The following is a 137,500-nucleotide window of genomic DNA, read 5'->3' on the forward strand; positions in this document are numbered from 1 at the left end:
GATGGGAAACACACGACGACACTGACACTGTGTGTGTGTGTGTGTGTGTGTGTGTGTGTGTGTGTGCATGTGTGTGTGTGTGTGTGCATGTGTGTGTAACACCAAGAAGGCAGATGAGTCACGGCTGCATCTGATACCCCACAGATTTGGCACAGAGTCGGTGCGTTTGGACAGAAATGCAACTGTTTCCCACACTGGAGTTCTCTGTAGTACTCCATAATACTCTGCAGTACTTTGCAGTACTCTGTAGTACTCCATAATACTCTGCAGTACTTTGCAGTACTCTGTAGTACTCCATAATACTCTGCAGTACTCTGTAGTACTCTGGTCTAGGCTGCAAAAAGGAGTGTGTGTTTCAGAGCAGCAGGAAACAGAAGACATGTGATGTTGCCTCTGCTGAGTCCACAGCTGGATTATAATCTGAGTATCCGCACATGTAAATAAATATCTAAATATATCCACATGTCGAAATGCATCAGAAAATCTAAATATCCCGACGCTGGCACTCTGCTTCCTGCCGACAGCAGAAACAGAACCGTAACTCTTAGATTTTTTTTTTTTTCTTTGCAAGGAAAGTACAAACCTTTTGCAGCAAAACAAGCGCCTGAAGGGAATATTATAGAAATATCACAGCGACAGTAAAGGAGATTAAAAAATAGCAGGAAGGATCATAAGCCACCGTGTGTCTGCCCCGGTAGAAATATTATACAAACACTGTGAAGCTCAGTAACAGCAGAGTAAAGTCAGGACACACACACACACACACACACACACACACACACACACACACACACACACACACACACACACTGAATGTCCCTTTAGGAAAATTATTGGAATATTATAGGAATACCATAAAACAACCCGTCAGTGTAAACTCACTGTTTGCAGGAATATTACAGGAGCCAGGCTGTGAGGCTGCACCCTGCAACAAATCAAACACCCCCTTTCTTCCTGCAAACCAAGTGTACCCCCCTTGCACACACACACACACACACACACACACACACACACACTAGCATCTAATCTCCCATGATTCATGTGTGTCCTGCATCATCTGTCCCTCCACAGCACATTTATTTTATTGCACACCATCAAACGGCTGCCCTGCTGCAACAAATCCAACACCCCCTTCCTCCTCCACCTCCTCCTGCACACACACACACACACATGCTCCTCTCCCAGGCTGCAGTGCACGACAAACCAAGCGCACCCTGCCCAGCCAGGCTCTCAGGTGGAGCTGAGCAGGAAACCAAACACAGCAGGAAAAAACGTGTGAGGGGAAAGTGGCTGCCAGCTGACACAACACCGGAAAACAAACCAACCCCCGTTCTGCTCCACCCGCCTCCCCGCTGCCCAGGTGTGTGAGGTTTACAAAACCGAGCACTGCAAAACCTCTGGAGCTGCTGACGGGGCCCCTCCAGCTCTGATCTGTTTCTCATGCGGAGCACAGAGTGGCTGCAAGCTCCACCCCTCCGCCACGGTGTGTGATTGTGAAGCATCCCGAAACCAAGCGCTCCTCCTCTCCCTCTGCAACCTGGCTCACAGTGAAGCTCCACACGGCCTCAGATCCTCAGCCACACAAAACAAAACCCCAAACACCTCCCCTCTGCCTGACCCCGCTCCCCTGCTAGGTGATGCACCACAAACCAAGCGCTCCTTTAACCCTTGAGCTGCTGCAGCTGCACGCAGAGCTCCACACATCATCTCCACCTTTACCACAGACTGAACAAACACCACAGCAGATAAAACCCCACAAGCCTTTCCTGCTCCACCCGGCTACCTCCATCTCAGCATGTACAGCATCACAAACCAAGCGCTCCCTTCACTTCTGTGGCTGCAGCAGCTGCATGCAAACCTCCACACGCCATCTCTCCGTCTAACTCAGACTCATGCAACAAAAAAAAAACACAACAAATAGTCTTCTTCTTCATGTCACCTCCCTCCCAGCCAGTGAGGCATCATAAATCAAGCGCTCCTTCACCTCTGCAGCTGCATGCAAGCATCTCCACATCATCTTCACCTCCTCTCACAGACTCATCCAACTAAAAACCACAACAAACAGAAACCCCACAAACCTCTCCTCCTCCTCCTCCTCCTCCTCCTCCATCCTCTCCTGCCACCTCCCCATCGACCTGTGCAGCATCACAAACCAAGCGCTCCTTCCCTGCTTTCACCTCTGGAGCTGCTGAAGCCTCCAGCATGAAAAAAAAAAAAAAAAAAAAATCATCATCCACACACCATCTGCTGATGGAGCTGCGAATTACGCAAACCAGGAAACAACTGCACGCTGCAACACCCCCCATCCCGACCCCACTCCTAGCACCACCACCACCCCTCCACCCCCCACCCCCCCTGCTAGTGTAATGCATCACAAACCAAGCGCTCCCTCCCTTATCTTCCTCACCTCCACCTCCGGACCCTTCCACCTCCCTTCACCCAGCAGCCGGCCGCCCCTCTCTGCAGCGGCAAGCCGAACCAAACCTCTGCCTTCCTCCATGCAGCCGGCCCGCCGCCCCTCTCCACCGCGGCGTGCAGCGCGTTAAAAACCGAGCGCCCCCCCCCCCCCCCCCCCCCCCCCTCTCCTTTCCGTGCTTACCTCTGGAGCTGCTGAAGGCGGTGTACCAGGACAGAGAGACCAGCCCGCACAGCCCGAACAATAAGACCGTCAGGAAGGAGACATTTCTGAGCCTCATGTCCGGAGCCCCGGGACCATGTCCGGGCCGAGAGAGGCAGAGAGACACCGACACCCAGAGAGAGAGAGACACAGAGAGAGAGAGAGACAGACAGAGAGAGAGAGAGAGACGGCGGGCAGGTCCGTGGCCGTCCGAGCAGCAGGACTGAACAGCTCCGTGTGTACCACTGCGATCTGACAGAGAGAGAGAGAGAGAGAGGGAGAGAGAGGGAGGGAGGAGACAGAGGGAGAGAGATACTGACAGAAACGTGAAAGAGAGAGAGAGAGAGAGAGAGAGAGAGAGAGAGAGAGGCAGGAGGGGGTGGATTCTACGGCTTTTACTTTGTTATGTATTTGATTTTTTTTTCCATTATTAGTATTTTTAATGTTTTTTTGTTTTTTTTTTATAGATCCATATTTATTTATTGATCCATATTTATTTATAAAGGGTGGCAGCGCCGCTCACGAGGATCCACATGTCAATAACGCGGATTGAACAGAAATAAAAACCAGACAGAGAGAGAGAGAGAGAGAGAGAGAGAGAGAGAGAGAGAGAGAGAGAGCGTATATGTATCAATATGTATGAATCATCATTAGTAATATTAGTAATATTGATGATTTTTTAAAAATATCATCTGTAGCCTATGTGCCATTTCTTTTTCAATATGTTTTATACGCTGTAAAGAATTTGTGAATTTTGACCCCCTGAAATGTATTTGTTTTGCTTTTGTTTATTTTATTGACTGATGCTTTGGCAACTGTGTTTTTTCAAACATGCATGCCAATAAAGCAAATTTGAATTTGAGTGAGAGAGAGAGAGAGAGAGAGAGAGAGAGAGAGAGAGAGAGAGAGAGAGAGAGAGAGAAATAAAGAATGAGATAGGATTGAATTGAAGGGGGCGGAGACACAGCAAGTGTTTTCAAGAGAGAGAGAGAGAGGGAAAAATTAAAGAGTGGTATTTTCAAAAGACATTGATTCGTTGATAGATAGATAGATAGATAGATAGATAGATTGATTGATTGATTGATTGATTGAAATGTATGGAGGAGGATTGGGGCCACATGAAGAAAACCAAACAGCGTTGTGTGAATTTTTCTCCCAGAATTCATTTACTTTAATTACAGAATTCTAAGATTAGATTTTTTTCTGTCTTTCTCTAAAGTCTGACTTTAATCTCAGAATTCTGTAGTTAATCTCAGAGTTGATTTTTTTCTATGTGGCTGTAATCCTCCTCCATTGACTTGCATTGAACTGAATTGAGACATAACGAGCTCTCATCCACCAATAGATGCAGTCATCACATCTAATTGGCTGTTTAATTAGCAGCAGATTCCGGGTCAGACACACACACACACACACACACACACACACACACACACACTCCTGTCACATATTTCACTTGTTGTCATATAATCATAAACTGTCACATGGCTGCTGAATTACATTAATGAAGTCATAAAGTCAGAAATAGATTTTCTGCTGGAAAGTGGAACAAAGTGAGAGTTTTTTTCTGTCTTTCTCTTATTCAGTCTTTTTATTATCTCATGTTTTTGTGTTTTGTTTTTGTCTTTAAAGGCAGACAGTGCAGTTTCACACCACTTTGTGCTCTAATGGAAAAGCTGCATTTAAGGATAAAAGGATAAAACCCCTCAGGTTCATAATCTGAGCTCTGAGAACCGACGGCATTGATGCACCACTTTAAACAACAACTTCAATTCCAGTGTTTTAAATCGCATGTCCAGAAAAAAACTTTTAAACAAAATGAGCCGAGGCGTGTGTGAGGTAAACTCTCTGAGCTTTAATTAGCACTCGACCCTTTGAGACGCTGCAGCTCCGACCGGCTGGACGGGCTGCGTCTTTTCCCTCTGACTCACTCTGCCGCCGTTTCACTTCTCAAAACATTTTGCTGGAGTTTCCCTCGTAGTTCAGTGCTGTGTGAATGCTCTGACTGACAGTGTGGATCCTGCCAACACACACCTGTGTCTCCTGCTAAAAGCTCCAGGTTGTACTCTCAGTGTGTCAGTCTGCTCTGAGCTGAGAAACTCACTCAGCCTGTTTTTATCGTTTTTGTTGGTTTTCTGCTTTTTGTTCGGCGCTGACGGAGTGTGTGTTCCTCAGAGAGCGCTCTGACTCTGTTTGAATAACTGCTGCACAAACACAGGTTGTGATTTTATTAGTTTTGCAGGGCGCAGCAGTGCTGAGCGCAGCCTGCAGCGACACCTGCTGGTCAAGAGGAGAGCTGCAGGTTAAAGGTTCAGTTTCAGGGTTTTGTTTTAAAACTTTAAAGTTTTTTTTGCTCCTCCGTCTCAGGAGCAGGCTGATGTTCTTCTTCATGTCCAGGAGATGAATGGATTTTAATTAATAGCTGAACTGAATGAATTAATTAGCTGTCACAGTTCTGGACTCTGATTGGCTGACAGCAGCAGCTCCTCTGATAGGCTGTGCTTGATTTTTTTAATTCATATTCTAAATATAGATGCGGTTTATTGAGTAATTTTTCACACTCAAATGCAAAATCAGTGAGGAGTGAGAACTGAACTGGGCATTGCTACCCACTGGCAGCCATCTTTATGGATAATAACTTTATTGACAGTTGAATGATGACAAAAAAGCACCTGTCCAGGTTAACAGGATCTCTCTCTTACAGCAAAACCAAATGGGGAAGTTAAACGCATGAAATTAATTTAATTGATTTAAAAAAATTTCCTTCATGTTTAATGAATTTTCCCAATTTAATGGCGAAGAGCGGGTAAACATAAAAGAATCAATGGTCTTGATTTGCTGTATTTCCTGTTGAGAGAGGAAGTGTGAGCAGGACACGGTGCAGGGAAGGATCATTCAAAAACCAACAGGATCTCACTTTGGGAGAGAAACACACTTTTATTTTGAAGGGACAGGTGGATGAGAGAGGATGTTTACAGATTAGTGAAGGTTTTATTGGCTGAAATTTTAATTTCCAGCCACTGGAGCAGGATGATGATGTCACTGTTTAAGACGCTCTGTTTTACAGGAAGTGGAGGTCATGTGAGGTCACGTCATGGCAACTTTAAAATGAGAAGTTTAGATTCAGCTGACACAAAAAAAAAAAAAAAAATCAGCAACCTCAGCTGGCTGTGAGAACCCTGTAGACTCAATCTTTAAAATTTCTCTCCTGATTCAAATCATCGCTCTGTAATTTTTATGACGGCATCTTTAAAATTGGATTAGATTCGATTAAATCAGACTAGATGAGATGAAACAGCGCATTATGAGCACCAGAGGGGAGAGAGCTGGTTTCAGCACCAGAGCGAGACGTGATGCATTCACTGACCCCTGTGGCCAACAGCAACAATAACAACAACAACTCATCACACATCACAACAAAGTTACAAAGAAGAAAGAGAGAAAAAAAAAAGAATGATTACAATATAAAAAGCTAAATTCAAAGTAAAAAATCATAAACATGAAATTAAAAACAAAAAGCCTGGCTTTTAATTGAACAAAATTTATTTATTTATTTAGTTTGTTAGTTATCTATTTATTTATGTTTTTATTTTTCATGCCCCGTCCTTTTTATTAGTGTTTTGTTTTGCTATTTGAAGTTTTTCTCCACGCCTTATCGCTCCTCATCCTGCTTCTCAGGTTTCCTCGGTTCAAACTGAGATTTACAGTTTTACATTTATTTTTATTTATTTATTTACATTTTTATTGTGTGAGGCTCTTTGTGTCACATTTGTTTGACTGAAAAGTGTTGTGCCAATAAATCTGATTGATTAGGTGATTGATTAGTTGTGGTAGTATAACTGTAGTTTATGGTAGATCTGTTTGTCTGGTTGACAGTGCCATCTAGTGGTCACTTACAGCAGTTACAGTTAACTGGCAGCTGGACTGAAGAGAAAATCAATTTCACATTTATGAAAATAAACCACAAATTAGTGTCAAGTCAGGAAATGTCTTCAGTAATCTGACTTTCAAAGACGGACTATTATGTGAAAAACATCAGTCTGTAATCTGTAATGCAATAACACTGAATAAATACATGCAGTGATCATTCAAAATTAAATTAAATTCCTCTAAAATTTAATCAAAGTCTAAATTAAATTTTTTGTTCTTTGATGCTGCTCATTTGTTTAAAAAAACAAAAACAAAGAAAGTGTCTGCACTGCGACACACAACAGCTGGGAAACAATATCACAGTTTTCAAAATGGGTGAACTGTGCCTTTAAAGGTGTAGCTTCATCTTCCAGCTCAGCACCAAAATATTTTAATAAACTCTGGCCACTAGGGGTCAGCTTGTCACTTGTCGTGCTGATGTACAGGAAATAACCAAACCCACGTCTGCTCGTATAATTAAAAAAAAAAAATACAGATTCAGAAAGTTTTTATTCCATAATCTGTCAACAGATTTAATTTCTGAAAATGTGCAGCTTGACTCAGTCTGAGGGTTTGTTTTCTTTAGTCTGGAGTTAAAGCGTCAGCCAACGCAACATGAAGCTGAGGTGCAGAACCAGACCAGACTCCTTCTCATTGGTTCTCAATGTGCGGTCCGGGACCCCCAGCGGTCCCTGAGGGCCTCCAGGAACAGGAAGGAGAAAAGGTTTAATTTCCCTGTAATTTAATTCACTTGAAACTTTCTCAAAGATCATCTGAATGATTTCTTCAAGTCTGTCATCCAAACTGTTTAACCCTTCAGCACCTGAGCAGGTTCACTGGATCTGTGGAGGAGCAGGTTGGAAAAATAATAATAATAATAATAATCATAATAATAATCATAATCATAATAACAATAATAATAAAGACATTAGTAGAATCTAAAAAATGTGAGGACAAAAAAGAGAGAAAAACAAAAGAAAATAACCAGAAATTTAAATGTAAAAAAAAATGACTCCACCCAAAAAAATAAAATAAAATAAAATAAAAGAATTTTATAATCTTTAATATATTTTAAAGGCGAGATCAACAATCCTGGGCAAAAAAAAAAAAAAGGTTCTAACCCCTGATTCTGTCAGTAAAATTAATTTACTGGAATTTTTTTTTTTTTTTTTTGGTCTTCCTTGTAATAACTGTTCTCAACACTGTACACTGAATTGTTTGTGTATTATCATATTTATTGATGTATTCATTTCTCCGTTTGTTTCCTGTTTGTTTGGACTTGATGAAGGCAGTTTTTTTTAAAGGTTAACAATAATCAGGCCATTAAAGAAAAGGCATTTTATCTACATTTCAAACAGTGCCCTGCTGTGTTTTTCTGTTCTCCTGGAGATACAAACTTGTGTCAGAACATTTGAACTTTGTGGCGTCATGAGCTCGTCTGCCGTCTCCTCACCTGTCAGCGGCTTCACATTAAAACAAACGATTTTCCTCAACGGGAGGACGTCATGTAACCGCCCATTGTCCCTGTGAAATAATATAATTATGAAATAATAGCTCACCAGCAGCCACCAATCTGATGCTGCGTTCAGGACAGCTGGGAACTGGGAAGCTTCCTCCTTCTGAACAGCAAAAACAGTGCTCGAACGTCCCTGCAACTTGTAATTCCTAGTCGGAAACACGGGACGTGAAGCTCTGTGACGTAAAAGTAAATGAGCCGGGCGGCGGCAATAAGAGCAAGAAGAAACTACGTGCTTGAAGGTTTTCGACAGACGTTGGAGTTTCTATTTATGCACGGCTTAATCAGGCCCTAATTCAGTTTGCTGGGAAAGCTGCAGGGCGGCTCTTCATGCCTCTGAGATTCAGATCTTTTCCTGAGCTTCTGCTGTGCTCACATTTTAATTTTCCACGTCTCCTCTCAGGTTCCCCACAGGTTCCACGCTGAGCTGGGAGGTCAGGAAACCCATGTTTCCCAGTTCCCAGTGATCTTGAACGCAGCACAATACTGGTAATCCTGGTAAATGTCAGTCAGTGACCAGTTCATGCATAATTCCTAAAAAATAATCAGCCTATGCTATAATAAGTGGAATAAAAAATGTAAATGTAAGTTTGATAAAGCATATTTTATATCTGGGTTTCCTGAAGGTGTCAGATGTGTGTGTGTGTGTGTGTGTGTGTGTGTGTGTTTGTGGTTTAAATCGTCGAGCGAGGACGTTTGTTCACTCTGAGCAGGAAGACGAGACAAAACAAATCCAGAAAGTGGATCAGTGGTTGAAGCGTAGCAGCGATACAGCTGGAAACAAGGAGGAAGAAGAGAAGAAGAAGCAGAAACACAAACAAGAGAATCTGCTCAGCATCAGGTTGTTGGTTCACACTGATGGAGCTGGACTGACCCTCTGACCACAGGAGGCTCAACTGGTCAGGACCAACTGGACTGACCCTCTGACCACAGGAGGCTCACAGGAGGAACGGGGCTGAGAAATATATGAAAGGGGAGAAGATTATTGAAAAAGGTTTGAGAGCTGCTGGCCTAGAGGATGAAACCTGACATTTGGTGACCCCGTGACCCTCCGCCTAACAGGCCAAACAGCAGGGATGGACTTTCAAAGGCCTTTCACACCAGAATGTTGCTGAAAACAGAAAATAAAAGGTGCAAAAGGGAAAATAAAATGTAAATACAGAAAATAAAACTGCTCTGGCTCTTGACAGATGCCAGTGAAGGTTGGTTTGAAAGCTCTGAGCATCGTTCTCAGTTTGCACGCCGTAAAAAACGAGAGTCCACGCTCTCCTCTCTCTCTCAGTTCAGTTCAGTTCAACAGGCTTTGCTGTCATGACGATTTGGATCAAACACGTTGCCAAAGCAAAAATTACATATAGACAATAAGCTATAAATGAAAATCAATAAAATGTGTATACACATGAAGGTAATTTAAAAATTGTATATATATACATGAAGAATTAATAATAATCGTAGTAGTAATGACAGTAATAACAGTTACAGTAGTTCATTCAATGTGTAGCTGTATACAGTAAAAAATTAAAAATAAAGTACCTGAACTGAAACATGCAGGAACGTTTTCTGCTCCCAGTTGCCAGCGGGCCCAAAGTGTCCTCAGCCCGTCACTGCAGGCTCGGCTTCAACGCAGAATGAGCCGGATTCTCCTGCAAAACGATGTATGGACTCAAAACTGATCCTCTCCATCATGACTGTGAGCCACTAGCAGTGTGTGCTGGTGTGTGTGTGTGTGTCCAGGGACCCTACCCTCTGCCTGGATCTGGATCTTTGGCTGAGCTCAGGACTCTTCCGGATGTCGGCCTTTGGGCAGCAGGTGTGTCGCTCCCGGCCAATCACAGCGCAGCGCCGTGCCAGATCGATAGCACCATGTCCAATAGGAAGCCACGAAAATAGCAGATGCGGAAAAAAAAGAAGTGTAGCGAGGAGAAACGGCGAGCAGACGAAGCTCCTCCCACAGCGAGAGGGAATGTTTGGTTGAGCTTTCAGCTGCTGGAGCGCTGAGGGAGAGGAGGAGGAGGAGGAAGAGCGATGCAGGCAGGGGCCAGTGACACATTTTTTTCCTAGGATGGCGATGGCATTCATTCTGTCACCATCCTAGGAATGGTGGCGGTTAGCTCAGCCAGGGGGGAGGAGTCAGCGTTGAATGTTGTGTTTACAAACCACAACAACAAATCAGACGGACTGTGCCTTTAACCTCTGTCAGAAAACACGCTGCTCTCTCAGAGATGCCTTCAGTGCACAAAGTCACTCTGAGTGATTTTAGTTTAAATTTAAAACAACATGAGTGGCAGCATCTATCACTTCGTCATCCATGTCCTGGAGTTAGCCAGCGCTAACACGCTACACTCTCTCTGATTGGTCCGCTCAGCTTTTTAAACAACAAGATATTATATTTAAATGTAGACAGAGTCTGGACAAACATGAGCTGTTGCGTTACTCAGCACAATGACATTTATGAGATAAATTTCCTGCAAACATAATAAAAGGTACCTGCCATTACTGTAATACGTTTTTTTTTTTTTTTTTTTTCCTGTTAATGTAATAACTATTACATTGATGGGAGTTATTACATCAACAGGAAGCGTGGATATTTCAGTTTTCCAGAATATAATAACTGAACTGATATGTGATAACAATCAAATTCAATCCACAACTGTCACCCAACTGCAGATTTGCTGTTAATGATAATTAATCTGATAATTATGACTGTGCCATATATACTGTATCTTCATTCCTCCATTCAGTTTTATTTATTTATTTTTTACAGACTTCTTAGCACAAAATTAGAACATTACTGAGATGAATGACATGAACATGAAGGTGGGGATTTCCAGTTTTCTCACAAATATATGAGGAAAAAAACCCTCAAAAATTCTGAGATTATAGGAAGTAACAGGAAATCTATTTTTCCAAGTTTTTTCCTTGTAAATTTGTAACTTTCTAATCTCAGAATTTTCAAGTTTTTTCTCTTAAATTTGTGATTTTTGTCTCATAAATTTGTCACTTTAATCTCAGAGAATATCTGACTTTTTTCTGATAAATTTGTGACTTTAATCTCAGAATATTGCCCCTCCCAGTGGCCCTAATACACTGTCATAGGATTCAGATTCTGATTCAGGGTGCAGATGAAGGTAAAAGGAGGAATGAATAACAATAAGTATTAAAATTACATTAGCAGAACTTTTTAGGTGCATTTTACATCATTATCAGTCCATAATTTCTTAATCCACACACAAAACCTCTCATTTTTTTCAGGGTCCAGTTGAGAATATTTTAAGGTGTTAAAATGAAAGGATCCTGTTTCCAAGTGGATGGGCAATATTTACAGCTAGATGCACTGAAATGTATTGAATTAGTTTTTATATTTTGTAGCTTGTGTTTGTGGAGTAACTTCAGTATATTAATTAATATGTCTGCTAATCTGTGTCGAGATACTGTCCACATTTAAATATAATGTAAATATGAATATAAATGTAGACCTTTACGACTTTAATCTCAGAAATGTTGAGTTTTTTTTCTTTTTTCTTGCTGCATATTCTTCCCCCTACAGGGGCCCTAATCCGCCGCCGCAGGTCCCTAATGTTTGCTGAGATTAGGTATTCCCTCTCTAGGGAAGGAAGGAGGAAAAGGAAGGAAAGGAAACAGGGCAGAGGGAAGGAGAGGAGGGAGGAAGGAAGGAGGAGAAAATCAGTGTCAGTGACTCTGAGGGCGGAAGTAGGAGGACTCAGAAAACCAGCCTGGAGAAGGAAGAGGGAGACCGAAATGAAACGAGGTCCCTCCAGCCTCCGTTCACACTTGTTGATCAGGATTTATCTCCAACTCTGCGGCGGGTTTGGACGCTTCTCCACCCCGCCGTCCACCGCCCGATCCCGGCCGAGGAGCCGGATTTTAGGATGCATGACTGACCGGCTGGCTGGCTCCGTTCACTGAACGCACTGCAATGGACTGAAACAACATTACCCATCTGTCATAGTAGCTCACCGCCGCGGATAAGCACTGGATCGATTTTTCACCATTTAACCACCCAGCTTCCCAGGCGGGGGAGCTCCGGAATCCATCGCGGACACGGCGCCCTCTCCGCCGGGCTGCACAGCTGGGTGGCACCGCTGTGTCCGGGCGGAGGGACTCTGATTTCGGCGTGGTGGTGTGACCCTCCGCCGCGGGCTGGCGACGTGATATCTGCTAGAAACACCGAGCTTTCGCCTCGCATTTCCACCGAGTGAAATTTCTAATCTGGTTGCACGTTTTACCATTTCAGAATCTGGACAGTTCGCCTTCGAGGCGGGGAGCTCCGCGACCCCCACGGACCACGGCGCCCTCTCCGCCGGGCTGCACCGCTGGGTGGCACCGCTGCGTCCGGCCGGAGGGACTCGCAGCGCGGCGTGGTAGGATGATTCTCCACCGGGGGGCTGACGACTGATATCTGCCAATTTACTGGGCTTGTTTACCTTTCGAGATAGTTTACATGCTCTGCGTGTCTGGAATCTGGATAATTAGTTTTCTAAGCGGGGAGCTCGGGGATCCACCGCGGCCACAGCGCCCTCTCCGCCGGGCTGCGCCGCTGGGTGGCACCGCTGGGATGACTCTCCGCTGGGGGTGAAACACGTAACATTCTCTAGAAAAACAGGTTTTCTGCCTCCCAGGGGCACAAGCTTTTACCCCGTAGCTACGCAGAGGAGCAAGGGGAGGAGGACATGGCAGACAGCGGCCGGGCCAGACCAGGCGACCCTGACGCCGCAGACAGCCGGACTGCGAGCCCCGTGACCGGGAAGAAGAGGGCGCAGCAGTCCCCAGGGCTCCGGGCCAAGTACCAGACCTCCGCAACGGGCCACTGCTTCAAGAAAGTCACCCTGACCAAGCCCACCTTCTGCCACAGCTGCAGTGACTTCATCTGGGGGCTCATCGGCTTCCTGTGCGAAGGTAAAGGCATTTTACCCATGTAAAGTGTGTGTGTGTGTGTGTGTGTGTGTGTGTGTGTGTGTGTGTGTGTGTGTGTGTGTGTGTGTGTGTGTGTGTGTGTGGGCGTGCAGAGATGAAACAGACTGGGACCAGGCAGGTGAGCCTAATCTGCTCCAACAGCCACTGAACCCATTTAATTTATAATCCTCATCCCTCATGAATAATACAGCGTCATCTGATGGAGGCTTTTACCCAAAGTTCCTAACCGGCTCCCTGCAGAGCTCTAAGTGCATCCAGGCCTGGAGTGTGGGAATTGAACCCCCAACCATGCCAGTCACAGTGCCTTGCTCTGCTGGGTGTGTTTGTGTGTCTCCCCCAGCCCCGTCCAGCCAGGCGGTGCGGGCAGGGTCTGTCCTCTGCTCACTGACAGCAGGGACACACTCTTCCTTCTGAGGTGTGTGTGTGTGTGTGTGTGTGTGTGTGTGTGTGTGTGTGTGTGTTTGGGGTGGGAGTTCTGTACATCACACAGGCAAACACTCTCATCCAACACACACTGTGGTGCTGGCTACCAATGTGTGATCTGTAGCCAGCCTTTCCTTTCCTTTCCTTTCCTTTTCATCCTTTCCTTTCTTTTCCTTTTCCTCTTTTCCTTTCCTTTCCTTTTCCTTTCCTTTCTTTTCCTTTCCTCCTTTCCTTTCCTTTTCCTCTATTCCTTTCCTTTCCTTTCCTTTTCAACCTTTCCTTTCTTTTCCTTTTCCTCTTTTCCTTTCCTTTCCTTTCCTTTTCCTTTTCCTTTCCTTTCCTTTCCTTTTCATCCTTTCCTTTCTTTTCCTTTTACTCCTTTCCTTTCCTTTCCTTTCCTTTCCTTTCCTTTCCTTTCGTATTAAAGTGTCCTCGTGACTTCATCATGAATTCAACAGGCGAACTCGACAGCAGATCCAGGATCAGCTTGTTCAGTTCTCAAGTGATTGTCAAGCCTGCCCTCTCCCACACACGCACGCACACACACACACACACACACACACATACACACACGCACGCACGCACACGCACAAGGTTTTGGACAGTCAGTGTGTTACTGGGCAGAGTGTGTGTGTGTGTCTGTGTGTGTGTTTAAAGCTTGTGTTGCACGATCTGAGCTGCAGTCAAGTCGTGATTTACTCTCTCCGGTTGGCATGGCAACAGGAGGAAGGCAGGGATGCTTCGTGGTGGAGGAATGTGTGTGTGTGTGTGTAAACACATGCATGTCATCCTCACCAACAACAAATGCATTAAAAGCTGCAGTTGGAGTGTAAAAGGAAAAGGCTGAGCGGGATTACGTAACGTCTCTTTAAGCCGTCAGTTGGATTAACGTGAACCTGTGATGTCATCAAAGTGCTGCGTGCGCTTGTCACGACAATCAGCCTTTTTAATGCGGTGACCTTTACACGTTTCAGAGGCGCCGGCCGCAGGTTTTTATCCAAAGCAGCTGACAGAACACAGGGCTTCTGGAGGGAATTGAACCTGCAACCCTGACTTGTAGTTTCCCCTTTAATCAGCAGCCAAAGCAGAGTCACTGCTGCTGTTACCAAAAACATCATTTTACCCATCAGACATCAGGCCTGCGCCCCCGGGGTGGAGCAGCGATACACCTGCGGTTTGGTTTGAATCGCCACGTTTGAGTCGCAGTTTCGGTTTCAGTTCGATTTGTTTTGTACATCAAAAGAAAAAAAAAAAAAAAATATATATATATATATATATATATATATATATATATATATATATATATATTAGTATAAAAATTAAAAATTAAATAAATTAAATAAATTTTTTTCATTCAGAGATTTGGGGTTGAAATATGAAATCAACAAATATTCCCTCAAAGAAAAAAGTTGATTCAGTCGATTTAAAACAAACATGAAAATACTGTCAGTGTGTTCATTAATGCATCAGCGCAGTGTGTGTTAGCTGCTCTCATACGGTGTGTGTGTGTGTGTGTGCGTGTGTGTGTGTGTGTGTGTGTAACTCTGCACTTTGTTTTTTTATGGTTTTACACTTCTGCTGTCTCAAAAAATCACCTTCTCATACAGCTCTGCTGCATTTGTAATAACATTCAGGGCGACGCAGCACCAGCATGTTTCTACTCATCAGATTCTGTGCGTCACATCGTCAGTCAGTTTCGTGACTTTAGCAGAAGGAGCTCGATTTGTCACGGTTTGTAAACACAACAGTCAAAGTTGGCCCCTCCTCCCGGGCGAAGCGAACCACCTGCAGCCACTTTTTCTGTCCTAGGATGGTGACGGAATGAAATGACCGTCCAAAATGTAAAACATTCCATCACCATCCTTGGAAAATATTTGTCCCGCCGGCCCCTCCCTGTCCAGCAGCTCCCAGGTCAGCGGCGAGGCGTCGCTCTTCCTCCTTTTGCTGGGGTCATGCAAAAAAAAAAAAAAAAAAATTGTTTAAATTTTTCATTTTCACAGAGCAACTGGTTAACATCATCATCATGAAAAAACACCGCCCAGTGCAAACCTGTCGTTATGACTCATATTTCATTATTTTGCTTTATAATAAAAGTGAAATGAAATGAAGTGAAGGCAGTTTCAGGACACACGCCTGGACACCGACTGGCTGAAAGTTTTGAATTTTCATGCAGATTTTTCAGCAGTGGGTCCAGTGAAGACGCTGATCTGCAGCCGTCGGACATTTTGTGCGTCTGGGCAGTAAAAGCCTGAGCGGCCCTGAAGCGCAGAGACGCAGAAAAGCAGAATGTCGTGTGAAACTGGCCTGAGGTTTACCGCAGCGCGACGCCGGCACCAACTTCATGTCACTTTACTGAGAAAAGGAACAGCGACTGAACAAAGAGGCGGAAACACACTGCAGAGCAAACCAGCTAAACTCTGGTCACTCACTTCTCCCAACTCCTTTATTTTTACTTCTGTTGAATTATTAACACTTTATTTTATTTTATTTTATTTAGTTTACTTAGTTTATGAATTTTGTTATTTTGTTTTATTTCATTTTAGTTTATTTTTCAGGGCTTTTTAAAATTCCATATGTATTCTGTGTATTTTTAGTTTGTGCTGTCACAGTGGAAACCTCTGAGCCTTGTGCCATTAGGCTGAGTTAAAGGTGCATTCTGTGCAATTACACTGAAGTGAGGAATGTGGCCAAGAAAATACTAATACAATTACATAAATAAAACAAATAAATTAAAATACTAAAGGAATGACCCTGGCCCTGGTGCTGTGGGATTTGAACCTGCAGCCCGGTGCTGTGGGATTTGAACCTGCAACCCGGTGCTGTGGGATTTGAACCTGCGACCCCGGTGCTCAGCGGCTGTCCTCTCTCTCTCCTCAGTGTGTAACTTCATGTGTCATGAGAAATGCCTGAAGACGCTGCGCTCCGTGTGTTCCTGCATGACGCCGTCGCTCGTCCAGGTGAGTCACAAACCTCCGACACGGCAGGTCCCCCGTGAGCCCCTGCGGCACGGCGCCCCCTACTGACACCCCACCACCCCACCACAGTCGGTTGTTTGATTCCCTGTGAAACGTCTGAGCTTCAGATGCAGCAGAAACTGATCAGAGACACACACACACGTGAAAACCACTGAATGTGTTTTCTCCCCTGTTGCTCAGCTGCACCGCAGTGCTTTTTGTCGACTGTTTAGCTCATTTATTATTAAAGTTTCTCTAAAATATGCAGAGGCACATACATCCTGCAGGCCATATGCAACATGTTGCACAGCTGGTTCAACTCAGTTTGCTTAATTCTAATGTTACTGTGTTTCTATAACCAGGCACTTTGTTTCTCTGTTGTGTAAAATGCACAAATCATCCGACTGACGAGATGTAAAAACACGACCACCAAGTAGAAATAGAAAAATAAGCCTCTTAACGCACAAATGGCTATCTATAGTCTTATGAATTGATGTAAAATAAATGTGAGTTTGTGGCTAAAGCAGCCGCCTTATAATGTTCTGCTTGTGCGGCGAACAAAGTCCTCAACATTCAGAAACCACAGAGCTGATAATTGGCTGTGGAAAGCAAAACGTTTCCCCGGGGACTATTTTCCCCGGCGGAGGAGGAGGAGGAGGAGGAGGAGGGAGCGTTTCAGTGTGAAAAAGTCCTGAAAAGCCAACAGTGCTGCTGCTTTTAGGAAAACTCATGTGGAGGACTTTATTGGGCTGATGGAAAACTGGAGTGAAGAAAGTGTGAAGGCTCTGAAAGTTCATGTTCATATCGTAGTGGAATGAATGGAGGAAAGGGAGGAGGAGTGATGTGGCAGCTCTGAAACTCTGAACGTGGTGTTTTAACGTGTCGTGCTGTGGTGTTGACGTGTTCCCACCGCTGCCCCCTGCAGGTCCCGGTGGCTCACTGCTTCGGCCCAGCCGGTCAGAAGAAACGTTTCTGCTGCGTCTGCAGGAAGCAAACGGAGGGCAACACGGCGCTGCGCTGTGAAGGTCAGACCAGCCTCACCAGTACGACCAGTGTGACCAGTCAGTCTCACCACTGAGCCTGGCACCCAATGAGAAAATACACACCTCAAACAGAGCTTTATGTGTACAGCTCTGTTGTAAAGCAGAGGCTCCAAAGCCATTTTTAAATTTAACAAAACATCAAACCAATAAAACAAACTCACACAACAATGACATACTGTAATATGTGTGTGTAATATGTGTGTGTGTGTGTGTGTGTGTGTGTGTGTTTCAGTGTGTGAGCTGCATGTCCATGCCGACTGCGCCGTGTTCAGCTGTGCAGACTGTCGCAGCTGCCATCAGGACGGCATGATGGAGCCGGTGAGTTTTTTCACGTTTTTAATAATTATTTAACCATGAATATTAATTATGTAGTATACATTTTTATGCCGTATTGGCCTGAATATAAGTCAAACCCCCCTTTTTCGATACCAGTTTTTAGAAGAAAAAAAAGTTTTGAAGTGCTAATCTTGTTTTTGCTTTTGTTTTTTTTCCATAAAGAAAATAGTTTTATCTGACAATAATAAAGAAGTAATTAAAGGATAAATAAAGAAAGGTCGGCTGATTTACAGCATCTTTTAGATCAGTCGAGAAACAAACAATCAAAACGTTGCAGCGCATTAAAACCAGCAAACATGTTGTCTCAATGTAGACGACAACAGAACCTGAAACAATCTGAAAACAGAGGAAAAAGAAAAAAGAAAAGAAAAATCGAAATAAGCTGTTTTTTTGTTGTTGTTGTTTTTTTAAAATATTATTCTTAAAAACAGAGAATTTTAAATCTTATTTGACTTGTACAGTTGCTGTTTTCTCAGTGATGATTTAAACATCAACATATCCAGAATTTAACATCATATCTAGTACTGATCCATCAAAATACTGCAGTTTTCTATTTTAATTCTCCTCACCAACAAAAACCTCAGTCCTAAAAAAAAAATTCATTACTTTTGTTTATGATTAATCATTTACACTTTAAACATTCCTCCACTTTTACATCACAGTGTCAGGACAGAGCTGCCAAATGTTTAAATTGAATTTCCCTTGTATAGCAACATTATGCATGCTTTCAAAGTTGGTAAAGAAATATTGATATCGATTTTGAGTCAAAACAGCAGGAACTGGCTTGATTTTTTTTTTTTTTTTGATAACACTTTTAAATAACCATCATTAATAAATAGCTGATAATTGATAGTTAATTAAAATTGAGTTAACAGTTGTTTTTACAAACAAAGAAATAATTAATAATGTTTACTTATGACATAGTGAGCTAATTAACAGCAGTTTATTGTTTCATAATTAAAAACTTTTTTTTATAATACATTAAGTAATTGTGAAAGATTACCAAAGGATTTGTAAACCTTTAAGAAAACTACAAACAGACCAGATATTATATAACACTTTGTTAATGAGTAATAATTGGTTTATTTTACAATATATTGACATTGTTTAGATGCCTGTTATAAAGTTCCAACTGATGATTATAGTGCGTTGTTAAATGGTTAATAGAAACTTTATAAACCATCTATAAACACTATTATTATCAAATGTTTATATTTATTTGGTGTGGCGGCTCGTCCTCGTGTCTCCATGAAGCCAATGGGAGTGTTTACTCTTTGACTTGACCTTTGACCTCCGGGCTGAGGCTCACTGCAGCAGTAACCTGCTGAGCGACCCGGCGGGCTCACACACACACACACACACACACACCTGCCGCTGTCACACACACTTCCTGTCAGGTGTCAGCCTCACCCGGCCAATCAGAGCGGGCCTGGCAGCGGCCGGTGACTTACAGTATGAGAAAGGTCAACATGTCACTCCATCTCCCCGTCGTGCAGAGTGTGTGTGTGTGTGTGTGTGTGTGTGTGTGTGTGTGTGTGTGTGTGTGTGTGTGTGTGTGTGTGTGTGTGTGTCCGGCAGTGTGTGCACATCGATCTGCAAAGTATCGATCGCTCACAGGCATTGATTAAAATCAATGCAACATGAGGCTGATGGGAGTCGGAGCAGCCAGACTGACAGGAGAGCAGAAATAACACAAAGTAGGTCAGTGTGCTGCTTCATAGAGGAAAGTAAGAACTGGACTGAGACTGGAACCAGTGACAGCAGGCCAGCAGAGCTCAGCCAGAGATGCTCTATACAGGAAGATGCTCCACTCACAAGAATAACCTACTTGCTGCCTGCAGTAGAACTCATGTAGGAAGCTAATGTTAGCGCTTCATACTGTGTCACTTTATATAAATTTGATAAACCCAAATATTGATTACCTTCATCTGGCAAAATGAAGGCTAATGAAGGTCGAATACTGAAATGTTGCATTAAATGTGTCACCGTAAAATGTAAATGCTGAGTCGACCGCCTCGCTGTCCTCCGGTCTTCACCTGAACTCAACTGGGATCTATTTTCTGTCGCTCCAGGATACGTTCCACCACCACTGGCGGGAGGGGAACCTTGCATCAGCGGCGCGGTGTGAAGTTTGCCGGCGTTCCTGCGGCTCCTCTGACGTTCTGTCGGGGATCCGGTGTGAGTGGTGCGGCATCACGGTAAGAACCGATCGCAGTGTCCGTCATTCTGTTGTTGAAGCTTTCACCTGAAGCGCCTGAACGCCTCATCGTCCTTCACTTTGGCGAAGTTGGCAGCTGGAGCCGTCTTCCTCTAAAACCAGGATGTGTTTTGGTGAAGTGTCACTGTGTTCTGGATCAGTGGTGGTGTGTTTGGTGCAGTTTTGGTGTGTTTTGGTGCAGTGGCAGTGTGTTTTGGGCTAGTTGTTGGTGTTAGATATAAGGTAGCTTAGGTGTTGATGGTGGTGGAGATGAAGGTGGGGGTGGAGTCTCTGGTCTCAGGCAGAAACACGAGTCAGAAGTCAGAACAAGACCTGGTAGCTGTTAGTGTCGCGGCGAGCAGTTTCTCCACTGTGGCCTCGTTCAGACTGCAGCCCAGATCTGTGTTTTGGCAAATCCAGATTGTATCCAGACTGATCTTAGAAAGCCTGGACAGCAAAAACACATGAAATGTGATTTGCTTGGTTATTTATTTCTTTAAATCAGATCCAAACCACATTTGGAGGAGGTCTGAAATGCGATTACGATCAGATTTCTGCAGGCGTGTCTCTTTCCGGACGCTCTAGATGCAAAAATCAGATTTCAAACTGGCTTTTGCGTCTCTCACATTGCGACACACAACGACAGCATCAAATCCAGAGTGAGGCAGGTGCATCAGAGCGGCGGAGCAGAGCTGGCAGGGCGGCGTGGAGGACGGCACAGAGGAGGACAGACGTCCGGACAGAGCTGCTGTCTGGAGGCCGAGGCGGTGGATCTGTCTCTCATGCTGGAGGCCTCAGCGGTGTGCGTGGTTACTGACGCTGATGCAGATAGGCTGGTACAAACACATCAGATCTGATCACCTGCTGATAACAGGCAGTCTGTGCTAAAGATCTGATCTGAGAGACAGATCTGGTTTTCCTGCAGTCTGAGCGAGCCTGACAGGTCAGACGGGGCAGAGAGGGAGGGGGGGCGGGCTGGCCCGGGACAGCTGCTGTGTTTGCTGGTGTGTTTTGGTGCAGTGTTGGTGTGAGTCGGTGTCTTGTCCGTGCACGTGTGTTAATGACGGCGTTGCGTGTCGCCTCGTCCCTCAGAGCCACGCGGCGTGTTACCTCAGCGTGGCGCCAGAGTGCACCGTGGGCCGTCTGCGCTGCATGCTGCTGCATCCGGCCTGCGTCCGCCTCGACTCGAGAAACTTCAGCAAGATGCACTGCTACCGCATCACCGAGATCTGCAACCACGACATGGGTACGCACACACACACACACACACACACACACTTCCAAACCACATCCTCCCTCTGTTGACAGATATGTCTAAATGAGTAGCATGAGGCTCGTTTCCTGGATTCTTCACACCGACAGCGAGTTTTGAAGAACACAGATCTCCAGGATATCAGCTTTAAATGAGAACAACACATCTGTACACACATCTGCAGGCTAAGGTCACACACACTGCTGAACAGCGGTCTGATGAGCAGCTAAAGCACTCTGCTGGTTTCACTTCATGCTGATCCTGACCTTCAAAAACTCAAAATCTTACCAAGATTATTTGTCTTATTTCAAGTCAAAAATGTCTTATTTCTAGACAAAATATCTCATTACACTTAAAATAAGACATGATCACCTCAGAAGTAACTTGTTTTTAGGCAATTTTCTTGAAACAAGTGAAAATTTGCTTGTTTCATTGGCAAAATTTCCAGTGGAAAAAGTGAAAATTCACTTGAAATAAGTGAAAATTAGCTAGAAACAAGAAACAAATTTTGCCAATGAAACGAGCAAATTTTCACTTGAAACAAGTGAAAATTGTCTAAAAACAAGTTACTTCTGAGGTGATCATGTCTTATTTTAAGTGTAATGAGATATTTTGACTAGAAATAAGACATTTGTGACTTGAAATAAGACAAATAATCTTGGTAAGATTTTGAGTTTTTGCAGTGTGACCTGCTCTTACATTCTCACATTCATGCACTGTTGTATTTCTCTGCTGAGCTTTTGCACCAAAAGGTCAATAAACCAGAAAGTAGTGCAGTTATTTCAGTCATCCCACATGTTTTCTGGTCACATGATGTTTCTCTGCTTGTTTTTTTTTTTTTTATCAGATAACTCAGATGACGTGGATCAGCCGGCTCCAGTTCCTAAAGACGGGCCGCCGGCCGCTCCGGAGTCAGGTCGCTCTGCTGCTCTGCTTCCTCAGCTCAAATCTTAATCTTAATCTCAACAGGTTCTGCAGGATCCCCGATGGAAAAACACAGGATAAAATAATAATTAGTGCTAGTAAATACATTTCCACTACAGGGGACCAATACAGATACATCTTATCTTATCTTATCTTAATATTAATAATATCTAAATATTAGTTGTGATGTCCAAATCTGATGATGATGAAGAAGATGATGGTGATGCAGTCTTACGTTAAACCTATTCTGAAGGAGTGTGTGTGTGTGTGTGTGTGTGTGTGTGTGTGTGTGTGTTCTGACCCACAGGGAAACAGTTTCTGAAGGTGTTCGACGGCGACGATGCAGTCAAGCGCGGCCACTTCCGCCTGGTCTCCCTCCTCCGAGCCACCAAGAATGAGGAAGTGGTGGTGAGCCTTGTCATAATTCATATCATAACCGAAGAAAGAGAAAGGCAGCATCCAAAATCATCAGCGGAGCCATGAAACAGGCGTCTCTGTGGTCATGTTGGAAACGTGACTCGCAGTTCATGCTAACCCTAACCCCGAAATCTCATCATCATCATCGTCATGCAAAGCTTCTGTTGTTCTCTGACTTCAATGATAATAAAACCAACCACTAACTCAACCTCATGGTTATAAACCCAAACACACATTTAAGCTGAGCATTAATCTGGAAGGTAACGAGTGCACGCTGACATCTGAGACTCTCCTGTTTGTCAGATGCTAGTCCTCCTCCATTATCGTCAGGGTCTGAAATCTTAGCTCTGAAGTGTAAACCGGCTCTGCCAGTGATTAGAAACCAAACTGTGACTGTGCTGAATGAGTCCTCGCAGTACCTCCTCTGTCCTGCAGGAGGCGGCGCTGCGGGCCTTCTACCTCCCCGACGAGCCGCACGACTTCGAGCTGCAGGAGGTCGGCGGGCAGCAGCGTCTCCATAGCGACGACATCCTCAACCGCAACGGCGGCCCGGACAACAAGGGCACCCTGCGGGACGGCGGCGGCGGCGGCGGCGAGGCCTGGATCCTGAGGGCCAAACCGCGGGACGGCGAGGTCGTCAAGGTCTACGCCGGCTGGCCCAAGTGAGGGATGCTGGGAAATGGCAGTTATTCAGTTTTATTTATTTTTCAGGGAGAGATTCGAGGGGGTTAATGCAGATAATGATGAAGGAATTTAAATTAACTGAACAGCCTGCCTTGCAGCCCGCCATCACACACACACACACACACACACACACACACACACACACAGGGTCGGGCTTCCTCCTGGTCCTGGAATAACGTGGAATTTGAGAAGTGCGATCCAGGCAGCAAAGGTCAGAGGATTGTATAAATGTCTCAGCCTCTAAGAATACAGCAAAACATTTTTTCCACGTTGTTTCATATGTTCATCTCATTGGATTACATGGTGTTCAGACTGAAAAAATACATATTAGTTATGTTATTTGCACACACAAATAGATAACAGATAATGAAATAAGAGACGCAACAGGAGAGGAACAAGTTAAACAAATCGGTAGACAACAGTCCGATCAAAACTAAAGAAATACACAAACAACACAAAGGAAAAAGGGAAAAGAAGAAGAAGAGACAATAATAATATATATACATATACAAATCAAGAAATAATCAGACGTCATGATTTGAATGCAACGCCAGTTTCCTTTTTAAAATTTTCTAAAGGTAACGAGCTCTTGATGACTTTTATTTTGGCGTTCCATGTCTATGAACAGTGATGTGAGGCCTTGGTTCATTTTGTCAAAAGGAGCGTAAAAATGATTGGCCTGTCTCATTTATAGGAATGAATGCAGGAAATAAATTTGATTAAGTTGCTTAACAATGATTACATAGAAAAAGGCCAGAAGACACATTTCCATATATACACATATCTGATGAGTATTTATGTCAGGAAGAGGACAGAAGCCTCGTTAGAGTTTGAGAAAATCGTCTCTGCAACAAATAAATCTGATGAGAGCGGAGCGAGATGTGCTGTGTTTGCCCAAACAATATTACCACAAATCAAATGGGGATAAATCATGGAAAAATATAAAGTTAATAAAGAGACCGCTGATGATCCCCAGTGACTTCACAGTTTTATTAGGAATAAAATGAATATGATTTTTCCAGTTTATCATCACCAGCGAGTGTGAGAGACGGGAGTGAGAGTCTCTTCCATCTGCCGACTCTCTGCCTGCCGCTGCCATTATGAAATCCAACTTTTTAATGTTTAATGAGAGCTTGTTGAGTAGAAACCATCATGCAACTCTCACCGGTTCCTCGTCTGTATTATTCATCAGAGCGTGTGAGTCCGTATGATCATGTTGCTATCAGCAGCTCAGCGTTAAAAACCAGGAAGGACGAATAGTTTTATTTATGGAAAGGTCAAGGAATTTAACATCACAGCCTGTTATGGGAAACCTTTTTTTTGTCCTCATTCGATTGTTCAAAACCAAAATAACTGCAAGTGTTCTGCAAAAATATATATAATTTACCCAGCAACAGCAATAAAATCTGTTGGACTGGACGTGAATCGTGTCTTAATTTGTTAAAAAGTTGATCTTCCCGTGTCCCGTGTGTTTCAGGGCGGGCGCGGCCTTCGTCTCCGTCTCCGTCTCCAGGAGCAGCACGGCAGCCACCGTCCTCTCTGAGGTCCTCAGTCAGCTGGGCAGACAGGTGAGCACATCGTCCTGCGCTCACACACTCCTGTGTGTGTGTGTGTGTTTTCTGAGCCTGGGAGCGTTTTAGGACGGTGTGAAATATCATTAACTGTCATTAATATATCCTTAATGTCCTTTACTGATGAAAATCAACTTTTTAAGCTCGTTAACAGGACAGGCGAGGGTTAATGATGTCATAAATCTGAAGAACCAGTCCCAATTTTTCATACGTCGATTATCAACCGCGATACAATTTACGAGTCTGTGTGTGTGAGCAGGCAGGGGTGGGCGGGGTCTATTTGCATATTCATAGAGCTGTGCATACGTAATGAAGGCAAAGTGTCCAGTTACTGCATATCAGAGCCATTTAGGGCATGAAGGGGTGCTTTTTCATAGTAAAAAAAACTTCTAAATATGTAATATTGATGAACAGTGAATATTTTTAGGAGTTTATTCAATGGCTGGCCGAGGTTTTTTTTTTTTTTTTTTTGTAAATAATCAAAAGTGCACAAATAGTTCAGAAAAACTAGACAAAATGAGTCTGGGCTCAAGAGTTTTTACATGTAACAGAGATGGAAACATGGTTATTTCATTATTTTTTTCATGCTGTGCAGGTCAAAGGTCAGCAGACACATAAACCTACAATATATGTTCTCCATCTGCCTGTAAAACATGGTGTACAGAGAGAAATCATTAAAAGAACCCTTGTAAACTGGATTATTTCAGAAATTGTGCTACTTGGAGCCAGCGCTGTGATCAGAATGTTACCTGATGATGTTGCTTTGCATGCACAAATACTGACTCACAAACTTCTGTGTAATATTGTATAACATCAGAGTCTCTCAGCGCAGAGCTCCAGGTGGTGGCTGTGTATGGTAAATGTGTTCAGTTCACACACAGTTCACACAGTTTGGCAGTTTGTGGGAGCGGTTTAACAGGAAGCTGACGGTGTTGCAGGAGGAAGACGCCGGCGGCTTCAGCCTGGTTGAAGTGAACATGAGCAGCAAACAGGGTGAGCAGCTGATCCTCCCTCACACCCGCCCACAGACAGCATGCCGCCACCAGGGCTGCAGCAGAAAACACTGTGTTACTTCATGTTGCTGGACTGATGCACAGGCAGCTGTAGCGCCCCCTTCAGAGCAGCCTGTGCAGACCTCAGAGGCCTGATGTGACACTGACCACCACCCTTTTCCACACATTTTCTCTGTGTGGGAAAGCCACAGGGTTTTCATGAAGCTGACATGTAAAACTTGGATTTTAATCTGCTTGTTTCTCAGTTAAATGGAACTGGATCCACCGAATTCTGGTGCCACTTTCCAACCCAAATCATAATTTTGCTGACAAAAAGCTAAAACTGCCGTGCACATCACACTCCCCTAGCCGGCTGTCCTGTGAACGGCTTTGCTCGATAAATTTACCACTAGAACCAAAAAAATTACACAAGAATTATACAAATCACTTTCATTTGTTCCATAAACTATTGAGGTTTTGATCCAAAAGTCTGGAAACTGTGAACACGTCCAGGACAAGTGATGATATGACCTCTGAGGCCCAGTGAGCGTTTCCTCTCCTCTCTGCCCGTGTGTTTTCTCAGAGTCTGATCTGAGGCGTCTGACACGATGTACAGAGGAGGCTTTCTACAAAGCTGTAGAAAACAAGAACTCAGTTTCCCATAATGCCATTGTGCTCCCCTGGACTGTTTCACACGGCACTACACCACACAGCTGCACTCACTCAACAATAGATTCATTCATTCATTTAACTCTCAGCACTGAACTCATGGCAGCTCTTACAAAGAGAAGTGGCACCAGTTCATTCAACCAGTTTGTCTGTTTGTGACAGTAAAGCACAAATAATCTCATCATCAGTCAAGCTAATGAACATGGATGCATTCGTTTTGCTCTATGAGACATTCAGCTTATTCATTAATGCAGGATTCCCCAACGTTTTATGTAAATCAAGTTATTAGTGTCTGAGACATTTTGCATGAGCTACAATTTGCAAACACTGCAGTGCTCCCCTCAGAGCGATTAGTGCAGTTTAAAAACATAGAAATGAAACTCATCGTTCAGTAATGTTTTGTCCAAATTCAATCAGTGGTGTTCAAGATGTTGTGCATGAGGGCCAACCTGTAGCCCCTCCCCCCAGTGACATCACGGGACAGTAAAACAAGCAGACTCCAAACAAAGCTGGGAAATGTCAGTTCCCTTATGAGTTAGTTTATTCTGCAGGTAACCAGTCACACAGCCACTGAACTGCTGTTACTGCACCAAGACGTTGATTTCCTCTCCTTTTTCTTTTTGTTTTTGACATGTTTTTTTCTTTTGTGTGTGTGTGTGTGTGTGGGGTCATGACCTTTTCCTCCTCTCTCCTCCAGTCCAGAGACAGACGCTGACCAATCAGGAGAACCTTCTGGAAAAACTGCAGGAAATCAGGAAGGTAAGAGGAGCCAGTCTGGTTCCTGCTAATAACAACATACACTATACCTAGGTCTATCCACAGAGGCACTTACACTCACACACACCCACACACACTTACCGTCTGTGTGAACATAGCCTAATACACTCTTCAGTCTTGAAAGTGGGTGCATGTCTCTGTCTTTGCAGCCCTGCCATCTTGCCTATTAAAGTTAAATGTGATTGTAGGAACAAAAGTCACCAATTTTTACACTTAAGTTACACCTGAGAGTATCTTTTTTTATGTTGAGTGAGTTTTTATGTCAAATATTCTCTGATTCCTCTCAGTATTTCAGTTTTGGGGAATAATAACTTTAGCTGCTGATTCCTGCTGTTGCTGATTATTTTGCTTCCTGTTGAGCTGCTGTCTGTTTTCCTCCCAGGTTTCTCTGAGGCAGATGAACCAGACTCGGTTTTACATCATGGAGGACAGGAACCGTGCGGTCCAGGTCAGCCTGCTGATTGGAGGACTGCCCACCCTGCTGACCACAGAGGAATATAGCCAGCTGATCCAGGAACACCTGACCATCAAGAGTGAGTCTGCAGCCTCGTTGCTGTGCTCCGATTTAACCTGAGCAAAGTTCAGATGAGTTTGTTAAACGTGGAGTTCCACAGGGAGCGTACCTGGGCCCGGTTAGTTTCCTATTGTGGCAGAGCACAGTCCTAAAGTTAATTTCCAATATGAATAGAAAAACTCTTTGACCTGAAGTTCATTATTCAATGTCTCTAATATAAAATGCATTGAATCTGTGAAAGTGTTAATTAATCAAGAACTTTTGTCCAGTAGTTTCCTTTAAAAAGTTCCATCATTTGTTTAGTTTTTGGCCACTGATGCACTAATGTACAGGCAGACTGTTGGTACTAGCCAAAACCAATTTTAGTAATATCTGTAATAGTCTAATAGATTGTAGAATGATCATTTTGCAACATTTTTCTAGGAGTTTGTCACTTAGTGCATCTGTCAAAATGGCTGAAAATTAAAATACAAATGTATCTTTTTTTCTTTGTTAAAAAAAAAAACTTAAATATGTTAAGATGGGCTTGTTCAAAAAGTTACACCTGTTTTGTGCCTGCATTTGTACGACAGTTCTTACAGAAAAGACAACGACAAAGAATAACATATCTGTACTGAATAAGATATTATGGATGGGAAGATACAGGATGGATATCAGCCTCAAAAAAAAAAAAAAAAAAAAAAAGATTTGTGCATCTCTGTTTTGTCAAGAGGTTTCTCTCTTTTGAAACTGTGAGGAGGAGGAGGAGACCTTTCCAGTGTTTCTGCCATGCGCTGTTTGGTTGTTTGTTGTTCATCTGAAAAAGTAGTGAAGGTGAAGCTGTGACTCGGCATGACTCAGCATGACTCAGCATGACTCAGCATGCAGCTCTTCATTTTCTCTCTCACTCTTGTTTTTAAGGTCATTTCGCAGCAAGACGGATTGTTCAGCTCACCCCCGCGTCTCTCTCTCACTCTCTCTCCCTCTCCATCTCTCTCTCTCTCTCTCTCCCTCTCTGCAGGTCACTTGGTCACCATCAGCCACATCTATGGGAGTCAAGGTGAGTCGGTTGTCATGGAAACGACCCTGCTGGTTTATTTTGAGGTCACGATCTTCACTGCTGAGATCATCATGTAAACCCCACAGACGGCGTGTTGTGTCGTCCTGCTGCTCAGACGACGTGACGTTTCCTCTCCGAGACATTTTCGTTTTATTTTTCATGCTCTTCATCCGGAGATGAGCTCAGCGGTGGAAAGCCGTTTGAGCTGCAGCTCTGAGATCAGCAACATCACAGATAACCAGCAGCAAGCAGGTCAAAGGTCAGAGGTCACAGGGACAAACATTTCTGTGGCCCTGAGATGTAAGAACAGCAGCTGAGAATGGCACAGTGACATGACTGTGCCTGTAATGCTCATGGCTCATCAGAAACAGAATCAGAAATACTTTATTGATCCTCAAGGGGAAACTGGGTTGCATGTTATGTTTCTTATGCTGTAATTTGATAGAGCTTTATTCTGTCCTTGAGGTGGCGCTCTTGGTTTATTGTTCATGGTTGTAGCATGCTGGGAAAAAAACAGAGTGGTAGCAGAGAGAGAAGGCTGTGGTCGCTCTAAGTGAAACTGTAAGTGTATCTGTGGAGTCAAAGGCAGAATGAGCAGGATTTGTCGTTGTGGTTTGTAAACACAACATTCACAGTTGGCTCCTCCTCCCTGGCTAAGCTAATCGCTGCTATCCTAGGATAGTGATGGAATGAAATGTAGAACATTCCATTGACGTCCTAGAGAAAAAAATGTCAGAGGGCCCGTCGTCGCTCTTCCTCCTCCTCCTCTCCCTCAGCGCTCCAGCAGCTGAAAGCTCAACCCCAGATTCCCTCTCGCTGTGGGAGGAGCTTCGTCCACTCGCCGTTTCTCCTGAAGACACATTTTAGAAACACAAGAAAACTGTGATTATTAAAATGTACATTTAAAAGTCAGTCAGTCATTTCTTGTGTTTAAATGCTTGGGGAAATCTGACCGCAGACCCCACCTTGAAAACCACAGCTTGATGTTTGTGTGTGTGTGTGTGTGTGTGTGTGTGTGTATGTGTGTGTGTGTGCGTGTGTGCATGCTCCAGGTGCGGTGGTGTTGCAGATCTCATGTTTCTCTGAGGCAGAGAGGATCTACATGTTGGCTAAAGACACGACTGTCAACAACAAGCCGCTCACCTCCCTGGTCGTCCCGGAGATCACGGTAACACCGCTTTACTGCCAAACCAAGCCAAACCAAACCAAGCCATGCCAAACCATGCCAAAGCAGACAAAACCATGCCAAACTACAGCAAAACATGCCAAACTATACCAAAAGAAACCATGCCAAAGCAGACAAAACCATGCCAAACTACAGCAAAACATGCCAAAACATGCCAAACTATACCAAAAGAAACCATGCCAAAGCACGCCATGTCATGCCATGCCAAATTATAACGAACCAGACCATACCAAGCCAAACCATGCCAGTGCTCTGTGAAAACCACCTAACACAGTGACTGGATGAAACAACCGGGAGAATAATTTCTGTTATGTTCCTGTAAAGTGTGAGCCATGTGGAAAATTCCCTGATATTCCCAGACTTGCCCAGAGAATTTCTCATATTTCCTGGCTTTCCATGCCTGGAGTTCACCTCTTTAAATTTCCCTCACATTCAAGAAATTCCAGCTCCACTGGAAACTCAGACACAACAAAACAGCCGTGCTCATCCCGCACAGCACCGTCACGTCCACGGTGTGTTTAGCAGAAGGCAGCTTGGAAAGCAACACTCGCAGGTTTTTCCTCTCCGACAAAACCTTCCTCGTCGTCTGTGACTTCAAGAATCCTGATTCTGACGTCTGAGTTTCTGTGACTGGACGGTAACAGGAGGTGATTTGTCCTCCCGCAGCACAACAAGCTGGGCAGAGACGTCTCCCCCCTGCTGGTGTTCGTCAACCCCAAGAGCGGCGGGCTGAAGGGCCGAGAGCTGCTCTACAGCTTCCGGAAGCTTCTGAACCCTCACCAGGTCTTTGACATCTCCAACGGAGGGCCGCTGGCTGGGTGAGAGGACGCCAACACACACACACACACACACACACACACACACACACACACAATGAACCGAGGGATCTACATCCAGGTGTGTCAGGCTGAGATAAAAATAACTCACCTTTTTGGTAGACTGTAAGTGCACTGCATGTCACATGACCAGAAATAACCAATCAGCATCGCAGATCTCATATCATCCTGACCGTCCAATCATCAGTCCCCGAGGTTTCTGAGTCAGTCTGTGATATTCTCTGTAGTTTTTAATCATTTGTATGCATTTATACTGTTTGTATTTTAAAATGTTATTTTTTTTATTATGAATAAAGTATTTACCAATCATTAATTATTAAGAATAGTGAATAAAAGTCTTTTCTCATTTTTATTGTAGAAATTTACTAAATATATCACTACCATCACTTTTAAAAGTGATAATAACGGGTAAATAACAATTATGAGCATTTTTTTAATGAATGCATGAGGTGATGTTGTGTTGTTTTGCACAAATGACTGAAATGAAGCGTCTGTTGTAATATTAATCTGTTCTGGTGTCCCCGTCCAGCCTCCACACCTTCAGGGACGTTCCCAGTTTCCGGGTGCTGGTCTGTGGGGGTGACGGGACGGTGGGCTGGGTGCTGGGCGTCCTGGAGGCCGTCCGACACAAACTGGCCTGTGCCGAGCCGCCCATCGGCATCGTGCCGCTGGGAACAGGTCAGAACAAAACCACCTGACACCACCTGACAGATGAAATGATCAGTATTATGGACTGACAGCGGCAGGAATCCTGAGCTGCAGTGCAGGGTGACACGTGACCTCTGTGCTGTGTTTAGGGAACGACCTGGCCCGCGTCCTGCGCTGGGGGCCGGGCTACAGCGGCGAAGACCCCCACCACATCCTGGTGTGTGTGGACGAGGCCGAGGAGGTCCAGATGGACCGCTGGACCATCCTGCTGGATGCTCAGGACGTCTCCGAGGACGGCAAGGACAACGGCTTCCTGGAGCCACCCAAGGTCTGTCCGGTTTGACTCACAGCTGAACAGCTAAACACACTTTGAGTTGTAAAGTGGTTTTTAATTTAATTTGGTTTAATGTAGTTAACTAACATGCTGGTATCAGTATCACTGAATCTCACTGTTGTGTTCTCAGAGAGCAAATAAGAGGAATCTGGGGAATATTCTCATGGCTGATTATCCAAGCTAGTGAACACACATTAAAATAATAATAAAAAACAGCAGAAAACCCAAGTCACCAATAAAATGCAGCTAGCGGAGGATTATGGGAATTATGAACATATTTAGAATTTCCCTGGTTGGGATCAATAAAGTATATCTATCTATCTAACTATCTATCTATCTATTTAGAATGAGCTTTTGACCAATCAGATGGCTTGGATGAATCTGTAATCACTAAACAGCCGTTAACAGGATCTCTCTCTCTCTCTCTCTCTCTCTCTCTCTCTCTCTCTCTCTCTCTCTCTCTCTCTCAGATCGTCCAGATGAATAATTATTTTGGTTTAGGAATCGATGCCGAGCTCAGTCTTGACTTCCACCAGGCAAGAGAGGACGAGCCCGATAAATTCACCAGCAGGTATTCTATTCTATTCTATTCTATTCTATTCTATTCTGATCAGGTGGCTCAAATAGTGAACAGATCAAACAGATGTATTTTGTTTACTGTAATTACAAACTAATGCCTCCAAGTTAATATTCTAATAATTTATTGATGGTAAACTGTTACACTGTAATTAATCTGCCCTGAATTAGCACCATTAATTAATAAATTGATTAATTATCACCAGCTGGGAATAAGACAGCAGGAGCTTATAAAAACATTCTGCATGTTTAAGATCCAATTACCAAGCTGCAGAGTTTACATTATGAATGTAATGTGTGTGTGTGTATGTGTGTGTGTGTGTGTGTGTGTGTGTGTGTGTGTGTGTGTGTGTGTGTGTGTGTGTTCAGATTCCATAATAAAGGTGTGTATGTGAAGGTGGGTCTGCAGAAGATCAGCCACACCAGGAGCCTCCATAAAGAGCTGCAGCTGCAGGTGGACACACACACCGTCCCGCTGCCGAACATCGAGGGACTGATCTTCCTCAATATACCCAGGTAACACACACACACACACACACACACACACACACACACACACTCTTCTCCTTGTGATTTAACACACCTATACTCATTCCTCATTCTTCTCTTCATATATGTTTGTGTGTGTGTGTGTCTGTGTGTGTGTGTGTGTGTAGCTGGGGTTCAGGTGCTGATCTTTGGGGGTCGGAGGTTGACGGTCGCCATGAGAAGCCGCGCATCGACGACGGCCTGCTGGAGGTGGTGGGAGTCACTGGTGTCGTCCACATGGTGAGAGAGAGAACGAGAGAGAGAGAGAGAGAGAATGAGTACTGAATGAGTACTCAGCACTTATGAGAACACTACAAACTGAACTCAGAAACAAACTGGGACGTCCTGTAGTGCCTTGTCTAAACAGCATGAATGACATTCTCTGGACGAACGACGGAGAATGTGCGCGTGAGATGAGTTGAAAAGAATTAAATTAATCTGCTCAGGTTTCAAAGGGTTAATGCAGAGAAACCTGACCAGATTCATTTAAATTCCTCATCAGATTTCTTGTACTTCAAACAAGAGTCCGATCCAGGCACTCCAAATATCAGGAAATGTGACTGTGTGTGTGTGTGTGTGTGTGTGTGTGTGTGTAGGGCCAGGTGCAGAGCGGACTGCGCTCAGGGATTCGCATTGCTCAAGGGAACTACATCAGGCTGACAGTGAGCAAACCGATTCCGGTTCAGGTGGACGGAGAGCCATGGATCCAACCGCCAGGACACATCATCATATCTGCTGCTGGACCCAAGGTCTGTCCAGGGGTCTGTGGGACTGTGTCCAGGGGTCTGTGGGGGGTGTGTCTGTGGGTCTGTCCAGGATCTGTCTGTGTCTGTGGGCGTCTCTCAGGGGGCTGTAGGGGTATGCCTGGAGGTCTGTCCGGGGTCTGTCTGGGTCTGTCTATCCAGGGTCTGTCTTGGGTCTGTCTTGGGTCTGTCCGGGGTCTGTCCGGGGTCTGTCTTGGGTCTGTCCGGGGTCTGTCCGGGGTCTGTCTTGGGTCTGTCCGGGGTATGTCTGTCTGTCCGGGGTCTGTGTGTCTGTCCGGCGTCTGTCTGTGTCTGTTGGTGTCTGTCCCGGGTCTGTCCAAGGTCTGTCTGGGGTCTTTGGGGGTCTGTCCTTGTCTGTGGGGGTATGTCCAGGGTCTGTCTGTGTCTGTGGGGGTCTGTCCGGCGTCTGTCTGGGGTCTGTCTGTGTCTGTGGGGGTATGTCCGGGGTCTCTCTGGGGTCTGTCTGTGTCTGTGGGGGTATGTCCGGGGTCTGTCTGTGTCCGTGGGGGTATGTCCGGGGTCTGTCCGGCGTCTGTCTGGGGTCTGTCTGTGTCTGTGGGGGTATGTCCGGGGTCTGTCCGGCGTCTGTGGGGGTATGTCCGGGGTCTGTCTGGGGTCCATTCAGTCTGAATTTGCTTCCATGTTCTGTGATTTCTGTAGGTGGAGGTATTTGAACCTCACAAGCTAATCACTTGCAGCTTCAGCCAGTTTACTGAGCTGCTGAAATTCAGTCTAACTTAGCAACTTCAGTCACCTACAAAAATGTCAGTCAGTGTTGACACTTTGTGCCATTTATATTGAGTCATTTTGTTGATGAAAGGGCTCATAATGCGGCAAGAAGAGCTCTGTATTAACAAAAAGTAGATTAAGGACATTCGGATGAACGAGTCAGTGAAGTCGGGCTGATTCTAACAAACAGACCAGATCTACTTTCCAAATTAAATTAAACTTGTGTCAAAAAACATCTTTCCCTCAGAAATACCTTCAGGACACATTTTTCTGCTTCCAGTGTTTTTAGTTTGAATTTATTTGAAACAACGGCAATAGCTGTGTCTAGGCAGTACCTTTATCCACTGAATCGACTCTTTTTAATGTGAAAGTGCGATTCATGGGTCCAGAGCCAGGCGAGTAGTTTGGAACTTTCTGTTTGTTGTGTCTGCAGGTTCGGATGCTGAGGAAGTCCAAGCAGAAGCAGAAGAAGCCATCCGTCGCTGTGAAGGACGGTCGCTCTGAGAGTCCTTCCTCCAGAGACGGTGGACACTGACCAACACCGACACACCTGGATGTCAGTTTCCCGCCTTCATCTGCTTCCTGCTGCAGCTGGAAGCCATTTTGGCACTGGCAGCAAGCTGAGATTTCACCCATGTAGCTTTTTAGTGGGCACTAACGACCTGTGGACTAAGGGCGACTAATGAAGAGACTAACGAGCTTTGATCGACTGATTTACAAACCTTTCTGGGAGAGAGTCCTGGATCGACTTAGCCCAGCGCAGCCCAGTTAGTTAGTTAAGATGGTTTCTTATCGCCTCAACTCTTACCAACTACAAAATTCTGACTTAATATGGTTAATAATTACCACTTCAAATTTACATTAAAAGAACTGATAATTACCTTAATACAAAGAATAACATAGTTTGTTTACTGATGACAAGGTTTCTGCACTGGTCAGGAAAAATGGTGAAACTGAAGATTAGTTTTTCAAGTCTTGATAAGCTTTGGAGTCGCACTAAAGGTCAGGAAGTGCGAAAAGAAACAGTTGAATCTCTGTACAGATTTCAGTAGTTGTTAGACTCAGTGTCATTTGATATACTGTAATATCTGTTGTAGTGAAAAAATAACATGTAGCTACAGAGGGACATTGCCGAATTACAGTCAGTATATTGTCAGAAGCGGAAAGTGTAAAGGAACCAAAGGATGAATCAGCTCTGAAGGATTGTTTTTATGAAGCTGTAACTGCATAATCTTATCAAAACAGAAACTTCCTAGGATGTTGAACAGAGTCCTGGCCTCTGCTTCCTCTGGCGTTAAATCCTTTAGTAACGTTGGTCCTGCAGACAGCAGGAGACAGCGCTCTCATTGTGGTGAAGCTCTCCGATGCTAACGTGCGTGATAAATCAGACACAAACTCCCTGCTTGTCTGAAGCCACTGTGACCGCAGCGCAGCATCAGTATTTAACTGGAAGTGTAATCCTGAACATCAGTCATCTGTGAATCTGTGAGGAGGGAGAGTCGGATCGGTCACAGTCGAAGCATTCAATAAAGACTGAACTGTAGCTGGTGGGAATGTGTTGTACCCTGGTAATGACACTGGCTTTAATTTGTTATTTTAAATAATCAGCGCAAGTCTTAAATTCACTGCAACTGAAATAACTTGATGCTATGTGTCTGTTTTTAGTGTTTTGAGGATTTTAGTTTCCTTATGTAATGTCTGGACCCCAGGAAGAGCAGCTGTTACACAAATGCTCAGGTAAAATAATAGACAAAACTTATTTTTGGGATGTGACTCGTCTTCAAATACTGCAGCCAAAGTAAGAAGATAAAATTAACTTCACTAAAGCTAATTGTGTCAGCTAACAGTAAACAAATTAAGGAAAGAAAAGTTATTTTGCTAAGCACATAGCTAGCCTGCTGTTTGCTCTGACATTTTCCCAACTTCCCCAGATTGAGACCAGACGTTGGACACATTCTCACCTCTGGACGTCGAGTGGTTCAGTTCCTACGGGTAGCATTTCCTGTTAGCTTAGCATAAAGACTTGAAGACTATGGGAGTCGTTAGCCTGGCTCTGTGAAAGTGAAAAAGTAAACCTTGCCTCTGCAGTATTCGTTTTAAACTCTGGAATTGCTTCACCAACGCCTTAGCGGTTAGCAGTAACATTGACAGCAGAACAGTGGTATTTATGTAATATTAGCGAACAACATAAGCTCCAGTGAAGTTAATGTTTTTTACTGTGACAGCAGTGGTTGCAGATGGGTGTTTAAGTTTACACATTTAGCAAAACACATCAGACATTAGCTCGTAAACTAAATAACATATTACCTTCGGTGTCATTGCCAAAGTACAACACATTTGAAACTGAAAAACTAAGTTCAACTTCCCACCTCCTACAGCACAAACTGCTAAAGGCATTACGGTTAAAGCTCCATCTGATTTTTCCATCCTTACAGGTTCCTTGAAACCAGTTAACTGTGTCAGAGATGAAGCAAAAGTGCATTTAATAAAACTGAATTAATGAAGATATAAGCTAAAACTGTCTGTTAAAGGACCGGAGCGGAGCTTTCCAGGAATGAGCAGGATCGTGCATTTCGCCAAAAACCATGGCAGAAAAGTGACCGTTCAAGCCATCAACCACACTGTCTGGTGATTTAAAAAATTACCAGTAAATTGGACTTTTTTTAGACGATGGCTGGTTACTTGCCAAAGTGGCTGGTAGAGTAGCTTATAGGCAGAATTTACCGACCAATGGCTGGTGGTGAAGTTCTTGATCCCCTGGGTTGGTTAGTTAACTGTAGAGCAGACTGACTTCCCAGACTGACCCAAAACTCACATACTTGGCTAGTGGAGATCCTGAAACTCAGACGATTTCTGCTGCCCATTTTATGTTGGAAGTGCTTCGTCCACATTCCCGGCGATACAGAACTTAAAGAAACGCAGGGATCCGAGGGCGGATCTGGAAGAGGAACAGGGACCTCGCGATGAAGAAGGTCCCCGCTGGTGATGTAGCCACCGCAATATTTTATTAATGTGTTTAGGTTTTTGTTTTTTGTTTTTTTAATTTTAAATCCACGTTGTGCGTTAACTGGCCGACTGTGGCATCGGTTGGTGCTAGTAGGTCACAGTATACTGTATTACTTGAGGTTTCTGTTGCATTCAAAGCCTCCAACCCAAGTCTGCTTTTCTTACCGTTGCATTTTAACTGGAGGACTAGGTGCTAGTTGGGTTCGTTCCAAGTGCTGCTTGTTATGAGGTCAATATTTCAGATTATACTGAGGGTTGCCGGCTTCGAACGAACAGGGATCTTTAATCAAATACTGACACACCAGTGACTTCAGCTGTTGGTTTACATCGGCTGCGTCCCGTCCCCCCCCAGTCCCTGTTTCCACATCTTCCTCCCCCCCATGACCCCTGCCAGGAGGCAGACTTGAAGCTAACCTCAGATAAATTGTCATGAAGGGGGTTATGGTGTTATAGAAGTTCAGATCTGTTCTGCATCAGTACTGCAGAAAACACTTTCTTGGGCGTTTTGCATTAGCAAAATAAGTATTCTATTAGTATTCTAACACCAAACTCTACCCACTGAGCAAATGAATGGCAACTGACCATTGGAAAGTCTGAATGAAGGTCTAAAGATGTGGGTGCAAGTCAGGTTGTGTTGGGTTTGGAAAGTCAAAGTTCAGTCGTGTACATTTTGATGCATATATTTGATATTTACAGCTGTTTATGCATTGCTTAGGTAGATTCATTTGATTTCTTTCAGAAACATGACAAAAGGGCAATGAGCAACTTAGAAAGAAATGACCCAAAAATTAGGCAAAAAAAGTTTTTTTTCCCTATAAGATCATTTTAAATATATAACTATAATAATTATAAACATAATTTTGTGTATTGGTTTATTTAATCTGAAAATAAATCTGAGATAGGCAAAAAGATCTCAAGTGCAGTAGAGCTAAACCAGAGAATCCACATTGAAATCATAGCTCATGTTGCACCACATCATCAAAACTGTAACTACAAGTTTTCTACTTCAAGAACCCGTTCATGTCCTCTCTTTAGTCTCTTTAGTCATATTTACTATCTAGAAACTCAGGATTTGCCTGTTGGGCACGTTTTCTCCCAGTTCATGAAAAGCATCGCCAGTATTAAAACTTGTTACAGGCTTCCTGTTACCTTCCGGTAACCTTTTATTCATCATTTATTCAGTTCATTCATACAACTGTTAGCTGCTGTAGCTTCCTAAGAGAATGTGATGTGAGCGAGCGAAGGGACGGGTGCTACAGAAATTAACAATCAGCAAGAATCAGCAAGTGAAACAAGCGCCGAGGCTTTGGGTTAAATAAAATGAGTATTTTTCCTTTTTGTGTATTTCTGCAGCATTAGCGAGCCTCTAAAGCTCTGCTGCTATTGGCTGGAGGCTACAGCAAACGTGTGTGGTGTTCCTGCTGGGAGAGCAGAGATGGACGGAGACGAGCTGAAGCTTCGCCTCAGCCCAAGACCCGAACAAAAATGAGGCAACAATTTTGAATCGTAGGAAGTAATGTCACCACAGATGGGTGCTTGCTCATCTCTATCAGGAAAAAAGACGTGAAAGGGTGCAAAATAAGTAAGCTTGTACTCTGCAAGGTGACTGTTTCCTGTTTTTGTGACTCTGACACTGTTGGATCCTGTCGGGATAGTTTCCAAGGCGATGTGGTCGGGGTTTTTGCTCGATTTGAACAAATGTGATGAGGTATCGTGAGTTGACAAGTTGGACATTAGATCTCTCCTGCAGGGTGTGAAAGCAGTCTGTTTGCTCAGTGGATAGGGTCTATCAACAAATTACTCACCAGGTAATTCACTGAGGTTCAAAACATGTTTTTTTTTTCAAATAGTTCCACGAAAGTGGCAGCAGTACTTTAGCAAACATGCAGGGACTTCTACAGTGTCTGAGGGACTGGAGTGTGTTGGGACGCAGCGTTTGTTCTCGGCAGCTGACGGCGTGTGTGCTGACAGAGTACGATGTAGCTAGCGAGTAGTATAAGCTGTGTACATACAAGATACCGTCACAATGTTAATTCCATGCATGACGTACTGTGGTTCTGCTTCCATGTAGAGGTGAGTGTTGTGTATTTCCAGCGATGTGTATCTGTCCCTGTCCATCTCCACTAACGTTACCTGATCGTTGCTGTGAAGAGCCAGTCTACCTGCCATTACTGTCAGGCCTCAGCCCTTTGACTCCTCAGACTTAAGAAGCACAGAAGATCCTGCCAGCAGATATTCAGCCACCGTTAAGCTATCGAGTCCAAAGACGATACGATATGAAGTGTTTGCTCCTCTCAAGAATGTCCACGCTGTGGAAAGCAGAGATGGGAGAGAGAGCTTCATGTCGCTGCATGAAGGTGCAGCATGGGGTGGAGGCTCTGGCTGTTGGTTTTTTTTTTAACCTGGACTGTAATTTCCATCATTTTCCATGACAACGATCAATCCTCACCAAAATCTGGACAAGTAATTCCCTGTAGAGCAACCGTGTCTCCAGTCCAGTCCTAAGTGGCCAATGGACGCTCCAAACATCACCCAAAGCAAGTTCCTCTTTCAACATATTCAAACAAATACAACAGTAGTACATCCTAAAATTCCTAAAGTCATTAAGGACAAAATTCTTACAATTCACATACAATGTTTATTCTGGCAGAAACACTGATCTTCTTCAAACCTCCGACTTTTACTCTTGATTAATGAAAACATGCTTAAGCTTTCGTCCATCTCGAGCCGTCCAAGAATCCCTCCTTGTTGCCCCCAGCACAGCTAGAGCTGAAACCCTTGGACAGTCAAATATGAACGTGACAAAAAGCTAAAGCTAGTCCACTGGCCCGTTAAGACTGAGGCTACGTCCACAACTTCTTCTTCCAGCCTTCTGTCCGCACAAAAACCAACCGTCTGTTTGTTGTTTTTTTTTTTTTTGAAAGCGCCGTTTTCCCTTTGTCATATGGACCGTCCCTATAAATAACTCAGTTTTGTTTTTAGCACTCCACTTCGTTTTCTCTTCAGTTTTGGACAATGTTAAGAAGTTTTAACCATATTTGCTGTTGCATTTAAAACTTGAATTCTGGGATGTCAACAAAGTGCTCCTCAGCTCTGTTGTACATGAGAATGCAGAAATGCATACATCTTCACAATCTCATATGCAGAGATATCTTCAAAAAGGTTCCCATGTGGATGAAGTGTTAAAAATTGAGTTTTCAAAACAGTCTGTATCCATGTGGACACGGCCTGAACTGGACTGGAGAGCCACATCAGGGCAAGCAAGACATCAGCAGATCAATAGTGAAACAACTGACAAAATGTCGGTCAGAATTGATCGGTATGATGACAAACAATGGGGAAAATATATGGGCTCCATGTGGAAAATGGCCAAAGCTCAGCTTTAGCCACAAAATAATCAATAATCAGTATATTTTCTAGACTTAAGTGCCATCTTTGCTTTGTTTCCATTTTGGTTCGTTGAAAACTGTGTAATATCAAAGCCACAAAGAATTTTTTTTTTCTTAGGAATGTCACAAATGTGCATTCCAGTTAGCAAATTTACTGCTTTTCTATGTCAGGCGTGCCTGTAGCCGTCCGACAGCACACACACACACCCCTCACCCACCATCACCACACACACACTCCTCTCAAACCAGGCCAGTTTGCGGTTTGGCATCTGTCGGCCTGAAGTCCACGTAGTGCCTCATTGAAACGCTTCTACAGCCTCGGTGGTATGATGCTTAACTTGTGTGTGTGTGTGTGTGTTTGTGTGTGTGTGTGTGTGTGTGTGTGTGTGTTTCCTCTCCTGCTGGTGCAGTGGTATCTTAACCTAGACCATGGTGAGCTAATGTGCCTCTAGTTGAGTATAGCTGTCAATTAGATTTTTTAAATCTCTTCTTGTTTGCCGTAACTATGTTGTTTTTACTTGAATAGATATGTATATTTTTGCAGACGAAAGCTGTTTTTTTAGTTCGAACTGTAAAGTTTTAACTGTAAATTGCACTAATTGTTTTACAGATGCTTTTAGATGTGATGCTTGGGTTACTATGAATGTTGTAATAACTAAATCTAAATATACAGTATATATATAAATATGCAGTATATATACATAGATGTTTAAATAACTAAATATAAAGATATATAAAAGATAAAGTGTAACAAATAAAATGTGTGTAATCTAATAAACTAAGAACATCTAAGAACTAAAGGCGTTGTAGTTTTCATTATTGTGTGATATGTATATTTATATTCTGTGTTTGAGTAAATGTATATGTTATTTATTTATTTTTTTTGTATCTTATATATTCATGTGTTATATTTTGTATTGATTAATGTGTTTTTAATGTAAGAGAGTAGCCCCTTCGGCATAAAAGAGAGCCTACCCTGGTCTTAATCTTGACCTGGTGCTTTTTCTTGGATTTTCTTTGCAAATGTAGCCTTGCTGTTGACAGCATATAAAAAAAAAAAAAAAAAAAAAAACAGGAGGCACAGAAAATCACAACCTGATAATATTGTGATCCTCTCAGGTGGCATGTCACTGTTTGCAGATGATATCTTCCTTTTTGTTCATTCTTTGATCAGCAACCCCAAATCTCAACCCCGAGTTTTCCCCTCAGAAAAGGAGGCTTGTCCTGTCAGTTCAGATTTTGGACAGAAGATTCAAGCAGTGAAAATGAGATTTCTCTGTATAGGATGTTCACACTGCGAACAGCTTTGGTTGATGATAGTTAATTTCTGTGGATTTTGTCTTTCCCCATTTTGGAGTTCTACTTTTATCTGTAACTGCAATATTACTCAACACAGAGTCACAGGAGTTTACTGGGTAAATACATAAAAATGTGGGCTTATACAACAGTTATCACTTCTAAATGTTTACACATGTGAGAAAAACAAGCACAGCAGTCAAGATGTTTATTATGTCAGCTTTCAAATGACGATTGTCAAGAACTGGGAAGCATTGAATAGCTAGAATCAGCTTCTCCGTTTTAAATTATGGGTCTGTTCCCACCTGGTACTAAAATGCATCTTTGGTGCTCTGAACACAAGCCGGCAGTCTGTCTGTTCACACCTGGCATTAACATGCGTCTCCACATGCGTCTCGCCTGCCCACTTGTGATTGGATCTCACTTTCCCGCTCTATGTGCAAATAAACAAGTGATTTCAGGGAGAGAGAGAGAGAGAGAGAGAGAGAGAGAGAGAGAGACCATAAAATTAAATTCTTACTTTGCCAGGCCTGCTTTCATGCAAATAATAAAAAAATGGCATTTAAGAGGCAGCGGGTATTAAACAAAAGGAGACATCCTTGTGCACTGTCAGTTTCTAAAGAAGCATTTCACCACTGTTACAGCTTGACCCGATCGCATTCAGCCTCAGATTATTGAATTATTTCAGCGGGTCTGAGAGGGTCAGGTTCTCCACTCAGGTAGATAAATCAACCTATAATAATTTCTGTAATATTCCTGTAGTAAGTGCAATGTGCAGATTGACACTGCTGCCTGTAAAAGTTCTGTGATATTCCTATTGTAACTCTATCACACCAAGGGTTAGAAGATATGATAGAGTTACAGTGGCTGGTCCCAACAAGGGAAACAGCTGATTCTGCCTTATTGGTCAGTTTTAGGGTTTAGGTTAGAACTTGGGTTAGGGTTAAGGTAAGGGTAAGGGTAAGGGTTAAGGTAAGGGTAAAGGCTGGGGTTAAGGTTAGGATTATGGCTAGGCATACGATGGTTATGCCTAAGATTAGGGAGAGGCTGTAGACAGTGAATGCAAATCAATACAATTTAGCCACAAAAATAGTAAAGTGTGTGTGTGTGTGTGTGTGTGTGTGTGTGTGTGTGTGTGTGTGTGTGTGTGTGTGTGTGTGTGTGTGTCCCAGTGCTCCCAGTATCTCCAGTAGACACTGAGCCAGGTGTTGTTGTGTCCAACCAGCAGGGGGCAGAAGGTGAACAGGTCAGCAACTTGCCCTTCACCAAAGATGGTGTATGTCTGAGAAGAGGAGGCACATTCAAGGGAAAAAAAAAAACAAAAAAAAAACAACTGCCCACCTGCTGGTCTGTAACGCTGTGTTCAAGACAACTGGGAAACTGGGAAAAATGCATCGAGACACAGCAGAAGAAGTTCCAACTTGGAAACTTGAGCAAAACTGAACCAGGCCGATTGAGGGTCCTGTATGTGATGACACACACACAACAACACACACTATTTAGAAAAAGAGTACTCTGATAATAGTAGGTTAAGTATAAAGAGGAAGATCTGATTGAAACGTTGCCAAAACATGTAAGAGAATAAATTTATTGGTTTGGGAGATTAATACAGTGTGTAAACTTCTTTGTGCTAATCTTCTGCAGTTTTTTTGTTACAGTTTTTATTATTTTTTTATGTGTTTATCATTAATTTATTCTTTTTAAAAAACAAATGAACTTGACCATATTAATGCATCAGAAATTGGACAGGATTTTTTTTTTTTTTTTTTTTTGATTACTTTCTGTTTTGTTGGGTTGTTTTGGAACTTGAGAAATATGACACAACTTCATTCTCAGATTCTCTGAAATTCATTCAGTTAAAAACCGGGATCAAACACCGGACACTAAATGCAGGTCAAGCACGTGCAGAAACACACACATGCAGTTACACACACACACACGCAGTTACACACACAAGGAAATCACATTAGAGGCAGGAACAGGATTGTGCACAGCTTCATTGCTGTTTGCTGCTGTTTTACCTACTAAAACTCCAAAACACTTCCTCAATTCCAATTTGCTAAGCAGGTGATGACAAATTTGATGGCATTAAATTTCCTTACCGTCAAGGTGGAAGTCATATTTCTTTCATCACTGCAGCGGTGTAATTTCCTTGTGAATATTTTCATTCCGTCTTAACTCTTTCATCTGGATCTGTTCATGATGCCTGTAATTGGCTGTTTGTGTGTCGTAAGCCCCGCCCCTCTCATGTGAACGATGAGCAGCTTCATGGAACCGGTCAGTCAGGATGGTTGAACTTGTTTGATGCGTCAGTGAAACCTGACAAAAAATAAAAAGAATCATTTATGTTTTCTTGTGATATATATTCATATTTAATGTTATAATGAGTTGTTTTTTTCTCATTATAACAAAATATTTCTCGCAGAGCTACATTCTCAGCACACAGGGGGGCAGAGAGTTTATTTTAAAATTCTTTGGCTGATTTCTTCACAAGCAAAATTTAAGTAACTAAAGATATTTATGGATCACGTGTTGCTGTTCCTGCTCACACTCTAAAAAATTAAGCCAAAAATGTTGACTTTATGCAATTTAATTCCATGCTAGTTTTTCAGGCAATTTAGTTACATAATTGCAATGTTTTTCTGTCATGTATAGTTAATGTAAATGAATCAAATGACACCATTTTTGATTGAATTAAGTTAATGCAAAGTTAGTGCAAAAAAGACTAAAAAAAGACTCGGAGAACAAGGTGATTAAAAAATTAGCCAGAAAAGTACTGGAATATTAGTAAATAAAATAAAATTACCAGAATAATTAGCACTTCACTGAAAAAAAGGCTGTAATGAAAAAGTAGCCCAGTAGGGGCCGCTACCAAGCACAGGCACTGTTGATAATGACACATACTGTATTCTCATTATAACAACATACTGACTTATCTTGTTATAATGTAAAATGTTTCTCATTATAAGCAGACAAGTTCCTCCTGGTTGTTGTTTATGGTTTATTTGTTCTCATGCTGTTCTCTCTCCTGACTGAGACAAATCCTTCGCTCTCTCTCCAACACATCAGACAGAGCGAAGGATCAGCAGATCAGCACAGTGTCGCTATCAGGGCTGCATCCACCGGGGTGGCCTGGGCCGGCAGCTGCCACCCTGAAAACAGGCCTCGCCCCCCCAGCTGCCACCCCAGTTTGGACAGTCTGAGAGGAAATATTTTTTAAATGTTGTCGCTCGTCAGAAAATTATAAGACTGAAACTGGTCTGTCTGAGTGCCAGTGAACGTGTCATGACAGGTCTCATTCCTCTCATGTTCCTGTCAGAGAGAGACAGAGAACCACTGATCCACCCAGAACAGGATCAGTTTTATTTTTCAACTCTGAAGAAATTTAAAGAACCAGAACTGAGTCCAGCTGGAGGCTCTAGATTCAAACACTTTGTCTATCTATCTATCCATCTATCTGTCACCCCATAAAATTTGTACACCATTTTTACCCCTCCTTCCCCCCATGAACTTTCCCCTAGATCCATCCCTGACTGTTAAATCAGACACTTTCAGGACTTGTTTTCCCCTAGGAATGCATCATTAATACAGTTGTACAATTAGCAACAGAACAAAATGTTTTTTTTTTTTTTTTTTTTTGATTTATGAAACTCTTACGGTTTTCTGGCTTGCCTGCCTGGTGGCAGAATGTGTTTTTTGCTGCTTCTTATTGCTGCTGCGGTGGAGCGGCGTGCTTCCCCTCAGCGACTCTGCCTTCTGTTATCTGCTGTGTGGACGTATTGTGTGAGTCATAGCCATGTCTTTGTTGTCGTATTGTGCTATTCTTTTGTTTTTGGTCTATTTATTAATAAATTAAATCATATCCAATCGTATGTCGTGTGGTGACGCCAAGTGAATTTTCGTTTAAATGTGAATTTTTCACTTGAGTTGAAAAATGCGACTACATGGATTTTGCGTTTTCATGTAATTTGTGACATAGATATTTGCGGCGTTCGTGTCGCCCAGCGCAAATTCATGTCTTTGCAGTGACTTTGTATGTAATTTGTGTGAAAAACTCACCCGCTGTCTGTTCTGAAGACATAGTTATCCTGTTCTAATTATCTTACAGCAGGCCTGTCTGAAAAGCTGACCGTGTTTTGCTCTTGAATTTGTTGTCTGACTCCGATATGAAAAATTCATATTGGAGTCAGTATGGGCTGTTATGTGCAGAAAGATGTTGGATATTGATGTTGGCCTCAGAAAACATATCACTCATAGTTCACAAGCTTGTGATGAGTTATGATGTGATAAATTATCTCCTTATAATAAGAAGAAAATTCATGTTGTGACCATAGAAATTTAATGAAATTCAATTTCCTTGGTTGTAATGACATAAGTTGGTGTGTTGTTTGTGTTGACAACAAAAATCTAGTTATAATGACATATGTCATGATAACAAAAGACATTTCATTATAACGTGAAAATATATTTCCCCTCGTGGTTAGGAGATAATGGACCAATTTATTCATCTTGAAAACCAATACCTCTCTGTAGTGGCTCCTAACTTTTACAGAACTCGAAAGTAGGGTCAGAGTGATACCTCTTCCGCTTTACCTGCTCTCTGACTGAACGTGCTACGTCACAGGGAATTTCCAGTGGGGAAGGAAGTCAACTTTATGAACAACTGACCCAACTTTGGTGTCACCTGCTGCCTTCTGCTGCTTCTGCTGGGACAAATATCAGGCTGGTCACTCGGAGCAGATTATTTCCGCGTTATAAACAGTAATAACGGTGTTATCGCGTCATGGCGCACCTTAATTCGGCCTAGAGGTTGTTTATGGATCCGCTAATTCAGCACGGGCATGGCGAAATGATGTGCAAAAGTCAACTGAACTGAAGTGGACTAGAGGACTGTCACTTACATTTCATGTTGAGGGAATCCGACTGTTAACCTGACCGAGCCAACCAGGTGAGAAACTAAGTCTACAGTTTGTAAAATATACATGTACAGTTAGCAGCCTCGTTTCCCATCACCGCTGACAGCAGTGTGCTCTATTAGAGAGAGTCTTGCCAACTTCTTTTGTTGTGCTACTCACTTCCTTATTATCAGCTAACTGTTAGCTCCTCCGCTGAGGCTCGTTGACTCGAGTGCGCAGTGAACGCCTCACACCAGACTCCGTTCAATAAACCCGACAGCGCCTTTCTGCGTCGGTTACCGGACGCGGCACCCGGTGGAACATGACTTCAGGCGTTTGTAAGTGGATGTTAGCTGGTTTATTCGGCGGACATCACACCCACAAAGCGGCTCTTGTTTTCAGACCAGCACCGTGTGTTGTTGGTGGAAACCGCCAGCTGGAATAGCGTGCGAGTCATTCATAAAAGTTGAGATTTAATTTAAACTAAAGCTGTTGAGTAGATTTTATCTACGCCGACTCGGAGACTAGATTCCAACGAGTCAAAATATGTATTCATTTGTCGTTAGATGTGTTCCACTTTGTGTTTTAACTTAGCGGATTAGAAAAGACGGATTAATTTGGCCGGACTCTGGCGGCTCGTGCTGTGTCCTCGGGGCTAGCTACCTGTTAGCCACCGCAGGTAACGTTAGCAAACTGGCAATGACAAGACGTTCTGTGACGGATAACAGTCAGCAGAATGCTCGCTGCTGGTGTTTCTGTCAAGGTAAAAGTTAAGAAGAGACACATATTCGTTTCATAACGGCTGTTACGGCGAGAAGAACCAAATACGCCAGTTGCGCTAACCGTTACCCAGCGAGCTAACGCACTCCAGCCAGGCGCGTGCACCTGCCACCGGCGCTGGTGCGGGAGCGCGCTTGGCAAGTAGCAACAAGTGTCAGAGTAATTATAACGTTATTATTATAGTTTATATTATCCTCAGAGGGATAAATCGAGGCTAAAGCAGCTTTAACTCATTCTTTCCATCCTTTTTAAAATTGCAGAATAGTGTTTATTCATGTATTTAGACTAATTCATCGGCGTAAGTAAACAGTAAACAACATAATGACCAATAACAGACTGATCTAAGTCATACGAAGATAGGGCCTTGGGAAAACACATAAATGAAAACCTAAGTATTTCAACTGGAAGTCATATTTAACTTTGTTTTGATCTATCTATCTATCTTTGATCTATTTATCTAGACATGCACAGATGTGGAATTTCAGGGCCAATAATGGTAACCAGTAATTATCAAATTCGTATTTGTTGTGGCCAAAACCAATTAGATAACCCACAACATTACTCATGCATTTAGAAGTAAAGAGGACAATAAAGGGTAACTTTTTAGATTGGCCAGTTTCTAGTCAATTTTTTTTTTTTTTTTTTTTTTTTTTTATAAGAAAGGCTGTTTTACTGACATTCTTTCTTTCTCTGAAAGTGCTAACATGCAGCAATATTATCGGATGTAATTACCAAATTCAATTCGTAACAATAATTATCATTCCCACCTCCTCATTTATCAGAGGATAATGCATCAGCCACCACTGTATCATACATCCCTTTAGATCCATCAGCTCATCACTGCTTGAATATCGAGTTGTAGAAGTGTGTGTGTGTGATGGAAATGTTGAGTGTGTTTCTGTGTTTGCAGACATCATGGCTGGAGAGGAGCACTACATGCACAGTCACCATCACCAGGTAAACTCCTCACACACAGCTCAGTCTGAAGAACAGAATAGGAAAATGAAAAATGATCAAAGTGCAAAGAATATGATAACACATTTGTAAAGAAAGTGTTTTGGTTGGTAAAGTTTGTGTGTGAACTGTTTTATATCCTGACTCACGTTGGGCTTCTGATCAATTCAGTTCAATTCGTTTTGTGTGTCTGTGTGTTTTTCCTCACAGCTTCTTGACAACATAATAATGGAGCCGTTATGGGAATTTCAAAATTTTACCCCGATGTCACAAACCACAGCGCTGCCGACAGGTAAGAGTCCACCACCATCATCATCAAATATAGTATGATAATATAGGAAGAAAAAATATGCCAAATGAAAGTGAATGAAAAAATGTTTCTCCAGTGACATGAAGGCAAGGCAGCATTGTTTACTTCAGCTTCAGAACTCCAACTTAATCAATTTTAATTACAGATGACTAACAACCGATTTTATCCCCCTTGATTAACACTCTCAGTAAGACTATAAGTCATATGAAATGTTTTGTTATGTGTCTTTACTGTTTGCACTTCTATTTTTTTAATTCTTTACTTATGCATGGGATAGCTGTGTGTGTGTGTGTGCGCACGCGCGCATGTGTTAATGTGTATTTTGCGATGGAAATCCCAGTATACCCACATATTCAGACACCAGTACACCACTGATTTCATTTATTAAAAAAGGTAAAAATAATGAGAATTGCCCCTCACAAGTGATCAGAGTCCAGAGTGACATCCTCAGATGTCTTCCTCATTCTGACTAGCAGCCAGAAAAGAAAATAATAATAATAATAATTTTATAAAGATATGTAAGGAGAAAAGGAAGACAATCTAAGCATCTCAGTGATCTTAGTGAAGCTGGAATCAGACAGTTTTGTTGTTTTTACTGGAGTAATGATTGAATCCATACCATTAATGAAACTGTTATCAATTAATTCTCTGTTGATGGATTAATAGATGTGTTGTGTCAGTGCTAATACACACACAGCTGTTACAACTGTCAGTGTGATAATTTCCCACCGACACAATAAACCATTAATGTAAATACCATTTGCACTGTGTAACATAATAATCCAGTTAAGGTAATAAATTTCCTGCAAATGTAATTAAAGGTTCCTGCCATTAATGTAATACTTTTTTCCTGTTAACACAATCATCATTATATTAATGGGAATTAGATAGGGAGTTCCAAACTTGCATACGCAAATGTGAATGGATGAAAGTCATTCAATGCGTTTTGACTTTTAATCAGTTATCAGTTTTGTTATTACATTTTTGAAAACTGGAAATTCCAGCTTTCATGTTCATGTCATTCATCCCAGTAATGTTGTAATTATGTGATAAGAGGTCTGTAAAAACATACTTCAAATGAATGGAAGACAGTGCTCAAACAATAAAGTTTTTTCAATGCCCCCCAAAAAAGAAGATAGATATATAGTCATTATTTTCAGTTTAATTATCAGTAATAGCAAATCTGTGATATCTGAATTTTGATTATCAGTTCAGTTATATTTTTGAAAACTGCAGTATTCACACTTTCTGTTAATTTAATAACTCCCATTAATGTAATAATTACTACATTAACAGGAAAAACACATTATGTTAATGGCAGGTACCTTTTGTTATGTATGTAGGAAATTTATTACGTTAACTGGATTATTACATGACACAGTGCAAGCCGTTATTACCTTAATGGTTTATTATGTTGGTGGGTGATTAGATTGGCAGTTGCTACACACAGCACCAACACTATGTGGTGACTCATATGTGAAGTTATGGATATTGAAATCAGTTTCTGTTGGCATTGGTTTGGGACGTCACAAGAACCGATACTACCGATCCCACATAGATACCAAATTTCAAGAAACCAGGAGGAGCAGTTCTACTCCTGCTCCTTGTGACCCGCAAATTATAAAAATAAAGAAATAGAAAATTAGAAGGAGCAAAAATTCATGGATGGAAGTGTTTTGCCATCGAGGAAGACAGAGAAGACAACATTTTGAGCAAATGAGCAAATTTATAGTGAAGCATGTGGGATATTGTTTTCTCCATGGTACCAATGTTTTGGTAGAGAATCGTGGATTTTTACCGGCGCTGGCGTCGGCTCCCAGCATCCTGTGACCGTGACATCCCTAGTCGGCATTAAATCTCTGTTATTCATGAACTCCACTAACTGAGAATATCCAGGGTTTGAATAGCAGCTCATGGCAGCGCAGCGCAGGAATTGAATATAAAAGTAAAATGGACCCTGGTGTGACAGCTTGATCACTAATATTGTAATCAATAAATTTTCTGTCGATCGACTCGCAGTTCAGTTGTAGTGTGAGGTGAAGGTTGATCTTCCTGCAGCCTCAGCAGAGCTCAGTCTCCTCTGAAGTGAACAAGGTGTAGTTTCTGTTTGGGCAAGCGAAGCCGCACCTCAGCAGGTCGTTTCTTCATCTGCTGAAGTTAAAGTGAAACAGGAGTTTCATGACGTTTGGAGCCCACAGTCTTTCCACTCTCACTTCTCTGTTGGCCTGCGGGACTTTGGCTGAAAGAGAGACTAGTGTACTCGTTTGACATGACACCTATGGTCAGGGTGTGAGCTGACAGGGAAGCTGCTGTGTGTGTGTGTGTGTGTGTGTGTGTGTGTGTGTGTGTGTGTGTGAGTGTGTGTGTGTCTGTGTGTGTGAGTGTGTGAGTGTGTGTGTGTGTGTGTGAGTGTGAGTGTGAGTGTGTGCGCGTGTGTGTGGGAAAGGGGAAAGTATCTCGTTTTATATTTACATGTTGGTAATTCCTGTGACTCTCTTAGCGAGAGAAAATGAGGTTAACAGGCTTTTACCAGAGGCTTTAATTCTCTCCACATTAACGTTATCAACCAACGGCAAGGACGACAAAGGTCAGAGGTCACTGCGCCCTGAACACCAATAGGGACAAATATTTCTATGGCCCAGAAGTTTAGGAAGGAAAAGATTGTTTCTGATTTGCTTCAGTTATCACTATAAAGGTGTTAATAATAAAAACCATAAATGTTTTTTTTGTACAGCACTTAAAAAAATATAATTATCAAGAGCTTTATATCAACTGAGTAAACTGGGAAGAGCGAGAGGCAGCGGCACTAAACTATAACAAAGAATAATAAATGTGACTCTGTACCGTGATGTGGATTTCAGGCCCTACTGTCCAGTGGTTTTCAAAGTGGGGTCGGGTGGCCTGCAGGGGTCCCTGATGTTTTAATGTCACACTGTGAATCTGCTGTTTGTGAGTCTGTCATCTGAACACAAACTAAAATATATTTTTTCATATTGCAGTAATTATTGACCCCAGCCAATTATAGGGGCCGATACAGAAATTTTCAATAATCGCTGTTGTAATTGATTGACGTGATGACCCCACCTCTCCATGTGAAAGACAGGGGAAGAAAGGAGAGTGGGCGGGGCACCATTTCCTAATATTATGGTTGCAATTTACATTTCCCTTTTCACTGGATTTCACCGGATCAGCCTCACTGATCTGACCCATAAATAGGAAGAATTAGAAATACAGCTTTTTGTCTTTTTTTCCAATTTCCTTTTTTTTTTGCTGACTTTATGGTAATTTTCTTGTATTTTTTTGCATTTTGTTTTACTGATACTAATATAGTAATGTACTGTAAATTTCTTATGTACTGTAAATTTTGACACTACAATTTTAAAGTTTATAACAACTGAATATTGGCACTAGATATCGGTCATCGGTGGCCTTGATCATTCATACTCAGTATCGTGATTGGCTCTCAGTATTGGTCGATCTGTAGTCTGGAGCTTAAATCTGTGTGAGTTTGGTTTTGCGAGTCCTGAAAAAGTCAGAAAACTTCTCCTCCAAATGATGTCTGCTTCCCTGGAGAGGAGACTCAGTTAATAATTCACTGAAATGTGCAGATTTTACTGCATTTAATTTATTTATTAGAGGTTATTAGTGTGTGTTGTGTGGCCGTGTGACGGGCGGGCAGCAGATCGGACTGAACCAAAGACAGTTTGATAAATGATGACTTGTTATCAGAGGCTGTGCAGTGAGTTAGTGGGATCTCTGTGGGAGGAAGTGGCGGCGAGCAGACAGGAAGCTCAGGTAGACGGCAGGATGCTGCAGCTGGCAGAGACGCAGCTCCATCACACACACACACACTTGCACACACTCACACAGACATCATGCTGACTGGCTGGTTGGACACACACTGTTTACCATGGTTTGGTACGGTCCTGTTCACTTTTCACTGTGTATCTTAGAAGGCTATACTGTGTTTTTGGCTGCATTTTTGTCGATAATTCACTTTGTGAGCTGGTTTGTCGTCTTGTTGTTAACTTCGAGCTTGAATTTTTTACCTGCTCATGTCACCTCACCTGCCTTCAGAGCTGGTTTGTGTTGAGTCAGAGTCTAAGTATAAGTGTAAGTTATTTAGCAGAAATGTGCAGATTTGGGATTTTAATTTTAAACTTGCATGCTCATTTCTCGAGCTGATCCAGTCTGTAAATGGTTTTGGTGAGGTGCGAGAGGTACAGCGGTTCTGAAACTGAAACCATGACACAAACGTCCACGGTCTCCAGTCGCGGTTCCGTCTTCCACCTCGCCGTCGCCCGAGATTGAGCAATCATAAGTCCGCTGTGTTGAACTCTATACAGCGAGTGTACTACTGAGCGCATGGACGATAATAACTGACACACACACGTGATTCAGCTGTGAGCTGCAAACTGTGGCAGCGAGATGGAGGAAGAGAGGAAACAAGTGAAGAGAGAGAAGAGGCAGGCTGGTTTAGCACAGGACAGAAAGTGTGTAAGCTGCAAACACAACCTGTGTTTTCACTGCCAGCGACTGGGGTGTCAACCTCATCAAGTTTCATCATCATACGATATTATATTGATTGTGTGGGCAATGATACGATATTTGCCAGTATCATAAAGTCAGCCATGATGCAAATTTGATTCGATTCAGTTCAGGGGCCGACAATCGATGTGAGACATCGTCGTCATGTTTATTTAACACAGTCGGTGACATCACAGCTTTGGCTGCTCGGCCAGGCTCCTCCTTCCTGAGCATTTTATCTGCTTCTGGCAGATAAAAAAAATATTTCCACTCTGCTGGTTTATTCCCAAGAGCGGAGTAGATCCATATTGCCTTTCTTGGCTGCTGTTATCTGCCTGGTGGTGGCGCTGTTTCAAGGCGATGTGTACAGATCTCCTGACTTGTTTGCGGGCTGGTTGGGGCCGCTGATTTTTAAGATTTAAAATCTGGAAGTGTGCAGTGTGTGCATGTTTGAGATCAGAGGGAGGAACATCTGTGAAGAGTCTCCTGATGTGTGTGATGCAGCTGATTTCAAAACAGGGTTGGATTTTAAAGCTCCTGTAGTCTGATCATAGTCTGAAATAACACTCAGACCAATACAATTATAATTATAATAATATAATTATAATAATTGTTAGAAGTAATAGTATTATTATTGTCAGCTTTACTTTGACCTTTGACCCTCAGACCTCCTTACTGTTTCTTCCTCCTGATGTTGGTGATGTCAGGATTTCATTTTCTGCTGCAGTGAAGAACTCTGCTGGAAGAACAGAAAAGACAAGAATGTAAAAAGTGAAAATGTATAAATAATGACCAGACCTGGTTTTAAGACAGATTGTCCTTTGAGCGGCTTGGACGTCTCTCTTGTTTAATGCACTTTTTATTTTTATTTTTTTCATCCAAACCATTGATTGTGGCTTTAATTCAAATCCCGAGAAAACACAGAATTTCTCTTTTTAAACATTTTTTATTGCACTTGTAGCAGTTGAAACACAGCTGTCTGTATGAGAGGCCATAACATTCAAAATTTTACTTTTCTGATAAATAACACATCTTCAAACCCCAACTGACATTGCACAAGAGAGTTTACCATTTTACTAAAAATCTTACAGACACAATAAAATAAATATGATAAAGTAGAAATAAAAAATTAAATAAATGGATGAATAAAAAAGGTGTGGATGTCTATCACCTGCTGAGGCTCTGTCTGTATTCTGTCTCCAGAAACAAGTGTGACTAAGGAGCACAGAGTTTCTGTTTTGTCAGTTTTATTTCTGAAGATTTTGTTTTCCAAAATGATTTACAGAAAATACAAAACAAAACATAACAAACAGAAATCACATGAGTACAGCTTTGTTTATCCCACATGGAGTTGGATGCAGTTAAAGAACAAACGAACATCAGTGAAACACACGTGTCCTCACAAAAAGAGCAGCAGATTGACAGTTAGCTATTTGCATATTTGTGCTATTAAAATGCAAATTGCCGGCAGAGGTCAGCAGAAATGATAGATTACAGTCGTGTTCTGGTGATTTGACCTCCTCAGCTCCTCAGCATCAATACAAACACACGTTACACAGCCAAGCTTCATTCAAACCCACAGAACTTTAGTATAAATCCCAGTTTCCAAAGATCCCAAACATGTTCTGCTGAATTCCAGGGAAATGTGTCTAAAATGAAGCACGAGACATGTAGATCTTCTCTGTTTGATGTGATTCTGCAGCTGTAAAACAAAGGCATCGTGGGTTTTGTATTTTGCTACTCAGTATAAGTTCGATATTGCTTTTATCTCACTTTAAAGCCTCAGGGGAAATCTAAGGGGGAAGTCACAGAGGGTTAAAAGTGCTGAATCTAAACATTGTGAAAGTTCACGTTGAGTTTCTGTCTCTTATTTTTCAGCGGACGGACCGTACCTGCAGATCATCGAACAGCCCAAACAGGTAAATCTTTACCTGCTCGCTCAGCTGGCAGGAAATACAAAAGTCCCGTTTCCTGTTGCCACCGGCTGCCTTGAACGCAGCCGCTGCAGAATTCATTTCCTACAGCATCAGACTGCCGATTCAGCACAACGCTGAGCTTAACAGGCTGAATACTCACTACCAGTCCTACAACTAAGAAGACACTTAGTGCATTTGTCTTGGTGACGTACAGCTGTTTTGTGTGTTATAGTGCATTAGTGCATTTAAATAATGTATTTGAAAACTGACCTGCAGTGTTCTGATGCAGCGCTGTAGTGTTGTGCTCTCTTTATCCTATAGCTGCCAGCAGCCCTCGGCTCACCGGGCTAACGGCTGTTTCACTCTCATAACTTTGGCTGCGTCTGTACGGAGATGGATGTGAGGGAATAATCCGACATCCCCAGACTTATCAAACTGTCTCCTTTTCACCATTCACAACGTAAAAATAAAATAAAATAAAATAGAAGCTTAAAAAAAAATTCCATTCTGAGGGGAATTTTCCAAAAGTTGTGTTTTTGGTTATCAGAAATGCTATTTTCGTTTGGACAGAAGATCAAAATGGAAAGAAGGAGTTTCATTTTCCAAAAAATTAGTTTCTGTACCTTACAATGTGGAATATCCCCTGACTTAATAACCCCGAATAGATAGATAGATTGATAGATAGATAGATAGATAGAAATCATGATTTTTGCTGATGGCCAAACACCACAAAGCGTTTGAATAACGGGGTGGCCGCCGGCAGCCCACGCCACCGCAGCAGAGCCGCCCCTGTGCAGTGCTACTGTGTGTGTGTTTGGTCACTTTATATTTGGACTATTAATATTCAACTTTTTATCATTTGAGTTTCACTGAATATCAGCCTGTCCAATGGAAATGCTCCAGTTATTATTAGTAGAGCTGGCACGGCAGGTGTGATAATTACCTGTAAAATATTAACCGCTTAAGATTCACTCACCATTAGCCACGAGGTTGTTATTCGACAGCTGCTCGCTCTGATTTCAGTTTTACTTTTGAGAGCTCGGCTTTATTCCCATCACCAATGCAGAGGTACTACATTACCCACAATTCTTTAAACAAGCTCTACCATTCGCAGCGCTGTTGCCATGGTGATAAGAAGGTGTTGAGTGCGTCAGACAGTCTGTTCGGAGATGTTTTTAGTGTGTAGTTGTTAACATGATTTTGAGTCAGATATTTAGTGTTTTTTTAGGTGTGGGAGGGGGACCAGCAGGGTTTGGGTTAAAATACAACATGTTTACAGTCCTCTGCCCTTTTTTAAACATTTTTCATATATCAATTTTTTGTGTTCAGAATCAGTTTGAATAATATCATGATCCATCTTGTAAGGTATTGGTGCCGTTCAATATGTAACATTGATGAAATATTAATTTTTTTTAGAAACGTCTGTAGGAGGAATGAAACGGCATCAACCTTGCAGCTCCACAGACGCTCGGTTAACGTTTAACTCTGTCAGTTTCGTATCAGCTTGGGTTTGATGCTCAGTTGAATGTTAACATCAGACAGTCCAAATAAAGTGTCACTGAGCATTTGTACACAGTATTTGGATACAGTGTGATAGTGTCTCAGTGTAACGTGCTGTTTCAGAATGGCGAGCTCACTTTAAAAGGTGTCTTTAAAAGGAAAATAAAGAGCTATCTTTTTAATCTAGCTTTTACTTTGTAGTATTGTTACAGCCTTAGTTTTTCAGTTTCATCACTGGTTTTCAGAATTATTTTTATGTTTTTAAATTTTTTTTTATTGGCTTTTGATTTTATCATTTTATAGTTTTTATTGTATTTTTTAGTCTAGCATTATTTTTATTGTTGTATGTTGTTTTTATTATTTGTCTGTGTTCTTTTAATCTTGCGATGTGAAGCACTTTGGGCTGTGTGTTTGCATGAAAGATGCTTTATAAATAAAGTTGAGTTGAGTTGGGTTGTATATGGGAGGTATATGTAAAGTTGTGGTTTATGTTTTATATGTATTGATCTGGTTGTGTATTTGTGTTGCAGCGTGGCTTCAGGTTCAGGTACGGCTGTGAAGGTCCGTCCCACGGCGGCCTGCCCGGGGCCTCCAGCGAGAAGAACAGGAAGTCCTACCCCACCGTCAAGGTAACCCTTCCTGTCTGGAAGACGGCTCATGTCTCATTATTTTCTTTTTTTTTTCTTTGCAGAGACATTTTCATTGTGCAGGAAAGCAAACTGCAGGGTTGAATGCCAGCCTCTGTGATGTCTGTCAAACAGGAAAAAACCCCTGTCCTCTGCTGTCGCAGCTGAGCCATGTGTGGCCACCAGCTGCTTTTCAGTTTCCTCACTGTGTTTCGGTTTGTAATAACAAGCTGAAACACACCTGTCTGCTTTTTCACTGCTACTGCTCCCAGGTGTGAAGCTCCCGTTCATTTTCTACATAGATGTTTCAGAAAATCCTTGTATAAAGTGTTTAAAGGTTTTAATCAAACCGCTCAGCAGTAGATTCGGAAGTGTGTGTTTACACGATGCTGTGGACGAGAGCTGGGAGACATTCACAGTTTCTGTTTTCTCTGTCAGTGCAGATTCACTGATCTGCTTTTCTCAGTTCCGATTCAATTCAGTTACCAGAATTTAGATATTTAGATGCCGACACCGATACTGGTGCTCTGTATTCTTGAATATCATTATTATTGTTATCTTTATTAGCATTGTGATTGTTGTTGGTGGTATAATGTGTAAGGTTACAGGAGGCTGCGGTGAACCTCACCACTTCTTTGAAACTGTGCAGTCGTTTGATTTTGAGAGACAAAAGCTTGTGGGGACTCTCAGTAAATGGGCTGCATTTCTACAGCTGAACACTCCACGTGCTTTACAGTGTCTGCCTCACATTCACCCATTCACACACACACGTTCATACACTGATGGCAGAGGCTGCCATGCAAGGTGCCTAGCTAGGGGTTCAGTGTCTTGCTCAAGGACACTTCGACATACCCTCTAGAGGAGCCGGGGATCAAACCAGCAACCCTCTGATTCCCAGATGAGCTGCGCCTACAATTGTATATACGATTGATCTACTGGATTATCTTTTTAGAAATGTGTAATTACTAATTATGTTCTACAACACCTTGGCTGAGGGCTTAAAATCGCATTATTACTGCAGTTTAATCCTCTTAAGAACCAAATGAACAAAAAAATGAACAAGCGAGCAAACAAACAAAGAGACAACTGAAGGAGGAATGAAAAGGCAAAAACAAAAGAATGAACAAATGAAGGAACACATGAACATGCAAACAACTGAAGAAATGAACAAACAAGCACTGGATCCAGCGAGCAAGCCAGCAGTTAAGCAAAGGACTGAATGCACACACGAACGAAGAAGGAGGAATAAACGAACAAACAAAATCAACAAATGAACAAGTGAAGGAACAAACAAACATGTAAACAAATTAAGGAAAGTTTGATGAGGCTATGATTATCCTAGAGGTCACAAGAGGTCATTTTCTCCAGCGACGTCCAGTTTGACAAAAGTCTGTGCCTGCAGTGAAATGGCTGCTATGGGGGCCAACATCATCACACAGGAATCAAATGTGGCTCATTGAATCCACAAGAGTCTCAGCTTTCCAGTCAAAGCCAACTGATGCAGCTCCAAGACTGTTTAGGCCCCAGTCTGCACACACACACCATTTTACAACAGGCCACGAGAACACGTGGACTGCAGGGACTGCAGAGAACCCATTTTCATTCACACAGCTGGAGGTCAGAGGTCAAGGGACCCCGCTGGAAATGACCACACTGGTTTTGTTCCTCGACCAGATTTAGCTGAATTTTAAAGCGATATTTAGTCGCCTTGTTGACAACCTACCATGACGTCGATTCCTTAGGTCGTCTAGTTTGTATGATATCAGTATCTTTACTTTAAATCAATTCATTAATCAAAAAATGATGAATAATTTGGACAATAAAGGTTCGCAATACTTCCTAAGTGAACGAGTTTTCTTTCTTTCGTGAGGCAGCGGCACAGTCGCACAGCGAGCGAGGAGGACTGTTCACACTGTGGTGTTTGAAGCCACAGCGTGTTTTCCTGCTAACTCAGCCCTCTGCCTGCATAAAGCTTCCGCAAGTCCTTTCTCCAACAGGTACACCACGACCGTACGGTGACCTTTTATAGCAAGTAAACTGGAATTATCCAACTAAACCTCAAATCAACCTGAGGACATTTGAGACAGGAGCGAGCTGAGTCGTCGCAGCTTTGATTTACTGTCTGTCTGCATATTCTGTCCACTCATTCATCTGTGTGACTCCCAGGCCTGTCTGCCTCTCTGTGCGTGTGTGAGCAGACAGACAGGAGGTTATGTTTCTTGGCTGTGTGTTGGTGTTTAGTTTGGAGGCTGAATCTCCCACATGTTCCAACCGAGCCTGAGGAAGCAGGAATTCCCCAGATTCCTGCAGCTGTCTGTCTGTCTGTCTGTCTGTCAGGCTGAACCGACTGACACTCGCTGCGCCGCAGATCTGGATGATGGGAACTCCGACAGACACTGAACTGTCCATCCCAACATGCCCTTCTGTCTATTTTTGAGCCTTAAAAATCTTGTTTTCCTTAAAGCAAATGAAAAATTCCACTCATCATTTACTTCATGATGTTTTTAAAAACAAGCATGAAGTCCTTTTTTTTTTTTTTAAACAAAAAGATGATGAAGAAAGATGAATAAGAGAAAGTGGAAACAAGCCATCTCAACCAACCTCTGGATTAAGAAAAATAATCAATTAATGATAATAATAAAAAAAAAACATAATAACCAGAAAGATCACTGGATATGGTGGAGAAGTGGGCAGAGCTGTAGAGGGTTCTGGCTGCCATGAGAAAAAAGCAATTTATCTAGTTTTTTCACTTGCTTTAAGAACAAAAAGATTTGAATGCCTGATACTAGAATAAAGATGTGTTCAGATGTGTATTTTTGCCGTGTACAACAGGAAGCCAGCAAAAGCAAGCAAGAAAACCTTTGTGTGTGTTCCCCCTCCACCGTGACAGATGTATGTATGGTGTATTGTTTACAGTGCGTTGTGTGCTGAGGCAGCAGGGTGGGAAAACCCCTCCTGTTGTTCTGGTAGGACCAGTGGGATGATGAGACTGACTCAATCCATGCACCATCAACACCACAACATCTTTGCTTCAGTCACGCTCAGGGTTTTATAATCGCAAATCAAAGAGTTTCCTGACAAATGAGACCTCCAGCACCTGAAACACTAAACACTTCATCCCCTGTGAACCAAATGGAAATGTGTCGCTTTGATCTGCAGACCCTCCTTTTTACCAATCAGCATTACTCAGAAGAGAGGTGCTTCATTTCCCCAGACTCTGTCAAAAAAAAACAAGGGAACAAGCAAAGGAAAAACCAAATGTGCGAAGACATGAACAAGCAAAGGAATGAATGTACAAGAAAACAAAGAAACAAACAAAGAAACAAACAAAGATACGAGCAAGCAAGAAATGAACAAGCAAGCAGTGGATCAAGCAAGTAAAGCAAAGGAATGAATGAACAAGTGAACAAAGAAAGAAACAAATGAAAGAATGAATAAGCAACAAAAAAACAACAAACGAGCACGTGAGGGAACGAACAAACATGCAAACAAATGAAAGAAAGAAACAAGTGAACAGACAAAGGAACAAGCAAACAAAAATAAGCAAAGGAATGAATGGACAAGAAAAAATCAAACAAAGGAACAAAGGAATGTACAAGTGAAAGACTGAACGAGTAAACATATTTAAGCCAGCAAACAAACAAATAAACAAACAAGCAGGTAAAGCAACAAATAATAAGCAAAGAAGTGAATGAATCAATCAACAAACAAGCAAAGGAAAACGCAAACAACCAAAAAAGAACAAGCAGACAAAACAAGTGAAGGAACAAACAAGCAAACAGAGGAAGGGAGAAAATGAAGGAGGAATGAACAAACAAAAACAACAAACTGAAGGAACACATGGACATGCAAACAAATGAAGGAAAGAAACAAGCAAATGAACATGCAAGCGAAGGAGCAAATGAACAAGTAAACAAACAAATGAAGAAGTAAACAAACGGACAAAGGAACAAGCAAGGAAAGAAACGAGCAAAAGCATTAACAAGCAAACAAATGAAGGAATGAACAAGCAATCAAATATATAACCAAACAAGCAAACTAACAAACAGGCAAACAAACAATCATCCAAACAACCAAACAAGCAAACTAATCAACTGAAGGAATGAACAAAAATAAATGGACAAAAGCATGAAGAAGCAAACAGAAACTCAACCCAACAATCAGTAAAACTAACCACAGTTTGTGGGCAGGAGTGACGCTCAAACCAAAACGATGGTTCATTTATGGAATATTATGGATTTAACAAGACTCCTGACAGACTGAATCATTAATAATAATAATGGTAGTTTGGGGTTGTACAGATTATGAATCATGACCTTAAAAGTCCCAGGTTATGCACTCTTCATGATTTTGTTTTCGGTTTGTAAAATGGCTTTTCAGAATTGTAGCTTTTGCTTTTTTTTTCTTTTCTGAGGAATTTGCACTCAGTTTGGTCTTTCCTGCCTCAGAAAGTCCATATCTTGTTGCGTCTGTTATCGGATACTCTGACCTTTAACCTTCTTAGGGCTGGTTGTTTGTGATAAATGCTTGAGGCTCGTTTGAAGCTCGTTCTCCTGTCGGCTGTAGCGGAGGCTCTCTGGATGAGAGTGAAATGTCTAGCGTGTAAATGATGGAGGTGTTCTGGGTTTAAGAAGAGTCTGGTCTTGGCCTGGACCTGTCCAGGTTCGTAGGAACTCCTACACACACACATACACACATACACATCGGTTTACACACCACACACACACACACACACACACACCTCGCTGTGTTTCATGTGTGTTGGGAATTTCCTCCCTGTGACACCCACATATAATTACAAGGAAATGGAGTCACGTCACACAGGAAACATGTTGAGTTTCAGCTCAGACAGGACAGGCTGATATCCAGAGGTGAATTAATGAGATTAACAGCCACCATCGCTAAGAAATGTTAGAATTTTTTAGAATATTAGATCTTTATTTATCTAGAAAACATTGACAGAGCACATGCATACAGTTCCACACTGACCAGTACAACCACAGCCTTCTGCTGGAGCTATAGTGGGTAACTCTGTTTATTCTGATCAAGTAACATGATACAGGAAATTATAGACCAGAGCAGAAAGGAGAAGTCCTCCATCAGATGCCAAAAATTTGTGATGCTTTCCAGGAATTATGTTGTAATGATGTGTAGTAGTTTAATTTTTGGGGGGGAACCTACTTTGAGGCTACATCATCCAGTTCTGCTTTAGTTTTTTGACTTCCCACGTTTCCCAGAATCCCTTTCTACACGCTGAGAGGAAGTAGCCAGGACTTGATGCTTTCTATCAAACGTGGGTGAAGGAGCACATGGAAAGTGAGCTCATTCAGCTGTGGGTTTGAGTGTGTAGGTGCAGTCTGATAGTTTTTCCCCTCAGCGCGGGAGTTTGTCTCTGACCTCTGTGATGGATTTCTGCCTGCGTGACTGTCGGTGCAAAATGCCAGTGAGGCCTTCTAGAAAGAAGGCCTGACTCCTGGATGTTTTAAATCGCTGAAACAAATCAGGTGACACCACCTCGTGTGAGATTGTCCAATTTCCTGCAGCAAGAAGAAACACATCAAAGTGCTACCAGAAGCTGTGATGCTACTATCAGAGTACCAGTTACACTGCTGATAGTGTTGAACTGTTTTCAGGGGGACTTTTCTTTCAAATCTATAATACACAGCTGTTTTTTAATCACTGAAATCTGTGTTTAGTTCCTCATACGCATAAATGTCTCTGCAGAGCTACATAGAGAAGGCTTTTATGGGTAACCACAGGTCACAGAGGGTCGCAGAGCAGCCAGCTTGCACACTTCTTAAAGGAATAATTCAGTGTTTTGGACAAAATCCCCTTTTTCCCGACTTCTCCAGACTGAGACCAGATGTTGGACACCATTTCCACCTCTGGACCTCCACTGGTTCAGTTCCTATGGGTAACATTTCCTGTTAGCTTAGCATAAAGACTTGAAGTCTGTGGGAGTCGTTAGCCTGGCTCCTTCAAAGTGAAAAACCTTCCAGCGGCTCTGAGGCTGTCTGATTCACACAGTGGATCATGTGGATCTGAAATACATGTCTTGGATTTAAAAAAAAAAAACAAAAAAAAAACTGCAGTGGTTTGAGGAGACGTCAGATGGTGGCGCTGTAACCCCTGAACACATATTCTGTCTGTGGCAGTGATCCTCACACCGCTGAAGGCAGAGGAAGATCCACCACTAACTAACTTCTCCTCAAACCATTCCAGTTTGTTTTTAAATTCCAAGACGTGTGTTTCAGATCCACATGATCCACAGTGTGAATCAGACATGATGATGCAGAACAGATCCTGTTTGCTTTCTCTTGTTTTGTTATTGTAAGCTGCAGCTTCAGGTTCCTTGCTGCAGGCTGGTGTGTGTGTTTGTGAGGCTGTGTGGCCTCTGCAGGCTGGTGTGTTTGTGATGTGAGGCTGTGTGGCCTCTGCAGGCTGGTGTGTTTGTGATGTGAGGCTGCGTGGCCTCTGCAGGCTGGTGTGTGTGTGTGTGAGGCTGCGTGGCCTCTGCAGGCTGGTGTGTGTGTTTGTGAGGCTGTGTGGCCTCTGCAGGCTGGTGTGTTTGTTTGTGAGGCTGTGTGGCCTCTGCAGGCTGGTGTGTGTGTTTGTGAGGCTGTGTGGCCTCTGCAGGCTGGTGTGTGTGTGAGGCTGTGTGGCCTCTGCAGGCTGGTGTGTGTGTTTGTGAGGCTGTGTGGTCTCTGCAGGCTGGTGTGTTTGTGAGGCTGTGTGGCCTCTGCAGGCTTGTGTGTGTGTGAGGCTGTGTGGCCTCTGCAGGCTGGTGTGTTTGTGAGGCTGTGTGGCCTCTGCAGGCTGGTGTGTTTGTGATGTGAGGCTGTGTGGCCTCTGCAGGCTGGTGTGTGTGTTTGTGATGTGAGGCTGCGTGGCCTCTGCAGGCTGGTGTGTGTGTTTGTGAGGCTGTGTGGCCTCTGCAGGCTGGTGTGTGTGTGAGGCTGTGTGGCCTCTGCAGGCTGGTGTGTTTGTGAGGCTGCGTGGCCTCTGCAGGCTGGTGTGTGTGTGTGTGAGGCTGCGTGGCCTCTGCAGGCTGGTGTGTTTGTGAGGCTGCGTGGCCTCTGCAGGCTGGTGTGTGTGTGTGTGAGGCTGCGTGGCCTCTGCAGGCTGGTGTGTTTGTGAGGCTGCGTGGCCTCTGCAGGCTGGTGTGTGTGTGTGTGAGGCTGCGTGGCCTCTGCAGGCTGGTGTGTTTGTGAGGCTGCGTGGCCTCTGCAGGCTGGTGTGTGTGTGTGTGAGGCTGCGTGGCCTCTGCAGGCTGGTGTGTGTGTTTGTGAGGCTGCGTGGCCTCTGCAGGCTGGTGTGTGTGTGTGTGAGGCTGCGTGGCCTCTGCTGTAAAAGGCTCTGTGCTGATGTCTGACTTTACTGCTGCCATGCTTTTAGCTGACAGGAGAGCCGGCGTGTGGATTATTGATTAGTTTAAATGTCGAGGTGCTGTTATGAAGCAGCTGCAGGCTGGTCTGGTGCACAGAGAGTTGGTGTCAAACTCTCAACCCTGCTCAAGTGCCTCTGAGCAACAATATCCAGAGCCACGTTGCCAGTTCAGTAACATGGATTGAGTAATAAAAAAAAAAGAATTGTGGCACTTTAGTGACTTGATTTTTTTTTCTCTCACCTGGATTTTCTATATTGAATGTAGCCCTAATATGAATTAGGCTATGTAACGCATATCGTAATATTTTCAGTATTATTTGGATCAGGGTTTTTTTTCCTCGCCGCTGCCTGTGTGATTGTTTTGTCACAGGTGGTGGTTGGTCACACCCCCTTCACTCATTGGTGAATTTGTCTCACCTGTGTACACCTGAGCTCTGCAGTCAGCGTCTGCTCTGTGTCACATGTTAGTCTCTATAAATACCTGTGTGGGGAATTTTATTTTGAAGAGCTGAAGGTCTGCTGACTGAAACGTCAATTAAACAACTTCTCAAGTGCAGCAGTGCCATGGTGACATTATTATCATTCCATTAGACACCACCCGCCAGGCGCTGCCAGGAGGGTAAAACCAGATAATTAGAATAATTACAAGAAACCGTTTGAGCCAGGAAGCCGACAGACACCAACACGCTCGGTTTTCTAGGAACCGGGTTTGAGTTCTGAGCTGCTATTGGTCGAGCTAACCAGGCAGAGGAAGTGGGCTCTTGTTTATTTACAACCTCAGTTTAATACCTTCTTGGTAATCTGGGCATATGGATGTTCAGGGGTGTGTGTGTGTGTATGTGTGTGTGTGTGTGTGTGTGTGTTTGTCTATATTGGCAGTGTGACGGAGATTACTGCAGTGAATCATTTGTACCAAGAGAAAGTGTCTTTATAAACCGCAACAAAAAGTAGAAAACCGATCGACAGAAAAACTCCCACCAGCATCGAGTCAGCTCTCTCTCTCTCTCTCTCTCTCTCTCTCTCTCTCTCTCTCTCTCTCTCTTTTCTGATTCATCTCGTCTTGAGTTTGGAAACCATAACCTTTTAAATCTTAAACAAGATGAAACATTGCGTTGGGAAAACCGGTTTCATCTTGACAGCAACTTGAAACACTCTTTACACACTTTCCATGAGATCCACTATCACACACACACACACACACACACACACACACACATGCAGTCCAGAGTCCTTGGATTTCGTGATGTTTGTCCTGTCCCTCTTGTTTTTTTTTCCTTCTGCTTGTTTTGGATCTGTGTTTGTCTTTTATTCTCTGTGAAATAATTTGTGACAAACCTGCTTATTAAAAAAATATTAATTAGGCTAGTTCATTGTTTTTGGCCGTCTGCTGGCTTTGCAGTATTTTCATTCTTTACTGACACTGATAGAAAGTACAGATTTGTGAAAATCCCCAAATATGAAATATGTGAAGAATAAAAGTAGTTTATGAAGTTAAAATATGACATATTCAATATAATGAGAAAAAGAACTCAAATCAAATTGGAGAAGGGAAATATGTATGAAATGTATATGAAGAAAGCAATTATATAATGTGTGAAAATAAAATGTTTGAAGAGAAAAGATAGCCACTCCAAAATATGATAAATTCCATAATTTACTCCATTTTATGCTTGTAAATCATTTTTGTCATTAAATCGATGTAAAGAATAACATTACGGAATGAAATCACTCAGATATTCAAGATACTCAGTTATTGAAATTACTGTAATGAATGAAAATCTGGGTGAGTAAACATGAGAGGTTATGTTTGGGGCATTTTGCCTTTGTTAAAGACATGAAGGTGCTGCTGTGGATTCAGGACGTCACAGGAGAGCAAGTTGATGTGTGTGAGCTGACTGACCTGCGGGGGGCGCTGTGTGTGTGTGTCTCAGATCTGTAACTACCAGGGTCCGGCCCGGGTGGTGGTCCAGCTGGTGACCGCCAGCTCCACCCAGACGCACCTGCACGCCCACAGCCTGGTGGGCAAACAGTGTGACAAGGGCATCTGCATCGCCGACCTGCCGCCCAAAGACTCTACCATCAGGTCTGCACACACACACACACACACACACACACACACACACACACACACACACACACACACACACACACAGCGAGAGGGCCCTTGTGGAATCTGTTTTAATTTTTTCCAGATTGTTTTATTTTTTCACAAATTTCATGTTTTCCATTCTAATTTTTCTGAGTTTGTTGCTTTATAATGTAAGGGGCACTGAGTGTGTAATCATGGATGGAGAAAACTTCAACAATTCAAGAAAATATCTGGAATTTAAGGATATAAATGCATTTGTAGCACAACATTGAAGTGTTTTTTTGGATGAAGAAAGTTCTTCAGTACTGTTAAATATGCCTGTCTGGTTTGTTTGATTGCACTGCTGAGTTTGAGTGATGAGTTCTTCTTGCGTGTGTGTGTGTGTGTGTGTGTGTGTGTGTGTGTGCACTGCCTCAGTCTGATGATATTAACCACATTGCTAATATCAGAAACACAGCCGCCTGTTAGCCTCGCCAGACCAGAACACAAATGAAAATTAGTCTGGAACATTTTCGATTTTCCAAGTGGCATTATCAGCGGTGGCCGACCGAAATGCCTCTGGACGCAACGTGTGGCGTGGCGCTGAGCGGCAGAAGAACGTGAACGGACTGCAGCGTTTGTCTGTTAGTTTGTTCTAGTTTGTCCAGTTTGTTTAATACTGAAGGGATAGCAGGTTCAGCAGGCCACCCACGTCAGCGGCAGCTCCTCTGTCATCAAAGTCAGACTTATGTTTTTCCTCGATTTTCCTAACCTAGGAATATTCTTTCCTGCGGTGACATTGAAGGGAGAGTTGTGTTGTTTGCTCTCAGTTTTCCTAACCTGGGGATCCTCCATGTGACCAAGAAGAACGTCAGTAAGACCCTGGAGGAGAGGATGACGGAGGCCTACAGGATGGGCTACAACTGTGGGGTTTCCATCCACCCCGAGATCGACATCCTGCAGGGGGAGGTCCGGGTCCCGCGGGACCTCACCGGTCAGTGTGTGTGTGTGTGTGTGTGTGTGTGTGTGTGTGCCCTCCCTTAGAACCTTAGAGCAACCCTGTTCTGCATCAACACATCGTGTGTTAGCCCTTCATCAGCTGGTCTGAGGTCAGCTTTTATTAAATGAGTGTGTGACCTGAGCGATGATGCTGCTCACACTGCTCTCGTCCAGTTTATCTGAGGCCATGTTTACCTAGATGTGGATATTTTGGAAAACACAACTTTATTTCTCTATTTATAGGAAAAAAATCAAAATGTCTCTGAGAGTGCAAAAACACACACTGCTCTGAGCATGTGGTGATGGGCGATGTTAAAGCAGCTTTACCTGTTTCCCATCCTTAGTTTTCTAAATTTCTGTATTGGCCTGAATAAGTTCCTCCTCCTTACCCCCTCACCTCCTCAACTTCAGTCAAAGAAATTGAAATTGTACTTTCCTCAGACAAACATATTGAACCTTCACATCAGTCACTTGTAAATCAGCAGCAGAGACAGTTCAAAGCTTCCCTTGTAGCTGAGAGTCTGCAGTTTCACCACATTTTCAGATTGGAGATCACAGTCAAAATAATTCAGATTAATCCAACAGGAGCCTTGATAGTCAAATGTAGCCTCATTTTCATCCAAAATAATAATAGAAAAAAAAAAAAAACTTTGTAAACACACTAAGCAGGAGTAGCTGTGTGTTTGCAAATGGAGTTTGTGCTCCTGACGCCCTCTAGTGGTCAGAAAGTCGCTTAGTGCAGCTTTGATGTTATGTAATTTTAGCATTTTCACCATCCACACAGAAAAAAGGAAAACACTGTTTTAAAAACAACAACAACAAAAAACTTCCATTCTGGAGTAGAGCTGGAGGATATATTGATATTTTATCGATGTTGTGATATGAAACTAGATATCATCTGGGATTTCAGATCGTTTGATATCGTTATATGGCATGAGTGATGTCTTTTCCTGGTTTTAAAGGCTGCATTAGGCTGCAAAGGCTGAAGTTATTAGACTGTCCAAGCTGTTTTATTATTTGTCTCAACCTGCTTTGTCATGATGATTGTTCAGCAAAAATCTGTGAACATTCATTCCTGCAGTATCATCACAATATCAGTACAGCAGTATTTGGTCAAAGATATTGTAATATCATATTGCCCGGCCCTATTCTGGAGAGCGTTTTCCAAAAGTTGCATTTTCAGTGACTCGGAAATGTTTGTGTGGCCAGAAACCCAAAACTGCTGCTCGTGCTGTCTCCAGGCGTGACACCAGGAGACACCAGGAGACGCTAGTTTAGACTAGTTTGTGGAAGTTAATATGTGAAATAAATGTGCCTCTCCATTTATGCATGTTTATATTGCTCTGTGTGTGTGTGTGTGTGTGTGTGTGTGTGTCTGTGTGTGTGTGTGTGTGCAGACCAGCAGCGCAGTGCGATCAGCAGCGCGGCGTCTCTGCAGTCTAAAGACATGGACCTCAGCGTGGTGCGGCTCATGTTCACCGCCTTCCTCCCGGACAGCGACGGAGGATTCTCCCGGAGGCTGGAGCCCGTCGTGTCCGACCCCATCTACGACAGCAGTGAGTCCACACACACACACACACACACACACACACACACACTCTGCAGGCTGGATGGGATCAGTCTCCTCCCGTTGCAAACAGAGCGATCAGTTATGCAGCTTTTAGTTTTTTCATTTGAAGGATCGAGGCTGCTGTTGCTTTGTTTCTGTATTTTTCTAAAGACTAATATGAATAATATATGTTTTAAATACACGTGTCTGATCTGAAGCAGCTGATACAGGTCGGTGTGTGGTGTATCTGTAGTTCCTCATGTGTCACACTGACTGGACTTATTGTTCATCAGTCAGGAGAGAGCTTCCTGTTGATTACCTCACGGAAGCCCCGCCCCTTTTCATTGATGGCCTGTTTTGACCTGAATTCACACGGAGGCATGAGTGATGACATTGGGTTTTTTTTTTTTCCAGGACAAAGAAAGAAGCTCGGGCAGCTACCTAGGAGTAAAATAAATAATAACTCTCCATGCTCTGAGGGAGCATGGAGAGTTTCCTTATTATTTTTTTTTATTGTTTTTTTGTTTCTTTATTATACAGTCAAAACGGAATAGATTTGAGAGCAAAACTGTTGGCAGTGAAATCAAAAAATGTTTTATTGCAAGTATAATAAATTGACTATTAAAGTGTGAATCAAAAGGTTTTGTTTGCAGATCCAAAAGTTTTTTTCTTGTAAATTAAAAAGTTTTTCTTGCTGTTGAGCTGAATCTGGTGGGCTGGGCCTACGCTGAAAGAGGACACGTCTCTATTGGACACATCTCTATGTTGCCAAGCTGTCACTCAGATCGAGGCCGGCCAATAGAGACGTGTCTTCTCTCAGCGTAGGCCCCGCCCACCAGATTCAGCTCAACAGCAAACAAAACTTCTGGTTTTGCAAAAAGAAGTTTTTGATTCACGTTCAGTAAACGGAATTTGATTGAAGTGGTGAAGGTGGTGCTCTCAAATCCATTTTTTGACTGCAAATCTGTTCTTTGATGTGCAATAAAAAATCAAAAACCACTCCACAGAGGAGGAGGTGAAGTTAGTTTCATCCAGACAAACAGATCTCAGCTCATCACAAACTCTGCTCTTATTCATGTGTCATCAGTTTAGTGTCATACAGCATCGTGTCCTGTCCTGCGCAGGTAAACAGGCATTTTTAAAGTCGCCATGAAATGACCTCACATGACCTCTACTTCCTGTACATTATCTTAAACAGTGACATCATCCTGCTTTAGTGGCTGTAAATGAAAATTTCAACCAGTAAAACCTTCACAAATCTTTAAACATCCTCTCTCATCCACCTGCCCCTTCAAAATAAAACTGTTTCTCAGCCAAACTGAGATCCTGTTGGTTTGCACTTCATCCTGTTTCAACAGGAAGTACAAAAAATCAAAAGGGAAGTTTCCATTTCACAGCAGGACTCTAAAGTTAAAGGAGCTCATCATTCACTTTGAATGTTTGGACTGGTCAACAAACCATTTTATAAATCATCAGGTTCACTGAAGTTTTCACAATACAGAATCAAAACATGTAGAATCACTAAATGTTTAAAAATAAAGTGAACAGCAGCAGCGATTCCTCTCCTCTGCAGAAGGCAGTGGAGATGCAGTCAGAGTGGTTTTGTCTCAGTGTTACTCTGTGGTCTGTGGAGCTCTGCACAGCAGTGTGTTTCTGCGCCGTTAGCTGATACCAGTTCAGTGTTTCTCTGTGAACTGGTGTTTGTTGTAAAGCGTTCTGGTTTCATTTCCCTCTGCCTGCCAGCTTCTGGTTTCCGCACGCAGCAGCTTCCTCTCAGCACACCGAAACCTGGACTTCACTTTCACTTCGGCCCTCGCTCGCCCTCTTCTTCAGTTTAACGCCCACTTCCATCCACCGCCCTGTTTTGCACTGCAGGCCTCATTTTTTCCACTTTTTTAAAATTCTGAAGCCATCAGGGTTATTATAATTAATGAAAACTAATGAAATAACAAAACCTAGGTGTGAAAAAACATTTCCGTTAACTGAAATAAAAATAAAAACGACTTACTGAAACTGTATTGTGTGTTTACAGAACTAACTGAAATCAACTACAGTTAGGGAGAAAATGCCTTTGTCAGTGTATTTGGTCATAATGATGATGATAATAATAATAATAATAATAATAATACTTGATAGAGAAGCGTAGCCCAAAGTGCTTCACAATAAAGTGAAAAGACAAAAAGTCAAAGTGAAATAAAAAATAAAAACTAATGAAAAATGCATAATTGTAATAACCTTGGAAGACATGTTTTTTCTGCTGATGATCTTTTCACTTCACTGTCCCGAGATATTTTGTGGAATTTTGATTTGTGTTTTTTTTTTTGTTTTTTTTTTTGTAATGAAGAAGCGTCAGCTGTGTGTTTTCAAGGCAGATCACCAGTTTCCTCTTAACTTCTTCAACTCTGTCGGCCCCATCTGTCGATTTGTACTCGCTGTCTAGCCGAGCTTTGCTCAAACTCACAGAACTTTATTTTAAATTCTAGCAGAGATCCCGAGGTTTCCAAAGATCCCAAACATGAGCTGCTGAATTCCAGGGAAATGTGTCTAAAATGAAGCACCAGACATGCAGATCTTTTCTAAAACAGCAGCATCTTGGCTTTGAATATTTCCCTCACTACTATAGGGAAAAAAATTTTGTTGTTTTTTTAACTTCAAAGCTACTTGTGGGGAAATTTAAGGAAAAAGTCAGAGTTCAAAGGGTGAAATTAAAAAGGGCAAAGCGGGAAATGTAAAAGGCCTTTCTGGTCCATTTCTTCCCCTGCACTCATGTTGAACGCACATCTCACCATTGACACAGGAGTCAGTTGTGTTTGTCCCTGTGTGTGTGTGTGTGTGTGTGTGTGTGTGTGTGTGTGTTTACATACAGTATGTCGTTGTCTTTGAAGTCCCTCGGTGATGAGTCATAAAGGAGGGGAGATTATCTCACCTCTTCAGTTCCTCTTCATTTATACCTTTAATGTTTTATATTTTTATATCCTCTGACCCCCATCTCCATGGCAACAAAGGGACATCTTATTGGTCTTCAGACTCCAGTGACAGCTACATGTCTCATAATAAAAAAAACAGCCTTTAGTCTCCAAACAGAGCTGTCAGTGCAGACGTGTTTAGCGTGATGGGATTCGAACCCTCAGCCCTGTCCGTGTTGGTGACCGAGCTGCTGTGTCTCCTCCCTCACAGAGGCTCCAAACGCCTCCAACCTGAAGATCGTCAGGATGGACCGGACCGCCGGCTGCGTGACCGGAGGAGAGGAGGTCTACCTGCTCTGCGACAAGGTCCAGAAAGGTGAGCCGGTCAACATGTTTAAACAAACCCTGAGTTCTTTAAAGGGACATTTCACCAGACTGAGACAAGATGTTGGATACCATTTTCACCTCTGGATGAGGTTTCCCGTTAGCTTAGCATAAAGACTTGAAGTCTTTGGAGTCGCTAGCCTGGCTCCATCTGCTAGTAATAAAAAACCTTACAGCAGCTCTGAAGCTGTCTAATTTTCGCGGTCGGTCATGTGGATTTCAAATACAGACGGGCCTCCATGCTTGCTAAGATTCAGCAACACAGAAACAGAATTAAATTAGAGTTCCTGCCAAAACCATCACCTGAAATCCAGTCTAACAGTTCGTATGTTTCTAAATGAACGTCTTTATGTGAAATGTGATATGAAGCGTCTTCGATGTGTGTAACTGGCTCATGTCAAAAAAGCAGAAATCAGAAAGATGGTGTCAGGAAATGGACAAATTTCTGCAGGATGAAACTTGACTGATGCTCCTTTGGAAATCGAGACGTTGCAGAGAAAATCAGAGCTATCAGTAAGAGACGAGCGAGCGTGAGCAGCGCGGTGTCTCACAGGTAACCTGTGGCCCTCATCCAGCCACAGCCAGGTATATTGTGTAAGAGACATCAGTAAGGAGTCATCACAGCTGTGTGTTGTAGCTCAGCATGACGTCACCTGGACCTGCCGCCTGGTGGAGGAAGTCCTGCAGCCGGGAATTCCCCTCCACATGCAAATCCTGCAGGAGGAACACACTGCTGGTAGTGTGAAGTTTCTGTCCTGTGTCAGACGGGTGGGTGGTTTTTTGATTTTGGTTTTATTTTAACCTGCTGGTAGAACATGAGCAGCCAAGCCTCAGTCTGACACCTTCAGCTGTACGATGTATGATTTAATACTTTGGCTTTCAGTTGCTGCTCCAGTGCAGACTGACTCCTCTGAGCTCAGTACAACCAGCTTCAGCTGCCACTCATCCTGGAGCACCTGGACCTTTATCTTTAAAGGCTAGTTTTACTAGTTTTCTGATATCGAGTGAACAGGCTGCTGGTTACACCCCGTTTACATCTGAGCCTCCTGTGTGACTGGTTTCCCCTGCCAATCACCAGAGACCGCCGTGTCCACCTGGATCAGCGTCGTTTTAAGTCGATGATGATGTGTTGCCATGCCAACATGCCAGTTTTGTCGCGAAGTAAAAACTACAATGTAGGTTATAGTTACAAGGGGGCATTTTATCTTCTATTTTGATTACATTAAAATGTTTGTCCCGTCCTACGACACTGCTGATTGGCTCGGTCGGTTTTACTACTGAGAAATAACAGACCTGCAGAATCACTGTGAACTTTTTAATGTGAACCTGTGACTCACAGGCTTTTGTTTTCCAGTCATGGAAACCTCCTGGAAAATTTGAAAACTGGTAAGATGTCCTGTAAATATTAGTGAGATCCTAGAAAAGTTCAGCTGAGATTACACATTCAGATGTTTTCCTCAGCTCACGTTGCACATTTTTAGCAGTTATTAGGTTCTGGCTGTTGACACGTTGTTAGCATGTGAACATGTTAGCTTCTCCAACAATGCACACACAACCTGTTGACAGCGGCTTTTGAGATTTCACACAATTTTGAGCTGTTTGGCTCTTTTGTCCATTTTTAATCCCTCTCAGACTTTCCATGAGCAACAGGAGGAGCAGCTTTTTGTCATGCACACTCTCAATTAGTTCACTGATTCTTGGGAATTTGGATAAGACAGGTTTTGAGAAAAAAAAGTGCGTTAAATTACAAAATCTGAAGGTATATCATTATAGGCCAAGGTCTTGGCTGTTCAGCAATGTACCGGTGCAACCTCCTCATTTTGCATTTCTTTCATAAAATAGGTTTTTCCAGTTATTAGGCTACTTTGTTTTTGTCAACACCGTCACCGTAATGTTTTTTTTTTAATTTGAAAAACATATTTTTGTATTAAAGAGACTATTACTTTAATAATTCAACAGCACCAAAGAAACATATTGTAAGCATATTCATTTAAAACCAATATAACTGCCTCTGACGGTGGTGACACTAATCTGACGGTGGTGACAGTCGCCTCATTAAAACATACATTTCCAAAATTTATACCACTCAAGTCAATGGCTTCTTGCTTAACAACTTTATTTAACTATTTGGTACAAAAAATAACAATCCTGAGCTCTGTTATAAGCATTTTTCAGACTTCAGTCATCACCGTCACACAGAAAACCTGACGGTGGTGACGTCTGATGGTGGAGACAAAAACCTGCTCTTTCACATGATAAGCATGAGTTGTTCACATTAGCCAGCTTGTTTTCATCCTGTTGCTACCTGCATCAGACCTCTTCTTAAAAAGTATACATTTATTCCATAATCTAATTTAATATTTTTTATACAGAAGTGACGGTGTTGACAATTTATGGTTGTGACAGTAGCAGTGTCCCAAAATATGAAGAGATTTAAGAGAAAATAGCAAACTTCCAGGAGCCTGAGCGGTCTTGAAGCATGCAGTAGAGCTGAAGGTTTGAAAAGGGCTCCTCAGGAATGTAATTGACCTTGTAGTTTTTTTATTATTATTTTTTAAATATATATCTAACGGTGGTGACGAATATCTGGGACACATTTTGAGCAACCACAAAATAATAGTAAATATTGTTCAAAACCCATCGTTTGTAGTTTTTAATACATATTATGATGTACTCTTTCATGTGGTAAAGATATTATTCAATGAAATTATTACTTTTTGTTGTTTTAATCAAGTTGAAGTGATTATCTCCTATCCGAGGACAACTGGTTTTGTAGGCCATGGGCCAACATATAATCATTAAATTAATACAAATTAAAAATAAACCTATAAAAGAACCTTACAAATGTGCAAAGGACCCCCTGATTATGCCCTTGATTCTTTTTATTCATTAAAATGTTGTAAATTTCCAGCAGAAATAGCATTTTTCTTAGTGGGACATGATTTATCCAAATTCTCAAGAATCAGTGGTATGTAAGTCACTGAACATGTCAGCAAAAAATCCTGGAAAATGATTTCCTTCACAAAACAGGATCCCTGCCACCCCACCAGCCGAACACAGACAGAGGGCACTGAGAAAATGTTCCTCTGACCTGAGAATTATGAAGAAGAGCTGGGGAGGGAAATAAGATAAAAATAAATAAATAAATAAATAAATAAAGACTATGGAGAGAGGGATAAATTATTTTGAAGAAATCATGAAAAGGTACTGCAGCATTTTAGATTAGACTTAGAAGTGCCACATGTAAAAAAGTCAGCTGAGGATTACAAAAGGGACAAAAACAAAGTGGGTGTTGTGTGTGAGAGATGTTTTGATGGAGTTGGGGATTTCCACACACCCTAACACACACACACACACATGCACACACACACACTTTCACTGTGGACAAAAGCATTTAGGGACTGGGACCTGAACTGATCTGACAGATTTCAGGACTCTCTGTCGGGGCAGGGGGACACAAAACACAGGCAGAGAGACGATGAACTCATTTGTCTGTCACTGTGTGTGTGTGTGTGTGTGTGTGTGTGTGTGTGTGTGTGTGTGTGTGTGTGTCTCCAGATGACATCCAGGTTCGGTTCTATGAAGAGGACGACTCGGGGGTGACCTGGGAGGCGCTGGGAGATTTTTCCCCCACAGACGTTCACAGACAAGTCAGTAGCATGGAATCAGCAGTACTGCAGTAGTAGTAGTATCAGTAGTAGTAATAATGGTGATAGTAGTAATAGTAGTAGCATCAGTTGTAGTAATAGTGGTGATAGTAGTAATAGTAGTAGTAGTATCAGTAATGGTTTCAGTTTTAGTGTCGGTATTAACATCAGTAGTAGTTTTAGTTTCAGGTGTATCAGTAGTAATAGTAGTAACTATTTTTTATCCTCGACAATCACAACTGCATGTTAAGATATTTTACTGTTATCAAATCAATCAATCAATCAGTCAGTCAGTCAGACAGCAGTAGCAGTCATGTTAGCAGTCAGTTTGAGCTGCAGCAGAAACTCTGCTCTGCTTTGTCACTGATTTTAAATTCTCGTTTTAATTTGTCTACTTTATTTTTTGTAGTATTGTTTATGTCGTGTGAGTTTCTCTGTGTCCTTGAGTACTAAGAAAAACACTACACAAAAAAATATTATTGTTAGCATTATCATTGTTTATATAATATACAATATGCAGTTTATCTAATATACAGTATTTAGTACACACAATATATGTAGTATGTATATTATACGGTATGTAGCATATGCAATATAAAGTATGTATTATATATAATATTCAGTATGTAGTATATATAATATTACAGCATGTGGTCCTCTTCTGTGGTCCATATTGATCAGCGGAGTCTCATCAACAGATTTTAACTGTTTCCTGTCTGTCAGTTCGCCATCGTCTTCAGGACCCCAAAGTACCGAGACCTGAACCTGCAGAAGCCGACGTCCGTCTTCGTCCAGCTGAAGAGGAAGTCCGACAACGAGACCAGCGAGCCCAAACCGTTCACCTACCACCCGCAGATCATCGGTACGTCTCACGGCGCCAGCCTCAAGTTCAAGTTTATTTAAAGCCCAATATTACTGTAAATATCACAGCCTCAAAAGCCTTTACCTGCCCACGAGATTCCAGCAAACAGGTGCACGCCCCCTGACTGAACCCTCAGAATGAGCAAGAAAAAACTCCCCAAAAAACCCAGCAGACAGGGACAGGGAGAAAATGGAAGACATGTTTTGGGACTTTTGTCCAGGGGATGCTCTGACGTATCGGCCAGCTGTCAGTATTAACCAATATCAACTTTAAAAGGCAATAACAGCATCAGGACAGAATTATTTTTACTTATGATATTTGGCCGGTTCTGGAACTGGTATTCTTATGGCCTTTTTTCATGGAGCGCGTCATTTCCTCCATCAGTGAGATCAGCAGCAGTGCAGCACTCACATGGGTTCAGACGCACTTTTCTGGAAAGCTGAACCTGTTTTTGTCCTGGATTTGTACGACCATTCAAAAAATGCATTTCAGTTGGCTGTTGTGGGTGCAAAAATATTCAATAACACTGTTACCTTAAAGGTCCCTCCCAGTGATTTTGATGTTTGGTCCATTTACTAAAACGTCTTCACATTTTCCTTGTCGACAAACTATTCATCAGATCCTGCAGGGAACTAACGATTTCACAGCACAGAATCAAAATGTAATTTTTTGGTTGAAGCAGCCGCCTTATAATGTTCTGCTTGTGCGGCGAACAAAGTCCTCAACATTCAGAAACCACACAGCTGATGATTGGCTGTGGAAAGCAAAACGTTTCCCCGCTGAGGGACTATTTTCCCTGGCGGAGGAGGAGGTCAGTATGAAAAAGTCCTGAAAAGCCAACAGTGCTGCTGCTTTTAGGAAAACTCATGTGGAGGACTTTATTGGGCTGATGGAAAACTGGAGTGAAGAAAGTGTGAAGGCTCTGAAAGTTCATGTTCATATCGTAGTGGAATGAATGGAAACCAGCGGCTGGAGGAAAGGGAGGAGGAGTGATGTGGCAGCTCTGAAACCCCACTGCTCGCTCTGGGAGGAGAGCAGAGGAACATGAAGGAGAGATTAAACAGGCAGAATCACTGGGACGGTCCTATAAAAAAACACCTCACTGCACCTCTAATGCACCACAGCTTTAATGTGAGCATCATGACTGGCAGGTGGAGTTGTGACTCTGTAGGTGAACGCTGCCCCCTACAGGCAGCCTCCGTTATAACTTTTGACTTAAATCCAGCCTGTCCTGTGGTGTAGTGTGTGTGTTGTCTACATCTCTGAGCGTCCACCTGGTGGTGAAATCTCCTCATTAGCTGCTCTGTGCTCCCCACATCCCGGTATCTGTATCCCTCCATTCACTTCCATCGCAAAACAGCTCCCAAAATAACGCCTTTAGCACTAAAACCAACACCAACAAAGAAGATTGTCACTATATAAACAACAACAAGTCCCGGTACAAATTTTTCTGTGTAATTACAATTATTTGTGAAAGTACAAGGTCTTCTCTTCCTGGTGCAAGGTTACCATGTGGAGGTTTACCTGCCGGATCTACTTTCCAGATCAAATTGGTGAATAACAAGAAAAGAGCTGTTTAATTTCCTCAGAAAATGGGTATCTTTTTTTTTTTTTTTTTTGGTGGTGGGAGGGGTGTTGTGATAGTCCTGTTTGTTGGTGTTGGTTTCTGTGGTTTCTGTGTTATTTTTTAAGCCACTCAACACTCGACCTATGATCAGTTTTGCTTTAATAAACTCAGTAACATCATTAGTTTTTGTCATTTTATTTTAGTGGTGTTTTAGTGATTTCTGAGGGCCGCCCCTCCTCCCTCCACAGGGAGGTCAGAGGTCACCCTCAGCTACAGAGCGACTCGATGCCTTGCTCAAAGACACTTCAGCAAGACAGGACAGAGTTAAGGGTCACTGGAGAGCAAACCTGTCAGGGGAAAATTACAGTTGCATCCTATCTAATTTTTCAAATGTGTGTGTGTGTGTGTGTGTGCAGACAAAGAGGAGGTGCAGAGGAAGAGGCAGAAGACGTTGCCGAACTTCCAGGATTTCAGCGGTCATGGAGGAGCAGGAGGAGGCCTGTACAGAGGAGGAGGAGCAGGAGGAGGGGGTCCGGCTGCAGGAGGAGGGCCTGGAGGAGGAGGAGGTACAGTCACCTGGACTCCCTGAAAATACTAAAATGTCTTCCCTCAAAAATCAGTTGTTATATCAATGGCAGGTTAACAGGAAATTTCTGGAATGTGGAGGAGGATTGGAGGATTTGTAGGAGGATCCCAACCTCCTCCTCAGCATCTGGACTCTGAGGAGACGTTGCTGTGACTTGGACCGATTCAGAACAAAACATCATTGTGATTTTGGGCTAAAATCAGCAGGATCTCCTTGTTCCCACTGCAAAGTAGAATCTGCTGAGGTGATCAGCTGCAGGCCTGCAGCAGCAGAGGCAGCACAGGTGGAGCTTCTACAAGCATAAAGAGGATAAGAAAGAAAAGTATAAGAAAAAGTTTTTCTGTTTCTCATGAATTTACATGTTTAATCCTGGAAACTCTGAGTTTGTTTTCTGGGAACATTAACCCCCGTCCCCCGGCTCCATCATTTTTTCTCTCCCTAAAGTGGAACGAACACACCGTCATAGTAAACTCTGTCGTCAGTCTCTGATGTTTGATTTGTCCTCCAGGATACTACCAGGGCTTCTCCACCTACAACTATGGAGGAGGAGGAGGAGCAGGCGGAGGAGGGGGAGGAGGAGGTTTCTCCACAGGATACTCAGCTGGTCTGGGAGGAGGCGGCATCAAACATGGTGAGCAACAACACAGAATACAGCTGCCCTGCTGTTTGTGATCACATCGCTGTAGGTGTGTGTGTGTGTGTGTGTGTGTGTGTGTGTGTGTGTGTGTGTGTGCACCTGAGCTGCTAATGTTTCAGCAGTAATTACTTTGTCCTGTCTGACACTGTGACAGCACATCACTTCCCACTGTCTGTAACTCAACCTGATGCACACGCTGCACATTCACACACACAGACACACACACACTCATTTATCTTGTGTGTGTATTGTGTTGTATATAGCTAAAAATATTGTTTGAAATAAACACAGGGCTGAGACTTATAATTAGGGATGCACAATATTACATTTTTTGCCGATAATCAGATATACTGATATTTTCCCATCTGTAGGCTGAAATATGCACAAAACATCAAGTCTCTCCTGTAGTGGAATTAACATTTTATTATTATGCCTGTACTCTTATTGTGAAGGCCCACTGACAGATGCAGATATAAAAAACAATGTTTTTCAAAATTTTATACATTCTCCAGGCAAAATAAGAAAATTCAACTTCGGCGGTGGAAAACATGCCGGATTTATTTTTATATAACATTTTCTGTCAAACAGCTGTCAGGTTCAGGTTTGGATGCTGCTCTCGCTGAGAAAATCCTCACAGCAGCCAAACCAGGGAAAACTGGATCAGTGTCTCATATCAGCATGAATACTCATTATGGGCTGAAATGTTCATTTTGATGTGCTGATATTATTGTGTATCCCTAATTATAATGTTAGTGTTCTGTTTTTTTTGTTTTGTTTTGTTTTTTTTGACACCACACTTCGTGTTAAAATGTGTGAGGCCAACATTAACATTAACGTTGACGTCGTGTGGCAGCGTTGCAGGGCGGAGCAGCGGCGGCGGAGGACAGCGGTGACGACAGCGATCCAGACGATGATCCGGCGTCAGGGGCCGTGCAGCGAGCCGCAGCCCAGCCAGAGGGCCCGCAGGTGGGGGAGGAGCCTGAGGAGAGAGGGGTCAGCCTGGAGCCGGAGGCCGACAGACACACTGAAGGTACCAGACTCTGATTGACCTTTGACCTGGAGATCTGCATGCAGAGCAGGCCGTCTGCAGCCCAGAGCTCTCCAGCTGCTGTTCAGCTCAGTCACAGGATCTAAATATCATTTTCTGATCGTGTACAGTTTGATTATTTTCATTTATTTCAACTGCAAAGCTGATTTCACTCTGAATTTTAACTGGCATTAAAAACCTTGAGTTTCATTTGAAGAAACTTGCCGAGATTTTGTTGTATTGGCTCTCTGGTTTACATTTGTAACACGCACACGCACACGCACATACAGCTACACTCAATTGCACATGCATACACACACACACACACACACATAAGCACGACTATTACTATGTGATTACTGATAAACATATTTAACTGAACAGTAAAAAAATGCACCATGATCTACAAATGTGCGTATTATCAAACAACCCGCTTGTTTCCAATGTTAAGTTTCTCTCTTTGTGTGTGTGTGTGTGTGTGTGTGTGTGTGTGTGTGTGTGTGTGTGTGTGTGTGTGTGTGTGTGGGGCAGAGTGTGATGTGGATGGCAGGTTGGTGGATGCAGCTGGCAGGCAGGTGGAGGCTCTTTTCCAGTTCTCTGTGACAGGAGATTCGGCTTACCTACTGGCTCCACAGCGCCCCCTGATGGTTGCCCAAGACGAGGACGGAGACACGTCAGTACACAACACACACACACACACACACACACACACACACCATAGATTCTGTATCTCATCTGCCTCCCATCTCAACTCTCCGGTCAGTCATGAGGTCAGTTCCTCTCAGAGAGCATCTGATGTTCTCCACCAATCACAGAGAGTCTCACCTGTGCAGCAGGTTACTTGCCTGGTTTTGACGTGAGCGAGCAACAAGAATGTTCAAGCTGTCAGCCGGTTTGGAGTCACATGACCACGGAGTCCCAGAAACAAAATGTCAGCCGACTTTATTCTAAACAAATGATTTTATCCACTGACTTTTCAGATTCAAACACAAAGTCTGACAGGCTGGTTTCATGTCAGGTTGTGATAAAATTCAGCATCCCATGTCATTGTCAGCCGTTTGCTTTGTGATTTCCTCTCTGTGTCTTTCTGTGGCGTCTCCGCCGCTGATTAGTCCAAGCAGAGGACGCGGTGTGTGTCCTGCCTCATTTTGGTGTTTAAAAATAGAGCGTGTCCCGTCCTGCCGGTGTGTTTGTCTTTCAAAAAGAGAGCAGCCCGTCTGTGACCTGCAAGGCCTGTTTGAAACCGCTGGCCTCTTGCACAAATGAGACTTCATCTGGAAATAATCTGATCTAATCGTTTATTGAGATTAAATGTTTTAGCCAGACAGTTTTGAAAATGAAAGGAACTTTAAAAACTCTGAAAGGCTTGTTGGACCTGTTCTGTTCCTGTGTTTTCACCTGCCAGCGTGTCTGTTCACGTTCACCCTGAAGCTGCTCACTTTCCTGAAAATCAGTAAATCACAGAAAAGTCCTCATATCAGTTTGTAAGAAGTGAATGTTTGTCTCTGCAGCGGCCTCCACCTGGCCGTCCTGCACAGCCAGCAGGAGGCGCTCAAGAGTCTCACTCAGGTTCTCTCTGCTCTGCCGGGAGAGGAGGTGGTCAACATGAGGAACCACCTGTACCAGGTAACCTGCACTAATCAATACTAATCAAAACTAGTACAGACACTGTACCAGGTGACCACCACTGACTGGTACTTACTGGTACTAACCCAGTACTACAGTGAGTACCACATAGTAGCCAGTATTATCATTTATTGATGGGTCACTGATTTATGGGTCCTGAGCAACAATGATGCCCTCTTAGCACATTTTGGATTATTTGTTTTTTTGTTATTTCAGTGATTTTATGCATGAGACCGCCCCAGTTTCCCCTTCAGGGATTATTACAGTCAATCTAATCTGAGGTTACATGTTGCTGCTTATTGACCTGGTAACCAGCACTGTGCCTCTAATCCAGCTCTGCATCAGCTCCGCACCGTCATGAGGAGAAAAAGGCAGATTTATATTTATAAGAAATACATAACACTGAAAAATAAATTATGTAAAACAATATTTCCTGTGGGATTATAATCCTACACTGATCTTTATGAAACATAAATTCAGAAAAACATCAAGTCGTGTGTATCTGAGTCTCTGACACCCTCCCCTCTCTCCCTCCACGTATCCCAGACTCCTTTGCACCTGGCTGTGATCACCCAGCAGAAAGAGGCGGTGGAAGCGCTCCTATTGGCCGGGGCCGACGCCTCGCTTACGGATCGCCACGGCAACACGGCGCTGCACCTGGCGTCCCAGCAGGAAGGAGCAGGGATGATCAACTTCCTGTTACAGCACAGACAGCTGAGAGAGCTGGTGGACCTGCCCAACGCCGCCGGTACACACACACACACACACACACATACATACACACATACACACACACACACACACACACGCACAAACACGCACAAACACACACATACACACACACACACACACACACACATACACACACACACACACATACACACACACACACACACACACACACACACACGCACACACAAACACGCACAAACACACACAAACACACACATACACACACACACACATACACACACACACACACAAACACACACACACACACACACACACACACACACACACACACACACACGCACACACAAACACGCACAAACACACACAAACACACACACACACACACACACACATACACACGCACATACACACGCACATACACACACACACACACACACACATACACACACACACACGCGCACACACATACACACACACACACACACACACACACGCACACACACACGCACACACACACGCACACACACATGCGCACAGATACATACACACACTCTCACATGCATGCACATACACACACACATATAAACACACACTCACATGCATACACACAGATACACACACCCACACATATATACACACACACACATGCACACATACATACACACACACCCACACAAACTGGGTGTCATACGGTTGCTGTGCAGTAACAGCTCTGCGTCTGTTGCCGTGGTTACCAGGTCTGTGTGCGGTGCACCTGGCGGTTCTGGCCAATCAGCTGCAGTGTCTCAGGGAGCTGCTGGAGGGCGGGGCCAGCGTGGAGGCTCAGGAGCGCGGCGGCGGACGCACCGCCCTCCACCTCGCCACCGAGACCGAAAACGTGTCACTGGCCGGCTGCCTGCTGCTCGAGGTACTGGGGGTACTGGGGGTACTGGGGGCACTGGGGGCACTGGGAGCACTGGGGGCACTGGGGGCACTGGGAGCACTGGGGGCACTGGGGGTACTGGGGGTACTGGGAGCACTGGGGGTACTGGGACTGCTGAGGGTACTGGCACTACTGGGGGTACTGGGGGTACTGGGACTGCTGAGGGTACTGGGGGTACTGGGACTGCTGAGGGTACTGGGGGTACTGGGGGCACTGGGGGCACTGGGAGCACTGGGGGCACTGGGAGCACTGGGGGCACTGGGGGTACTGGGGGTACTGGGAGCACTGGGGGTACTGGGACTGCTGAGGGTACTGGCACTACTGGGGGTACTGGGGGTACTGGGACTGCTGAGGGTACTGGGGGTACTGGGACTGCTGAGGGTACTGGGGGTACTGGGACTGCTGGGGGTACTGGGGGCACTGGGAGCACTGGGGGCACTGAGGGCACTGGGGGTACTGGGAGCACTGGGGGTACTGGGACTGCTGAGGGTACTGGGGGTACTGGGACTGCTGAGGGTACTGGGGTACTGGGACTGCTGGGAGCACTGGGAGCACTGGGGGTACTGGGACTGCTGAGGGTACTGGGGGTACTGGGACTGCTGGGGGTACTGGGGGTACTGGGACTGCTGAGGGTACTGGGGGTACTGGGACTGCTGGGGGTACTGGGGGTACTGGGACTGCTGGGGGTACTGGGGGTACTGGGCTGCTGAGGGTACTGGGGGTACTGGGACTGCTGAGGGTACTGGGGGTACTGGGACTGCTGGGAGCACTGGGAGCACTGGGGGTACTGGGACTGCTGAGGGTACTGGGGGTACTGGGACTGCTGGGGGTACTGGGGGTACTGGGACTGCTGAGGGTACTGGGGGTACTGGGACTGCTGGGGGTACTGGGGGTACTGGGACTGCTGGGGGTACTGGGGGTACTGGGCTGCTGAGGGTACTGGGGGTACTGGGACTGCTGAGGGTACTGGGGGTACTGGGACTGCTGAGGGTACTGGGACTGCTGGGTGCAGTGGGTGCGCCAAGTACACTGGGTGTAATGAGTGCACTGTGTAACACTGGATATACTGGGTATACTGGGTATACTGGGTATACGGCTTGGTGATGTGGTCGAAATCATTAAGGTTTACTGGTTATACTGGTGTACAGAGTGAGCAGCTGGTGTGGTGTGTGTGTGTGTGTGTGTGTGTGTGTGTGTGTTGTCTCTCCCAGGGAAATGCCAACGTGGACAGCTGTACGTATAATGGCTCCACCCCCCTGCACATCGCCGCAGGGCGGGGCTCCGTCAAACTGACAGCTCTGCTGATGGCTGCAGGTACACACACACACACACACATACACACACACACACACACACACATACACACACACACACAGAACCAGCACCAATTTGATTTACTCATGTCAGTCAGCGTCATACACACTCTTCCTTTTTCAGCTGTTAATCTTGTTTGTGTGTGTGTGTGTGTGTGCGTGCGTGTGTGTGCAGGTGCAGACCCCTATAAGGAGAACTTTGAGCCCCTGTTCTTCAGGGAGGACGAGGCCTGTGGCAGTGAGGAGGAGGAGGATGAAGGCTACATCCCAGGCACCAGTCCTGTCAACATGGCCGCCTCGCCTCAGGTCTGCCGTCACCCTGTGTGTGCGTGTGTGTGTGTGTGTGTGTGTGTGTGACCTTGTAATCAGGTGACATCACAACATTTCAAACTGAACACCTTGACATCGATACTGAGACGATAATGAAAGGCAGATTAACACCGCCTCACAAACCAAGACGAGATGACCCTTCTGCTCTATCATGACTCTGTAATTATCAGTTTGTCTTCAGTTCAGTGAAGCTTTATTTCAGACACACAGATCCACATCAGCAGCAACACACAGATAAACAGACGTTTGTTCCAGTTTCCAAAAACAACAGAAGCTGTAGGCCATTTTTTAACCAAACAGTCAACAGCCGTTTGTGCATAAAATTCCTCAACAATATTCATCAACATTAGGATCAATAATAATAACCTTTATGTCTGAGGATGATTCCAGATCATCTGTAAACACAGATTTAAATATCTGCTGTAGCGGCTCTGTGTGAGAACTGCAGTACAGTTAGTCAGTGGTATCAGTAACAGTGGAGTACAAAAAGAATATAAATACAATATTAATGTGTAAATGTAAATACTAACTGTGTGTGTGTGTGTGTGTGTGTGTGTGTGTGTGTGTGTGGATTCCAGGTGTTGGAGCTTCTGAATGGTAAAGAGTATGAACCCAAATCCTCCAACCCAGCCTTCATCCCCCCTCAAGGTGAGTGAGCATCTCACACACACGCACACACACACACACACACAGACTTAGTATTTACATGAGTCAGAGTCTGAGACGCTGTGAGAACTGAAGAGGAAGAACCTTCCAGAACATGACGTCCAACATGTTTCACACACTCATGACCTTCAATTAGATATAATAATGTAATATAATGATGATGATGAACAAAAATGATGAAGATAAGGATTTCAGCTTGTGGCTGCATTCAAACGCCTTTCACAAATATTTAAAAAAAAAAAAAAAAAATAGGGGAAAATGTCCAGAAAACTGAATGTAGAATTGTTAAAATTATGTATTTAAAGATGTTTTATGGGAAAAATATTTTCTTTTGGGCATTTTTTTTTGTTGCGTAATTTTTATTTTTTTTTTAAACTTTTTTTTTTCTAATTTTGGGGTCGTTTTAACTTTTTATGAATTTCTTGCAAACTTTTGGCTCATTTCTTGTGAAGTTGCTTGTGGCCTTTTTCCCGCTTGAAATACATTTTCATCAAGTTTCCATCCTGCTGAGACATTTCATCTGTCAGCTGATCTGAGGGGTGTGTGTGTGTGTGTGTGTGTGTGTGTGTGTGTGCAGGGGACCTGGCCGGCGTGCCTCTGGACGTGAAGGCGGCGTTGTGTCGCTCGCTGGAAGTCGACGGCGGCTGGGAGAGTTTGGCTCACAGCCTCGGCCTCGGGATCCTGAACTCCGCCTTCAGACTGAGCCCCTCCCCTGCCGCCACGCTGCTGGACAGCTACGAGGTGCTCCCACACACACACACACACACACAAACACACACACACACACACACACACCCTGCCCGTGTCAGTTTTTCGAAACGTGAACCTGAATGTCCAATTCTGCTTTACTGCTGTTGAACTCCACCAACCAACCCCCACCTGACCTTTGACCCTGGTTATAGCTCTGTGTGTGTGTGTGTGTGTGTGTGTGTGTGTGTGTGTGTGCTCTGCAGGTTTCAGGTGGGACAGTCAGGGATCTGTTAGCTGGTCTGAGGTCAGTAGGAAACTGCGCTGCTCTGAGTGTCCTGGAGGGGGCGCTGCGCCACCTGGAGGCCGAGGAGGAGACGGGGATCACAGAGAGTATCGGTAAACACACACACACACACACACACACACACACACACAGTTTACTGTTACACTTCAAAGATTTCAGCTGAAACAGTGAAAGAGTGAAAGAAAGAGAGAGAAAGAGAGAGAGAGAGAGAGGGAACACGTGGAATCAGTCAGTCGATTGATCAGTTTGTTGCCCCGCCCCCTGCAGGCGGGCGTCTGAGCGCCGCGGTCCAGGAGCTGAAGGTGGACGCTCACATCGACAGCGGGGTGTGTGACAGCGGGGTGGAGCTCTCCACGGCGTGACGTCCTGATTGGTCCGCGGCTGCAGACTGAAGAGCTCGACGTTTTTCACCGGGAACTTTTTACTTTTTTTGTGTGTGTGTGTTACAAAACCTGTTGAACTGTTGCATTTTTGTGACGAGAAAACATGGGAAGTTTCTAGCATGAAAAAACAAAACCGACGATCACAGAAACTGAACATTTGAATCAGGTTTTATTGAGAGAGACAAAGAAAGGTGATTTGTTTTTTCGACACTCCGACTCAGCTCAACCAAAGAATGTAAAGCTTCTGTCATTTTCCCATCAGGCAGCAGGATCCTTCAGTCGCCTGAACACATCATGGTCACAGTCTGGACTCTGACTCCCTGTCGGTTTGTTTTTGTCTGTATTTTGATGCCAGGATGTCTGACAGGCAGTGAACGCCTCCAGGAGGAAACGGTGTGACTGATGATGATTGTAGCAGCTGCAGGTTTCCTTCACTTTCTGAGCTGAAGGGTTGGAGAAAAAAAAAAAAAAACTGCACCGGCCGCTGGATTTTATGCATCTGATGTTTTTTTTTGTTTGTTTGTTTTGTTTTTATTTTGTTTTGTTGACGGCCCTTTCCTGTCAGTCACGTCAGAGTGATGTCAGCTGGAAGGAAACAACACTTCTCTAACGTCGCTCTCGACTTCGCCGGGGAGGAAGCTCAACGCAGACGACTCGCTTGGTTGTTTGTTTGTTTGTCAAAGTGTTTAGTAAACAACTCGTCAGGGTTGTGACCTGCAGTCGTCACCGAGACGACGGACAGGAAGACTGTTTGTGCACGTTGGTCACGTTTTACATCAGGTTATGGCTTCAGGACACAGGAGAGTCCTGGGTAACCCTAGACCCCGCCCCTTTAAAACCTAAACCCCGCCCCTTCCGCCCCCAAACCCCCGAGCGTCTTCTCAAACAGATTTCTCGTTCTGCAGCAGAAAATCAAATTAAAAGCAAACGTTCATCGTGAAAAGCATGATGTGTTCCGGCTGCGTCGTTTGTTTTCAACAGCTACCGAGTAGGAATTTCCTTTTCCCGACTTCCAGCAGCACCTGAATGCATCAGCAGGCCCGCAGACTTTTCAAATGAAAACCTGACAAACTAAATTAATTTAATTTATGGAACGGGTTGCCTGTCGAGATGCAGCGTCTCATTTTCAGAATGATAAAACCAGTTGAACCAAACTGAAGCGGGGTTCAGGTTCCAGCCGTGATGTGAGGAAAACATGAACTCATGAACTGAAGAGGCGATTTTAAAGTGAACATTTTATCCTGTGATCACATCGCAGACAAAAGTCCAAACCTTCTTATTTCTTTAATGTTTAATCTGTGAAGTTTAAAGTCCCCCTCCTCCCTAAACCCTCAAACGCTAAATCCTAATTCCTGACTCCTACCAGCTGAACCCTTCACTCCTGGTCCATAAATGCAGTTTGGTGCTTCTTCTAAGAATAGTTGTGTTTTTGTGTTTGTTTAGTTTGGTTCCCTGTTTCTTTTAATTCAAACAGTGAAAGTTTTCCTGCACATTAGACCTTCAGCTTCAGCGACAGGAAGTTCAGTCTGAAACCAAAGCTCGGCTCAGCTCGGCTCGGCTCGGCTCGGGAGACGATATTTATACTTGTACCCACTGAGACGTCATGTACAGTTCTAAATGTGCTTTTGGTTTTGTCATGTTTTTTTTTTTTTTTTTAAATAAAATTGTCTTTTTTTAATATTTGTGTGTTCTGTGGTTTGTATGTGTGTGGAAAGTGTCGAAGTGATTTAATGAGGCTGTTAATGAAACTCAGAATTTTGCATCATTTTGTTTGTCACAGATCAGCATTAATCAATAATTAACCCCATAACTTTATTCTTCTGAAAGCTCAAAGTGTTGCTGGTGCACAAATTCCCTTTACTTCATTTAAAAGAAAGAAAAAAAAAAAAAAAGTGCTGCTTTGGCCTGTAAAGCAACACGTCTGATGGAAACTGGAGAATCATCTAAAAAAAATATTGGTGTGTATTTAAGTTATTCACAATGTGTAATACTGTGACCCAGTGTTAATATTTTTATAATAAACCTTGCAGTACAAAAGTCAAAAGTACATCTATATGTTTGAAATTTTATAACCATAAGAATTTTAAACATCACTATATGAATCTGATTAAAAAAAAAACTTCGTTTTGTTTAAGCTTCACTTCCCATGACAACAACGTTCATAACTGCTAAATAAAGCATAAAAATTATAAAGCACAAAATAGAGATTATTACATGCTTTATCTGGTATTTGTCAACATAAGAAATGAATTTTGCTGTTTTTCCATCTGTTTTACAGAAAATGGCTAAAAAAAAAATGTAAGTTTAACAGACATGAGAATCCTGTCACCTCCCAAACAAACATGAGCTGAGACCGACCACAGGCTGCCAAACAGACAGACAGCAGGAGAGACAGGACAGACGACAGGACAGGACAGACAGCAGGACAGACAGGACAGACGACAGGACAGACAGGACAGATGACAGGACAGACAGGACAGACGACAGGACAGACAGGACAGACGACAGGACAGACGACAGGACAGCGACGTTGCAATTTGTTCATCTTTATTGAGAAAAAAAATAAACCATCACATAGCAGAGCTATTAGTTGATCAATCAGCCGTTGAGAGCTTTGAATAACATCTTCAGTGCAAAAAGAGAACAGTGTTGTGGATGATGGATAAACTAATGGCTCTCCGGTCTAAAAACAAACACCCGAAAAAGAACGGTAACAAAAAAGAGAAAGAAAAAAACCCAGATCACCTTTTTTTTTTCTTCTTTTTTTTTTTTCAAGTGGACATTTCTGCACTCAGACTCGCCTCGATCCGTTTCTCAGCAGCACATGAACCAATTACTTCTATTATTGACATGCATAAAATGTTTTTTTTTTTCTTATTAACCTGCAGGTGTATTTTTTAGCAGTTCTCTATTCAAACAGTCAGTTTTAATAGTGAGTGGATAATATTCACAGACCTCGAGTTCCCTACTACTTATTGGTAAAAGCTCACAGACACGTGATTGCACCATGTTGACCCCCGTTAAACATGACGGCATGAGGAGAATCTGTGGTTTTAACATGGTATTTTTTTTGTTTTTTTTGTTTTATTATTTTATTTAATTTTTTTTTTGTTGGAGTTGGCACCTTCCTGTCGGGAGCAGAGCTCTTTACAAAGTGGCGGTGGTGTTTCTGTACAGGTAACATGCTCCGGCAGCTCTCAGCCCTTGGCGTCTTTTGAAAGCGGAGAACGGGCAGATGAAGAGTTTCTAAAAAGCGTTTTAAGTCGAGGGGAGGAGGAGTAAGGGGGAGGGAGGGAGGGGAGGGGCCAAAAATCAAAACAAACTGCTGTTATTGGCTGATGAGAAGGGGGTGTGGCCAAATGGGCAAAAAAAAAAAGAAAACCGTAACTGAGAGTTTGTTCCAGCTATGAGGAAGTAGGCGGAGCCGGCCGGGATCACATGGCGTACTTCTGAGTCCAGTCCTGAGCTGTCTTGTTGTACCTGCAGGCGGGAAAACATGGCGGTCAGGCTGATGATGTCACACTGATGATGTCACACGTCAACACCCAGCTCTGTGCCGGTGGGTCGGCTGTGACGAGTTAAAACACCAGCGAGCGAGCCGTCCCTGCCGGCAGTGACACAGACACACACAGACACACAGACACACACACACACACACAGACACACACACACACACACAGACACACAGACACACAGACAGACACAGACACACACACACACACACACACACACACACACAGACACACAGACACACTCAGCTCCAGCTGCCCAGTCTGATGCAGCTCTGCTGTGACTTCTGCCTTTTATCAAAGTTTATAATGTTCAGTTTGTGCTGACATTGTGCAGAATGTGTCTCTTTAATTCTGTGTTTCTTACTGAGGTTGTAGTTTGCAGAGGTCTGCTACTGGACTGCATTATACTGAGAGGGGTTTCTGATTTTTTGTCCTCCACATTTCAACACAATGAGGGAGGACAGAATAGTGGAAACAGCTGTCAGTAAAGTGCAGCACTAACTATGAGCTCAATGCCAAACACAGAAGTGAATGAACACCTCTGTTACCGTGACAACAAGACAAGCTGAGCATTAGAGGCAGCAGGAGAGGAAACTTTAGGGCACAACAGCTGGATTAGACTGGATTAGATTAGACTGGACAGGTGGAGCTGATGAAGTGACACTGGGTGTGGTTCAGTTACTCGGAGGGAAAGACGTTCCTCCACAGCGGCTGCAGGCTCGCTCTCACAGTTTGATTTAAACAGCAGTTGAACACCAAATGTGACGTGGCTCATGCACACATGCTCCACCATTCTTCTTCGTTGGCTCTTAACACGTCAGTCTCTCCTGCCAAATTTCTTGTATTCAAATTTGGTACAACGACCCTGGCAGGACATTAGCGCAGCGAGGCTAACAGGTGACGCTAACGTCCCGTTCAGAAGCCAGCAGGAGGGAGCCATGCTGTTGTAATCAACACACACACACACACACACACACACACACACGATGCTGCAGCACACGGCACACAGCAGGTTCCTGCGTTCAGACCAGGTCTCTGCTCACACGTCTTGAGTTGAAATGCTTGTGAAAGGCGCCTGAACGCAGCGTTTAACCCTCTGACACCTGAACGCATCGTCCTGGTTTCTACCAAACACACACAAAAGGCAAAAGGCAACGAGCAACGCAGCAAGAAACTGCCTCAAACTCTGAAAATTAGTAGAAAGTTACACGAAAATAACGTGGAAATTAGCCACAACAAAAAAATGGAAAAGAGAAAAAGATCCAGAAAACAGCATTTATCATTATTATAATTTTTATTTATTTATTTTTGGCTAATTCTCCAGTCATTTGTTTTTTTCCTTCTTTTTTATTTTCAGGATTGTTTTTTGTAATTTATTTTTGGTTTCTTACTTTCAAATCACTTTTTTTGTTTTTACATTTTTTGGCTGCTTTTTTGGTGATTAGAACAACGTAGCAACACATGACCCCGAGATTTGCAAGAAGTTAGTAAAGGGTTACAAATAATTATTTGGAAATTAGCTTACGAAAAAACCCCACAAAGTTATTAGAAAATTTAAAAAACAGAAACACTTATATTTTATTTAATTTTGGCTAATTTTCAGGTCTTAGTTTGTGCTCATGTTTCAGTCCCTTTTTACAAATTTCTTGCTTTTCTGGGTCATTTTAGTTGCTCACTGCCACTTTTTCCACATTAAATGAATGTGTTCAGGGTTCAAAGGGTTAAAAGGTGAATCCAAGCCTCTGGACGGTTTCTAAACTCTTTTTTTTTTCAGGCCGGGCTGGTGAGTGTCTCTGTGACGAGCTCGGCGTTGGGCTGCGTTAGTGTTTCAGTGGGAGCAGCGCTCTGGTCTTACCCTCACAGCATGGCATACTTCTCTGTCCACTCCCTGGCTAGTCTGCTGTACCTGAGGTGGGCGACAGCCGGTTACAGGGCTCGGCTCTACACACACACACACCGCTCTCTGGCTCCCTCTTTGTGATACAGACTTTAATGTTCTACAGATTAATAATCTCCGGCTCCCGGCTGAGAAACCAGCAGCAGAAACACACCGACAGAGTGTCGCTGCTCTCCACACGTTTGTTTCCATTTCATCATCACCGCCTCTCATTCCTTTCACTTCACTTCATCTTTTGTCTTTTTTCTCTCCTAGTTATGAATCACTTTGTGAAAGTGATAAATAAGAGCTAATTATTCCTCTTCTCAGTGCTGCAGCTCACATCGCCCTCTACATTCATACAGAAAAACTTCTCAGGTATTAAAGTCAGTCTGGGAAAAAAAACACCGCTGTGTTTACTGAGCAGCCGGGAAAACAGATGACCTCGTCTGCTGGAGTCCGTCTGATCCATCAAACTGGGCTGGTTTCTGTTATGTTGTGAACACATGATTTTTTTTTTAAAGATATGAACCTCTGGGTTTGTGCTGTGTGGATGTGAACTCACTTGTTGGGGTCTGTTTTGTAGATGCGGGCGATCTCTGGCACTAGCGGGTCGTCAGGGTTCGGGTCACATAACAGAGAACAAATGGACAAAAGGACTGGAAAAAAAAAAGAAAAAAGAAATCCACGGGTTAACATGGAGTCAAGTCGGGTTTCCAGATCACATGGAGGGTTAGTTTCAAATCAAACAAACTGATCAGCTCCCTGAGACAAATATTCAAACTGATGTGAGTGCGAGGAATCACGTTCACATCCCTTTATTTTCCCAGGACAAAAAAAGCAGAGGGATTGACATGAAATCTGCACATCTGAATGATCTGTGGTCTCTACTTTAACCAAACAGCCTGTTCAGTCATTCATCACGTTACGTCACCTTCAGACACTAAGAGCCACTTAAGATTTTAGGCCCGGTCCTGGATTTCACTTAATTTTTGAATCAAGACTCACCATCAGTTTAATCCAAGACTAGGCTTAATCTGTGTCTGGGAAACCACTCCTTAATTTAAAAAATGTTTTTGTAAAAGCTTCTGTGGCTGTAGAAATACCTCAGTTTCAGGCAGTATTTCCAATATGGATATGACATTTTGTTTAAAAAAAAAAAAAAAAAAAAAGAAAGAAAATGGGACATGAGATATTACTGATTAAACTGATCATTGGATTTGATTCATACATGAAAAAATGAAAAAGAAAAAAAAATTGTACAGACATCGTATGTAGAGAGAGTATGTAGAGGTTTTTCCTCTGCACAGTTAAATCAGGTTTAAATTCAGTGAACTTCTCCTCTGCCTCGATCCAAAAACACTAAAACTTTCATCAACAGTCAGAATCTCAAGCAGCCGAGACTCAGGACACTCGACTGAAAACAGGCAGAGAAACAGGAACGTGAGCGACGATTCCTGCTCTACAGGACGGCTCACTGTCACAACGTGAAGGTGACGTGACTCTTGGTGTGTGTGTGTGTGTGTGTGTGTGTGTGTGTGTGTGTTACCTTTAGAGATAGTTAATGCTGGAGACCACTGTGATCTCAATATATCCAAGCAGATGCTGCCATTACTGTTAATATTTGGGTGATAAATTCTTGTCGTGAAGGCGACCTGGAGGAGAAAGAAACATGACTCAGCAGATTTTCAGGACAAAGGTAAACATTAACCTCGACGTCAGCGATTACAGCAGCTCTTTAACTCTAATCTCTCAGCGGCACAGCAGCTAGTGTAGAAGGAAGACGTCCCTTGACCTCTGACCTCCAGCTGTGTGAATGAAAATGGGTTCTCTCCCCTCTGCAGACACGCCCACCTTCTGCTAATCCCATGCAGTTTGGGCCCCAAAGCCTGCAGTCCACATGTGTTCTTGTGGCCTGTTGTAAAATGGTGTGTGTGTGCAGACTGGGGCCTAAACAGTCTTGGAGCTGCATCAGTTGGCTTTGACTGGAAAGCTGAGACTCTTGTGGATTCAATGAGCCACATTTGATTCCTGTGTGATGATGTTGGCCCCCATAGCAGCCATTTCACTGCAGGCAGAGACTTTTGTCAAACTGGACGTCGCTGGAGAAAATGACCTCTAGTGACCTCTAGGAGAATCACAGCCTCATCAGACTTTACAGACACAAACTAGAGAGCGAGGCCGTTCAGAGGAGCTCTGCTTCTCCAGCTGGACTGACAGTGAGGGCCAGTTTCTGACACGTTTACTCAACACAACGCTCAACAGCCCATCAGAGGAAAAATGCAATATTCTTGCATAAATCTCCCCATGTCAACACCAAACACAGCATGATTTTTCCCTAAGTGTTCCTCAAGGCCTTGGTGTCTCATGTCTAATGTAATATTTTCAAGGATTTTTCTCAAGTGGGCAAAAATTGTTAAATTTAGCACCAAATCTGTTTAACAAAAGGCATCAACTCAAGAATTGCTGCAACAGCTTATGAGACATAAATATGCACAGAAATGTCCATAATATGCTTCAATCATAATGTTCTAATCCTTATATTCTTCAAACTTTCAAAATTTGGATAGGGGCCTGAAAACATTTACTCAAGATTTATGACTAGAATAAGCTGACACACGGAGCTGAGCTGCATCAGCTCTCAGACGATGTTTACCACTTCTATTTGGCTTCTGCTGTTCACCTTTTATTTGGTGATAATGAATGAAAGGGGACACATAAATGAGATGATAAAAGGCTGTACAGTAAAGGTGGGTTGAAGACAGATTTAAAAGAGGACCCTGCCTTTAGCTTGTAAACAAACTGATAAAATGACAAATGGCAGTTTAAAACCCAGCAGGAGGAGGACTGTGTGTTTCCTTCTGCATCACAGACATCCTGAACAAAAAAGCGTTTTCTTGTCTGATGTTTGCTCTGCAGTTTCACAGACAGTAACACCACACAGTGAAGAGGAGGAGGAGGAGGAGGAGGAGGAGGAGGACGTGATGAAGCTGAAGAGACTGACCTTGGGAGGTTTGAAGGGATAATCTGTAGGGAAATGAATAGTCAGGAAAAATACACCACCCTGGTAGGGACTGTCGCTCTGAAACAGGAAGACAGACAGAAACATCAGAGGAGCTGCGTCAATCTCAAATATACTGCATTTGTTTTTTATAACTCTAAATTAAAGGCATTAAACACTTTCCCGGGATGTAAATTTAGAGAATTTAAGACCAAGTCCTGAGTGTAATCTCTAATACGGTAATATTTTTTTCTTAAAATACAGTTAAGAGAAAGTCATATTTGTAGATTAAAGTGCACAGAAAGCACAGAAAATCAAAAGTATTACACCTGCTGCAGATACCACATCTATATTCTACAACTTTTAAAATTTTATTTTGTTTTCCTCTGCTCGTCTAGGTGTGTGGGATGGGTGGGAGGTTTTGATGTAGGTTGTTAAAACCATTGCTGTATTCTGAGCTTGTCAATATTTACAATCAAAAAAGTAATAAAACCAATGATTTAACAGTCCATAAATAACAGCCTTAACAGCAGCCCCGCCTGCAGCAAGACTGATTTATTAAAAAATAAATAAAAAACTTTTATTATCTGATTATCTGATTTTTTTTTTCATGGATAGATTATCAGATACGATACAAGCTGCAAGCCAGTGTGTGGGTGTGGACTGTTTGCATATTCACACGTTAAGGTGCAGAGGTACAGAATATCTAAGCCATTATAAACAATGAAGGGATGTTTTTTTCCATAGAAAAACTCCTAAATATGTCATTTTGAAAAGAGATGAGTTTTTAGGATTTAATAAATGACTGGGACAGGAGGGGAACTTTAACAGTTTTATGTATCGTGTAACTGCAGATGTACTATAAACTGCCTTGAACCTCTCAAATCATCATTATCATCATCATCATCCTGTTAATCTTGGTAAAATTGCTCTTTTCAGGGTGAATTAGGTGGATTTAATCAGGCATCTTCCCCAAACCCTCCGCCTCAGCTGTTTGATACTTACAGGACCCATAATAGTAGCTTGCCAGTGAAACACTGCAAAGGAAGAGAAGTGGATTAATAATCACGTCTTCTGGGCATCAGACGAGCTGGATTTTTTTTAAAAAAATAAAATAAAATAATGCTTACTGTCGTCGCCGACGGGCCCAGCAGAGCACTGAGCCGGAGGATCTCTGGCCAGGTCGTTTAGTTCCTGAAGGAGCGAGAGGAAGAAAGAAGAAAACACAGGGAATAAAGGAGAAGAAGGAAAAAATAAAGAGGGGAAGGAAAGAGAGAGGCTCTGATTATAATCCACAATTAATCACAGTTAATCCAATCAATCTCACACGCCAACCTAATCCAAACCCAATTTATAAAAAAAGACACACACACACACACACACACACAAATATCTGGGTTCTGAGTGACAGGTTCAGTCCAGACAGGAGGGTCTGGAGTCTGATCAGCTTCCTGGTGTGAACCACAAGGAAACAACCAGAATCCAGAAGAAAAACCCCAACTCTCCACAGACCAGGGGCAGTTTGGGGGAAAATATGAAAAACAGAACAAAAAAGAAGAAGGCCTTGCTTAAGCATTTCAGCACGCTGTAAAATAAATGCATTACTTTAAAAAAAAAAAAAAAAAACATAAAAATAACACTACTTCAAATAATTAAAAAAATGGATTCTTTAAATAAAAAAAAAAAAAAATAGCAGTGTTAAATGCAATATTATTGCACTAAAAATCCTACAGTTCACTGTAAGTGGTGTCTGTAAACGCTGGTTCTGAGTGAACGTGCAGCAGGAGGGTTCTCCTGTGGTTCTCCTGGCTGCTGTTCAATAAATCAGCAGAGCCTGGAGAACAGAGTGCGTTCTGCCTCCGGGCTGTTCTGAGGCTCGGCGGCGGCTTCAGTCCGTCTGCCGGTGTCCTCCTGCCGCACTTTTACAAAATTAATTAACTCCTACAGCAACCAACATTCACCTGAAAAGCTTTAAAACAGCAGAGCGGCTGTTCTGTCAATTCATTTTGACTCATTTTTTTTTTTCTGTTACTGTTTTAACACCTAAAATTTCAGATCTGGCCTCTTTAGTTGATCTCTGATTTTGTTGTTGTTATTGGGACGATGAAACTGGTTTTCTGGGATCTGGGATCATATTTTATTACTTTGTATGATTTGGTCATATTTGCAGGTTTTCGGGTTGAATGATCATAAATTCGTAATTTCTGACAGGAAGTACAAGACACCTGCTCTCCTGAAATTTGGAGTGGTAAATGCTGAAAATTGTGACTTCATGGATTTTTGTATTATTTCCTTTGGGTGCTGTTGGTTAAAAACTCACTGAGTGACCTGCACTCTCAGTGTCAGTAGCTATGTTTACATGCGCAAAATTTCTCCAATCCGATCTAAACCTTGGTTGATCGGAAATTCCAAATCCACTGTTTACATGTACACTAAATAAAATGATCCGATCATGACGTGCGTATACATGCACCAAGCGTTTGATCAGAATAAATCATTTGGGCATGCGCGGAGTCGTCTAATTTTCTGGAAATAGTAGTAGAAGAAGAAGCTGTACTTCCGCCTGTGTTGTAAACAAACGCCGCGTCGTCTGCACGTCCTCAGCTCGTTTACTCTTTGTGCCTCTCACATTTTATTTTCCTCCCCTCTGGCACAGTGTCTCTTAATGTAGGTTTTTTTTTTTTTAATATGGACCTTTTGGACCGTTTGCTGCTTGTCGAAAAAAGACCGGCTGCCGCAAAGGCGGAAACGCATCACGCTGACGTAACACACATGCGCAGTGGAGATAATTTTACCCCAACCGGGAAGACAGGATCTGAATGGATGTGTACATGAACGCCGTTCGGAATAATGATCGGCATAAACCACCTCTCTCTTTCGGAATGAAATTTCTTTCCGAATGGGCCGTATCGGATCACAATCTTCCGATTGACGTGTTTACATGAAGCATTTTTAACCTGATTTGGCCTTTATTCCGATTATTTGTGTCCATGTAAACATAGCTAGTGTTTTATGGGTCAGACGTTGTTTTAGGATCAACTGTCACTTTAAAACTGTGTGGATCAGGCCTGAAGCCGATCTTTGATATGGGCTCGGGACGTTTCCAGCTTTTACAGCATCAGCAGCACCGACCTGACACCTCAGACGAGTCACGTGATGCACCTGGAGGAGGAAACAGGGAACACGCCGGCATGAGACCAGACAACACGGCTGCTGAGACTCACCGACGAGAAATAACCTGCATGTTGATCCTAATAAACTGAACTGCAGACGAGTTTCATTACCAGCTCAAAAACCAACATCCTTTTTTATTCACTACTATAACAGCATGTGTTAAATGGGATTTTTGTTTGCTGTTATTGGATTTTATAGATATTGAATTGATATTAACTACAAAAATTCTGGTATTGGGATATCCCTACTAGCATCAGATCCGTAATGCTCGGGCTGATCTAATCTAACTTTACTAAACCACTCGCCTTATTACTGAGTTAATGCATTTTCAGCAGCTGATCAATACTGGGGAGGATCAATACAGCACAGAATTGCAACTTTTGTGTGGAAGTACTGTATCAAAACACAGACGCCAAGTATCAGTGCAACATTTCTGACAGGTTCTTATGACGGAGCTGCTCAGTCTGTCACATTTTGCTGCAATTAAATGATCGAAGTGAGAATGAAAACGTCATCTTATTAGATAAGACAGATTTTTGCAAAAAATTTTATTTGGGACCTTCATTTTCAGTTAAAAAGGTAATAAATCACAATATATGCCACTCAACATACTGAAGGGAAAAAAAATCAAGATATCAAGATCAACTATTCAAGTCTGGAAATATTCTGGAAAAATTATGATAAACTGTGGATTGCAAAAAAAAAAAAAAAAAAAAAAACAGAGTTAAACACTCCTCTGCCGCAGCAGCACAAATACAATCAAGTACAAAGGAAGCAGGTGTGTGTGTGTGTGTGTGTGTGTTACAGACTGTTGTTGTTTCCTGTTGCTAAATGTCAAACACACAGAACAACATCGGTCACTTGACCTGATGGAGTCAAAGGTCACAGTCAGGTAGCATCCAGCTCTGTCTCAAACAGCAACATAAAAGCGATAAAGCCAACAGAGAAGAAGCCTGGACGTTAAAGCCTTCCTCCAGCAGAGCGAGGCTGCTCTGCTGCCTCCCCCGGCCCGTCATGACTCTCCTGCTCAGCTCAAACTGAGCGACTCCAGGCTGCCGACACGCAGCTCTAAACTGCCCGTCACATTCAAACCCATCAGACTCTGTGACTGACAGGCGAGTCAGAGATGCAGCCTCCGTGCAGCGGCTCACAGCCTCGGCCGGATGCATGTACATGTTTTTCTCACGGTGAGGAACTTAAACACAAGTGAGCTGCAAACACACAGGAAGCTGTGGTCTGCTTTGTTTGCCAGGAGAGAGCGGCGACATTAGCGTGAGCTAGATGGACGACGAGCACGGCAGGAAGAGAGGTGACCAGCGGACACACACACACACACACACACACACACCTGCTGTGTATGTGCATGTCAGTGTACTCTGCAAGATGTATGTTCTTATCAACAGTTTGGGTGGTAAAATAGAGGATGTGGGTGTCAAGTTAATTTGCACAGGATTTTTATTATGACTGGACAGGATGGAGTTAGTAATTCAGTCAAAACCTGTGTGTTTTTAAAAATGAAATCTGAAATCACCCGAGTCCCAAACTAAGAATTAAACTATGTAACCTGTGCTGGTTTGGGAGATAAAGTTGAAAATAAGTCCATATGTTCCTCTACAGATTTAACTGCTGCCCTCTGTTTTCACGACACAGAAAAATACAGCAGAAATCACATTTCAACAAGAGCAAAAATGAACCGCGTCAAAAGCATCGCCTCTGAAATGTGTGTGATTTGTACATCTGCCTTCACCAACACATACAGGGAATTTCTACTTCACACAATGGGCAGGTTCACACAGGATTAAAATAACCAATGATCACCGCAAGTACCGCACATCACTCAACAGGTGAAGGCAGGTAAAACAGTAAAATGTGTTGGAATTTTCTGAGGACGAGATTTTCTGGCCGACTGTCAGAATAATCAAGGCCGTGTTCAGACTGCAGGCCGGATCCGTTTCTCAGAGCAGATCTTTAACACAGACGGTTATCTGCGAGCGGCCAGATCAGATGTGTGTGTCCAGAGATCGACGACCTATCTGCACGGGTTGCCATGGTAACAACGTCAGCATCAGTAACTCCACACGCTGGTGAAGCAGGAGAAACGTCCAGAAACTCCCTCCAAAAGTGCCAGCAGACGGTTTGTTTCTGCCAGCAGCAGCCGGGATCCTGCTCGGCCGCTCTGACGCTCCTCCCTCTCTCTGACGTGACGCCGGCGTCTTCATCGTGTGTCGCCAGTAACACAAAAGCCAGTTTGAAATCCGATTTGAGCGTCCACACAGACACATCTGTAGAAATCTGACTGGAATCAAATTTCAAACTACCTGCAAATGGAGTTTTGATCTGACTTACGAAAAAAAAAAAAAAAAATCACATTTCATCAGTTGTTTTTTTTTTTTGCAGTCCAGACTTTCAAAAAAAAAAAAAAAAAAAAAAAAAATCAATCTGTAGACCAAAAAAAAAACACACAGATTCGAGGTGGCAGCCTGAGCAAGACCTAATGGATGCTGCAATATTTAACAACAAAAACTGCATGTGACCCCACTGTTGCAATAAAAAAAAAAATGGATGGAAAAAAGAAAAACTTTTACATCTAGATGGCATTTTTCACATCCTATTATAAGCCCACAGAACAATAAAGGCACAAAATGTTTAGTTTTGTGTAATGTTGTATCAAAACGCTTCCTGGAAAGCAGTGAATTTAAAGTGGTTACATCATGTTGTATCAGCAGCCGACATGACATCCACACAATAAAACATTATATTTAACAGTCTGCCTCCTCCCATCAAATAACTGTTTTTTCTCTCTAATGCATACTGATATCGCCTTTGTTCACACAGCTCATACTTATGAATAAATCAACGGTCTCAGTGGTTCATCCCAACACAACTTGGTTTCAAGTGGAAATGTAGAAGACAATGGCAGCAGGATGCTCTCTTCCACCTTTCACTGTTTACACACAGAAATATGGATGATTTTGTCTCATGATGTTGACACTGAACAACCCTGGAGGTTTGTTTTCAAGCTACACACTCCTTTCTTTCTCTCAGTGCTAAACACACGGCAGGTCAGCTGCGTTACCCAGATAAAAACAAGAAAAACGAGTTGGGCTGCAGAGGAGACAGGACTCTCCAGATCCCTGCAGGTGACGGCCTCCCCGACAGGAGCAGCGACGCCGTTTCATCAGAGCAGATGGAGGCGAGTCCATTAATCTACCGAGCCTAAAAACCAACAGCCGGGACGTTTTCATGCATTCAGACTGTTTACATCCGTCAAGACACCACACAGCTTTCTGTACAAGTTCACCACACACACACAATCTAAAAAATTCAGTCAAAAATCATTCACCTTGGTAACTTAAATTATTTTAAATCCAGCATTCCCTTCACTTAAATACAACTGTCTCCCTGTTGGTCAGAATTAAACCAGAGCCCGTCACTGAAGCTTCATCTGCTTGATACTGACAGAAGAAGAGGATTATGTATTTGTCACAACTTGACCTTGTTCATCATAAACTGGCTGAAACAACCATCATGCAAAATATTTAGAAATTCAAAAGTCAAGCTTAAGCACCTGCAGCAGATATCGGCTTTTTATTTCTTTTTGAACAGCAGAGCTGACTGTATTAGTGTGAAGGCAATTGATCATTTGGATTTTAATTATTTTAGGCCGTGAATATCAGTGTTTTTGCCATTGAAACACCAACTCTGCAATTTTTTTTGGACTCCACATTCTACCTGTAATATTAACCAGGAGGCAGCTCATATCTATGCTACAACTAGCTGACAAAAGTGGCATAAACCCTGAGTTCTCAAGTAGAGTTTACTATCTGAAGTCTGAGTGGACAGAATTTCCAGTAATATTTGTCCAAAAGCAGAATGATTTGTGGTGCGGATTTTAAATTATGCCCGTTTTCACGAATCAACTACAATGCATCGCTATGCAGCCGACCTGAACTGACACGATGTGCCTTGAAGGGTTTTATTCGCAATTCTCAGAAAACACCCACCAACTCACATGCAGCAAATACTGAGACATGCACGTTGCTGCACGGACCCTGTTTCCAGTTACATGAGGCACCAACCACACCAAAAACACAGCATGGCAGACACAAGCTCCACCCGATCAAGTGTGGAGACAATTTGTCATCAACCAAAAAAACCCACAATACAGACTAAAGCAGTAACGCAGTGTGAGTGATTTATAAAACAGAAACACAACAAATCTACCAGCCACAAGTCCTCGCCCACCTGCAGGCCACACAGACCGGGCCATGCAGAGTGAAGACAGGAGCTTGTTTTAAACATGTGTGTTATTACTATTCTGTCATCAGATGTTTTTACTTCTCAGAAGTAAAACAGATTTTTTTTTTAAATAAATCATTGCATATGTGTGATGGCAGATGAGGTCAAAAAGTTACTGAATCAAATCAATTAATCAAATTGTGTTTTATGAAAATCGAATTACCCAAACAAATAAAATCATTCTCGAAATCAAATTACCCACCAGTGAACTGAACTGTTAAGTCTTCTCGGCACTAAGCACTGGCCTCACTGATCGTAATGTTAGGTAAATGTATGCAATTTTTATTTCTTGCTGTAACTTCCTTTTTTATGCACTGTTACACACAGAGCCACTGTTGATGCATGAAAAATTTCAGCCCCAGCTGACAAAGTATAAATCATCATCATTAAGTCAAAGACTGATGCCGGCCGGTGAACTGTATGTTTTCGTATTTACAGAGTTTCGGTCTGCACAAGTGCACAGTCCGTGTCGACCACTGTTCGCCCATGAGCTGTGAACACAGCATTAGAAACATCTATTTTTACGCCGTAAGTCTTGTGGACAGAGCCAGAGGATCTAGCCACACGGTGGGAGAACACACGCTACTTATATGAGCAGGCTTGTATTTCCAGCTCCAAGGTTTCGCTGAATGAAAAGCCGCTGCTGTGTGTTGGTATGTGACATATGGCCCCGGCAATCCCAGCTCAGCTTTCAGCTCTCAGCTCTCTGCCTGGGAGAAGAGTGAAAAATGGTGACCAGTCCAGCAGCACACGGGCTGCCATCTGCCAGGCTGGGGATTCACACACACACATACACACACACACACTTCAGTGTTGCAACATGAAAAGAAAGAGAAACTCAAGACCTGGAGATGGTCGGATGCTAAAGCAGATGTAACTGCAGGCTTGAACACAAACAAAAGCAGTGTGTGCCACATGTGAGACTGAGACACAGGATGTTCCTCCGTCATGTTGTCGAGTGTGTGTGAGAGCAGGGGGTTCTGGGAAGGCCCGGCTCCGGCTCCGGCTCCGGCTAAAGCTGAGGCTGAGGCTCCGGCTAAATCTGAGGCTGAGGCTCCGGCTAATGTCAGGTCAGTAAACTGGACCATTGTTTGGACTGAACCCAGAGAGCCGCGCCATCCGGAGAAGCACAGCGATGCTCCGAGGCGCAACAACACGAACACAACGTCGACACAACAATTCAATATTTACACCCGTTCTTGTTTAAAAATGCAAACTTATCTCTTATTTTAACGTTTTTCATTCAAATCTATGAGAGCTGTGTCATCCACAGCGGAGCGAGCTAACGCTAGCGGGCTAGCTAAGGAGCTAGCGCCAAACGGAGCCTGGGACTCGGCAGCCGCATCGCCGCTAGCAACAGCTTCTCTCGGTCGAATTGAAAAGTAAACATCCCACTCGGGTTCATGTTAACGAGTAAGGAAGGATAGCTGATTACCTTGTGAATTCGCTTTAAAGCCATTTTGTGTGTGTTGAGGGACCGGCTGTCGAGGAGGAGGAGGAGGAGGAGGCCAGCTAGGTGATGCTAACTCGCTAGCATCTAGGACTCGGCTGGCTTTTTGTGGCTGGCTCGATGCGCGGCGCTAGCTAGCTAGGCTACACATACGCCGATTAAACAATAAATAATGCCGGTGACTTTTTTTTTCAAATCGCCTCTTGGCCTCGTTTCTAGCTGGAAGTCCGTCAGTCGGGACAAAAGAGGACAGGCTCCCCGCACGTCGGCGCTGGCTTCACGCTGCCAGTCACATCTAACGGAGCGCACCGACTCAAAATGTCTTCCGTAGCAGAGACAGCGAGCAGAGATGGGACAGAAGGACAGAGGGCTCACTCTGCGTCCGCTTCCGGTCACCGCAGATACACCGGGAAAGACGGCGGGAAAGAGACTGAGACGGGAAATCCACTCAGCAGGTTGTGAACACGGACCAGGACAAGTGTGTGATTTTAAAATGAACTGTTCTAGCCACCACTGCTGTTTAACTGTTAATACTTCTGTTGAAATTGTTCATATTCCTATCTTTTTATAATCCTTGTTCATAGTGTTTATATTGCTTACTGCTATTTATCATGTGTATACTGTATATTTCTTCTAAATTTGCACATTGACCTACCTCTATGCACATTTTATACACCCATGCACACGGTTTTTTCTGTTTTTTTTTTTTTTTTTTTTTGTTGCACATTGCTTTTTGCACACTAGGTTGTACTTAGGTTATTCTGTTGTTCTGTTGTTAGGTTATTCTTATTCTGTTATACTTAGATCTTATTCTTTATTTCTATTTTTTTTTTTTTTTATTTACTTAATCTGTAATCTGTGGATACTGCTGAAGAAAATGTGAATTTCCTGCGGGATGAATAAAGTATCTACCTACCTACCTACCTACCTACCTACCTACCTACCTACCAATCATAAATAACGAATGCACTTCATGCCACATAAAACAATAACATATATTATTTGTTTGTTTATTAATTAATTTTGAAATTTATAATGCACATATTTTTTTTTAGATTTTATGTATATCCATCTGAATTTCACTTATGCTTATAATTTCATTTTTCTCTTGAGAATTTGAGCGACTGCAGCTGACCCAATTTCTCCTCAGGGATCAATAAAGTATTTCTGATTCTGGCTCTGATTGGCACTAATAAGGAACTGCAAAATTTTGTTTGACTTGAAAATATGGTGTCAGTTTATTAAAATTTTTATCATTAGTCCTTACAATCAGGATGCAACGCCACAGGAGTTTGCTGTAATAAATATTACAAAATGTTGTCTAAGCGGATGTGTCATTCATAAGAGAAAAATAATTGAATCTGTCATCCAGTAAAACTGGGCAGCAGAAATAAAGCAGGAGGCTCAGGGATTATTCTGCTGGATTGATCTTCAACTGTCAAACATTTCCCTGAATCAGCACTTGGTCTATTTCAGTCGCCTGCACACACGCCTGTGTGTCACTGGTCCTGCTGACACACCGACTATTTATATGTTTCAGGAAAAGGAGACACATTTTGCTTATGAATATTTTTGTGCAATGCAATGCTCAAGCTCAAGTTCAGTTTTATTGTTGTGTATTAAAAACACAGTGAAGCCCTCGGTGCTCTGGCTCCCTCTGCCTCAACACAAAACACACACCACCTCAAAAAAAAAAAAAAAAAATTAAATAAAAAACTCTACAGACCTACATAAATAACAACAACAATAATAATAATACATATTATTTGAATGGCAACTTTTGCATAGACTATGTATGCAATGCATTCATATCTATAATTTTTTTATTGAGCAGAAACAACTTACATGTACATTACAAGTACAAAAGGCTACAGATAATTACAAAAATAGAAAAAGTACAGTTTTAGAAGAAGTAGAGGAACTATTATACGTCTGCTAAATCAGTGAGCTGTGCACCTTGTTGATGTTTATAGTGCAGCCATTTTTATTTGGATTTTAATTTTTAATTTCATTATAATATTTTTCTGTACTGCACAGGCTAATCTGTCAGGATTACAGGTAAAACTACACAGTCGCTTCAGGCTAATCTGTGTGTGTACATGCTGTTTTTTGATGCTCAGGCTGTTTCACTTGCAGGCTGCAGGTGTGGGGTGTATTTCTAATTTCTAATTTCATATTTGGACTGAGTATTTTTATCACAGTGTGTGGATTTATTGTACTGAGCTACTGGATTCCTAAATTTCCTCTGTAATCAATAAAACATCTATCTATCTATCTATCTATCTATCTATCTTGAGGATGCTGTTGACAGGCCATTTAGATAGCCTGTCATGTAAAAACATGTTTGTCACAGAGTCACTGCAGAAAAAGCTTGTTACTCAGTCGTTTTAATCAACTTAACAGAAATCTGCAGCGATACAAAGTCTTCAAGGAAATCAGAGAAAAGGTACGCAGCGTTTTGTTGCTTCTGCCTGATCACTGCTGCACATGTGCCGCTCTCATCTGACCTGATAAAACCCTCCATAAAACACTGAAAACCTAAACCTGTCAGCTGAAAATGGCGCTGCTTCATTTGCTTTGCATATCGGAAACATGAGGCTTTAATCTCAACCTTATCCGAATGTTTTTGCTGCCTAAACTGAATCAAACGTGCGAGCTTTTCACGCACTCCGCACCACGGCTTGTAGCATATCTCCTGCAGCCAGTAGGGGGCACTGATCTCTGAAACGCTACCACGGGTCGCATTAGAGGGGCGGAAGAGACGAACCCTGTGGTCGTTTGGGTCTTTTACCAGCCTTTTACCGGCTCAACCGCAGAGGAACATTAGCCAGTTTTAGCTGACGGCACTTTTACGTTTGAATTGTTCATCAGTGTCGGCACCTGATGAACAAACAAGCAAATTAATTAAAAATAAGCAAAATCAAGACGCATTTCCCACCGTTCAGAGCAAAGTTTTGAGGACCGCATTGACCATTTGAATTCACATTTAAAGGAACAGTCTGTAATTTATCAGATACAGTGGCTGCCTCTCTTCTTGGTTTAGTTTTGCTCGGTGTCTTACTGTCTTACTGTCTTACTGACTTTAAACACAGCCACCAATCGTAGCTATGCCTTTTTCCATTAGCAGCAAATAGAATAGCATTCAATGGGGAAATTACCTGAAGGCCAACTAATGATAAATGACAGATTATCCCTTTAATAACAACAACAACAACAACAAATGAATGTGCTACAGCCTTTAAGTCCATGTTAACTAGAATTTTGTTGATTTGTTTCAAAATAAAAGTCTGTGCTTTTACACTGTAGAGTCTAATGTGAATGAAGTCATAGTCTTGCACAGAGAGTTACCAGGATGAGTTTGAGTAGACAGTAGAGTAGAGTAGAGCTTACCGCTTTTTTTTTTTTTTTTTTACCCCTGAACTGTGAACACCCTGAAGCTCCGGCCAAACCTTTCTGCTTCAATCTCTCAGTCCCATTCAGTTACAATGGAGGCTCCAGTGGGTCCAGTGGAGCCCAGCCTCCCAGTGAAGACCGTGTGTGCTTAATATTAAATTAAGTCAAGGTGTGAAGTCACCAGCTCAGATTCAGCGTGAGAAACATCATTTTCATCAACTAAGAGGCTGTGGCCGGTTTTCTGCACCTGAGGTTCTGTTTCTGTGTCTTTTCCTTGATTTTCATCTGTTGTCTTCTGAGTCAATATCAGTATAGAGTGCCATTGAGACTTCCCAATGTCACACAAAAAAAGATGAGATTTTCCACTGAACTCCATATCCATTGTATAAAGTAGACCTTAAGCTGTTAGAAATGCATGTTGGTCAAGCTCCTGCACCTTTTATAAATTGACTGCAAGCATAGAAAGTACAAGCGAATTGCAAAATGTGTCCACCCTGTCATGGGACAATTTCTAAATAGAGTAAATATGTTCTAATCATATACTGATTACAAAATGTACATTTTCAGAAAGGTATTTGGTCCCTCGTTCAGGAATATATTTTAGTTTCTGGAAAACATCTCTCAAAAATACAGAAATTATGGAAAAATATGTTTGTATATGTAAAATCTGTGAAAGTTGTACTTTCTTTTCTGAATAAACTCTATAAATAAAGGTATCTGGTCAAACTTTGAAATAATACTGTTTGGCCCTAATCTCTTCAGAGCAAAATCACACAAAAGGTTTTGATAACTTGTGAAAATAATAATTTATTCACGTAAAACATGAACATGACGGGGTGGACAATGACATGACGGGGTGGACCTTGGCATGACAGGGTGGACAATAGTGAAGTGCCTCATATATATTTAAAGGAAACAATGTTACGGTTTTGTCAACAAATGTTTTTTGTCAAAACATGACTTTTTTTCACCTACTGTATTTTGAATTGTGCACAGGTAGGCTACATTTGGAAATGACACTCAACAACAGCAAAAATAAATAAATAAAACATTCAACTAGATGAAAAAAACAAGATTAATATAAACAAAACAAAAACATGTTGGTCCCTAAATGTAGGCCTATCACAAAAAAACACTGAAAAACTTATAAAACTGTTATAAAACTAGACTTGATGACGGGGTGGACAATGACAGGGTGGACGTTTTTGGCTGAAGTTTGCATTTAATGAGCACATGTTGGGCCATTAGCTAGCAACATGTATCCGTTAGGAGGGTGACTCTGTATACTTTAACAAACATATTTTGAATTTCTGAAAAGCATTTATATAGATTCATTTTTTGCAATGACAGGGTGGACACATTAAGATTGAACACATTCAAGTTCAATCATAAAATGATGAAAATGTCAAAATATAAATGCTGATATGTACTCTCTCTGCAGGAGCTATTCTTCACTCCATTTGTAAAAGACAAAGCAGTGGTAGTGATGTCACTGATTACAGCAGGTGGTTTCTTTTAGTGGCAGTAACCACCTAATGACGGGGTGGACAGCAAATCTAGGGACACATGCAAAACGTTTATTATTATTATGAAATTAGACCATAAATGATCCAATTGACTCATTTTATTCAAGTACTTGATGAGAGCAACAAGAGCATGTAAAAGGTTTGTACATTGTATATCATTTATCTACTTATTTCACTCAGTGAAGTTAGTAGAGAGGAGTTTGGGACATGGCAAAATCACATGCATCTAATCATAGAACATTTTTTTAAAATATGAAAAACACCCTTTTAAAGATGTATCTCTGTACCAATGTGTGTTTAAATGTTTGGCCATTTATAATAAACCCTCAGAGTTTTGTTATTTTGCAGATTTTTCATGAAAAGTGAGTGATTTCTGCCCGGGACACCAAATGGTACTCTATATTGATATTGACTCTTCTACTAAACTACAGGCTTCATCTGCTTTGAATTGTTGATTGATTGATTGATTGATTTAGCTGTTCAGCTTTGGCAGATACAGCTGAGAAAGTTAGACAAGTCTACATGTTTACTCTACTTTTGAAAATCAGTATATTTATTGTATCATGTTTTACAGGCTCACTGGTTTTAAAAACTGTTGCAGCCTGAAAGCCGCGCAGTCCAGCACTCTAAGCCAAAGTGATGTGGATCTGTGATGTAGAATTATCAGTTATTTACTTTAATTAATTTTTTTTGGAAACATAGATTGAGGTCAGATTTCTTGGCTGCGTTCAGACGCCTTTCACAAATATTTGACCCTTTGAAACCGGAGCAAACTGGTTTGATTTCTCACAAAAACATGGAAAAAAAGCAATGAACAATTTAGCAAGAAATGACCTGAAAATTTGCAAGAAATTAGTAAAAAAAAAAAAAAAAAAAAAAAAAAGTTACAAGAAAATGACCTGGAAATTTGCTGAACTAAATAAATTCATTAAAAAAAATTAATAAAAAAACAGAAGAAGAGGAGGGACAGAAATTAACTGGCCTGAAAACTGAAAAAGAGTGAGACAATTATTAGAAAATTTTATTTAAAAAAAGAAAAAAATCTTCAAAAAACTGTATTTAAAATGATTGTAATTGTATACTTGAATTTATTTAAAATTTTTGTAATTTTATTATTGTAACTTTTTTCTTTTTTGTGTTTTTTTTTTTTTAATTAATTTCTTGCTGATGTTTGGGTCATTTCTTGTTAAATCAGATTAATCTGTTCAGGTTTCAGAGGGTTAATAATTTTTTTTTTTTTTTTTTTTTTTTTCATTGACGAGGCTTAGGAGAAAAGGTAAAACTGATTAAAGAGCAGCGACCTCTCCGTCTCCCAGTTTAATGGACGCTGCTGACGGGTCGGTGTGTGAGTGTGCCGCCCTGCTGTGGCCGCTGGGTGGCGCTGCTCACCTTCATCTGGAGGGAGAGGAGCTGAGCTGCTCCTCCTCAAACATTTAATGTGAGGAGCCATTTCTGCTCAGAGCCGCTGCCGAGACGAACCGAACCGAACCAGAACCTGCTGGTCCGAACAGCTGAGAGAAAACCATCTGAGTTCATGTGGCTCTGCAGGGAATAAAAAACACAATAACAGATCTGTAGAGAATTCACACAACCATCACTAATTACTACTACTACTACTACTACTACTACTACTAATAATAATAATAATAACTGCTAAAAACTGAATGAATGGAGAAATTATGTTTCATAATAGCACTGTGGGTCTGGAAGCAGCAGAATTAGTTTAAGTAGCAGTAATATTTTTATATTTTCCATTTTTTGTTGCTTTTGTTTGTTTTAAATAATAAGAATAAGAATAAAAAAAAAAAAGCATTTTTTTTTATCTTTTCCACGTCATTTGGATTGAAATAAACCAAACCAAACAATGAAAATAAACCAATAATAAAATAATTATAATAATAAATAGAAATAGATAAATCATGAAAAAACTGAACCACACTGTTCTGACACACACATACACACACACACACACACACACACACACACACACACTTCTCATGATGTGTGATGAACTATTTTGTTTTTTATTATGATGGAAACTATGATATCAAAGTTTGTTGGACTGAGGTCAAATGTTGTAATTTATATCCATATAATCTGATATATAGTGGCATGTTTAATAGTAGTCAAGTGTGTGTGTATGTGTGTGTGTGTGTGTGTGTGTGTGTGTGTGTGTGTGTGTGTGTGTGTGTGTGTGCAGCGTACATCAGGTTGCTCCTCAGTGTGTTTCAGGGCAGGTCCAGAGCAGGTTCAGGGCAGTTTCGGGGCAGTTTTGGGGTCTTTGGGGGTGTTTTGGGGTGTTGGGGGTTAACGGGCCCTCAGGTGTGGCTGATTTGGGGTCGCGACCCCCCCGGCAGGAAGTGAGCGCGCTCCAGCAGCCTCTGATCCACGACGCTTTGATTCCACATCAGAGGGAAGACGCAGGATTTGTCTGGATTTTCACCTTCCAGTCAGCAGGAGGAGACGGTGTGGAGATGGTGTGTGTGTGTGTGTGTGTGTGTGTGTGTGTGTGTGTGTGTTCCAGTTCTCAGATGAAGGTAATGAATGAACTGCATGTTAACTGTCTGCACACATGGAGGCGCTCTGTCGAGGATTTTTGATATTCTCACTATATGAAATAAGATATTGTTGTTATGTATTTATTGTTGAGTGCTGCTCTAGCCTCTTCATCAGTGACTTCATCATCGCTGTGCGGCCGAGCTTCATCCAAACCGAAGAGAACTTTATTTTAAATTCTAGCAGAGATCCTGAGGTTTCCAAAGATCCCAACATGAGCTGCTGATTTCCATGGAAATGTGTCTGAAATGATGCACAAGACATGTAGATCTGTTCTATCTGATGTGATTCTGCAGCCATAAAACGACGTCTTGTTTTTGAATATTTCCCTCAGAGTCAGAGAGATGGAGCTTCAGCATGGACGAGACTCTGTGCTGCTGCAGGAAAAAAAAACACGATTTGTTTTCTAATTTTGAAGATTCTTAAGGGGAAATTTAAGGGGAAATCAGAGAGGTGATATTTTATATTAAATATCAAACTAAACATCAATTAACAAGTGGCTCTGAAACTTTATCGTACTCTCAGAAAAACACTGAAAACAGAAATCTCTGAAATGGTTCTTCAAAATGTTCTCTGATTCTTCAGCAGCTGAAGAACCTCTTTATTTAGGGGCTGGTTCTCCACACACTTTCTGTGGTTCTTTAAAGTGCTAAAGGTTCTTCATGTTTATTGGAGTTATTTGGTGGCGGAAGCAGCTAACAATTCTTTTCCTTGTGGATTAATGTGCAGATTATTTCCTCAGTGAATGGATTAATGTCTCGCTCTATAAACCATCAGAAAACATTTTTAATAGCTCGTCTGGAACCCAATGAAGGAACAAGGAACGTGGAGAACCGGCCAACAACATGTTCATGTTGGTTTTCAACCTGATACACAATCATCTGATTTAAAACACTCAGGGAAGCTTTTACTACTAAAGAACCATTTAAACAAGGTTCTTTACTGAACCAGCTGGATCCACAAATAACCTTCTAAAAAATGTTTTTTAAAGAACCTGTTTTTGCTAAAGTGATTTAAAGAACCATCTACAGAAGAACCATTTTTGGTTCCAGTCAGCACCTTTATTTTCCTGTGTGTGCAGCTGGGCGATTTAGACCAAATCCAACGTCTCCAGACCTGTGACCAAATACTGTACCGTAATGTAACGATGATATTACAGACAGGACAGTTAATGTTCTCAGACGATTCACACACTGCAGATCAGGGAGAACCAGGCCTCAGTATGTGGATTAAATGACGAGCAGAACAGAAGAGAACAGCCTTTCAGAACCAGGAGAACGCCACGCTGACACGCTGTGATGTTCCCACACAGAAATATAAAGGTTCTGACTGGAGAACTGACCGGAAAACTCTTCACGAGTGATGCTGCAAGGGAACCTGTTGTAGTTCCACAAAGAACCCTTCACACTACGGTTCTTTAAAGGAACCTCTCTTTAAATAGCTCAAATGCACCGAAGAACCACAAGAACAGTTCTCTAGGGAACCAGCAAAAGTTACAAGGAAAGGAGAAGAAAAGATGGACATGGAAATAGATAATAATAATTATTTCTGAAACAAACAAATAAAATAAAATAAAATAAATATATTAGATAAAATAGAATGAAAATAATAAACTAAAATAAAATATATTTCAAATTACAAAATCAGGTGTCAACACAAAGTGAAAATAATTCTTCATACTGGTGCTTCAGGAGAACCATCTCTGACTCCACAGAGAACCTTTAAGTCCACGGTTCTTTAAAATAGTTCTTTAAAGAACCCTCCAAAAATACTCCAAAGACCCAGCAAAAAAACAAAACAAAACAAAACAAAAAAAAAAAAACAGAACCAGAAATGATTCCTCCATGAACTTTTAGTCCCCTAACACAATATCAGTATAATACCGATGCACAGAATATCACCAGCCCTGCTTTATTTGATGCCTGATCAATATCGATCAGCGATCAGTGTTAAATAACCCGTGTAATCTTGGATTAGACTGGTCAGACTTTTTGAAATCAGTTTTCCCTGTAAGAAAAAAAAACATGTTTTTCTTCCTTTCTGTTTTCTGTACAAAATGTAGACAGTTGAAATACACACATTTTATATTATTATGATTTTGAGTCCTGTGTATGTTCAATACATTAGCTGTAGCTATTTATCACTACATGTTATTATTCTCATTTTTGGCATCTGAATTATTCTCATCAACATTCTGCTGTCAGTGTCACCACATGGCTCTATCTTTAAAATGCATCTCAAAACAAAATTAGACCATCTTTCTATCTGTTGCTGTTCCTGTGGTGGCCGCTGGGGGGCGCTGTGTGCCTGCAGTCTGGCCTCCCAGCAGCTGATGTGTCCTCTGAATGATTTGAGCAGGAACATTAGAGAACAAAGCGCCATCTGTCTTTCACAGAACACACACTTATTATGTTTATTGTGAGAACAGGAGAATTAATAAAGTCATTTAGTTCAAATTATCAATGAAACAAAAAAGTTCAATCAGGATAAAGAAGTCGGGGCGGCTTTTACTGTGAGACGTTCCTTTGATTGTTCTGTGGTTCCTCACAGCACGGGGCAGAACCGTGGGCCTGCAGTTGAACCTTATTTAAAGCTGTTCTGATGTGGAGTACAGGTAAAGAATCATTCTGTGGTTCTGCACAGAACCTTTCTTTAATGGGACTGGGCGGTTTGAAGAGCTGTGTTTGTGTCACTGGGCGCTGATTCCAAGTGACTGCAGAATCTCAGACGAATCTTGATCTATCATCGTCTGTGTATTGTTTGTTTGGCTGATTGATTGATTGATTGATTAGCTGAATTTCTTTAGTGATATTGATATATTACATTTAAGTTAAAAAAAAAAAAGAAAGAAAAAAAAGAAACAGTAACAGTAAACAGAAACAGTAAAGCCCAAGTGCCTGTTTCCACCGAGTTCTTTAGAACGGTGCTGTTGAATTTCCTTTTTTGCTTTTACAATAAAAACCAGAAACAACAAAACAGAAAAGAATTGTGCCGGTTCAAACCTCCCTGTTTCTGGTTCTGGATCTGGATCTGGATCTGGTTCTGGTTCTGCATTCCTGTATGGACCCTCAGACTGCAGATAAAGAGGCTTCCATCTGTCTCCTTAGCAGAACCAAACCGGGTTCTGCTCTGAAGAACAAAACACAGTCTGGGATCCAAGGTCCTCCAGGAGTCTTTGAAGAACTTCCAGGAGTCCTGGAGCCTAACAAGGACCAGTCTGATCCAGTGTGTGTGTGTGTGTGTGTGTGTGTGTGTGTATGTGAGGTTTGGGATGCCTCAGGTTGTGTTCATGATTCATTGCTGATGGTTTCTGTGGGATGAAACCTGATCACAGGTGTGTGTGAGGCAGTGTGTGTGTGTGTGTGTGTCTGGGGGGGTATAGATCTGGAGCTGACTGCCCCTCCCCCCACCACCTCCCCACAGAGAAATACAGGCCTTCAAGCTTCATCTTTAACCTGAAACCAGAGAAAAAAAAAAAGAATCATCATCATCATCATCATCATCATCATCATCATCATCATCATCATCATCATCATCATCATCCTCAGCTCATATATGCTCGTATACTTTAAATAGAATCAAATCAAATCAAATCAAAAATAAAAGTAAAGGCTGTCCAGATGTAAGAAAATGTAAGAAAACAGTGGAGAAGAAATGTAATTCCTTTTAACGTTATTAAACTATGACACAATAAAGCCAATAATAATAATATTTATTATTATGTGAATAATAAAAAACTAGGACTACATTAGAACGAATTGTCATTTAATATTATTATTATTATTATTATTATTATTATTATTAGTGTTATAATAAACATTATATAATTATTTGTATTATTTTTCCTCTAATCCTTTCCCAGCAGCACCAGCGCCATTTACAGTATCAACATGAACTACATTACACTCAGGCCTATTATAATTATTATTATTATAATTATTATCATTGATATTGTTCTTATTGTCAGTATTATTAAATTCCATTTCCTAATTATTATGAGTAGTAGCAGTTTTATAATAATTCTTATAATTTCTCCTGTCGCCGGTCTGGTTTCAGATGCAGCCCGTCCCGCTCTTCATCCTCCTCATCCTCCTCTTCATCGCAACATGTTAGCAGCGTCTCATTGACTTTCTCTCCTTCCACAGAAATATTTTCCAGGCTTTCCAGACGTTTGTGTTTCCCTGGAGGAAGCAGCGGGCTAAAGGAGGATAAATATTTAATCAGCGCTGCTCTGGAGTTTTGCTTAATTAGAGGAATTCTGCTCCTGCGATGAAAACGACGCTGGAAATGTCAGAGAGAGAGAGAGAGGAGCCAAAGAGGAGCGACGATCACACACGGCTTTAAAATCATCATCACCATCACCATCATCATCATCATTATTATTATTATGATTATTGTTATTGTTATTATTATTATTGAGTCTGTTGAACCCGAAATAAAATTTCAACTAAATGTTTTTTTTTTTTTTTTTTTTTTTTTTTTTGATCAGCGGAGAAAAACTGTTACAGCGAAATAACACAGAACACAAAACACACAGCTTATTAGTGGCTTTACCACCTGATACTGGAATGTGTGTGTGTGTGTGTGTGTGTGTGTGTGTGTGTGTGTGTGTGCGTGAGCGTGCGTGAGAGAGCGCATGAGAGCGAGAGAAACAGGGGGCAAGCGTGCGAGAGAGAGAGAGAGAGAGAGAGAGAGAGAGAGAGAGAGAGAGAGAGAGAGAGAGTGGGTCTGTGTGTGTGTGTGTGTGTGTGTGTGTGTGTGTGTGTGTGTGTGTGTGTGTGTGTGTGCGTGTGTGTGTTCGGTGTGTGCGCGTGCCATCTGTTCGTGCGTAAAAGTGCAAATTTGTGCCAAACGGCGCGCTGGGTGTCAGTCAGGCCGCATGACAGAGCAGATTATTTCATCTGAGATCAGATAATCCAGACAGAAGGAAGTGAGCACAGATTACAGGTCTGCTCTGCTCTGCTCTGGATTAAAGGATGAAAAGAGACTAAAGGTGTGAATCCAGTTTATTTGACCTCTCTCTCTCTCTTTCTCTCTGTGTGTGTGTGTGTGTGTGTGTGTGTGTGTGTGTTGGATCATGTCAGCAGATCATTTAATCTGAGATCCAGCCTTTTACAATCCAATTCTCTTAACTAAGGGAGTGAAACTGGAGATAATCCCGCTTGTTTCCTGCGGATTTTGCAGGAACAAGAGCCATGAGGCAGATCCGTGCGCTGGGAAACACAGAAGAAAAAAAATCTGGGAACAAGATGGAATTTTATTGCAATTATTAATTATCTGACCGGCTGCTTCACTTGTTTCAGGATGAATTCGGTTTCCATTGCAGATTAAAAAATCATTCCCATTTTAAACATGTTAGCCAGATTATTAATCTCTTTAACAAACATGTCTCCCTCAGCTACACTGATCTGTTTAAGTCCTCTAATTTAAATTATCTGTATTCCGTCCATATTGTATTTTTTTTAATCCACTGGCTTTTCTTAAACGACATTTTTTGCAGTGCGCGCGCGGCGGAACACGCGGAAACCCTTATTTGGGGTACCAATAAAAAAAATAACGATGACGCAACGGGGGGCTTCGGCCAATGAGAGCCCAGAGGAGCGACTCATATTCTAATGAGTTTTCCTTATATGGGCCGGTCCCCGCCCACTTCAGGTCCGCGCCGGTCCCCGGGGAGCGCCGGAGCCCCGGACCCCGGGAGAAGGAGCTCTCCGCCGGGACAGAGGAGCCATAAAGAGCCGGGGAGGGAGGGGATGAGATTTCTCGCTGCCCAATCCCCCTTTTCCCCCGGGAGAAGCAGCCTTCCACGGCCCGGCCCTCCCTCTTGTTTGCTAATCATTTCATTTTACTCCTTTTTGAAGCGGTGGCTTGTTTTTTTTATCCCACTTTTCATTTTTCCACAATCCGCGGCTGCTCGCCTTCCCTCTGATCCGGCTCTCCGCGCTCCGTCCTCCCGGCGTCAGGCTCTCCAGATCCCGGCTGGTTCTCCTCCGTCCTCCCTCCTCCTCCTCCTCCTCTTGAGATGCTCTGGCCGCTCTCCGCTCCTCTCTCCGCCCTCTTTTAACTTCACAGAGACGGCGGTTTAAAGCCCGGGCGCTGCGAGCCGGGGCTGGGATCTAAAACAACCCGGAGAAACCCAGTGGGATCCGGGGCTCTTCTCTGGATCAGGACCCGGTACTTTGGGGAAGCTGCTTGTCCCCCCTCCCCTCCTCCTCCTCCTCCTCCTCCTCTCTCGTCTTTTCCACGTTAATCCAGGTGGTCCTTTGGCTTTTTTGAGTGGCTGGTACGGGAGGATTATTCTTCTTGTGCTTATTTCTGGTGAAGACAGAGCTCCCAGAAGGACACTTTGATGTTCTCCATCCAGGACAGCCTCCCCCGGGGGGCCCTGACCATGAAGGAGGAGCCGCTCCCCACCGGCATGACCCCGGTCCGCTCCTGGATGCAGGGCGCAGGGATTTTGGACGCCAACACAGCAGCCCAGAGGTAAAACACCGAATAAAAAACACCAAGTTTCCATCCACCTCTCCGGTTTACCGAGACGGTAACAGTAAATTTGGCCAATGTCAGGCTGCAAAATTAAAAAAACAAAAAACAAAAAGAAAACAACAACTCCGACGTGAGGATGGTGTTGCATCTTGCAGGATTTATCTGAGCAAATCTGACGCGCACGCATGCAGGTTGCTTTTAGTTTTTAAAACATGCAAAACATCGACAGAGCAGCAAGTTAACAGCCGCAAACAATAAGACACGTTGGTGTGTGTGCAGCACATGGCTCTGCAGAGAGGCGCAGAGTTACTGTAGTTCCCGTTTGAGCTGCTAAACTGCGTCTGTTTTGTATCAGGATGTCAAATGAGCTGCAGGGGAAAATAAAAGAAACACACAAGTTAAGTGTCAGAGCTGCAAACTGTGAAGCGTTTCCTTTTGTTTTACTCTCCCAAAAAGAGTCGATGTCCTGCAGGCGATTCAGACACACCGACTCTGACAGACCGGTGGCTTTTTAGACTTTTAGCGTCAAATATGATGATGTTAGTGGGACACATGAAGTGCACCAGCTGGGCGGGAAGCTCCGGGCTCGTAGAATTAGGAATCAGTCAAAAAAATCGACCCGGTTGTTTTTTGGGGATGGTGATGCAGAGCAAAGACCAACAACAAACCAGCAGGAATTTATTTGGAAGCTAAAAAAAGAAAGAAAAATCATCAGGGAGCCGCAGGAGCGATGCGCTGAGAGTTTGGTGTGTATCTACAGCTGATAACTGATCACACCGATCAGTTAATAATAATTATATTCATATATAATCAGTGATCAGTCTCAGCAGCGCGTGCCCTCCGTGTTTTCCGTGTTTACCTTCAGGTTTGTAAGTTGGAGAGTCAGATGAGATCAGCTGCCGGCGCCCTGCGCGTCCGCGGCTGCAGCGGCTTCACTCTGCGGGGTTTCACGTCCCTGACGGCGGGGAACTCAGCACGGATGCACCGCTCCGTCCTCCGTTTCTCCACACGGTGTAATTCATTCCAAAACACCCTGACCTGCGCTTTACTGCCGCGAAGCCTCGCACTTTCCTGAACCCGCCGCGCGTAAAGAGCGCAGCTCTGCGCGCACGGCGCCGCGCGGCTCAGCGCGCTGCTGCGTCTGATTCCTGGGACATTTACAAGGAAATGTGAAATAATATTTACTGGATAATTAGTGGAATAAATAAAGCAACATTTCACTAAATCACAAGAAACTGCAGGGCGATTCCCAATCCTCAAGAAGGAGCTAAGAGCGTGTTTTCTAGCTGGTGGATTTAATTTATAAAAGAGATTTAGAGGATATTTGTGTGATATTTTATAAAATAAAAGGGGAAGAAATAAGAATATTTACCTGAGTCCCAGTGTTAAAGTAAAGCCTGTGAAGCTGCAGGATAAAATAACACACACCGCTTGACCTGCAGGAATAATAACACACACACGCATGACACCACGGGCTGCAGAATCAGCCCACAGTAAAGACTTTTACTCTGCAATAATCGATGTGAACATTATCGTGCGTTTTAAAAGCTGATCAGGTGCTGATAAGAGTCAGTAGATTCACCGCAAAGGACTCCGGTAAATCTGGATCTTTTTTATTGCTGTGGATCAGTGTGGTGAGAATAATAATAAGAACGGCAGCACAGCCTGTAAATATAGTCTGTAATTGTGATGGTGTAATGTGAAACTGTAGCCTGTAATAATAATAATTTAAAATCATAATTTAAAAAAAGCTCTGCAGAGAGTTCCTGAGTCAGTAAATTCTCTTCTGTCTTCATCTGAGAGGCTCCAGAGACCAAATCAAAGTTTTTTCCCCTCTCTTTTGGTTCTGGCGATGAGGAGGTCTGAGGGTCTGAATTTTAAATTTTAAAATTTAAATGTGGCTCCTGGGGAGGCACAGGAGGGGCTGAAGTTTATATTTGACCGATTTATTAATAAAAATCAATGCATCTGGTATAAATCACCCCAACAGACACACAGGAGAGCAGGAATAAATCCATCAGCTCTTAAATGTGAAGCTTCCACATGCAGCTGAGGAGCTGAGGGGCTGCAGAAGTCGCTCACAAAGCAAATGTTTTAACTGGATGCTGTTTTACTTCCCCAAAAATACTTCCTCCCAACATCTTCATCTAATCTGCAGGAATTACAGAAACATCATGGAGATGATGGAGATGATGGAGAAATCTGATCCTGTGCTGAGCAATTTTTTTTGTAAATTTCAGTTTCCAGCTCTGTGGCAGCTCCAGTGACAAAACAGAGAAATAAAATAAAATAAAATAAAATAGAAACTAAAATGTAAGACTTAAAAGCATCAATTGAATTTGCAGACTTTATTATAGGCCATTAACAAAGTGTTGTTTTACATTTAAATCTGACATGAAAAGTAAAAAAAAAAAAAAAAAAGATCCAGAAACATGAAAACCTGCAGCTTAATGTACATCACATCCACTTTATAATCACAATGTTGTTTTATTTCTTCAAAATATATATATATAAAAAAATGCATGTTATGTCATATTAATATTTTTTTCTGCAGAATATCAGATGATTATTATTGTTTTTCATCACAGTTTGCGCCTCTTTAAGTGGCTGTTAGAGAGCAGGAGAGATACAGGCGCAGCTGAAATACAAATATCACATTAAATGCCTTTTATTTTCTTAGTTAATAATCTGAAAATGTAACACCTCGTCCTGAAGCTCCTGACCTGTTATGCTGATGGATTCAGGCAGAAACAGATGCAAAATTCTTACACAACTGACAGAAATGATCAAAATGCATGTGGTTTTTCCATAAAGAGAGATCATGTGTTAGTATATGTGTGTGTGTGTGTGTGTGTGTGTGTGTGTAAGCGGACGCCACACTGGACCATGCAGGGTCAGAATAAGAAGTTTAGGTGTTAGGTGACACCCAACCTGCCCGGTGACATGAACTCCCGCTTGTCTTTCACACCCAAACTGCTTCAAACTGAGCGTCACTAAAACCCCAAATTAAACTTAAACCAGTGTCGTTCTGCAAAACTCCTGCAGAAAATCAGCTTTAAAACGTTTTTTCCAGCGTTAATAAATAATATCCAGAGCAGCGATACGACTGTAAAACCGCCTGTAGCTGCTTATCTGTTTATTTCACTTTACTTCACTTTATCTACTTTGGGAATTATTTCGCAGCGAGATAATTGTGACACGTTAAACAATAAAAACACGGCGAGGAGGCGACGGCACGCGGCGCTCGGGACGCTCAGGCAGCAGACGGAGGCAATACTCCTGTTATTGATCCCTGATTGTTACCTGATGAGGCTGCAGGAGGGGAATCCATCTGCCTGTCAGCGCTGGCTCACAGGAGGAGTTTCAACCTTTAAACCTTTAAACCTTTAAACATTTCAACCTTTAAACCTTTAAAACTGCCTGATGTGCTGCAGATTTAAAGGGCAAAACTCTCTGTGCGATGAATATTATTTACTAGAGTAAATAATATTAGAATGTTTCAGGATTATTGACCAGGACTCCCTGGAAGAGGAGATCTTGTATCTCAATTGGACCTTCCCTGCTAAATAAAGGATGAGTAAATAAATAATAATAAAAAAAAGAAATAAAAAAAATTCATGCAGAGCTGGGAATGATGTGGTTAAAGTGCACAGAAGATCCTTCAGGTGCAAACTGGAGGTTGGCTTTGCTTTCATGGCTGATTTGGGCTTTAATTTGCCTCCTGCACTGCACTGAGTCTTCAGGAACAACAACAATATTAGCAGTAATTATCATCTTATTGTGAAATTAAAGAGCAGGTCCTCCTCTCGGTTTGGGGGCTTCAGGGCAGGAGGCAGGCGTGATGTTTCTGAGCGAGGGGCGCCCGGTCGCCTCGCCTCGCCTCGCCTCGCTCTGCGGGCTCACGTCTCCCCCCTCACACGTCCCGCCAGGCCGGCGCTCCGCCTGCGACCCGCCGCCTCGTCACACACACTTGGCTGTCCCGGGCCGACAGCAGAGCAGAGCTGCTGCGGCGCACAGGCTGCACGCTTCTGTGGCGTTTAGGGCTCCCGGAGAAAAAGGCAGACAGGTGTGCACGTCCTGCCCAGGGCCAGAGCTGCGTTCAGGTGCACGGCGGAGGATTTGGTTTAAAAAACAAAAACAAAAACCCCTGAATGTCCAAAACGCTGCTCTACATTCATTTGGCTGCATAAAATTTAGCTGGTGGACATTTCATTTGTCCTGTTTCACAGCGTGTGTTTGTGAGCTGATGAGGCATGGAAGTTTAAATGTAACCGAGTGTGTGTGTGTGTGTGTGTGTGTGTGTGTGTGTGTGTGTGTCTGCGTGTTTGTGTGTGCGTGTTTGTGTGTGTGTATCACAAACACAAACACATCGCTGCTGTTTGGTTGTGCATCTGTTGTGCGGTTGGACACAGTCTGTAACACATAGTAGATTTACTGACACACACACTCACACACACACACACACACACACACACACACACACACACACACACACACACACATATGCAGGCAGCTCAGAGGTCAGAGGTCAGAGGTCATCAAATCAAACCTGCGAGCTGCAGAGACTCAAACAAAAACCTCTAACTTTGGTCTATTGTGTGTGTGTGTGTGTGTGTGTGTGTGTGTGTGTGTGTGTGTGTGTGTGTGTGTGCGCGCACATGTGCGTGTATCTATATGCAATTTATGTAAGTGGATCTATGAGTATGTATATGTAGGATCTGTGTGTAAATTTGAAAGTGTGTGTATCTGTGTGTGAGGTGCATGTGTGCAGATGTGATATATGAATGTGTGTGTGTGTGTGTGTGTGTGTGTACATGTGTGTATAGTCTGTATAATACCCGTATGATTGTCTGCAAATATGTATATGTATGTAGTATACATATTTGTGTGTGTGTGTGTGTGTGTGTGTGTGTGTGTGTGTGTGTGTAACATCAGTATTTGTGTTTGCTGAGCTGATATAAATGTCTGTTAGTGTGATTATGAGCGTTTGTACAGTATCTGTGTGTGTGTTCCTGTATGTGTGTGTGTGTGTGTGTGTGTGTGTGTGTGTGTGTGTGGGCCGTGCAGCTTGGAGTGAGCAGATTTCCCTTGACCCTGCCTGACACTGTGAAAACCCTGCAGAGTGAGTGATCCTGCCCTCCCCGCCCTATCTTTGTCTTCTGGGGTTACACCACTCACTGTGTGTGTGTGTGTGTGAGTGTGTGTGTGTGTGTGTGTGTGTGTGTGTATGGAGGTTATAAGCGATGAGGTGAATGATAGTCTTCCAGGGTTTCCCACTTCTTCTTCTTCTTCATCTTCTTCTTCTTCTTCTCCTTTTTCTGCGGCTCCATCCGTCATGGGCTCGGTCTCCGCCGGCCTGCGGCGTTGCAGCGTGGCGCGGCGCTCCCCGGTGGCCACACGGGGACGTGGCGAGGAAAAAAAAAAAAAAAAAAAAAGAAAAAAAAAAAAGTCCAATTTGTAGCGGCAGACAGATCTGGAGCGGCTGGCAGTGATGAATCCCGCGCGGCGAGACTTTCATCACCGAACAGGAAGTCATCACGGCGGCGGATGATGGAGAGGTCAGCCGAGGCCTCCGAGCGCCACTCACAAACGCTCGCCTTTTTTTTTTTGTCTGGCGCGTCTTTATTTTTTCCACCCGGTGAGAAAAATGCACTTCCTGCTACATTTGCATTTGTCAACACCCCTCCCGCCCCTCGCCGCCCCGCCCCTCCCACCTGCTCCTCACGTACACGCAATTAAACGCTCCCCCGAACGCCGCCGCTGAAAAGTGTTAGATCATTAAGCGGCGAGCGCAGCAGATCCTGCGTCAGCCGTGCTGCTTCAGACTCTCTCTCTCGCTCTGTCACACGTCGTGGAGGTGAAGTGAAGTTGAGTCGTGCAGGTGAGGCGGTGGCGGCGGCGGCGGCGGCGGTGGCGGCGGCGGCGGCGGCGGCGGCGGCGAGGTGTTCGGCTAATCAGAAGCACCGCCATCAACGGCAAAGCTGCAAACAATTAACCTGAAGAGAGCAGCTGACCTGGCTAATGCTGCAGCCGTGTGTGTGTGTGTGTGTGTGTGTGTGTGTGTGTGAATGCATGAGTGTACATGTGAGTGTGTACTGTACATGCATTTGTGTGTGTGTGCTTGCTTGTGTTTCTGAATGTGTGTGTGTGTGTGTGTGTGTGTGTGTGTGTGGTGCAGCAGATGTGTTTATGCAGTAGATCTCTGACAGGAACAGTGTCAAGGAATGTGTGTGTGTGTCTGTTCAGAATAGGTGTGTGGATGTGTAAATGCAGTCGCAGGGCAGGTGTGTGTGTGTGTGTGTGTGTGTGTGTGTGTGTGTGTGTGTGAGACAGCGGAGGTGCTGGTAAAGAATGTGTTTGAGGGAAACAGCTGAGTGCAGGAAACGTGCAGCTGCCTCTCTGCCGCTCCATCCATCCTGAGCGCACAGTCGCTCCATAAATCCTCCAAAAAAGCAGCTGGAGCGCCGGCCCCGACACACAGCTCTGATTTCCTGAAACCCCCGAACGCCTCGCGAGGTCAGCCTGGATGTCTGCAGGTTTGATGCTAATCAGGAGGAGATTCGGTTTAAAGAGGCGATTCTGACCTTCAGACGCGTCAAAATGTCACCGCGTGGAAATATTAGTGTTATTACGCTCTAACATCTTGTTGTTTTTTGTAATATTTACGATCTAAACGCAGAAAAATTCATAAAATGTTGATGAGGATCGATGGAGGTTCGGCTCGACGTCCTTATTCCATCAAGTTGCAACAATCCCATAACAATTCAACAATAATTCATCAATAATTCAACATGATCAGGCAACACATGACAGCAATAATTCACAATAATCTCAATCCCGGCAGTGACACAGTTACAGCTGGGGTGATGATGTCATATTTTCAGATTAAAGGCGCTCGATGTGGATTTTAAAGAAACACACAAACAAAATAAAACGCAGAAAGAAGTTTGTGTTTCAAATTAATCTCCTGAAAAATCTTCCTCTTTTTTTTTTTCCCCCGCATCTGTCTCTTCACACCTCAGATAATATACCAGTAATTTTACAGTAATCAGATTACTGTGGGATTGGCGTTTCAGATTACAGTTTGATGGAGGACAGCAGTGACTCTGTGGAACATAAAAGTAAAATAATCTGAATGTTTCTGTGTGAAACATTTTCAGATCTGTTTTGGAAAGTGATGTATAACTAAATATGACAATTACAATTACTGCTACTATTATAATAATAATAAAAATAATAATTATTGTTGTAATTAGAACTATTACTCAGTTATAAATGAGGATTTTGCTTTTCGGTTCAGTAACAAACCGACTCTTCATGTCGTTTTGATTTGTCCATGGTGAGTTCATCATCAGAACTGCATTGTGGGAGTTCCTGGGTGGGACGGCGGTGGGTGGTGGGTGGCGGCGGCGGCGGGACGCCCGTTGACTGATTTTCATTTGTGCACCTTAATCGTGTGTGTCGCTCCTAATTAGGCCGGCCGGCTCGGGGAAACAGAGGCTCGATGCTGGAATGGCTGTTCTTGTCATGCAGCAATTACCAACAAATTAGTCTTTAGACTGAGGGCCTTCGCTCTGTGTGTGTGTGTGTGTGTGTGTGTGTGTGTGTGTGAGCAGTGCGTGTGCTAATTAGTACATTTTGCGAGGTGTTCGGGGTGTGAGAGTGTAAAATCAGACCGAAGTCAGACATGTTACTGTTCTGCAGCTCCTCGTCTGTCAGAAAATATTAGAAATAATAATCATAATGATAATAATAATCATCTTAATAATAACACTAATAATATTAATGATAATGTCTTTGGAAGGGATTTTTTTTTTTCATGCGTCGTCCTCGCAGCAGCAGCAGCAGTGAAGCTCCTCTCCTCCTCCGAGTTTCATCAGACACGTTCTGATGTTTCACACACACATACACAGATTATATTTTCATTTATACTTTATTCTAATCTCTGTTTTCATGTCTTTAATGGTTTTTAGTCTCTGGGTTCACTCTGTCTGCGTCGCTGTGACGAAACGAGCTCCAGAGTTTAATCTCCCGTTGATCTGAGCAGAACCTGAACACAACACACTCACCCTGAAAATCTTCAGTCGAATACAAAATCATATTTAATTTCATTTAGTTTCATGTTTAATTTCACTTTGGCCTCCTCAGAAATGTTTTTGACTGATGAGTTTTGGCTCCTCCGTCTCTCCGTCCCGTCGCTCCGGACCGTCTGGAAAACACAAAAAACCTTTTAGAAAATATTTTTAACACAAACTTTCAAGCACCAACACGACTCGATTTACAGCATAATTCATCCTCATGTAAAACAGAGTGTGTGTGTGTGTGTGTGTGTCGGTTTTATTTGAGTTTTGTGTGTGAATGCGCCTCAGTGTGTCAGAGCATTGGTGTGTGTGTGTGTTCATGTGTCGTCGCATGCTTCCCATACAAACCCAGAGCACTCAAATGATCAATTAAACCACTAGTTATTTCTGTATAATAATTATTTTATTAAACAACATTATTTTGGATCATTTCTTGATTTGTCACTTAAACGTGACGCAAACCAGACAAACACATTTAAAGATTTATTATTATTGTTACTATTATTTTTGGGGACCAGCTGCTTTAAAAAGAAGAAAAACAGAAACTCAGATTTATCATTTCATCTGAAAATATTTCCTGTCGTTATTATTTTTAAATTTATTTCAGTTTTATCGTTTGGAGCAGAAAGTTGTTGTTGTTTGAGGTGATATTTTATATTTTTCATTAACCAGCTGACAGGAGGCAGAAGAGGAGCGGAGGAGAGTTTAATTAAATTAAATTAAATGACAAGAGAGAGAGAATATGAGAAGAAAAGAGGTGGAAAAAGAGGAGGAGAGGTGAGAGGAGGAGGAGAGGGAGAGAGAGAAAAGGAGTGAAGAGATGAGAGAAAAGCAAAAGAGGAGGAGAGTTTGAGGAGGAGACAAGAAGAAAAAAGAGGAGAAAGACAAGGAGAGATGGAAGAGAGCTGAGAGGAGAGGAGAGGAGAAAAAGAGAAAAGGAGGAGAACAGAGAAGGATGAAGAGACAAAAAGAGGAGGAGGAGGAGGTGGAGGTGAAGTAAGAGAAAAGATGAGAAGAGATGAGGGAGAAAGGAGGAGGAGGAGGAGGAAGAGGAATGATGAAGAGACCAGAAAAAAGAGGAGGAGGAGAAAAAGGAGAGAAAAAAAGAAAAAAGAAAAGGACAAAGGAGGAGGAGTGAGTTGAGGAGAGGTGACGAAGAGGAGAACGAGATAAAAGAGAGGAGGAGAGACAATGAGAGGAGGAGGAGGAGAAAAGGGAAAAGAGGGGATGAGAGGAGGAGGAGAAGGGAGAAAGATGAAGAGACAAGAGGGGAGGAGGGAAAGGGAGGAGGAGGAGGAGGAGGAGGAGAACATGAGGAGGAGGAGAAGATGACAGAGTGACGAAGGGAAAAGAAAAAAAGGAGAAAAAGAGAAGGAGTGAGATGAGGAGATGAAGAAGAGGAGGCTGTGTATGTGTGTGTGTGTGTGTGTGTGTGTGTGTGTACGTGTTGTTTAATTCACCAATGAAATCAATCGATCAGAGAAGGGGGGGGGGGGGTCGTGTGGGCGGAGCGGAGGTTTCATCCTGTGACATAACAACACACACACACACACACACACACACACACACACACACGTGTTTGGTTTGCTCTTATTAGTCGTGTAATGTGAGCTAATGAGTGGAGGAGACAGGCAGTGTGTGTGTGTGTGTGTGTGTGTGTGTGTGTGTGTGTGTGTGTGTGACAGAGTGAGAGTACACACAGGCCTGATTGGGTAAATGTATTCCAATGTAATTGTGCAGCCCTGCATAAATCACCCGACACACACACACACACACACACACACACTCATTCACTCTCTCTCTCTCTCACACACACACACACCCACGCACACACACACACACACACACACACACACACACACACACTCAAACACATGCACACACACACGGTACTGTACATGAACATGAACAATATGTGCATATTTTACTGAAGCCAACAACCACAGCAATTAGGCAGAGAGAGGAGGTGTGTGTGTGTGTGTGTGTGTGTGTGTGTGTGTGTGTGGGTGTGATGTTTCACCGTCTGATAAAAACTGACTCTGGATCTGTGCAAACATTAAGGCTGTAGTATTTTACTGTGGTAATGCAGTACTGTATCAGGGCAGTACTCATTCAGTACTGTAATATTACTGTATAGTACACAGAGTATTGTAATACAGTATAAGACACATGAGGGACTGAGTGATATTTTTCAGGGCTGATATCAATACAGATGATTACTAATCCAGGACACTGATAATCTGAATTTAGAGGTGATAGTTGTTTTGATATTCTGATATTCATTTTTATGACATTTGAAAATTGCAGAGTCAAAACTGACTTTTAGAAACGCCAACATAAATGCTGCTTTGAATGAACAAATGTTTAATTAACGTTACTCTATTAGTAAAAAAAAAGACCAGAAAAAAAATAATAAAGTGAAATAGAAAATGTGCAAAAAATAGTGAAAAAAAATAAAAAATGTTAAAAGAACAAGAAATCTGTATTTATGATGATTAAAATCACAAATGTACACGTCCTGTGAGGCTGCCTTCACAAACATTTAAATGAAACTGAATAAATCCAATAAAACTGAGATCAAATTGTCAGTTCTGATCGACTGTCATGTTAATATGGATTAGATATGGATTATTAAAAAATTCTGACTATTGGTCCTCATAATTAGCCGGGATCAATAACTAGTCGATACCAAATACTCTATTGTACTGTTGTAGGTATTACAGATTCTACATGTAGTATTATGGCAGTACAGTAATACTGCCCAGGGATTATATGTAATGTTACTGTATTATACGTGCAGTATTTCTCTTTTTCTCTCTTCCTGTGCAGATTACAAGAAGTTTAAGAGTATTTTTGTAAATATTTGTTGTAAATATTAAGGAAAATTAATTCTCAGCCTATTGTTTTCAATGGATTTAAATCTTAAATATGATCGATGTCGTATGACCTCTTGAATGCCAAACCGCTTTTAATCTACAAAATTAAATGACAAAATATAAAGCCTGCTTGGTGTTAACCTTTAAAAAAAAACAAAAACAAAACTGTAGCACTGTGTGGTAAACATATATCATAGAGCTGGTGTATAATGTTCAGATTAACATCAACATGACTGTTAATGTTCTGATTCACAGTTTACGGCCAATCAGATTAATCAGATTAAGAATAACGTTCAGCGTGAAACATTAAGAACATTCAGATTAACATTCAGAAGCTGCACAAGATTTCTGATCAACACTGACAATGACATCAGCTCCTGGATTTGTTTCAACAATCAGATTAACACGTTCAGATTACTGTCACCACTCAGATTATCAGAGCAGGAAGTTCGTCTGATCTCCGTTTGTTTCCCATCGAACGGCGTTTACACTGCCACCGCTTGTTTGATTAACACGCTGGCAGCCGGCCAGAGGGAGACTTATTGTTCTGAGTGTGTGTGTGTGTGTGTGTGTGTGTGTGCTGTATGCCTCATTAGGCGGTGTGTGTGTGTGTGTGTGTGTGTGTGTGAGGCAGCGGGCCACGCTGGTTAAAGACTCAAACGCTGGTCACACCCCATCTCCTGTTTGATTAATGCCATGGAGTGTGTGTGTGTGTGTGTGTGTGTGTGTGTGTGTGTTTCTATGCATATGTATGTGGGCATGTGCAAGCATCTGCGTGTGTGCCTGAACATGCATATGAGGGTGTGTGTGTGTGTGTGTGTGTGTGTGTGTTTGTACTGTAGAATGAGCGAAGCTGCTATTGATTTAAACATTTGCTGTGATTTATTTCGCTGAATGTTGTGATATGAATTGTGACACGTGCTGTTTTTCTACAGCCAATAAAAATAAAACTGTAATAAATAAATAAATAAATAGATAAATAAATAGGTAAATAAATAGAACTACAAACAGAGTGCAGGGCAGTCTGTTGTCCATCGGGGGCAGTGCGGAGCGCCCGCTGAAACACGTGACGTGGCGGTTCGGTTCGGGGTGGTTAAGGCTGGGAGGAGCTCTCGGTTTGGGTTAAAATACGTAGTTGTCATGGCGACGGTGACAAAAACACAGTTATGGATTAAAAAATGGAATATGAGCTGAACTTTTACAGAAACTGGCCAATCGCAGACGAGGTGACGTCACGTCCAGATATCGGATCAACCAATATCAGTTTTTAACGTTCGATATCGATGCTGATCATTAGTAATCAAGGACACTGATAACTAATGTGCTTTTGTTGTAAATTTGAAAACTGCAGTGTCAACATTTCCAGTTTTAGAAAAGCCGACACAAACCTTGTTTTGAATGAACAAATGTTCAATTAGTGTTTTTCTATTAGTAAAAAAAAAAAAAAAAAATGCAAAAATAAGAAAATTACTGGAGAATTTGAAAAGAAAACAACAGAGAAGTGTGACAGAAATATCACCTGAAATTTTGGAAAAAAAAACAAGACAACCACGTTTGTAATTTTTAAAGTGAGATATTTTAGCAGCAGACACAGAGATTCATGTACAAAAACACCAAAAACTTTTCAAAGCTCATCCAGTAAAACTGAAGTTCAGACTGTGACCGTCCCGTCCTGCAGGCAGGTCAGTGAAGGCAACACCAGACTATCAGACTTCTGACTGATTATCCCGCTGTGTGTCAGAGGAGGAGGCGGAGTCTGAGTGGTTGTCATAGCGGCCATCATGTCAATCAAAATTAGGATACTGATTATTGATTATCAGAAAAAGTGTGAATATTGGCCCCGATGATCAGCTGGAACCAATAACTGATCGATTCCCAGCAGCTCCAGTCTGACAGCAGGAAAACATAAAACAGCCTCCATAGACCAGAATGCACTGCTGCAGCCTCCATAGACCAGAATGCACTGCTGCAACACGATGTTTTGGGTTTTGTCTCAGTTTCTGTTGCTGGAAGTTTCATCTTGACTCTTCATGTAAAACGCCTCTCGGAGGTTGTTGAAAGGCATTCTGGGAAATGTAGGAGTTTTAGTCTTTGAGGGGAAACAACATGAAACTGATTTTAGTTCTTGCTGTTCAGCGTTTATCTTTCTCTTCACCTGCGTCTGTTTGAGTCAGAGTGGGTCAGGATCCGGTGTTGAACTACACATAAACACAAACAAAACAAACAAACAAACAAACAAACAAACAAACAAAGAAACCCGCTGAGACGTTGAGGTGAGATGAAGAACCTGAGCAGGTTCCAGAAATCTTTTCATTCCCAAAGGAAACAAAAAAAAGAGAGGAAGCAAATCAAAACGACAAACTGAGACTCAGAGACCAGATGACATCAAAACCCAGTGAACTTTACACACACACACACACACACACACGCAGGGCAGGGCAGTGTGTGTGTGTGTTTCCCTGCAGGCTGCCAGGCCTTTAGCCTCAGGTTACCTTTTTCATTTATCATAATTAGAATTTGCTGCATTGCATTAAAGGCTGCGAGCCGCTGGGAGCTGCAGGGCCGCCGGAAACAAACAGAAAGCACCGAGTCGCTCAGATTGATCGATTCATAATGTGGATTATAATCTCAGGCTGATGCTGAGGCTGCAGACTCGGGGCTCAGATCAGCGAGGGGTTTTTCTCTCTCGGAGTAAACGGATATTTACAGACGGAATCTGCCAGCAGGCCACGTCACAGCTGCCTCTTTTTTTTTTTTTAATTTCATAAAATTTGTGTCAATAATTCAAAAATAATTCTCCTCTTCCTCAAGCCTCGGGAGCAGAAGTCAGAGCGTCATCATGCAGTGAAACTCACACTGATGAGATTATTTTAGTGTTTAGTTGTTCTGCTGTAAGTGAAGAATTCATTCACAAAAACAACAGCATCACGTAAGATAAGATAAGACAATATAAGATAAGATAAGATATTCCTTTATTAGTCCCACGGTGGGGAAATTTCACGCATTACAGCAGCAAAGTGGATAGCAAAATATGAAGCATAATTTACACTATAAACAGTATAAACAGATAATAAATGGCAAAAAGCAATATAAACATTATAAAAAAGGAATATAGAATAAAAAACATCATGTAACATCATGTGGACATGCATGAAGACACAAAGCAGATAAAGTTGGGGTTTGCAGGCTGATCATGTCTGATATTTAAAAACAGAGCAGCATCAGCAGCCTCACACGTGACCGCCGTCAGACGGTCTGTCGCTGCGCTCTGATTGGCTCCCGGTTCGTTATCGGGAAGTTAATTCATTGCCATGGCAACCAGCTTGTTAGCTCTTGTTCCCTCTTCGCTTCGTCTGTGTGAAGGAAACAAACAGACGCTGGTCATTCATCCTGATATCTTCAGTCAGTCTCAAGGTGCTAGAAGAAGAGTGCTGGAGGCTCTTCTTCTTCTTCTTCTTCTGTATGATGTTGATTTCTGAAATTTGTGAAGCAGAAAAGTTCACTTTCATAAGGCCTCACCTGCTCAGTACGTTTTGTTAATGGGACCCGTCGCAGTGATTTTGACGTTTGGTCCGTTTACTAAAATTCCTCCACATTTTCCACGTCAACAAACCGCAGATTTCACATCACAGAATGAAAATGTGAGTTTGTGGTCGAACGTTCTGCTTGAAAACGTGACCAAAGTGACAGAATGTGTTTGTGTTTCCCTCTAAACTTCAGTCAAACTGCAGTTTCGCTGTACGGGAATGTCATTTTTCATTTTCAGAGCCGTCTCTCGCCGAGTCACCCAGATCTCCTCCTCTCGCCATCTTGATCCAAAATGGAGGCCAACTGGGCCAGTTTCAGCATGGTTAGAGCTGCAGCAGAGCATCATGGGAAATTAGCTGCCTAACTGACTCGTGCGGTTCGTGCACTCGTTCATTCAGCGTTTTTCCTTTAATCTGTCACCCGTCTGTTATTTATCACCCCGTCCCACGACCCCCCGCCGGGCCCCGGGCCTCAGGTTGAGCCCCGCTGCACGCTCTCTGGTGTGACTGGTGACACAGCGACAGTTTATTTACCAGTGAAGAAGAGCGACCTCCCAGGTGTGACGGCAGTATTCAAGCTCTCTTCGTGTGTGTGTGTGTGTGTGTGTGTGTGTGTGTGTCCTGCTCAGTAATTGTTAGCTCTGCCTCCCGCTGACCTTTAATTTCAGGCTTTGCCGTGGAAACGTGCGGCTCCGCGTCCGCCGACCTCGTTTGCTTTCACCCAGTTTGTGTGTGTGTGTGTGTGTGTGTGTGTGTGTATGTGTGTGTGTTTTCTCCTTCTCCCCCGGCTCTTGGCGTGTGATTTACACTCAGGGCATGTAGAGCGAGCCGTGTGCCATCGATACTGTTTTTATTACACCTTGTGCCAAGTGCTAACAGCCGGATGCGAGCCGAGCGACGAGTGGATGCAGCCGCAATTAGCATAATTGAAATAATAATGCTAACAAGCTTTCTGAGTGGAGGCAGAGCGGCGACGGCTGCGTCACCGCCGCCCGCCCCGGCTCGCCTCGCCTCGCCTGTCTGGCTGGACGGACGCTGTGAAGCATTCGCTGTAATTGGGATAATAGCACAGGAGGAGGAGGGGGGGGGGGGAAAGGAGGGGGGGCTGTGATGGCGGCGGTTTGGTGTTTTTTCGGCGAGCGAGGCAGCAGCCAAATTCACCTGAGCCTCCATTTGTCGCCTCCTCGTCTTCTTCTTTTTTTTTTTTTTTTTGGTTTTTTGGTCCTTCGGGACGTCCAAAAATTGGTGTAGCTGCTCTTTATTTCTCCTTTTCTCTCGTCGTCCCGTCACGCAGAGCGAGCCAAACCGACTTCACTTCCACGGCCGCTCGCCGCCTCGCCGCCTCACCGCCTGCTGGTTTGGCTTTTCTCCCTCTTTTCTCTTTTAAACGGTGAAATGTTTCCTTAAATCTCCTGTTTTTTTTTTGTTTTTTTTTTTTTTGTCTTGTGTTTCCCTGCAAATAAACTGAAACCCAAACAGAGCCACGTGCAGCCGGATGCTTTTGGGCCAAATTCACCGCAGCCTCTGTTTGCTGTTCGTCTTTGGGACGTCACTCAGGATTTCAACAAAAAAAAAACAAAAAAAAAAACAAAAAAAAAAAAACCCTGGTGCTGTGGTTTTTACCACGCCGACAATGTAAAGTGAAGCAAACCGACTTCAGTTCCACTTTAATCCACCTGACTGTTTTTTTTATTTTTTAATTTAATGGTGAAATGTTTCTTTAAATCCCCTCTGGGTTTTTTTTTCTTTTTTCATGAGATCCGTCAGAGAGTCTTGTTTCTCTCTTTTCTCACTTTTCATCCTGTTTACCTGCAAATAAACTGAAACCAAACCTGAAACGTCCCACCTGCTGCGGGGGGGTTTTGGCCAAATTCACGCGAGCCTCCGTTTGTCTTCTGGCTTTGTTTTGTTTCCTCTCTCTCTCTCTCTCTCTCTCTCTCTCTCTCTCTCTCTCTCTTTTTTAAATTTCGTTTGGATGCTGCACAGGATTTTGGCTGAAAATTTGTTCGACTTCTATCCGTTTTTCTCCAGATTTTGTCGTGCGTAGCTGTAGATAATCGAGAGCGAGCGGAGGAGGGCGTTCCAGGTCGGCAGATCAGCCGCGATATGAAATCCGCTTCGGTTTCATTTCCAGTTTGACTCGCCCACAAACTTCTGTGTTCATTCCTCCCTTCTTTTTCCTGTTTGCAGTGAAACGTTCCTTTAAACCCCCCTCTGGCTTTTCATCACATCCATGTTGTTTACCTGCAAACAACCCGAACCAGAGCGAACGTGCGGGTCGTGTTTCGACACCGAAACCGAAACCTCCGACACGCCGCGCCCTCCCTCTCTCTCCCTTTTTGTCGTCTGAGGTGAAACAGTTTTCCCTCCGCTTCCTCACACTTTCATCACATCCCTGCTGCTTCTCTCTCTCTCTCTCTCTCTCCTCTGTTTTGCAGATTTGAATATTTATATAGAAAAGCGAGCCAAGCCGACACGTTTAGTTCCAGCAGCGTTTGTACGTCGGACCGGTCGAGCAGAACGGCCTCGTTAAAACACCAAAACCTGCTTTTTCTGATTGTTTCTACTTTATTTTTTATATTTACTTCACACAGAATGAACAAACCTGACTCTGTGTGTGTGTGTGTGTGTGTGTGTGTGTGTGCGTGTGATTATGAAAACGAACCGATTCCTCTGTGTTTCATGTTGTTGTGGTTTATTCCCATCGAGCCTCGGTTAGAAAAGACTAGCATCCACCCGGTCCAACACACACACACACACACACACACGCACACACACACACCCCTCCGCCCCCACAAAGGTGCCATCTTCCTGTGTTGTGGCTGAGTTTCTCTCCAGATCGCCCTCAGCGATGTAAAGCGGCTTCGGTCCCCAGCGAAGCCGCTTTGTCTCCGCATCTACAGAGTCGGAGAATTAGCTTTCAACAAACTGGCCTACAAATGAGGCATTAAGCATTGGTAATAGGGGTGCAGAAAGGTCACGGCTGTATTAATCTGCCGTCTGGGGAATTCGCCCATGAGCAGGGAAACACAGGGCGAGAGAGAGAGAGAGAGAGAGAGAGAGAGAGAGAGAGAGAGAGCCAGGCAACTTTCCAAAAACAATCCCTCCTCCTCCTCCCCGCGAGAAACGCTGCACATGAATAAATGTTTGTCTTTAAAAAAAAAAAAAAAAAAGAATAAAAAAAAGAAAAAGAAGAAGCAGAGCGGGGATCTGGTATCGATCCGGAGCGTTTCAGGAGGAAAACGCTTGAAACATCCCTCCGCTGTGGCGTTCGCTTGTCAGAGACGAGGAGGAGACGCCGCCGCCACCGCCGCTGTGCTTTATTTTTAGATCAAGGGACGGTTTTATCCCCCAGAAATCAGCCGCCGCGGCGTCCTGGTGCTCCGTTTGAGGTTTTCTGTTCCGTCAAACACGAGGCCGACCTCTGACCTGCAGGCTGCCGTCATCAAACATCGATATTAACAAAAATTTGTCCGAAAATCCAGAAGAGAAGTGCATTAGCTGTGCTGTTGTCTCTCTGACTTTACACTGTAAAAAGAAAAAAAAAACGGCGTTAAAAGAGGCTCAATCTCAAATAAAAGCAGAGTGTAAAGTGTGAAGTGTGAAGTGGGTTTCAGTGTCACCGAACC

General features: G+C 42.8%; 5 protein-coding genes across 7 annotated transcripts in view; 3 read left to right on the forward strand and 2 right to left on the reverse strand.

Moving 5' to 3' along the window:
- mgat4b (alpha-1,3-mannosyl-glycoprotein 4-beta-N-acetylglucosaminyltransferase B) overlaps positions 1-2,845 on the reverse strand; it is a 108,954-nt gene extending 106,109 nt beyond the window's left edge. Inside the window, exon 1 of the mRNA XM_030062495.1 lies at positions 2,600-2,845. Coding sequence (XP_029918355.1) covers positions 2,600-2,696 — 97 coding nt within the window. The 5' untranslated portion in view covers positions 2,697-2,845. The remainder of the gene's footprint in view (positions 1-2,599) is intronic.
- Positions 2,846-11,790: 8,945 nt separating this feature from the next.
- On the forward strand, positions 11,791-36,439 carry dgkq (diacylglycerol kinase theta). 2 transcript variants are annotated; one of them, XM_030062467.1, is made up of 24 exons: positions 11,791-12,959; positions 16,278-16,357; positions 17,280-17,379; positions 17,630-17,715; positions 19,806-19,931; positions 21,023-21,176; positions 22,030-22,098; positions 22,414-22,514; positions 22,959-23,185; positions 24,685-24,775; positions 25,717-25,771; positions 27,137-27,198; positions 27,599-27,749; positions 28,731-28,769; positions 29,822-29,937; positions 30,622-30,773; positions 31,321-31,469; positions 31,589-31,767; positions 32,244-32,344; positions 32,719-32,865; positions 33,006-33,117; positions 33,474-33,626; positions 34,804-34,925; positions 34,967-36,439. In XM_030062467.1, exons 1-23 carry the CDS (start codon positions 12,734-12,736, stop codon positions 34,903-34,905), a joined length of 2,778 nt encoding a protein of 925 aa, XP_029918327.1. In that variant the 5' UTR covers positions 11,791-12,733; the 3' UTR covers positions 34,906-34,925; positions 34,967-36,439. The 2 variants fall into 2 exon arrangements, with proteins under 2 accessions (XP_029918327.1, XP_029918326.1); XM_030062466.1 differs by having other exon boundaries at positions 34,804-36,439.
- Positions 36,440-46,707: 10,268 nt separating this feature from the next.
- nfkb1 (nuclear factor of kappa light polypeptide gene enhancer in B-cells 1) lies at positions 46,708-89,794 on the forward strand. The gene is made up of 24 exons (XM_030062464.1): positions 46,708-47,009; positions 48,647-48,692; positions 48,897-48,982; positions 55,406-55,446; positions 57,474-57,572; positions 66,887-67,038; positions 67,854-68,017; positions 69,420-69,578; positions 72,749-72,853; positions 76,420-76,511; positions 77,232-77,370; positions 79,354-79,503; positions 80,032-80,154; positions 81,014-81,190; positions 81,719-81,860; positions 82,699-82,813; positions 83,360-83,561; positions 84,244-84,413; positions 85,640-85,742; positions 85,917-86,047; positions 86,650-86,719; positions 87,315-87,478; positions 87,691-87,823; positions 87,999-89,794. The coding sequence occupies exons 2-24, from the start codon at positions 48,652-48,654 to the stop codon at positions 88,091-88,093; spliced, it is 2,853 nt and encodes a 950-aa protein (XP_029918324.1). The 5' UTR covers positions 46,708-47,009; positions 48,647-48,651; the 3' UTR covers positions 88,094-89,794.
- An 850-nt stretch (positions 89,795-90,644) lies between these two features.
- ube2d2l (ubiquitin-conjugating enzyme E2D 2 (UBC4/5 homolog, yeast), like) lies at positions 90,645-105,837 on the reverse strand. Its single transcript, XM_030062468.1, has 7 exons — positions 105,412-105,837; positions 97,634-97,697; positions 97,509-97,540; positions 96,507-96,584; positions 95,052-95,157; positions 94,068-94,161; positions 90,645-91,594 (listed from the first exon to the last, which is right to left on the reverse strand). The coding sequence occupies exons 1-7, from the start codon at positions 105,433-105,435 to the stop codon at positions 91,549-91,551; spliced, it is 444 nt and encodes a 147-aa protein (XP_029918328.1). The 5' UTR covers positions 105,436-105,837; the 3' UTR covers positions 90,645-91,548.
- Positions 105,838-119,250: 13,413 nt separating this feature from the next.
- The window catches only part of LOC115366116 (transcription factor COE3), a 168,123-nt gene continuing 149,873 nt past the window's right edge, over positions 119,251-137,500 (forward strand). For both annotated transcript variants that reach the window (XM_030061373.1, XM_030061374.1), the window contains exon 1: positions 119,251-119,384. In XM_030061373.1, coding sequence (XP_029917233.1) covers positions 119,251-119,384 — 134 coding nt within the window. The remainder of the gene's footprint in view (positions 119,385-137,500) is intronic.

Source organism: Myripristis murdjan, chromosome 10 (genome assembly GCF_902150065.1).
Source record: "Myripristis murdjan chromosome 10, fMyrMur1.1, whole genome shotgun sequence".
Classification (NCBI taxonomy): domain Eukaryota; kingdom Metazoa; phylum Chordata; class Actinopteri; order Holocentriformes; family Holocentridae; genus Myripristis; species Myripristis murdjan.

Bases quoted from the DNA above. Each gene is read 5' to 3' on its own strand.
- ube2d2l (XM_030062468.1), bottom strand. From the start codon at position 105,435: ATGGCTTTAAAGCGAATTCACAAG. The intron at 97,698-105,411 runs GTAATCAGCTAT...TCGCTCCTTCAG, and splicing joins CTTTAAAGCGAATTCACAAG to GAACTAAACGACCTGGCCAG. The intron at 95,158-96,506 runs GTCAGTCTCTTC...TTTCTCCTCCAG, and splicing joins ATCCCTTCAAACCTCCCAAG to GTCGCCTTCACGACAAGAAT.
- dgkq (XM_030062466.1), top strand. From the start codon at position 12,734: ATGGCAGACAGCGGCCGGGCCAGACCAGGCGACCCTGACGCCGCAGAC. The intron at 16,358-17,279 runs GTGAGTCACAAA...TGCCCCCTGCAG, and splicing joins TGACGCCGTCGCTCGTCCAG to GTCCCGGTGGCTCACTGCTT. The intron at 22,515-22,958 runs GTGAGCCTTGTC...TCTGTCCTGCAG, and splicing joins CCAAGAATGAGGAAGTGGTG to GAGGCGGCGCTGCGGGCCTT.
- nfkb1 (XM_030062464.1), top strand. From the start codon at position 48,652: ATGGCTGGAGAGGAGCACTACATGCACAGTCACCATCACCA. The intron at 57,573-66,886 runs GTAACCCTTCCT...TGTGTGTCTCAG, and splicing joins AGTCCTACCCCACCGTCAAG to ATCTGTAACTACCAGGGTCC. The intron at 69,579-72,748 runs GTGAGTCCACAC...CCTCCCTCACAG, and splicing joins CGACCCCATCTACGACAGCA to AGGCTCCAAACGCCTCCAAC.